At 41.9% G+C, this 139,335-nt stretch overlaps 13 protein-coding genes across 19 annotated transcripts; 12 read left to right on the top strand and 1 right to left on the bottom strand.

Moving 5' to 3' along the window:
- The first annotated feature begins 1,211 nt into the window (after positions 1–1,211).
- LOC142954611 (blue-sensitive opsin-like) lies at positions 1,212–3,888 on the top strand. Its single transcript, XM_076095724.1, has 5 exons — positions 1,212–1,590; positions 1,700–1,868; positions 1,947–2,112; positions 2,498–2,737; positions 3,784–3,888. The coding sequence occupies exons 1-5, from the start codon at positions 1,212–1,214 to the stop codon at positions 3,886–3,888; spliced, it is 1,059 nt and encodes a 352-aa protein (XP_075951839.1).
- A 5,853-nt stretch (positions 3,889–9,741) lies between these two features.
- Positions 9,742–12,576, top strand: LOC142954617 (red-sensitive opsin). 2 transcript variants are annotated; one of them, XM_076095734.1, is made up of 6 exons: positions 9,742–9,886; positions 10,597–10,893; positions 11,006–11,174; positions 11,261–11,426; positions 11,516–11,755; positions 11,847–12,576. In XM_076095734.1, the coding sequence occupies exons 1-6, from the start codon at positions 9,784–9,786 to the stop codon at positions 11,943–11,945; spliced, it is 1,074 nt and encodes a 357-aa protein (XP_075951849.1). In that variant the 5' UTR covers positions 9,742–9,783; the 3' UTR covers positions 11,946–12,576. The 2 variants fall into 2 exon arrangements, with proteins under 2 accessions (XP_075951849.1, XP_075951848.1); XM_076095733.1 differs by having other exon boundaries at positions 11,516–12,576.
- A 7,638-nt stretch (positions 12,577–20,214) lies between these two features.
- On the top strand, positions 20,215–24,899 carry gnl3l (G protein nucleolar 3 like). Of its 2 annotated transcripts, XM_076095605.1 has the most exons (16): positions 20,234–20,317; positions 20,408–20,451; positions 21,264–21,374; positions 21,476–21,592; positions 21,696–21,779; positions 22,115–22,250; positions 22,361–22,464; positions 22,594–22,738; positions 22,845–22,932; positions 23,013–23,190; positions 23,280–23,422; positions 23,515–23,651; positions 23,904–24,070; positions 24,184–24,358; positions 24,646–24,712; positions 24,803–24,899. In XM_076095605.1, the coding sequence occupies exons 1-15, from the start codon at positions 20,305–20,307 to the stop codon at positions 24,684–24,686; spliced, it is 1,683 nt and encodes a 560-aa protein (XP_075951720.1). In that variant the 5' UTR covers positions 20,234–20,304; the 3' UTR covers positions 24,687–24,712; positions 24,803–24,899. The 2 variants fall into 2 exon arrangements, with proteins under 2 accessions (XP_075951719.1, XP_075951720.1); XM_076095604.1 differs by lacking the exon at positions 24,646–24,712 and having other exon boundaries at positions 20,215–20,317.
- Positions 24,900–25,357: 458 nt separating this feature from the next.
- Positions 25,358–32,763, top strand: tfe3b (transcription factor binding to IGHM enhancer 3b). Its single transcript, XM_076095606.1, has 9 exons — positions 25,358–25,521; positions 26,707–26,932; positions 27,032–27,256; positions 27,759–27,854; positions 28,616–28,727; positions 28,839–28,895; positions 29,310–29,385; positions 29,524–29,689; positions 30,524–32,763. Exons 2-9 carry the CDS (start codon positions 26,741–26,743, stop codon positions 30,956–30,958), a joined length of 1,359 nt encoding a protein of 452 aa, XP_075951721.1. The 5' UTR covers positions 25,358–25,521; positions 26,707–26,740; the 3' UTR covers positions 30,959–32,763.
- Positions 32,764–35,119: 2,356 nt separating this feature from the next.
- On the top strand, positions 35,120–40,255 carry cxxc1b (CXXC finger protein 1b). The gene is made up of 14 exons (XM_076096062.1): positions 35,120–35,279; positions 35,974–36,089; positions 36,190–36,290; positions 36,411–36,550; positions 37,143–37,298; positions 37,600–37,743; positions 37,873–37,980; positions 38,104–38,282; positions 38,763–38,970; positions 39,070–39,180; positions 39,293–39,342; positions 39,428–39,524; positions 39,617–39,769; positions 39,869–40,255. The coding sequence occupies exons 1-14, from the start codon at positions 35,277–35,279 to the stop codon at positions 40,013–40,015; spliced, it is 1,713 nt and encodes a 570-aa protein (XP_075952177.1). The 5' UTR covers positions 35,120–35,276; the 3' UTR covers positions 40,016–40,255.
- Positions 40,256–41,463: 1,208 nt separating this feature from the next.
- On the top strand, positions 41,464–49,311 carry mbd1b (methyl-CpG binding domain protein 1b). Of its 2 annotated transcripts, XM_076095829.1 has the most exons (18): positions 41,464–41,601; positions 42,280–42,383; positions 42,453–42,854; positions 43,270–43,410; positions 43,786–43,927; positions 44,036–44,322; positions 44,454–44,536; positions 44,646–44,689; positions 44,903–45,043; positions 45,134–45,214; positions 45,344–45,364; positions 45,473–45,580; positions 46,253–46,414; positions 46,508–46,687; positions 46,815–46,895; positions 46,982–47,068; positions 47,992–48,180; positions 48,273–49,311. In XM_076095829.1, the coding sequence occupies exons 3-18, from the start codon at positions 42,502–42,504 to the stop codon at positions 48,747–48,749; spliced, it is 2,577 nt and encodes an 858-aa protein (XP_075951944.1). In that variant the 5' UTR covers positions 41,464–41,601; positions 42,280–42,383; positions 42,453–42,501; the 3' UTR covers positions 48,750–49,311. The 2 variants fall into 2 exon arrangements, with proteins under 2 accessions (XP_075951944.1, XP_075951946.1); XM_076095831.1 differs by lacking the exon at positions 46,253–46,414 and having other exon boundaries at positions 42,280–42,854.
- An 8,346-nt stretch (positions 49,312–57,657) lies between these two features.
- ccdc120b (coiled-coil domain containing 120b) lies at positions 57,658–62,779 on the top strand. Its single transcript, XM_076096252.1, has 9 exons — positions 57,658–57,706; positions 58,555–58,685; positions 59,304–59,405; positions 59,503–59,623; positions 59,801–59,860; positions 60,183–60,336; positions 60,454–60,555; positions 60,874–61,911; positions 62,683–62,779. Exons 1-9 carry the CDS (start codon positions 57,658–57,660, stop codon positions 62,777–62,779), a joined length of 1,854 nt encoding a protein of 617 aa, XP_075952367.1.
- A 3,912-nt stretch (positions 62,780–66,691) lies between these two features.
- Positions 66,692–72,120, top strand: LOC142954904 (SRSF protein kinase 3-like). Its single transcript, XM_076096253.1, has 14 exons — positions 66,692–66,911; positions 66,993–67,101; positions 67,198–67,285; positions 67,518–67,605; positions 67,867–67,973; positions 68,127–68,292; positions 68,479–68,504; positions 68,619–68,675; positions 69,707–70,061; positions 70,176–70,273; positions 71,315–71,422; positions 71,569–71,638; positions 71,718–71,810; positions 71,936–72,120. The coding sequence occupies exons 1-14, from the start codon at positions 66,692–66,694 to the stop codon at positions 72,118–72,120; spliced, it is 1,770 nt and encodes a 589-aa protein (XP_075952368.1).
- An 876-nt stretch (positions 72,121–72,996) lies between these two features.
- Positions 72,997–78,236, top strand: comtb (catechol-O-methyltransferase b). The gene is made up of 6 exons (XM_076096254.1): positions 72,997–73,065; positions 74,237–74,408; positions 77,105–77,222; positions 77,323–77,516; positions 77,604–77,735; positions 77,822–78,236. Coding segments are annotated over exons 1-6 (798 nt in total). The 5' UTR covers positions 72,997–73,063; the 3' UTR covers positions 78,002–78,236.
- A 1,994-nt stretch (positions 78,237–80,230) lies between these two features.
- Positions 80,231–92,051, top strand: grm6b (glutamate receptor, metabotropic 6b). Of its 2 annotated transcripts, none has more exons than XM_076095732.1 (10): positions 80,231–80,767; positions 84,052–84,268; positions 85,593–85,728; positions 85,891–86,045; positions 86,384–86,524; positions 86,655–86,855; positions 87,615–87,754; positions 88,311–88,934; positions 89,044–89,355; positions 91,812–92,051. In XM_076095732.1, the coding sequence occupies exons 1-10, from the start codon at positions 80,231–80,233 to the stop codon at positions 92,049–92,051; spliced, it is 2,703 nt and encodes a 900-aa protein (XP_075951847.1). The 2 variants fall into 2 exon arrangements, with proteins under 2 accessions (XP_075951847.1, XP_075951846.1); XM_076095731.1 differs by having other exon boundaries at positions 84,052–84,271.
- A 1,790-nt stretch (positions 92,052–93,841) lies between these two features.
- Positions 93,842–97,971, bottom strand: traip (TRAF-interacting protein). 3 transcript variants are annotated; one of them, XM_076095780.1, is made up of 16 exons: positions 97,783–97,965; positions 97,481–97,599; positions 97,342–97,399; positions 97,174–97,257; positions 96,998–97,037; positions 96,782–96,909; positions 96,582–96,676; positions 96,115–96,228; positions 95,897–95,984; positions 95,712–95,801; positions 95,536–95,624; positions 95,284–95,439; positions 95,080–95,125; positions 94,896–95,000; positions 94,745–94,795; positions 93,842–94,475 (listed from the first exon to the last, which is right to left on the bottom strand). In XM_076095780.1, the coding sequence occupies exons 2-16, from the start codon at positions 97,576–97,578 to the stop codon at positions 94,368–94,370; spliced, it is 1,350 nt and encodes a 449-aa protein (XP_075951895.1). In that variant the 5' UTR covers positions 97,579–97,599; positions 97,783–97,965; the 3' UTR covers positions 93,842–94,367. The 3 variants fall into 3 exon arrangements, with proteins under 3 accessions (XP_075951895.1, XP_075951896.1, XP_075951897.1); XM_076095781.1 differs by having other exon boundaries at positions 97,892–97,923; XM_076095782.1 differs by having other exon boundaries at positions 95,089–95,125; positions 97,481–97,971.
- A 478-nt stretch (positions 97,972–98,449) lies between these two features.
- Positions 98,450–103,688, top strand: mon1a (MON1 secretory trafficking family member A). The gene is made up of 6 exons (XM_076095983.1): positions 98,450–98,604; positions 98,970–99,122; positions 100,832–101,209; positions 101,295–102,060; positions 102,173–102,320; positions 102,567–103,688. The coding sequence occupies exons 2-6, from the start codon at positions 98,999–99,001 to the stop codon at positions 102,705–102,707; spliced, it is 1,557 nt and encodes a 518-aa protein (XP_075952098.1). The 5' UTR covers positions 98,450–98,604; positions 98,970–98,998; the 3' UTR covers positions 102,708–103,688.
- A 4,324-nt stretch (positions 103,689–108,012) lies between these two features.
- mst1rb (macrophage stimulating 1 receptor b) lies at positions 108,013–121,365 on the top strand. The gene is made up of 20 exons (XM_076096103.1): positions 108,013–109,218; positions 112,743–112,919; positions 113,008–113,130; positions 113,663–113,833; positions 113,936–114,096; positions 114,808–114,943; positions 115,047–115,183; positions 115,395–115,574; positions 115,718–115,817; positions 115,979–116,197; positions 116,305–116,451; positions 116,756–116,909; positions 117,087–117,176; positions 117,304–117,516; positions 117,639–117,719; positions 117,922–118,103; positions 118,232–118,341; positions 118,505–118,670; positions 119,095–119,231; positions 121,134–121,365. The coding sequence occupies exons 1-20, from the start codon at positions 108,013–108,015 to the stop codon at positions 121,363–121,365; spliced, it is 4,122 nt and encodes a 1,373-aa protein (XP_075952218.1).
- The last annotated feature ends 17,970 nt before the right edge of the window (positions 121,366–139,335 follow it).

The raw sequence follows: 139,335 nt of genomic DNA, 5'->3' as shown, positions 1-139,335 counted from the left end.
GTTTTTTCTAAAGCTACTGCTGCAGAGGTGACTGATCATTTGTGTTAATATCACTGTTTGATTGTGTTGCTTTGAATGTCCCTATGCAGTTCAACGAAAGCTTTTCCATTTGTTCATTTCTAAGTCATCCTCCCGTCTCTGTAATATCACAGGGGAGGCCCCTGATACAATGATGTAAACCTCTCCTTGTTTGCTTTGGGTTGTTGGATTAACAGAGCTACCGGACGGTAAGCATCTTCTGCAATTACACCGTGTTCAAAACATCTTATGCACTCTTTAAGATCGAGAAAGGAGGCAAAAGGCCAGAAAGGTAACACAAAGCAGCTTGAGTTAAAACCAATAGAGTGGATTACAAAGGGCTACAGTGCATGAGATTAGAATTAATGTAATTGGAAACCAGATTATCAAGCAAAGACCTGCTGCAATCTTCCCTAAAAAAGTGGGATTAACCTGCTTGGATCAGTTTTGATGTTAAGAGCAAGTGTGCTTGTGTACATACACAAGTGCACCGTGTACACATTTATATGCTTGTGTGTTCCTAGATTCAGATATTTGTAGATAATGTTGACATGATCGACCAAATCTTGAAATTCTTGTTCACTGACCAATACGGTGATGTTCTTAACAGCCGGATGTGTGTAACTTTCAGCATTCACATTCATAATTTAGACCATTCTCTTGCTTACCATGAACAACAACCTCTTACAAAGATCTACTGTATCTCTTAAACTGCTGTTAGATAAGCACCAACGCAGGCTTTCCAACCATTAGCTTGTGCACGTGTGTTTCGTGTATTTTCCAATGACACTAACACTAAATACAAAATTTGTAGCATGTGCTGTTGTCTTTAAATGCGTGGCAGACGTTGTCCTCAACCCTCGATGCCAGCTGTAATGAAAGAGTCGTCTGCCGCACTTTTTTCAAACATGCGGGTTGTAAACTACTTGGCAGCGCTGCCAGAACTGTCAACCGCTAAATGACTTAAACCAATCAATGCAAACCCGAATGAATCAGTCAATTATAGTAATTTAATCTTTTGATGTGCACAAGGGACATCCTGGGAACCTTTATAAAAGCCAGTCCTCCACAAAAGTTTAACAAGACGTTAGGGACACAGACTTCCCAGTATTGAGATCTGTCTCTTAAATAGTTTATTCTTTTTTCTTATTTTATCATATATGTGACATTGACGAAGCGACAACACCGTCTAAATGAAAGCAAATCGTGGCATGGAGCTGCCAGAGGACTTCTGGATACCCGTCCCCCTGGACACCAACAACATCACGTCACTGAGTCCTTTCCTGGTCCCCCAGGACCACTTGGGAAACTCGGCCACCTTCTACTCCATGGCAGGATTCATGTTCTTCACATTCGTGTGTGGCACTAGCATTAACGTCCTCACCATTGCATGCACCATCCAATACAAGAAGCTCCGGTCCCACCTCAACTACATCCTGGTGAACTTGGCCATGGCAAACCTTCTTGTGTCCGGTGTGGGCTCCTTCACCGCCTTCTGCTCATTTGCATCCAGATATTTCATCTTTGGACCACTAGCATGCAAAATTGAAGGCTTTTTGGCAACGCTTGGCGGTAAGATTTGTACTGTAGTTTCAAAATAATAAACTAATTCCATTTGATCATGCCTTTCCATTACTGGATTTTGTATTACTTGTATAATTGTATGTCCATCTCATTTCAGGTATGGTAAGCCTGTGGTCTCTTGCTGTGATAGCTTTTGAAAGATGGCTGGTCATCTGCAAGCCACTTGGTAACTTTATTTTCAAGCCCGACCATGCTTTAGCCTGCTGTGCATTCACCTGGGTGTTTGCACTGATTGCCTCAGTTCCTCCACTGGTCGGATGGAGCAGGTCAGTATTACATCTGCACTGATAACAGGGATGCAAAGCTGGTGTGCTCACTCATTGCTCTTGTGTTTATCTCTCCAGGTACATCCCAGAAGGCCTGCAGTGCTCCTGTGGTCCAGACTGGTACACCACCAACAACAAATACAACAATGAATCCTACGTGATATTTCTCTTCTGCTTCTGCTTTGCCGTTCCCTTTACCACCATTGTCTTTTGCTACAGCCAGCTCCTTTTTACACTCAAAATGGTGAGACAAATCACAAAAAACATCTTCAATTTGATAACATAAAACTTAAATGTAGTTACTTTGGTTCACCAAAATGTTTTTGTTTTGAAAAGATGTAATTTTATCACTAAAAAAGTCTTCTTAGAATTGAACAGCATTTATATTTAAAGGCACATCATCTTATGTCTCAAGGCCAAAGTATCATTTGACTGACTTATCTCAAGACTGTGCAAATTTGAGTCGATACATGTCGATGTGCAGTCCTTGTGAAGCAGTCCCATCAACAACGTGGTTCTGACAGGCATGGTTCGGAAAATACTTAACACATGCAGTCATTGAAATTGCCGGTGATACTACTGGCTTTGTAAAAAAATCTTTGACCCAACTCACCTTTCTCCCTCAACAGGCAGCGAAGGCCCAAGCAGAGTCTGCTTCCACCCAGAAGGCAGAGCGGGAGGTGACCAGGATGGTGGTTCTCATGGTGATGGGCTTCCTGGTGTGCTGGTTGCCTTACGCCTCTTTCGCTCTTTGGGTCGTGAATAATCGAGGACAAACATTCGACCTGAGACTGGCGACCATACCCTCCTGCCTCTCGAAGGGCTCTGCGGTCTACAACCCTATCATCTATGTTGTCTTCAATAAACAGGTTGGTTAAATATTGTGATGAAGAACAATTTTAACGATGCTCTTTTTGCTTCATGCAAAGAAGCATGCGGGAAAACTGTTGGACTGCTGAAAATGTGCAAAAATAGTCTCTATGTTTCATGTGTGTACAATCTTATAATCTTACTTCAGTCTGAGTGCAACATTTTGTAATATGAGCATACCGTTTCCTCCTCTTAGCTTTTAAAGAGAAAATCCGTCACCTTTTATGTGGATGTCCAGTTAGTGCTAATGGTAAATGTAGTCCACTGGAGAAATGAACTCCCCGGTGCGTACTATCTGCTTTCCGAGTGAATATCTGAGTCAGTCAAAGCACTGTCACATGTACACTGTCAAAGATCCTTGCCGTCTTTTACATCCTCTGCACTTATATTTTTGGCTGCCATTTTTGCTGTTGGATGTGTAACACAGGCAAAGAGAACAAGGTTTAAAGAGGTATTGCCCCCCAAAGTTACCAAAGCTGAAATAGCACTCTGTAGTTTTTCCGTATACTAAGTACGTTACTGTCCCGTCACTGGTATAAGTAACAACAAGAGGTTTAGCAGCTGCGCCCCAGAGACACAGAGAACATCACTAACAACTGCAGGCCTTTTTGACACTATCTACTTTGATAGCTAGAAATAAGGTTGAAAATCTGCAAATATTAACGTTGACAGACCATCCAGTAACTTTCAGGCTTTGAGTCAATGCTGTATTGTATTGATCCGAGTATACTCTACTGCTGCAATATTTTTTTATCAATTAAAAAAAATAATTGATTTATTCACTTTGCTATGTCATGTGTAGACGAATAAATATAATATGTTTAAGTTTTTGAAAATTGAAACAATCCCACTGAAAACTGCTGCAGTTTGCAGTATCTTCCGCAGTGCCTGTTTTGATAAAACCACTGGTGGGTGCCAAAGTAAATTTTTATATTTTATACATAATGCCTTTAATGGTATATCAGTTATCTTTATACATGATGATAAAAAAAGATACCATATGTACATGTTAACTACTTTGATGATCTGTTTTTTTCCTTTTCAGTTCCGCTCATCCATGATGAAGATGCTGGGGATGAGTGGAGGTGACGATGAAGAGTCGTCAACGTCAGCGTCAGTGACCGAAGTCTCAAAAGTTGGGCCTGCTTAGACTGAACATCAAGACTTGACACTAATGATTGTGAATTGTATATAACAGTATATGTATTTTGTCATATGAAAAAATATGACTGCAATGTTGCTGATCATAAATCATAAAGAAATCATAAATAATCTGCAAAATTAAAAATTAAAAAAACAACAGTTGGTAGTAGTGGTTTGTGTATTTATGTTGATGACATTCACTGGTTTGGAATGTTTTCCTTATATGGGTGTTGTGTTGTAAAGCACATATTCACTGCAAAATGCAAGAAGAAAAGTTAAGTGGTGACATTGAAGTTATTTTTTATCTCTGCCAGGAGATTATGACATCAGTCGTGAGTGTGCATCTCTGTGTTTGTCCACGGCTAATCTCGCATACTGCTTCACCGAAACTGAATAATAATTTGGGTGCTCATTTATGGCTGCGTGCTCAAGGACTTCTCGTGGTTGCAGTGACTCACACTTTCTCAAAACACCTTTTGTTGCCTGTTTGATACTGCCATTGACTGCCTGCTGACTACTGATTCCCCACTCTCTACTCTTAAACTCTTAACCGACACCCTGTCGATAGGGGCCGCAAATGGTCACACAGCTGAGTGCATCGCCACCGCCTTTGCCGCTGCTCTGCAGCCAGACACACAGTCATTCCGTGCCGTTTTATTAGACATCAACCTTACGTTTACAAGTGTATTGTCAAAAATATTTTGCTAAGCATAAATTAAGTCAAGTTGCGGTTACGCTCGTGAGACGGGGCTGAGATGTGTGCCGGCACAAAGACAGGGCAGACATCTGCATGAATTCAAATGAGAGCATATGTCTTTTGTGTGAGACGTGCAAGTGAAAAACACGTCTGATACACTTGCAGAGACAATTGTGGGTTGTAGTCATTCAATCAAACATTACAGCAGTGGTCGTTGCAGACACACCTGGCAGAGAAGTTGTTACTGTTAAGGATTTCAAACTCTCACGAACAGATGATTCTAACCAAAATATTACAAAATCTAGTTTGCAAACTCATTTTTGATATTTGACTAAATCAACAGCTGTTTCTTTGAAAACATTGGTAACATAAAGCCTTAGGTACATCCTGGATAACTGAGGGCCGAATGCATCCAACTGACTCTGACTCTGACCATCAAAGGTGATGCATGTTATTTTGGGAGTGCGTCATGTGTGTGCACTTCCCCAACAGAAGTAGCATATGTGAGGTCTGTGCGTATTGGCTGTGAACCAAAGCTTTAAAGCCCCTCCTTAAAGCAAATTAAGTCAAACCTGAGTAATAGTCAAAAGCCCTATAAAAGTGCCTTTGACACCCCATCAGCAAGAGACAAGCCTCTTTTAGAAGACGTAAGACATCAAGTGTGTCAGTATTATTTCATTTTTTTATTTTAATTTATTTGACACACAACTAGAGAAAAATGAGGGGAATTCGCCCAACGGAGTTCCCAGAAGACTTCTGGATTCCCATCAAACTGGACACCAACAAAATCACATCCCTCAGCCCGTTCCTGGTTCCCCAAGATCACTTAGGGAGCACGGCGATCTTTTATTCCATGTCAGCACTTATGTTCTTCCTGTTTGTGGCCAGCACAGCCATTAATATCCTCACTATTGCATGCACTGTTCAATATAAGAAGCTCCGGTCTCATCTGAACTACATCCTGGTAAACTTGGCTGTGGCAAACCTCCTCGTTGCCGCTGTGGGCTCCTTCACCTGCTTCGTCTGCTTTGAGATTCATTAACCTGTAGTTAAACCTTGAGTTAGTAAACAGCAGACGCTTGAGAGGCAATTACTGACAATGTTGGGCAAACACTACATGGGATCACCTCTTCAGATAGTTTCTGAGATTAGGGGGATGTTCTTGGGTCCATATGTAATGCTTGTCCCAGTAAAGAAAAGGTACATGTTCCCGCAGTGCCCCCCCCCCCCCCCCCCCCCCCCCCCACCACACCCACACACACACACACGCACATTTCTGAACGCCCAAACATGTCCCTCCAACTCACTGTGGATATTTTGAAACTAAAATGTGTTGCAAAACATCATCAGTGAGCTGGAGGGAGAATTTGCGGTAACATTTATTTTGACATTCAAGCACATGAGGAAAACATTTATATATGTTTGTTGGTTGTGTCAACTTGCACCAGGAATTAAATTAGGAGAGTCTTCAAATGGGAGAGTGGAAGCCCAGTCTAGCATTTGAAGCCCATCTGTCTATCTGCAGATCTTTCACATGCAATATCAACCAGTTCATTCATATGTATTCAAAATAGAATGTATCGGACACTACTGTGGTGTAAAAGACTGAGACAAGGCAACGTTCAGCCTACAGATGGCGCCAAACTGCCTCGTTCACACAGCAAGTACCGCGTGAACTGTTTACTGTAACCTTACAACTGTGAGTAAATCAGTACTGAAAAGACTGTCAAGGGGAGTAGGTCTTTTTATTTTGATAGTACATCGACTAATAAATATATAATAGTATTATAAGACAATGTTCGATAACATATTAGACTATTATATTATTTATTATATTATAATTATATTTTGAGTCAAGGTCTTCCTTCTACTGAAAACACTGCCAGACTCATATTAAATCCAGTCTGTCAGTCATTCTTACCTCTTGCCCACAATGTTGCAGGTACGCGGTTCACAAGTTCACTCACCAAGCCGAGACTTTACCGTACAGAGTTCAGAGGATAACTTGGCAGACGAACACACACACACATATTTGCGAGCAGGAATGATTTTCTACATATTATACATAATAAAAGTGCAACAGAAACAAGATATATCATTGTGCTTTAAGCCAATAAGCCAAAGAGGGTTAACTTAATAGGATTACCCATTAATCTCTTTAGTCACACAAGTCATACTATTTACACTTCACAACGTATGTGCCCGAGTATTGTAACCAACTCTTGCGTTCATCAATATACAATATATATCAAACACAATACATCTAAACATATCAAGCTATGTTGAAAAGAAAATGCTGTGGAAGATTTTGTGCTCTTATTTTTAGTTTTACATCTGAAAATGATGAATATTACAAGCAAACACACGTGGTTACATGTTGCCTGCCTGTCATGCTGCTGAGAACAGATGAAAATCAGTCAGTCGAATCAATACGTTGACACCGTTGCCTCTGGGTCGTAGGCCACCACGGGTCAGCTGTGCTGCAGGGAAAAGCAAAGGGGGAAACAAGACCACTCTTTTCATCACATCGTCCCTCAACAACATCTATGCACAAATCTGAGAACACGGATCATTACCTGATGTGAAGTGAACGCGATGGGGAGCAAAGGTGGACTTTTACCAATCACGAATAGTCCAGAACTAGCGGAATTCCAGACCTACCCTCGAAACATCACAGCATCACATGGAAAATAGGGATCAAAAAACATTAATATCAACCCCACCTCTTGGATGATATCAAGATACTGAAAGCAAAATACTCCCCCCTAAGACAATGCAGCAGTACTTCATAAACAATATTGAAAATACAAAGTCAAACATGAATAGACACATATTATTTAAATGAAGGAAAATAGTAGAAACGTTTACAGATTTCTTTAGTTTCAGGATCCATCTTCTCCTTGATCTGCAGTCCTTGTCCCACATGGAGGTCTTAACAAATCTGCGAGCCAGCCACTTGAGCAACAAGTGGACTCGAGAGAAACAACAGATTAACATAAACTAGCAGCTTTTGTTGACCTGTGAGCCAAGCTGAACTGTTGCTCCGGAAAGATTATTGCGTTACGGAGTGAGCACGCCAGAAGTAATTACTCTGTGTTAATCTGTTTTACGGAAGAACCTGAACTGTCCGTATAATCTGCTTTGGTCTGCTGGATGAGAACTCTTCACCTGCGTCAACCCACTGCTGATTAGCGGTTCAACACTAAGAGGGGAGAACTTACTGTACAACATCATGGTCTCATGCTGAGCGGACTTTGTAATTGTGCCTTAAAAGTTCAGGACAGAAGGAAGGACAGTGATCATCACAGTCAAGCTCTCTAGAGAAAAACAATGTACTGACAAATTCAGATTGTTGACACTGGTTTTTAATGCCTGAACGTTTGTTGCTCCTACATCTCTTTTGCACATTTGCAAACAGGATGAAGCCACTTTTTGGAGAAAAATGTTTCCGTTAATGGTCTGGATTTGCAGGCTGTTCATTTGTTTGTGTAGGTAGTTTGTCTCTCCTGTTTTTTGTGTATTCATTGGATTTGTAATGTTCTGAGGGGCAAAGAGCTTGCCATCACGGCCTCCTCCTGGCTGCATCCCACTGCCTCCCGGATCTGATCTCTCTCCAAAACTTTTGTATCTTTTGTACATCTCCGTTGTCTCTGCGTGATGAATTGCACAAATAAGGACAGCGACACACACCATCTCTCTCCTCAAAAGCCTTCACGTCGTTGCCCTCGGTTGTACACGTTACAAAGTGACAGAAATTGTTTGTGTGAAGAATTAGACAGTTTAAGAGACAAGAGAAACCTAATTTGATGCACTGTCAACTAAAATAAATGGAAATTTTGAAAAATCCAACCATCAATGCATCATTTAAATCCCATTTTCAACTATGTTAGAAAGCAACATAAGCTTGCGGTAATAGACAATAATTAAGAATGCAAGAGGATGCCAAATTCCTTAATCACTAGCTGCTCTGATCCGCTAAATGCACACTATCCTGTTGGGAATACCCCGAACTGGAGAGCTTTGGACTGACACAGCTGTCACCCAGCGTCATTTTGCCAAAAATATCTCAAATTCACAACTAATTACAAGTATCCTGAAGACCAGTATGTAGTGATCAAATATCCACAATGAAATATCACAGTATTTCTTTTAATGATATCAGCACCACGCTGCCTTGATTTCTCATTATTTCAGTATTTATTTTGTTCATTGTTATTCAAGCCAATAATCCTGCCCCTCTGCTCACTGACTCAAGACAAAGAATGTGCATGCATATCACTCCATCCTTTCAAAAGTGTTTTTTTTCGACAGCCGTCCCTCAGAAATCGTGATGAGATACCCTCGCCCCTTTGCCTTTGACACATGGATTATGACGTGACTTATGGGCTCAAAGCAGAGTCTAAAAACCCAACGTGCTGATGTGAACTCTCAAATCTGCCCGGCTTAAAGCTGTCTTACTTCCCTCACGTAAACCTCAATGGTGACTGACTATTATAGTTCGGCTACTTTTCGAATTAAGCTGCTTTAAGACTTGGCTGTCCTCTCATGCCCACCAGGGTCCGCATCTACAGAATGTACTTACCTGGACCACAACATCACACACAATATCAAATCAAGTTAACATGCACAGTTCTCCTGTGTTTGTCTTAGCTTCACAACGGATGCAATTCAAGATATTAGGTTTCCCAATGTGGAATTATTCCTCTTCATTTAAAAGTAAAAGAAAATAATTGTTTGCTTTGAAGCTTAATTTACCATTTGATACACATACTCAGTGCTGCTTTACTTATTATTTCTAAATTGTTGTAGTTGTATAGAAAAAGACAATATTGGCTACAGCAGGTCTCAATGAAATCGAACGATGGCTGAACATTGACTTTTGTGTGTTAGTTAAAGGTCTGGCAACTAATTCCCATTTGAACGGCATGGAAGGCAATCCACTTTCAAGATTATTTGGGCATTTTGTGTCTTAAGGTCATAAGCTAATAGTTTTAATTACAGTTCAAATAAGTTTGCCGGTGGTGGCTTTGACGCAGTATCACTGCCAAGCAGGACACCACAGATAACCTAACATCCTTATCCAATCAGAGGTCTACGTCTGCTTCAGAGTATAAAAGCTAAAGTCAGATGTGTTGCACCAGGCACCCAAGGAGGTTGCAAGTGACAAGAAAGGTCGACTGCTGAGGTCCTCCCTTTACGATCAGAATGACAGAAGAGTGGGGAAAACAGGCATTTGCTGCCAGGCGGTACAATGAAGACACAACAAGAGGATCTGTCTTCACCTACACAAACAGCAATCATACCAAAGGTACAGTATCATCATTCATCATCAGTTTTGTTATAATTCATTGGGCATGTTAACCAGAGCGAAATCTACACAATGTTTGCCAATAGAACCTAATTTACATGTAATGATTCACTACCTTATTTTGTTGACTTTAAAGGTAAATTCACTCACTTGAGTAATCTTCAAAGTCAGTATGGTTGAATTTTATAGACTTAAAATAATTACACTTGGTAATTATTTTACATACACACACACTTATGCAGGCATTTTATGTTTGGAGTTACAAAGATCATTTTAATTCATTAAATTCGTTATTTTTAATTGATTATTTTATACCAGCAAGAACTAATTTGATAATGTTGCATGACATATGACAGATCTACATAATTACATACTTTAAAGATTTGTTCTGTCTCTTCACCAGAGATTGAGCTCTATCTCACATACACATTTTGCTTCCAAGCCGCTACGCAAGACTGTGAACTTGCCTAATGTGAACGTTTGTGGTTAGAGGTTGTATCGTTGTAAATTCACATTGACAAAAGCTTTAGAGTTAAAACTACAAAAAAAGAAAAACTTTCTTTTCATTCTTATTATCATTTAATACATAAATAAGGGCTGTCTCAGTCTTTCTAAGTCCTTACAAAAGAAGATTTAAAAAGAAGAAGATGTGGACTACATGACATTCTATACTGTGAAGCTAAATATGTGATTGCTTTTTGTTCTTTCAGATCCCTTTGAGGGTCCTAACTACCACATTGCTCCTCGATGGGTTTACAACCTTTCAACATGCTGGATGTTTGTCGTGGTCTTCCTATCAGTCTTCACCAACGGTCTCGTCTTGGTGGCCACAGCAAAGTTCAAGAAACTCCGTCACCCTCTGAACTGGATCTTGGTCAATCTTGCAATTGCTGATCTTGGAGAGACAGTTTTTGCCAGCACCATCAGTGTGTGCAACCAGTTTTTTGGTTACTTCATCCTGGGACACCCAATGTGCGTCTTTGAGGGCTACATTGTCTCAGTCTGTGGTAAGTGGTCACTGTGTTTTTCTCTTCTTTGATTGGAAGGAGTTTTCTCCGTGTAGCATATGTTATCAGGCTGAGAATGAACCTTTATTGAGTATCCTTATTCTTTACACAGGTATTACCGCTCTCTGGTCCCTGACTATCATCTCCTGGGAGAGATGGATAGTTGTGTGCAAACCTTTTGGAAACGTCAAGTTTGATGCAAAATGGGCCACAGGTGGAATAGTGTTCTCCTGGATCTGGGCTGCCGTGTGGTGTGCTCCCCCGATGTTCGGATGGAGCAGGTAGCCTATTATTTTTTAATCTTGAAAAAAACCTCACTGAGTTTTAAATGAATCAGAACAGTAAACTAAACATTTCCTTGCATCAGGTACTGGCCTCATGGACTAAAGACTTCCTGTGGACCAGATGTATTCAGCGGAAGTGAAGACCCTGGAGTCCAGTCCTACATGATTGTCCTTATGATTACATGTTGTTTAATTCCTTTGGGCATCATCATCTTGTGCTACCTTGCAGTCTGGCTAGCTATCCGTGCTGTAAGTGATCTTACCAACAGCATTATACTCTATATAAAGTCAAACACCGCCTGGCTGAATCTCACACTATGTTGATTTGTGGATCACAGGTTGCCATGCAGCAGAAGGAATCAGAGTCAACCCAAAAAGCTGAGAGAGATGTATCCAGAATGGTTGTTGTCATGATTGTGGCATATATTGTCTGCTGGGGACCTTACACAACTTTTGCCTGCTTTGCCGCGGCTAACCCTGGATATGCCTTCCATCCTCTGGCTGCTGCCTTGCCTGCATACTTTGCCAAGAGCGCCACCATCTACAACCCAGTTATCTATGTCTTTATGAACCGACAGGTGGGCACAACAGTGACATTGACACATATATCAGCTTCTCTATGTCCAAATCAGACATTTTTAACAAGGTTTTTCTCTCTCTCCCTAACAGTTCCGTTCATGTATCATGCAGCTCTTTGGCAAAGAAGCGGATGATGGCTCTGAAGTATCCACATCAAAGACAGAGGTCTCCTCCGTGGCTCCTGCATAAAGTTGTTGATATTCTCCTTTTTGGGAAAAAAAAATGAGAACCATTGTAATTTGTACAGTATATATGTATTGTTTCATTTATCTTTTTTTTTTTTTTTTAGTAAATATAGCTTTCTGGCAAAAGACAAAAACAACATCAAAAAATACACAAAGCAAATGAATCATTATATGACTGGTCTTTTTTCAGATGAACATAAATATGAAGCATACTGAAAGTTTTCCTTTTGGTGACTTTTAAAAACTACCGGTGCAGACATCATCAGATACCGTTAGAACTGGTGTTAATGTTACTGTTTAGTGCGAGGCCGTACAAACATTTTATGGTCTCAAAAAACTTTTAAAAATAAGGGTGTGGAGCAGCTCCAGATTGTATATCTTGGTGGATGTTTTGTAGTAGAACAGGTTAAAAAAACATGAGGGTTGACATAGTGTCAATCTTACAATGGCAGAAGTACTTGATTAAAGAAGTCAGAAGTCCAAGATCACCCGTCCAGATTCTCTTCATCCTCCCTCTGGGATTAAGTTGGCTGAGAAAGACTGCATAATTTTCACAACTGAAAACGAAATTGTTTTCTTAAAATATAATCCAAGCTTGGTAAATTGTTAACGTGGAAGAGCAGTGTATTGGCTGGAGACAAACACAGCAATTCCACCCTCTAACCAATTTAGTGTTGAGGTTGCAGATTGCAACCAACTGAATACTCCTGCTTACCCCTTCTTTCCAAGCATGTCGGAGAACTAGCGTCTCCTTCAGGTAACATTAAAACAATAGTCAGTGTTTGGTTTGTCCATTCTAGGCTACTTAGAAACATAGCAGTGCAACATGGCAAACTCTGTGAAGAGGATCCGCTCCATATGATATGATGGGCTCATTCTAAATGAACAAAAACACAAGGATACTGAGATTCAGGTGATTATACACTAATGAAAACATAGATATGAAAATGGTGCTATTAGATCCCCCATTATTGTTGGAATGCTGTTAAGCATTCCAACTATTGTTATCCTGTTTCTCTTTATTGTTGGAATGCTGTTAAGCATTCCAACTATTGTTATCCTATTTCTTTATTCTTCTTTATTTTATTTTTATTTTTTTTATAATTATATTTCTTCCGTACGCTTTTTGAAACTCTTCTGCTCCTTCATATTTTAAGCTACAGAAACCGTTCAACTATCAAAATGTTCAGCTCTTTCAGCAGAGGGGTGCTATGACTTTTCATATTTCTAACCTTTAAACTTTATGAATTATTAAGCTTTTTGCAATTTTGTTTTTGAATGGGTTTCTATGGAGAAAATGTTCAAATCCTCTTCAACTTTCAAATCCTTCTACTTCCTCATACTTTCAGCTACAGACACCATTTTAACTTTAAAATGTTGAGAAAACCCTGATCTATTGCCGCATTATTCAGCTTTTTGATATCTTTTATACTTTTTGAACTGCAGCAGTTTAACTTTTATGATTTTTTCAGCCCTTTTCTGCTTTTATAATGGGTGTGTATTGCGCAGCTTAGAGTGCGTGATGTCACCGCTAGAGTGAAGAGCAGCTTGAGATTCTTGTGAAAAAAACATTTGTCTTTTGCCACTGTGTCCACAATCTTCACTCTTCATGCATAATTTCTGGATGTAGAAGTAGCTAATCTTGTCCTTGTCGTAGACAAATGACTGTGGAATCCCACAGATTTACACATTTGGCACAGAAGCCTGTAATTGAGAGGAAAACCAACTTTCTGCTCCATAGAGACCAATGTTAAATTTTGCTTCAAACACATCTTCCACAGAACACGGTACCCCCATTTCTAAATCGCCAGTTCAGCCACATTTTTTACACTACAGACACAATTTTTACAGGATCTGTTCTTCAACTCATCCTTCCTCTCATTTATTAATATCGGAGCAATAGGAGCTACGGTTATGGGAGTTTTGAGGATTTGTTTGAGAGGTGTTTCCCTGTTTAATCTCCATGAAAAGGCTGCAAGGACACAGGTGTTCATGATTAAGCTCATTAGTGATGTTGATAAACACACAGACTCACAGACACACACACACTCCTCTCTATCTCTCTGTGTGTCTCTCTCTCTCTCTGTGTCTCTCTCTCTCTCCCTCTCTCTCTGTGTCTCTCTCTCATACGTCATTCAGGTTCTTAGAGATCTTTAGAGGATCCCCCCCCACACACACACCCCATTTTAAAATAAAAGCCCCACAGAATGATTTCTAACTGAAATGCTTATGATGAAGCCTGACATTTAATAACCTGCTTGTGTTTATCTAACATTATAAGTCCACCCCTCCCCCACACCCCATTTCAAAATAAAAGCCCCACAGAGTGAAATATAACTGAAATGCTTGTGATGAAGCCTGACATTTAATAACCTCTGTTTATGTGTCAAACATTATGATTATGTCTCCTCTCCCCCCCACCCAGCCCCACCCTTTCAAAATAAAAGCCCCATGGATTAACTGTATGTAAACATTAAGCTCAAAATTAGACTTTTTCAAATACTATTATTACTACTACTACTACTACTACTGTTATATTATATACTACGACCACTACTACAGCTATTACTACTACTACTTCTTCTAAATACTAATACTTCTACTACTAATGATACTTCTACTACAACTACAACTTCTACTACTACTATTACAAATATCACTACTGCTACTACTTATTATAATGCTACTAATACTTCTACTACTAATAATACTTCTACTACAACTACAACTTCTAGTACTACTACTACAAATATCACTACTGCTGACATTTTTTAAGCCACAGAAACCATTCGAATATCAAAATATTCAGCTCTTTCAGGAGAGGGGTGCTTTGACTTTTCATATTTGTAATCTTTAAATTCTTTGAATTATTAAGCTATTTGCAATTTTCTTTTGAATGGGATCTCTATGGAGAAAATCTTCAAATCCTGTTAAACTTCTTCAACTTTCAAAGCCTTCTTCTTCATACTTTCAGCTACATATGACTTCATATTTTTAATCTTTCAACTTTTTGAATTATTAAGCTTTTTGCAATTTTTTTTAAATTGGATATCTATTTTCAGCAATGTTTTTGAGATTCATTTCAGCTTTCAGCATTCCAACGCATTTTCAGCAGGAAATGCATTTTCTAGTTCAACTATTTCTTCCGTACGTATTTTGCTATCTATCTCCTTCCACATTTTTTAAGCTACAGAAACCGTTCAAATATCAAAATGTTCAGCTCTTTCAGCTCATGTGTGCTATGACTTTTCATATTCATAACCTTTAAACTTTATGAATTATTAAGCTTTTTGCAATTTTTTTTTTGAATGGGTTTCTATGGAGAAAATGTTCAAATCCTCTTCAACTTTCAAATCCTTCTACTTCCTCATACTTTCAGCTACAGACACCATTTCAACTTTAAAATGTTGAGAAAACCCTGATCTATTGCTGCATTATTCAGCTTTTTGATATCTTTTATACTTTTTGAACTGCAGCAGTTTAACTTTTATGATTTTTTCAGCCCTTTTCTGCTTTTATAATGGGTGTGTATTGCGCAGTTTAGAGTGCGTGATGTCACCGCTAGAGTGAAGAGCAGCTTGAGATTCTTGTGAAAAAAACATTTGTCTTTTGCCACTGTGTCCACAATCTTCACTCTTCATGCATAATTTCTGGATGTAGAAGTAGCTAATCTTGTCCTTGTCGTAGACAAATGACTGTGGAATCCCACAGATTTACACATTTGACACAGAAGCCTGTAATTGAGAGGAAAACCAACTTTCTGCTCCATAGAGACCAATGTTAAATTTTGCTTCAAAAACATCTTCCACAGAACACGGTACCCCATTTCTAAATCGCCAGTTCAGCCACATTGTTTAGACTACAGACACAATTTTTACAGGATCTGTTCTTCAACTCATCCTTCCTCTCATTTATTAATATCGGAGCAATAGGAGCTACGGTTATGGGAGTTTTGAGGATTTGTTTGAGAGGCGATTCCCTGTTTAATCTCCATGAAAAGGCTGCAAGGACACAGGTGTTTCTGATTAAGCTCATTAGTGATGTTGATAAACACACAGACACACACACGCACTCCTCTATCTCTCTCTCTCTCTCTCTCTCTCTCTCTCTCTCTCTCTCTGTGTGTCTCTCTCATACAGTCATTCAGGTTCTTAGAGATCTTTAGAGGATTCCCCCCCCCCCCCCCACACACACCCCATTTCAAAATAAAAGCCCCACAGAGTGAATTCTAACTGAAATGCTTGTGATGAAGCCTGTCATTTAATAACCTCTGTTTATGTGTCAAACATTATGATTATGTCTCCTCTCACCCCCACCCAGCCCCACCCTTTCAAAATAAAAGCCCCATGGATTAACTGTATGTAAACATTAAGCTCAAAATTAGACTTTTTCAAATACTGCCATTACTATTACTACTACTACTACTGTTATATTATATACTACGACCACTACACCAGCTATTACTACTACTACTTCTACTACTTCTTCTAAATACTAATACTTCTACTACTAATGATACTTCTACTACAACTACAACTTCTACTACTACTATTACAAATATCACTACTGCTACTACTTATTATAATGCTACTAATACTTCTACTACTAATAATACTTCTACTACAACTACAACTTCTAGTACTACTAATACTACAAATATCACTACTGCTGACATTTTTTAAGCCACAGAAACCATTCGAATATCAAAATGTTCAGCTCTTTCAGGAGAGGGGTGCTTTGACTTTTCATATTTGTAATCTTTTAACTTTTTGAAATATTAAGCTATTTGCAATTTTCTTTTGAATGGGATCTCTATGGAGAAAATCTTCAAATCCTGTTAAACTTCTTCAACTTTCAAAGCCTTCTTCTCATACTTTCAGCTACATATGACTTCATATTTGTAATCTTTCAACTTTTTGAATTATTAAGCTTTTTGCAATTTTTTTTAAATTGTTCAAATCCTCTTCAACTTTCAAATCCTTCTACTTCCTCATACTTTCAGCTACAGACACCATTTAAACTTTAAAATGTTGAGAAAACCCTGATCTATTGCCGCATTATTCATCTTTTTGATATCTTTTATACTTTTTGAACTGTCCCATTTTAACTTTTATGATTTTTTCACTCCTTTTCTGACTTTATAATGGGTGTGTATTGCGCAGCTTAGAGTGCGTGATGTCACCGCTAGAGTGAAGAGCAGCTTGAGATTCTTGTGAAAAAAACATTTGTCTTTTGCCACTACGTCCACAATCTTCACTCTTCATGCATAATTTCTGGATGGAGTAGCTAATCTTGTCCTTGTCGTAGACAAATGACTGTGGAATCCCACAGATTTACACATTTGACACAGAAGCCTGTAATTGAGAGGAAAACCAACTTTCTGCTCCATAGAGACCAATGTTAAATTTTGCTTCAAAAACATCTTCCACAGAACACGGTACCCCATTTCTAAATCGCCAGTTCAGCCACATTCTTTACACTACAGACACAATTTTCACAGGATCTGTTCTTCAACTCATCCTTCCTCTCATTTATTAATATCGGAGCAATAGGAGCTACGGTTATGGGAGTTTTGAGGATTTGTTTGAGAGGTGTTTCCCTGTTTAATCTCCATGAAAAGGCTGCAAGGACACAGGTGTTTCTGATTAAACTCATTAGTGATGTTGATAAACACACAGACTCACAGACACACATGCACTCCTCTCTCTCTCTCTCTCTCTCTCTGTGTATCTCTCATACAGTCATTCAGGTCTTACAGCTTTTTACAGGACTCCCCTCCCCCCACTCCATTTTAAAATAAAAGCCCCACAGAATGAATTCTAACTGAAATGCTTATGATGAAGCCTGACATTTAATAACCTGCTTGTGTTTATCTAACATTATAAGTCCATCCCCCCCCCCCACACCCCATTTCAAAATAAAAGCCCCACAGAGTGAATTCTAACTGGAATGCTTGTGATGAAGCCTGTCATTTAATAACCTCTGTATGTGTGTTCCATACTTTCTGATTCTGTCTCCTCCTCCTCTCTCCCCCACCCAGCCCCACCCTTTCAAAATAAAAGCCCTATGGATTAACTGTATTTAAACGTTACGAAACCGTTCGAATATCAAAATATTCAGCTCTTTCAGGAGAGGGGTGATATGAATTTTCATATTTGTAATCTTTAAATTCTTTGAAATATTAAGCTATTTGCAATTTTCTTTTGAATGGGATCTCTATGGAGAAAATCTTCAAATCCTGTTAAACTTCTTCAACTTTCAAAGCCTTCTTCTCATACTTTCAGCTACATATGACTTCATATTTGTAATCTTTCAACTTTTTGAATTATTAAGCTTTTTGAAATTTTTTTTAAATTGGATATCTATTTTCAGCAATGCTTTTGAGATTCATTTCAGCTTTCAGCATTCCAACGCATTTTCAGCAGGAAATGCATTTTCTAGTTCCTACATGCTGGTCCTTTAATGTAGCTTTTTAGCCTCTTTCTACCTTTTTCTGGTTCTAGAAAACAAGCTCTAATGCTCATGCTAACTGCCCCGCACTTAACAACAGAGAGAAAAGTTAGTGGCTAGCTGGTCAAAAAGGCACACTTGTAGGGGCTAAAGACTTATATAGATTCCTTAAAAGTTGGTGGCGACCAGACCGGAGCTAACAGGGGAGTGCATAGGCTAGTTTTGTTCGTCAGATGACATAAATCTCCACTTCAGTGCTAATGTTGCTGTGTGACTATAATGTTTACGAATTTTATACTAACGCGTTAGCGGACAACGTGTCAGGGCTGTGTTGGAGTTTATCTGCCCCCTGGTGGCCAAAAGGTATAGATGCTACTCCGCATCATTTAAACTCAACCGGGAACCATGGGAATCTGAGCGCACTATAAATCAACATCTTGAGGGCAATTAAGAGAGGTCAGTATTCAAACAAATCCTAAGACGTGATGTACACTCCGGAAGCAAATCAGTGAAATAAAATCAATTTCAGAATTTAAAGGCGCAAGATCCGAGATTGTTGACAAAAGCAGCCCAAATTTTGACTGCCAGCCCAATGTTATTTCTCCCAGCCCAACTTAATTAAAAGTAGCCCAAATATACAAAAACCAGCCCAATCTGGCAACACTGAGAGGAGGAAGGAGAAGCTTGGACGACACACACTGAGGAAGAGCGACTTTATTCTATGCTCAGGTAGACATTACTTCTTTATATCTTTACATAGCAAATACTGCTATATTTATGTTCAGAATGTTAAATACAGCTCCTTTAAGAATTATTGCACAGCATATTTACACAAATATTTCTCCACTTGTTCTTTGCTACGAAATATAAAAAAGTTGCTTGCTAGGTTAGGCAGGGAACATAAACGCTAATATTCAAACAAGCAACATCAACTGTAAAGTTGTGGCAGATCCACAGCTAAATATTGTGGTTAAATGTATTATTCACCTTGAAATGTGCTTTATATACATCAGTCTTTCATGTTTAATGCATGCTAACATTGAAATAACTGAAAACAACTGAAATGTAGTGGCCCTTAAGTATAAAGTAAGAGAAAACTAACATATACTTACAACATCTATTTTCTTACTTTACACCACTACTTAAAATATTACACAACTCCTTTTTTTCACTTGCTCTCTTCCACAGGCAGTTCAAAGGTCAGTCTAAGCTACCCAGCAGGCTCCTCACAGGCTTCTGTCAGTATTCTCCTTCTGTATGCTCTGTTTTTTTTTAATTATTTGCTGCATTTTTCCCCCTAAATGCTCCACATGTGCAGTCAAATTGGTGAAGATTTTTTAAATAATTTGCTCGCGTTTTGATGATTTGCATGTGATTTCTTAAGTTGTTGCAGTGCATTGCTCTTAGGGCCACTGTAGATTAATTCATTAGGAGGTTGACATATTTTGTTCGTAGTGAAAATTCTTTACATATAATACAATGGATTGCCATGAAATTCAAAGATATTCAAGGTCCCAAAAGGACAAATCCATTGGCTTTGGTGATCCACTGACTTTTCCTCCAGAGCCACTGGCAGGTCAAATTTATTAACTTAAATGTGGTACATTCATGGTCCCCAAAGTATTTCGATGCTTTCAAGATGAATACTGCAGTGCCAGTGTATATAAAATGTTTTTTTGTGCTGAAGTGAATTAAATAAAAACGACAACAATGAAATTCCTCGATCAGATGTTCTTTCTTGGTTTGGGATCCCAAAACAAAATGCAGATGGTGTTTCCTGCGACTCCTGCCCAGGTCGCTCTTTTATTTTGACGATTAGCCGGATGTTGTGGGTGACGTCACTCTGTGCGACTGTTCACCCTCTTGCCACACACGTGAACTCAGAGAAGAAGAAGAAGACTGTCGGCAAAGCCATGTCCAAAGCTAGTACGTATTTCTTTTTACATGTTTGACTAAATGTATTGACTCGCTAAATAACTTTGGATGGTTTTGAATGAACTCTGTCGTTTCTTGCAGAACAAAAACGAGCCAAACGTCTCGGCTTCCTCGGAAAAATTAAGGTAAGTGCGACTCCGGCTAATGTTGTCTGTGGCTAACCTTTAGTGCTGGAGCTGACGACACGAGTCCAAACCTGCTGAACTTAAGTATAAATGTAGCATTCAGACGCCTCAGTGTCACTGTGCATGTCTCCATAAACAAACCACACTGTGCAGTGTTTGTAGATGATACTCAAACGTTCAAAGGTTTACCTGACACAAAAGCTTGATTTGGTACAGTCAGATGGCTGAGAGGACTACTGTATGTGTGTGTGTGTTTATATATATTTTATTTTTTATTTTAATGGTATTTCATGCGTTTAGGTTTTAGAAAGTCCTCTTTGCGATTAGTTGCTATTTAGTTTGAACGGTTGGCCAAAATAAGAATAGAAGAAAATCACTGGTAAAGACATTGGTAAAAAATAAATTGGGAGTTTAGCATCACAATCTGTGAAGATTAAAATAGGAACAGGTTCCAGTGTCAAGTGCACAACAGTATTCACCCCTGACAAACTAAATTAAAGTTTGATTAATTGAATTCTTCTTCTTTTGGGTCCAAAACTATTTCAAATGTAAATAATACATTTGGTGTCTGAATACAGTTTTTATCTCTGTTAAAATAGACTATATAACAGGTGATTCCTGACTTTTGGATGGTTGTGTATAGCATGCTAAAACACACACACACACACACACACACACACACTAATAGACGAACAGAGAAACTATAGAGTTTCTCTGCTCGTCACACTCATGTGTGGTGGTACTGGTCTGTTGCAAAAAGAATATGAATTACTTTACAATATAGGCTATTTTGTATGTTTTTCTGCCTGCAGACCAAAGATGGAGGAAAGGATGATGATTCAGGGCAGACAAAGAGTTCAGAGCAGTCATCTGTGCAGCATGTCAGAGGACACAGAAAACCAGAAGACATCCGGAAGCAAAGGGTGAACATTTGAAAGTCTTGCCAGTGCCCCTATTTGAGGTTACACTGCTGGTTATTATCTTGAGGTAAACCAATCTCTCGATTTATATATTTCCTAATTAGCTTCAGGACTTCCAGGACAGGCAGAAAATCTCTCGGGAACGAGATCTGATGAAGAGGAGGAATTTGCAAAGCTTCCAGAATGACATCCTACAGCGACAGAGACAGTTCGATCAGAAGGTAAATGTCCGTCTTTTCAGCAGAACTAGACTGCAGTTAAAATAACTGCACACTGTGCAGAATCCCACTGTCGTGATTTGTGTTTTCTTCTTTGTGTTCACAGGAGATTGAGATGCAGAGTTTGGAGAAGAATGTTAATTTTGAAAATGAGAATTCAAGAAAGGCGTATTACAGAGAATTTAAAAAGGTACGTAGTCGCTCCATACATGCCACATGCTCGTATACATACAAATAGCACTCAGCACTTTTCTCTTAACCTTTTTTAAAGAAGTCAATGAATGTTGGAAAACACCTTAAACTACACACTACCACAAATCAGGCAATCGTCTTTCAATAAATGCATCTTTCTCTCACGTGGTGATTCAAAAATCTCCAGTCAAAGACATCCTGCCCGTATACATACACACATGTAGGCTGGTATATATGTCCTGCCTTCTAAATCACGCTGGTCCTTCAGCTGTGATAGAAGCATAATAGAGCAGGGCGAAATGGATTTTGAACACAAACATTCTTTTTTTAAAGGTAGTGGATGCCTCGGATGTGATTTTGGAGGTTTTGGATGCACGTGACCCTCTGGGCTGCAGATGTCCTCAGGTGGAGCAGGCGGTCATTCAAAGTGGAACGAACAAGAAGATCGTTTTGGTGCTCAATAAAATTGGTAAATTAATTTAGAAAGTATATCTTTTAGGGGTTGTCTGTATTTCCATAATTTGATGACACGGTAGTTTTATTTATTCTTTGAATTTATTTGAATACTTTTGATTATAGATTTGGTGTCGAAGGAAATCGTGGAAAAGTGGATTAAATATCTCCGTAATGAGTTTCCCACAGTAGCTTTCAAAGCATCTACTCAGCAACAGAACAAGAACTTGGTATGCAGTTAAAAATTATACTTTGATCATCTAATAATGCAAATTGAGATAAAAAAAAGAAAAAAAAGAAAGTAAAACTACAGAATAACATCATTTTGCGTTCTTTCCTATGTCTCGTGCCGCGGACAGAAACGCAGTAACGTACCAGTGACACAAGCCACCACGGAGCTGCTCAGTACCAGCGCTTGTCTTGGTGCAGATTGCTTGATGAAGCTACTCGGCAACTACTGCCGCAACCTAGACATAAAGACGGCCATCACTGTCGGTGTTGTAGGTAAGCCTCCACGTCCAGCAATGCACCGGGTCCTTTCTTTGTATATGTCGAAGGTTGTCCACAGTGAAATCATTTGCCCCCCCTCCCCCCTCCTCTTGTTTTGTAGGATTTCCTAATGTGGGAAAGAGCAGTTTGATCAACAGTTTGAAACGGGCGCGAGCGTGTAGCGTCGGAGCCACTCCTGGTGTCACCAAGTAAGTACAAGTAAGCTGATGATCCTGAAATCCTGCTCGTCCACTTCTAGTCTTGCTCATGGGGTTTTGGTGAATTTCAGGTGCCTTCAAGAGGTGCACTTGGACAAACACATCAAGCTTCTGGATTGCCCCGGCATTGTCATGGCGACTTCCACGACTGATGCGGCAATGATTCTTCGCAACTGTGTGAAAATCGAACAGCTTGTAGATCCTCTTCCACCCGTCGAAGCCATCCTTCGTCGCTGCAACAAGGCGCAGGTCTGTCGTGTCGTCACAACCTTTTTGTCTGTGTGGCCTGATTGTGTCTTTCGCACACTGCCGTGACAGTACTTTTGCTGAATGTTCAGATCATGGAGCACTACGGGGTTTCAGACTTTCACACACCTCTGGAGTTCTTGGCAATGCTTGCTCGACGTCAAGGCAAACTGAAAAAGGGAGGACTGCCTGACGCCGACAAAGCAGCAAAGAGTGTGCTAATGGACTGGACAGGGTGAGTTTAAAATTTAGATTTAGGTTGTTTTGATAAATGACAATCAAGCAGGTCATTGCACTGAGCTAATTTCAGAATGTTGTGTTATTTAGGGGAAGGATCAGCTACTTCACACACCCTCCAGAGACACACACCCTTCCCACACACGTCAGCGCTGAGATCGTCACCGAGATGGGCAAAGCTTTTGACTGGGATGAGCTGGAAAAGGGAAATCAGGAGGTTCTTGCAGGTAAAAGTTACTTCTAGTGGAATCCAGAAATGTCGACCAAGTTTTTTCAGGATACACCACAGACCTCACTGTCAACAGTTTTCATTGGACTACTTTGTAAGGGAAAGTAGTTCCAAGGGCAGGTATCTCAAAACCAGAAGTCTACACACCACTAAGTTTAAGTGACAACATTACGTTATGTCTTCCGTTGTATCACACCGCAAAGAAGCAGTAGTTGCTCCAAAGTTAGATATGCTTTTCGCTGTCTTTCAGTGTCATCTTGTCCTGATGTCCAAATGGGATTTTGCATGGAAACCACTGGAATGACACAAGGTGGTCAAGGTGAACCACCGTCTGACCTGGAAATGGTGGGGGGGTCCTTAGAAGAGCCAGAAGTTCAAGACGAAACTCAATCTATGGAGGATGGCCAGGACCCAGAGGTGTGGAACAGCGCAGTCCTTTCAGCTTAAGTGTTTAACAGTATGTTTTATCCAATTAGCAAATTTGTAAAATGCGTCTTCTTTAACTTAACTTTCCTTCCTGCTCAAAATAGTTTGGACCAATGACGGTGGAGATAAAAGCTCAGAGGTCAAAAACCAACCTGCCTGCAAATGATGCTGCACCCAGAGCTCCAGATTTGAAGGATATCTTTGATGTAGAACCTCTACAGCAGGGTCAAGCACTCCTGGCTGCCAGCAAGAAGAGGAAAAAGCAGCAGAAAAGAGCTGGTTTGTATACATATTGGTCTCAGTCTAATACTATATATGATTTTGTCTGAAAACACTTTTTAAAGTGTGAAGAAGTAAACAAACAAAATTACTCTACAACCTCATGTTAGTTTTGTTGTAAACAAGCAATTGAAAAAAAAAACGACATTCAAGACCACCCAAGATTTAAGCTTCATCAGTTGATGGTGGGAATATTATACCTCAGCATTGATGTGGTTCAGCGGGCCTTAGATGTGCCCTGTGAAAGAGACCTCTATTCCTGTGTAAAAGGTTCTATTGGTCTGCAGTGTTTGTTTTCCACCTCATGAAGCAGATGGTGAGCATGTAATCCTGCTCACATACAGGCAAGCTTCTGTAAGGAGTGATGTGTTTTCTCAACACCTTTTACGCTGATGTTTAATCATGCAAAATTAAACTTATAGTTTTCTCTTTTTTTCTCTGCAGACAAAATTGCCACCAAACTCTCAGACACCCTGACGGCTGCAATGGACTTCTCATTTTCAGATGGCTGATTCAAAAAAAGAATAAATTAATACATATATTTGTGTCTTGTTTTATTTTTTTTATTTAAGTAGCAGTATTCTGATTTATGTAGATAAGGTGATAAAATCCACGTGCAAAACTTTTGCTTCTGGGAACCTTGATTCATCATTTCATGATAAAAAAAATATGCTTTCATGGTTGTTTTTCACAAGGTAAATTATATCCCTGTTCAGCCACTGTTCCTTAAAATCACTTGAAAATGTGATCAAATTGTTTGCTCCTGCATGGCATGATACTTGCATCATAATTTGCATAATTTGATAACTTCAAATACAGATTGAAATTACTTCTCTTTTTTTTTTGCCATCCCAGACTACACTGGTTTGCATCCAAACACTACAGTTGTATCTTATTTAAACTATGAACCTACCTTCAGATATATACTGTATGTACCTGCACTAACTAGGCCGTTTTGAAAATGTGCAACCTCACAGCAGTCAACAACTTCCGGGTAACCCGCGACGGATGACGTCATCCCGAGATAAACAACACTGTCAGAGCCGCGGCTAACTTCTGTTGAAGAGCTTGTAACAAAAATGACTTTTAACTATGGCAAAGAAACCGGATGACCTCGGAGATTTATGGCTGTGATTACCTAAAAGAAAAAATCTATTGCCACAGTACGTTCTTTATATTTACCTCTAAAATGCTAGCTAGCATTAGGTTAGCTTTTGGGGGGCAACTAACGGGTGCAAGGTAACGTTAGCTAGCTTAGCTATAAACTGCAACTTCTTATGTTTACTTTGCTTTGACTTGTGTCTCAAGTTGCTACTGATACACAGCTGCTGTCAACAAACAAGCTGCCGTTAACCTCCTTCCAGTTGGCGGCTGGCAACATTGAGTAACTGAAGCCAATGTAAAGCTTCGGTGATGTAAATACGAGCTAACGTTAGCTTTAGCTTTCGTTTGTGTGGGCCCCTGAGCGACACTGAGCTGTCAAAGTGAACTCTGCTGTCATGACGCGAGATTAGAGCTCACCGAAAACAAGAGATTACGAAAACTATTTTCACATAACTAACCTTAACTGACCCACAGGAGAAAACGACACTGACGGCTAACTTAGTTCCCGCTATGCACTCTGCAGTTGTGCAACGTTAGCTTTACACAACTTGTTACGACGTGTTTTGAATTAAGTGCCTGGATTTTGGGTTTGGAAACGTAGTGAAGTGAACCTAATGCTTTTTTACTCTGAGGGGGGTTTACAACGTAAAGTCACCGTTTGCAAATCCGTGAGGTGTAAAGGCTGGTTTGCGTGTAAAGAAAGTTAACCTATCCAGCTTTTTGGTTAGAGCCCGAAGAGGTCTTCATGAGCCCACACCATCTCAGATGAAGGTAAAGAAAGAGGTTGACCTTATGTGCAGCACAGTGTACATTAGATCATGTAGTGGTACTAGCTGAGGGCAATTCAATTAATACATAGAAGGCTGATGTTGGCCCAGATGTGATACATTTTATTGACAAAGACACTAGGGTTCTTTCACAATCGACTCCTGGTGAGGCATCAGCGGTGGGTGGAGAGTGTTATGTCAGATTCCTAGATTGCGCAGGTTGCCAAAGAATAGGTTACTAACGGTCTGGTTAAATATTGCCCACATTATAGCCTCTAACTGCTACTGTACAACTTATAACAATATTTCCATTGGTAATTATGTTGTAGGTCCCAATGATGGAAGTAACATCTGCATAGCCAAAGCATCATCACCAGAGTACTATAGTGCTGTTTAATAACACAATACCGTTACATACTTTGAAATACTACTGGCATTACCGATGGATAACGCTCATTTGTTCTGTTTGTTATCCAGCTCCATCCCTAGATCTTGATCGCTCTCTTCAGCCATGTCGTCACGCGTGTTGCAGCGGCAGCAGCTGATGCGAGAACAAGCCCAGGAGCAGGAGCGACGTGAGGCCCAGCAGCAGGCCTCCGCCTCTCTGCTCCGGGCCTCTGACTCCACTCCAGCCATCTCCGTCACGCTACCCCCGAATGCTGCCCGCCCCCCTCCGGCACAGGTGCCTGTGGAGGTGCTGAAAGTAAGAGCGTCCTGTTTTTATTCGCCCGTCACTCGTTTGTTCTTGATTTAGTGCAGTTCGGGATTATCTCAGAACATTAACACCTCTTTAAATGATCAGGTGCAGACCCACTTGGAGAACCCCACCAAGTACCACATCCAGCAGGCACAGAGGCAGCAGGTGAAGCAGTACCTCTCCACCACTCTGGGCAACAACGCGGTTACTCAGACCATCGGTCTGTCGCCCGTGCCGCAGTCCAGTTCCGCCCCCGAAGTTGCTCCCACTGCCAGCAGTGCCCCTAACAGTCCTATGGCTCTGCTCAACATCGGATCCAACAAGGAGGAAGTATGGGAAATTCCCGCTTTTCATACCAGTGGTGTAACTTCTTGTGTGTGGTTTCGGTTTGCTGGTTCAGCAGATTGCAAAACCTTGTCAACCGTTGTCTTTCTGCAAACTTGCAGTGCAATTTTGGAGAAGTTAAATGTCTAACCTTTTGCTCACTTCTAGCTTAATTACTTTTTGTTTGCTCTGGAATGATGTGTCCAAAGGTCCCACTGCGCTGATGCACGCCTTTTGTCGTCGTACCCGTGTTGGCCTGTTGTCACAATAACATGTGAAATACTGCACCTACAGTGTAACCATGCCAGCACACACCCGTCTCTGACAAATCAGGCCTCTTTAGTTGCTTTTAAATGTTTAGTGTCAGCCTTTACCGAGTATACTTATACGAGACTGTTTTAGATTTACAAAGCACACTATGTATGTACATGTTTACTCCGACACATTTAACCCGAAGGACTTTACTGATTAAGTAACAATGGTGTTTTCTCTCATCTGCTTTATCTAGATTGACGATGTGATAGACGACATCATTAGTCTTGAATCCAGTTTCAATGACGACATCATTACGTTGATTGACTCAGGGCTTCAGTTGCCTTGCACGGTATGTAGAACAATCTATTTATTTTACTGTAAATACTTCCTTTTTAAAGTTTCCTCTAGAGTTTACAGGCTCTTCATTTGATGCACACTCAGGATAACACTGGGTTTCAGGTCAAACCAATTAGCTTTTGATACCAAAAGTGTTTTTTTTCTTTGAATGGACGGCCTCTTTTATGTGTGGAATTCTGAAGTCGTAGGAGTAAATATATACTTTTGGCACTCAGTTACTATTCGTCACGAACGTGCTGCCTGGGCGGGGTGAAGGTATCGGAGGATACAAGACCGGGAGAAGCGAGTGGATTGTACCCATACCAAAGTACATTGTAGTTGCCAGGTTAACCGATCATTTGTCAGGATAGGAAGAGCTTTTACCAAAATTCTGCCGCAAAAGAAAAAAAATGAGGATTATGGTTATGCTTTTGGAAGACAAGAAAAAGAAGCACTGTAAGGTAAATGCTTTATGTTATTTTTGAAATAGCACCTGGTATTGTTGTCCAGCTTTAATATGTAATATTAAATGGTTTTATTCTGTAAAGTTTAGTTTTAAAAGGGAATTGTAATACCTGCCTCTTTTTTTGTGGCACGGTTGCTCTGTGCAGGATTTAGTAGCGTTCATCTGACGGAAACCAGCTTTGATTCTATTTTGAATTATGTCTTTGAAAACGTTTAAGCAGGGAGGGGGAAGACTTCTTACAAATTTGCTTCTAGGTATGGTAATCAGTGATTGTCTATATGTATTTTAACGTGCTCTATTTCCTGTAGCTCCCAGGAAATCTGTTGGATGTATACCATAGCCCTGGAATGGCAGCACCTACTTTCGCTGTCAGCAACTCCTGCCCTGCTGATCTTCCAAAAATTAAAAGGGAAATTAACGGTACGGTATCGTAACTTTTACCAACAAGCGTCTTTGACTGCTCTTTAGCGTTAGGAGAACATTTTGTTTGTAATATTGAATTGTATGGAACACTATGTATTTGTCTTCCAGATGTAGACAACAAAGCAATAATGAAAGAAAGGCAGAAGAAAGACAACCATAACCTCAGTGAGTCAAGCTTTATTTCAGCCGTTTTGAGCAATTCGTTGAATGTGAATGCAGTTCACATCAGAAAGACAGTTGGAGGAAATGTGCCGTGTAGATTCAAAATCACAGTATCCCACTGTGATTTGATCTTTTGCCTGTTTCAACTCTAGGAAAACCCATTTGATCTTTATTGTCTGCTCATTTCCATGTATTTCTAACAAAGCTTGCTTAGTTATTTTTTGTTTCTTACTGTTATGTCATCTCTTTTGTTTGCATTGTAATTGCTTTTATTGTTTCTGTTTTAACAATGTAAAGAGCCTTTGAATAACTTTTTTTTTTAAAGCGCTATATAAATAAAATGTATTATTATTATTAGTGATAACTGATTGTTGAAGGTAAACTAACGTGTTGCTTTGTCGTTGTTGCTCTTTGCAGTTGAGAGGAGGCGGAGATTCAACATCAACGACCGTATAAAGGAGCTTGGTACTCTGATACCCAAGACGAATGACCCGTAAGCGCATGCAGTCACATTTTTCAGGATATTCATTTTCCTTTCCTACGAAAATGATCAATCCCTGCAACTGTTGTGTATTAAAAATCTTTCTATTGTGTTTCCTTTCTTCGCTGTCTGTAAAATACACGTTTACTGATATCACAATGATGTCAGCGAGATGCGCTGGAATAAAGGCACCATCCTGAAAGCCTCGGTCGACTACATCAGGAAGTTGCAGAAGGAGCAGCAGAGATCCAAGGATATCGATATGCGTCAGAAAAAGCTGGAGCTTGCAAACCACGGTCTAATGTTACGCATCCAGGTCAGTGTTCGTTGGTCCGGTTGGCAGATCCAAGACAGGAAACAGCTACGTATCGCTCGACTAGTTCTGGAAGTTAAAGGCAGAATGGGTAGGATTGGTCGGCCATGGTTTGTAAACACAATATTTAAAGTTTGGCCCCTCCTCCTGGCTCAACGACACCAGAGGTTAGAGTAAGGGTGCTTGCTATATTTGCATTTTTGTTTTTCCGATGCGTGCTTACGATCTGGCACCTGGTCGCTACGTTTTCATAGAAGTTGACGCCCAGAAACGAACGCAACAAAATAAGAAAATACAGGTAGAGGGCTGGCTTCTGTAGGTACAGACACACATTTTTTAGTGATTGAGAAGGATTATTTTTGTATCAGTTGATACATAGTTTTTGGGAATATTCTACTCATTCTGCCTTTAAATTCGTCTACATACCTTGAAGGCACGTTGTGGGGTTTTGGACCAATAGAGGCCCTGCACAGTGATGAGCGAGTCCCCAAATGTCTTGTGTCTCGGGCCACACACACACACACCACGGGCCTGGGTGAAACAAGTTTCTTCAGACTATAGAGATGATAAAGCAACTATGTGTTGTGGGAATCTGTGCTCTGTTTTAATGATTGTTTTTATTATAGCTTAAATTCGCATGCAACTAAGTCTGCCTCCATACTAATAAGTAAAAGCAAACAACTTGTCTATTGCCACTTTAAGGTGTTGTTTATTGTAGGGAAATTACTTTTCACATGCTAAACGCATAAAGAGCTCCGAGGTGTTGTAACAAAACAACCTTTGCAATCATTCCAGAACATGGCATCTGAATGTCTGTCTGTCTGCTGCTGTTTTCAGGAACTGGAAATACAGGCACAGCTCCACGGCCTGAGTCCTGATCTATCTCAGCTCCAACAGCAGCAGCTCCCACATAGCGGTCTGTCTCTGCCTCCCGGTGCAGAAGGCGTCTCCTCCCAAAACCTCCTCGGTATGGGCGGGGCGGGCATCGGGCAGCCCCTGCCGACCTCCTTCCTGTCCCCGCCCTCCTCGGACTCTCCCGCAGAAGTCACCATCAGCAGCCCCCTGGACCTGGGCAGCCTGAGCTTCGCCGAGCTAGACGACAGCTCGGCCTCGGCACTTTACCCCGACGTGGGCTTGGCAGACTTTCTCATGGACGAGGGGTGCACTCTGTCTCCGGACAGGATGGCCGAGCCGCTCTTTTCCCCCTTGTCACCAGGTGCCTCTAAATCCAGCAGTCGCAGGAGCAGCCTTGAAATGGACGAGGACTTGTGATGAGCCCTGAGTGGCTGTCAGAGACTGTCTGTAGGGACAAGAATGGCGGAAAGTGCAGTCTGTCCTTAAATAACGCCAGTCTATTTATAGGACTGTGAATTTGAACTTAGAAAAGCAAAAACAGCTAACGTTAAGATCAAAACTAACATGTTCTTCTTGATTTGTTTCTTTCTTCTTTTGCCATACAGGCCTAAATATTATTGTTCCTGTTTGGAGCTGGTCAGATGATTATGTCTGGGTTTATAAATGCAATCTTGTTAAAATGAAATATTATACGATAGGGGCATGGACTTAGCATAAAGATATATTTCCATTCTTATATAGTTTTAAAGATTTTTTTCTTCAGAGATTTAAGAGGGATATAAAGTTTGCTTGAATTTATTATGTGCTCATTTATAGGGAAGAAAGCTGTGAGGTTTCTTTTTTTCACAACAACACTGATGAACAGATGCCAACATACAGTGTGTTTTATTTTTTTCGACTGACTGGAATCAGGGTTTGTTAATAGCGGTCACATCCACGTTGGGTTGTCTCACCAGCAGCTGCAGAAGGGATCTTTTTAAGGTGAATTGGCACATTGTGAGATATTTACTGCATATTGTATATAAGAATATTTTATTTTGAGCAATTTAATTGCACCTTATTTTTTGGCAGTCTATGCATTTTATGAGAGCTTTTGTCTGTTTTTATTACTATCGCACACGGTGGACAGCTGATGCCCAGGTTGCATGTGTTTGTAATACATTTTAAAAAGCAATGGAACATTCACTTGCTGCTGCAGCTAGTCGGCCAAAGCAGGACTTCTTCCAGAGTAGCTACAAAATTGCAAAATCAGCGTTTTTATTTTTGAATATGTTCACTAGAGTCAATGGAAATGCAAGACAGTATGAGAGATGCAGAACAATTTTACAGTAGCACTGTAGTTCATTACAGTAGTCCTTTTGATACCTGAATAATAGTTTACTCGGTAGTTTCTCCTGGCTAATATCTGTGTCGTCAGTGATTGTCTGTTATTCTTGGCGGCCGGTCACTGAGTGATTAGCATGTTCTACCAAGACTGTGGCTTCTTTTTGGGGGGGTTTTTGACGATCAAAGCTGATATATCTAATAATGCGTTAATGCTCATTGTAGTATGAATTCAGAGTGCTTTGACCTTCTTTCAAACCAACCACTAGCCTCACATCTGTAATAAGGTATAACTGTTTGTTGTGCGAAACCTGCAATGCAACCATTATTCAATAAAATAGCCACAAAGTTTTAGAAAGGCATTTTTATTATTTGTCAGATGCGTAACGTGACCTTATGTACAGTAAATTAATGAGTGTTTGAGAAAGTTCCTGCATAAGTGTAGTTGTTTTTCTTTTCTTTTGTTAACACTGACGCACTGATTTTTTTTTTTTTTCCTTCAACACAACCTCCAAGTTATTGATATGCATACTTTTTTAAAAACTATTCAGCAGCCAAAAAACATCTTTGCTTTTTGGCGGTGACAGTGATTTTTAAGTGTCCTCTCCTGTTCATTCAGAACTTATGTAGACTACTTTGTTTTGTAGCTAAAAGCAGCTCTACTCCGTAGCTCAGTGCTACTAATTGCGTTGTTCGTAGTCCCATCAGATTAAGTACATACATGACCGGCCTTTTTTTCCACTCATAGTTAATCGCTCTCCACGATATTAACCGTGTCTTACCCTGACATATATCTGAGTGCTAACATTGACTGTTAACCATAAACAGGTAGCATTTGTGTCTTGTCCTATTACAAGTTGGCTTTTCGGGAGATTTTAACAAATAAATGATTCCCATTGCTTCGACGTCTGGGTGTGGTTATTCGCTGGCAGCCAGCATTAGTGGTAAAGCATTTGGGAGATCTCCATGCAGAGGTCCAGGCACTCGGAGGCCTGAAGGCAGATGTCACAGGAGGAACAGTCGCACAGGAGGCGGCGGACGCCCAGACAGACGCAGAGGTCACAGTGGTGGGTGACGTCCAAGAGAGGCCGCAGGGTGCTGGGCTCGCAGCCGCACAGGAACGAGCACAGAGACCACACGCACTCGTTGCAGCCTCTCATCATGGCCAGTAAACAGTCCAGCGGGTGACAGAAGAGGCAGGCCATAAGGATTGCAGCACAAAGGTCTAGGGGGGGGGGGAATTTGAGGGGAAAAAAGGACGTAAGAAAGAGGAGATCAAGAAGGGATACACAACAGTTTTGTGTCCTTACCGTCACCATCTGGCTCGGTGTGGACGGTGGTGACTTTGAGGCTTTCTTGACTCCTTATTGATGCGAATGACTGACTCAGACCATAGACCGTGCAGGCCTCCATAGAGGACGGCAGCAGGGCACATAGAGGCCTCGGCTGGTCTTGTGCCACAGAGCTTGGGCTACAGATGGAAGCTCTGGTCACTCCACCTTTTGGGTTTTTATGCACGCTGGTTTCTGCACCAGACATCAAAATGAACAATAAATCCTCACGCAAAGTGCTTTTAGAGAAACATATAGCTGTTAGAGTTGACAGATTAAAGTACCTATTACTTTTGGGAATACATTCACAGAGGTGTCAGTTCGAGATAATTCAGTGTCCTCAGTGGAGATCTGCTCTGAAAACATAGTGACTTCAGTCAAAGATCCTGTAAGAAAAGGAAGTTCAGCTGTTGTAAGAAACTGCAGTTCAATACTTAGTTCATGACAATGAAACCGGTTCTCTGTAAACCTACCTGTGGGATCTGCGCTGGAGTTTTCAGGTATAACGGGCAACTTTGAAGCAGTCATTGAGTCATTGAACTTTGGTTTGCCATCACTTCCATCACCCATCTTTTCATTCATACCTGCAGAATCCCGTTTGGTATCCATTGGGGCATTTAATACACCTACACCTGTTAATCTGAAAGAAAGATTACAAAAATGACTTCATTTTGAATCCAAACACTATCATAAAAACTCACTAGTCCACTTACTTACGTTATTATTTACTTAATTTAACCTCATCATTCTCTGTAGATACAAGGGTCTGTAGCTGCAAGTTTTGCAGCCGTTAGTGATGAGTGGACATCTTGGAAATGGCAGAGAAGTTAATCTATTATTCATCACCATTTAGGAAACATTTATATTTTAGATGAAAGGCAGCGCGGGGATATCCTGACAGCTATATGAGACTGTGAGATCTTGATTTTGCTATTCATTAATAATTAATGTCTTCAAGTAAGACTATACGTTAAGTGGCATTTTGAGGTTTTTCTTTTTATCTGCAGATATTCCAGAATAAAACACCTTAAGTTTGTCTATCTGAAGTATTTTATCCAAATTTCAAGCTATTTGTTATATTTCAACAAATTAATTTTAGGTTTTTTAGTAATCAGGGGATACAAAGGATGTAAATAAGGTATATAAAGTCATATAAAGTAAAAAATAATGAACATTTAATATACTCGAATTCATCGGATGCATGGAATCAATAGCCACAGCAATACAATCTTTAACTCTGTGCCTCTAAATACATGTTATGTTCATCATTATTGTCAATTACAGGAATCCATAAAAGCCCACATTGTTTATTTCTCTCTATATGATACGAATGTTGTAATAAACAAGTTATACTCACTTTTCATGGCATATTTTAGAAGCAGGCGATCCAACATATAGCGTTAGTCACAGATGCATCCTTCAGTGACCTGTCAGCTGTGGAGGTTTAACCGCATCACTCTCAGGCTCTTCCTTAGTCTCTCCCTCTCTCCCTCTCTCTCTGTCTGTCTGTCTGTCTGTCTGTCTCTCTTTCTCTCTCTCTCTCTCTCTCTCTCTCTCTCTCTCTCTCTCTCTCTCTGTTTGTGTGTATAGGAACAAGAACAATATATACAATAATTGTATATATCAAGATGTGAAAATATAATATATAAAAATGCACAATATATACAATGAAATATAAATAGATATTATATTAATATAATTAATACAATTAATATTAATATAATTTATTAATATAATTAATATTTCAAATGTATCCTACATATTTATCTTCTGGAGATAATATGACAATAATGGTAACACTGATTTGAATGGTGTGTGTTTGTAACATATCCAACAGGTGGCAGTAGTGTGTCATTGGATGTTAATTTGCCACCAGAGAAGAAGAACTCTTCATCAACGACCAGCGATATTTTTACGAGTAGTACCGAAGTCAGCCGATCGTGAGCGATGTTATATCCGTGTCAACCTTAAACGAACGCTAGCTATCGAGCTAAGCTAATAGGTTTACTGTTGTATTCGTTGCCCTACCATTATATATATTTGCAGAACGACCAACGAGTTAACGTTACGGATCCCTCACGATGGTACGTATGAGATTAAAAGACGGATTTGGCAAAGTTAGCTAACGTTAAACTAACTCAATAGGTTACACGGCCGTAAGTTTAACTACGTCCGACAAGAGCATGTTGTGATCCAAACGTCGGTTATATCGTTTAAATATACTTCCTGTTAATGTCGAATAATAACATTACGGTGTTAGATAAATTAAAAGTTGTGTTGATATGATACAGTAAAGGTAACGTTAGCTGGAAAAGCATTAGCTCCATCTTTAACTGACAAGTTAGCTAGCTAGCTGATGCTAACTGACTAGCTTACTGTGCACGGCATACAGTAATGTAAATGTAAAAAGAATATGTATTGATATTACTCGGAGTTTGCCTTTTTGCTATGGTTCCTGGTTAGCTGACCAGCTCCTTGTATTTTGAACTGTACACGCATTTCAACGCATCAAATTCTCTTTATAGACATTACAATGTAATGATGATAGAGTTCGCTAGCTAATGTTAAATATAGTTCTGTAACGACTTCATGAAATACATTGGTGTTAGTTAGCTAGGTTAACAACGTTAGCTATATAAAAAAAAGCTACTTTAAAATGGTAGACATCATGCCTTGGTCCTCACTGTGTATTATTATTATTATTATTATTATTATTATACATGGCAAAGCTATATTTTCCATCAGTTGTGATGTGCTTGTGTTTATTTATTGTTTCAGGACAGCGAGTTGTCTGACTTTGACCATGTACCAGGGCCTGAGACCAGCAGCATGGACGGGGAGAACGCCCCCCTGTACTGCATCTGCCGGAAACCAGACATCAACTGTTTCATGATGTAAGTCCATGACACCAATCCTGTTGTTTCAATCATCGCTGCGTGTGGATGTGACAATGATCAACATTGTGTTTTCTTCGTTTGCTTCTCTCACTGACAGTGGCTGTGATAACTGCAATGAGTGGTTCCATGGCCACTGCATTAACATCACGGAAAAGATGGCGAAGGCAATCCGCGAATGGTATTGCATGAGATGCAAAGGTGATTAAAAAAACCACATTATTTATCACAGCATTTAAGAGGGCCGAGCTTAACGTTGAATACATCACAAATAATCAAAATAATCAAGACTTTGCTTTTTTTTTCTCTCCCTGTCACCAGATAAAAACTCCTCACTGGAAATAAAGTATAGAACAAAGAAAAACCGAGAGAAGGAGGCTGAGTATGACCGAGGCTCTGATAGACAGTACAGCACCCCGAGTACCCCTGACTATAAGAGTGAAAGGCGGCGTGGATCTAAGGTAAGTTGACCTAAATATTTAGGTTTGACTGCAATGTCTGAAGAGCATCGACAAATTACAAAAATTTGATAATTGGATCTTCTAAATTAAAAGGAGCCGTTCCTTACTGACATGAGGAAAAACAACATGCATTACTCTCTGCATTCATTCATCATTCAAGTTGGTTTGACTTTGGAAACAACTATGTTTCACTGATGCAAAAGAGGGAAACAAGTATTACATAAATAAAAGGTTATCGAGGTTACTTCAAATGCACCTGATTTAGTCATTTTAAAGCACAAGCCTTGTACTGTATGCAGTAGTGATGCAGTAGCTACTTGCAGTGAGTCACATAAAGGGGACCAGTTACATGGCAGCCTTGGTTTTCATTGAGTAATGTTATGATGTCCCCTTTATTTCCATATTGCCTAGCCCAGCAATCTTTCATCCTCCTCAATTTTATATTTTTGCAGATTAGTTATAAAAACATTGCTTTGTGTCACAGCGATGCATAGCCATGTTCAAGTGTCAGGTATATAATGTAGGATGTAAAACTAATGCACATTTCTTAGGATGCAATGGCTCTTATTGTGTATTGTTTGATTTTCCTCAGGTGAAGCGTTCGGTCCGAATGTGTGGGGAATGTGAGCCCTGCAAAAGGACTGAGGACTGTGCCCTGTGTGACTTCTGCAAGGACATGAAGAAGTTTGGAGGCCCCAACAAAATCAGACAGAAGTGCAGGTTTAGGCAATGTGAGGTTCGAGCCAGGGTATGTCACTTCATCTCTCTGTTGTTTTTAAATAAGATTATGCCACCGAAGTGTCGGAGTATATTTAACATTTCTGCCCTGTTAAGTTTTTACATTTTCGTCTTCTTTTTGTTATTGATGGATCTTGAAAGTACCTTTACTCGAATAACAATGTATCATTCATATATTGTATTGTAAGTCATCAAAAGATCCTTGTTTCAGTCCTTGAAGTGATTAGCAGTCCCTGATCTCTGATGTATTCGTGCACTCCCTTGTGGCTGCTTTGGAAATGTGCAACCTGTTGCTTGTTGTTTTTGTATAGAAAATGCTGCGTGTGAAGGACGAGGAATCTTTGCGTGAAAGGAGGGACAATTCCTACCACAGACGGAGACGATACTCGGATGACTACGACAGTGAGGCGGATCTCTACCAGCAGTACAAGGCAGCCGGGCTGAACAACGACATGGTAGCACAACATTTGACACCATCTTGATTCATATAAACACGCTCGTCTCAGATGCACTCAATCGGCAGCTAAAACATTTGATCATGAACTGTATGTTTAGTCCTTTTTTTGTTTGCGCTCCTCACTCAGGCATGGAATAGTGATGAAGATGACGAGCAGCCCTTCAGTCCCGTTGTGCGTAAAAAAGCGGTGAAGGTGAAGCACGTCAAGAGAAGAGAAAAGAAGTTTGACAAAAAAGTATGTTTCCTCATATGAATTATCTTTATTATTTCAAATGCTGCCAGGTGTCAACATGGCAGATGGTAACATCTCATATCTATAACTTCCTGTCCACTACCCCTTCTTTTTTAAACCACCCAGAAGGAATCACGACGCCACAAACAAAAGCAGAAGCACAAAGACAGAACCAGATACAGCGAGAAAGGCGACCTCCGGGATAACACCGGACAGCGTCAGTGTCTGGGACCGAACTGTGTGGAGGTAGCAAGACCCAGCTCCAAATACTGCTCCGAGGACTGTGGCATGAAGTTAGCTGCCAAGTAAGAACTCCTACCTTCACCTTTCAGACATGAGTGTATAAGGCTAGATACCGTAATCCGAATACCTGCTGTGAAGAAACAAAGCCAACATCTCAAGTGAATTTATTTGCTGCTTATTGGAGATTTCCCCCCCCCAAAAAAAAAAAATTGGAACGATTCTAGTACTATTGCTCCACCTAGTGTTGGAAGCGTGAAATGCTGGTAAAATGATCTGTTTATTACATTAGTTTTTGTTGGGAACCTGAACCCAATTTTAAACTTGCAATTTGAGTTGATTTGTCACCAAGTATTACTATGTATTCTTCTGCTTCTTTATCTTTCTTATCATTCTCCTTGCTGTAGTGTTCCATGGAAAGTGTTTCTGAGGCTTTTCATCTCGGCTAACTAAATCACAACCCGGGGAAACTCCTCATCATGTTGACTTGTTTATTTTTCTTTCAGCATTTAAACGCATTGATCAGTGTGCATTTCGTCCCACAGTCGGATCTACGAGATCCTCCCTCAGCGTATCCAGCAGTGGCAGCAGAGTCCCTGCATCGCCGAGGAGCACGGCAAGAAGCAGCTGGAGCGCATCCGCCGGGAGCAGCACAACGCCCGGATGCGCCTCACAGAGATGGAGCGACACTTCCACGAACTGGAGGGCATCATAGCCAAGGCCAAGCAGCAGGCGGTTCTGCAGGACGAGGAGGTGAGCTGACGGCAGCCTGCGCACTTGTTCCTGCAGCTACACGGCTCGTTCTGTTGTAACTGCTTTGTCGTGATATTTCTTTTTGGTTTCTATTTGCAGGCGAATGATGGTGACAGCGAGGACACAGACCTGCAGATCTTCTGTGTGTCTTGTAGTCATCCCATCAATCCAAAAGTGGCGCTGAGACATATGGAGAGATGTTACGCAAAGGTGACTATATTCTATATTATATTCCTGTCGCTGCATCAAATATATAAATGCAAACAACAGCATATGGGCTACTTGTAACATTTTATTTTCCCCTTAATGATTTTCTTGACAGTATGAGAGTCAGACCTCCTTTGGTTCCATGTACCCGACAAGGATAGAAGGGTAAGAAGAAGAAATCCTCTCAAAGTATAAAACAACTTTCCTGAATTCAGTTCCTTTTCTAGCATGTATATTTTTCTTTCCGCAGCGCGACCAGACTCTTCTGTGATGTATACAATCCTCAAAGCAAAACCTATTGTAAGAGGCTGCAGGTTTTGTGTCCAGAACATTCCAGAGATCCTAAGGTCAGTGGAAACCTCTCAGCCACTTGTATGATTTACACGACTCAATAAAAACATTTTTATATTAGTTTTTTTTCTGTTATTTTGGTCACTAGATCCCAACGGAGGAGGTGTGTGGATGTCCTCTGGTGAAGAATGTGTTTGAGCTGACTGGAGACTACTGCAGGATCTCCAAAAGGAAGTGCAACAAGCATTACAACTGGGAGAAGCTGAGGAGAGCAGAGGTGGACTTGGAGCGAGTCAGGGTGGTAAGTCAAACACCAGCAGCACGTTTTCAATTGATTCAGATATAAGAAGCCTTTCTGGTGATGTCTCCAACTTGAAAGTCCCCCTTTTCTCCCCCACAGTGGTACAAGTTGGACGAGCTCTTCGAACAGGAGCGTAACGTCAGGACCGCTATGACCAACAGAGCTGGTCTGCTCGCACTGATGTTGCACCAAACTATTCAGCACGACCCCGTGACGACAGATCTCCGGGGCAACAAGGATCGGTAGTCGACCTCGTCTGCACCGGTTCTCTGATCTGTGGATATTTGAGTGTGAAGGATTGAAACTATTACTACCATTTGGATGAAATCAGATTTTTTAACTCTAATATTTTAAAATCTTTGTATGATAATGAACTGTAAGATGTAAATGGTTATATATTTTTTCCTGACTGTGGTAGATAAGCTACTGCTCATTGAAAACAGCTGTTTTAGGTATGCTTTCCATGAATAAACACCTTAAACTTCATTTGTTGTTCCATCTTTTCTATTAGCCTTTGTACACACAATGTACATAGGGTGCTGTCATTATTATGACTATTACAACATGGCTCTTTCTATAACTAGAAACCACTTGAGGATCTGAACATTGAGATACAGAAGAACAAAACTTTGCATATAGAACTTATAGTATAAGTCATAATGGACTGCAGACAGTACAACAGATCTGGATTCATAATGTAGAACATTTCTCCAGCCATATTTCAAACCTCTCATTACTCTGCTCCTCCTAATTAGATGGGATGTCCCTTGTTGGTCAATAATCAGACACAGCTTTATGATTGGTTTGATTTAGAGACAGGATTGTGTGACTGTTTCCATCTTTTATGTTCCTGTGCATGAGTATACTTAATTTCTGATCATAATTAATGTTTTCTTTGATTAAAATGAATATACATATTGATTAAGTAAATTGTTATAAAAACTACTGACTTGTTCATTACACTTGATTCTATCTTTACTCCTCCCACCTCTGTTTACATTGTACGAAAAAGCAACCAAAGATCCCTCCTCCATGTTCTGTTTATTGCCTGAATAGCAGGGAATGAGTTGATTTACACTATCTTATGCAAAGAGTAGTTTGTGGCACTGCACAGCAAGCTATTATTATGAGACGATCTAATTTTGGTATAGAATAACGTTAAGTTTATTTTAAAAAGCACTGTTGCCTTCAAGTGCCGCTCTAGAGCGCGCACATCTCTTTCTAATGACCCGTGAAGGCAGCACACTATAACGACAAATGAAGCGTGCTGTCAAAGAGGATAAAAACGGGATGAGATAAGTCCCTCCCATTAGCCTGTTGATTGGGCAGGTCTTTATTTAATGGCAACACTAGCCAATGTTGCTAGCTGATGTAGCTAAAACATACCTTAAAAGGGCCTGCCTGCAGTTGTTAATGATGTATGGTAATTTCTTTAAATGTGAAGAAATACGTTAAAATGAGAGTGATTAACGTTACTCATATATCATTCCCACCTGCGTGTCACAGAGACGTAATGGTGGATAATTTAGCTTTTTATCGCTTTATGCCTTTCATTCAACTAGCGTTAAATTGAAAAAAATAGTAATTGTACTTGTTCATGTAAAATATAGTTGTTTTATGTAAACAGTGCTGTGCGGTGTTGATAGTCCTCTCCGTAGGCGGGGTCAGAGCGGATTTGCATCTTGTTTTGCGTCTACCTTCTTTGATCCAACAACCGTTTCCGCTAGTGTCAGTTGCATGAAAGACCAGCTAGCTACGTTAGCTCTACCTCGTAAAGTAGTGCCTGTGGTGACCGGTGTGCCAATACATCTGGGTGATATATAACCCTAAAGGTGTGTGTGATTTGTTGGCCTTCATAACCGCAAACGTTTCTAAAATGGTAGCGATATACGGCTCTCTAGTCAGAGGAACAATTTCAGCATATTGACGTTAGTAGCTAACGTTAACTCGAGCGTTACTCCTGTGCGCTAACGTTACTCCCGCTTTCGGTTTCATTGTTTCTGCTCAATCTGCCGTTATTATGTGGTATGTACGCTAAACTACCCGTTAAGAAATACTCCCCAAATATCAGAGAACCACTGTCGGCAGTAACCGCACTGTTGGCATTTGAGGTTAGCCTGTGTCGCTGACGTTGTGTTTGCTGTGTGGCGTTTGCTTTTACGTTACAACCCAGTGCTAGCGTTAGCTCACGTTGGAAGCAGTATTTCGTTAACTAAATATAAGCGCTAGCGTGTAACTAAATTGGGGCATAACTGCCAGTCCGTTCCTTTAGTTATGTCACCTTGTATGTACGTTGACATGTTGTGCTATAACCATACGTGAATGTCTGCACGTCAAGTTGTTGTCGTCGGGTACAAAACAATGTCTAAGTAGCCCGTTGTATTAAGCTAACGTTACCTGACAGTAACATACCCATCGAGCTATGCTGGGGTTACAAACTGTCCAGCACACAGCATGCTTAAACCTTCTTCTTCTTTTTTCTTTTTTTTTCTTTTTTATTTTTTATACAGGTTCTGTAATGACTCACTGAACAGCTGTCAACCATCCTGACGGCTCATCTGCATGAACCAAACCTTAGTGGCCCAAGGGTCAGGGGGGCTGCATCCACGGACAGGTGTGACAACACACACACACACAGCTTTAAATGGGATGCGACTGCAGAGGGTATCTTAATTGTCATCAGGAAAACAATCGGAACCTTTGGATCCTGAGCGGGTGCAGCAGCAGCAGCAATGAACGAAGAACCACTGGAGACCCCGGTCCCTGTCAGAGCGCCTGTGATAAAAGATGTGGAGGGACAAAGCACAGGGAAGAAAAGCAGCGACACCTCAGAGGCAGCACCAACACCAGCACTGGAGCCTTTGGCACCCTTAGACAGGGTCGAAACACAGGAAACCCACAGCTCAGATCCTGTGAAGAAACCTCCAGACGAAGCAGACGAGGCGGCTAAGGCCGCTGGTGTTGAGCCTCCTGTTGACTGGTTTGAGCCGCTTGAGGAGGATGACTATGAGGAGGAGAGCCTGGCAGGAGAAAGTGAAAGGAGTGAGAGCGTGGCGGGCGAGACGGTCTTCAAAAAAGTTTATCAGTAGGTTGCCCTTATATCTTGTCCCGTAGTCTGATAATCAACAGCGTTATCTTGATTTTATGTCCAAGTGCAAGCATCCTTTCCTCTCTCACTATAGAGCTGGCGGTGGTGATGCACATGTGCTAAGATGCTGTAATAATTTTCTGACTGAATTCAATATTTTTTGATTAAATGGAATGACAACAAAACGATGTTACACTAGCATGGAGGTTAAAGTTCTTAGCTGCTTGGTAGGAAATAGAGTATAATCATATGTACGGTTTTATATGGTTAAATAGTTGTGTTCAGAGGAACATCAGCTCAACTTTGCCTCAGTCTATTGAAACTATATCTCACACAACATATTTTCCTGTTTTCCCATGCGGTATAAAGATACCTAACATGTATAATTCCCATCTTCTCTTTTAATATTCAGGTTTCAAATGCCCCGCCGTAAGCGATCCCATCCTGATGAAGGATGGGATGAATGGTCAATACTTGGAGAAGGTTGGAAACGCAAAGAAGTTGTCCGGCGCTCAGGTTCCAGCATTGGACAGAAGGATGTGTATTACCTGAGGTAAATGCTGCCGAGTAGAAATGTCGACAATCTCAATGTACAGTTGTTTAAAATTCATGAGGCAGAACAATCTTATGATGTATTTACTTTGTGAACTGGTTGGAATTATCAATTTCACGGTGTCACCTTTGGCTCTGGGACCCTTTGATTGGTGTTTTAAATTTCGTAGAATAAACCATTGTTGAATCAAAAGAATAATCTGTAGATAAATCAATAATTACATTAATTGTTCGTTGCAGCAGTAATACATTTTTTTAAAAGGGTTGTTTTCTCATTATCGAAGCAGAAGCATGTGACTGAATGACAAAAGGATGTTGTTGTTTTTAGTGGTTGTCCTCCAGCTCTTTGAAGTTTAATTCATTTTTTTCTTAACAGTCCGCAGGGCGATCGAGTGAGAAGCCGAGTGGAGCTGATTTCATTGATGGAGGGACAGCTTGACTTGTCAACCTTTGAATACAAGTCAGGAAAGTTTCACGATGGCGAAGCACCACCCATAAGAATACGACACAGAGCAAAGGTAAAGGCCTTTATTATCACTTAAAACATTTAAGGCGTGTGTGTGTGTGTGTGTGTGTGTGTGTTTGTTTGTTTTACAGTTAGTCTCCCCCTCTGTCTTATCCGTCAGAGAAAAGTCCGTGAGCGTTCATCCTCAGAGTCCAGCTGGATGGAGAGAGGAGAGGGCACCGACACTCCAGACTCGCACCACACGCCCACCCCCAGTCCGGGGCGTAAAAGCCTCCAGTCCAACCAGACAAGTCTCTCCTTGCACAGTACAATAGGAACTCCTAACAAAGGCTCTCGCAGTGAGGATCCACCCGCTGAAGATAGAATTAAACTTCCCCTCCCCTCATCGTCCAGAGCGCTCCTGCTCCCCTCCATAAACGGAGAGGTTGGGTCAGAGGACAGCACGCTGTTAGTCCATTATTACTTAAGTTCACATATTCATCATTTAACTGCTGATGTAATTATCAATGCACTTAAAATCTAAATGGTTTGTTTGTGTTGAGTTACATTACAAATAACAGTATTATGCTTCCCTGCAGGGTCTGTGCCAGATGTGGAATTTCCTTCACAGGCACATGGTATGACAAACAAAGGAAGAGGCCCTGCTGTCCCAACTGTTGGGGTAAGTCGGTTTATTTGTGTGCGATGTCATGATTCTGAGGGAAAGTCAGAGTTCGAAATAGGAAGGAGGTGGGGCACTCATCTAATTTCTTTATTTCTGTTTATTCCAGCGGCCTCAAAGTCAAAAGAGCATCCGATGATTCGTTTCAGAAAGGTAAAGCATTGAACAGCTGCATTTTACCCCCTTTAACGAGCCAAAACCTAAGCATATGCTCCATTGGGAACGTAAAATACACATTATTTAAACCATATATTCTTAATTCTACAACACTCTGTTGTTTCCAGAATTAGAATACTGATGAAAATACAAATGAGACATGGGTATTATTGAATAAACAAATCTTTTTCTCCTTCATGTCATCTGAAGTGGATTCCTTGTGGACAGTGCGTGGGATGCCACAACACAACGAACTGTGGGCAGTGTGCCAACTGCAAGCATGGACTGCAGAGCCCAGATTCCAGGAAACGCTTATGTCGGAAACGCAAATGTATATGTCCCATTCGCAAGGTGAGCTGCCGGGTACACAACAGGTTTTTTTTGTTTATTTGGATGCTTATTGTTCGTTATGTAACTTTTTTCCCCTGTATGTTCCACCAGGGCCCTGGAAGTGGAGGCTTCCTGCCGCAGAAGCCTTATAATGACATTCCTGACATGTATGATGACAGCATGAGTTTCCAGGTAATAATCCACTAATATGTACGCATTTAAAAAGAGATCAGATCTACGTTTACAGTCAGACTTTGTTCGGTTATTCCACAATCTAGGTTGTAATGTAAGTTCTAACAACTCCTATTTTAATTTTTACAGAGTGAATTTGCAGACTCGCAGGTACGTTTTTTTTTTTTTTGTAATACAAGACCAAATCTCTATTTATAATACTTAATATCATTGCGACATATTTCCCCCACTCTGACTGATGATGTTTGATTCACACAGCACCCACAGACACAGAGTCTCAAAAGCAGCGACACGGAGAACTTCTCAGTCAACGTGGACGTGGACATCGATGATGACGATGACATGTCAACTGACGATGATGATGATGTGAGTGTTTTTTTTTTGTTTTTTAAAAACCCACTGTCCCAAAAACACAAAGATGTGATTGCCTAAAAAAAAAATCTATTTTGTGATAGAAACTTCTCAAACCACATCTGCAGTATGTTTTGCTCTCCGTTTGTATTCTCGGGATGGTCATAGGTGTTAAAGATGAATGATATGTGTTCATATTATTTCCAGAAAACCGACAAAACTGAACACAAATGAATGCATGTTTCCATCCACTGCTGTGATTAAAAGAGCGCCCGTCAAACTTAAAATGATGAAGAACCATGTGATGAAAGTTTAGCATTATTATGTTTCTTTTTTTTATTTGAGGAAGGTTACAGCCTCCTCATCGCTCCTCACAGACCTGACGTTCAGTGGAGCGGACCCATGAGGCTGTTTACAGTGCACTTATATTGACATTTTTATTCTCCGAATTTCTGGTGTTTATTTTTAATATGCAAATTTAAAAAAATGGGCATAAAACAAGGTGCATGGAAACACATTGCCTGTCTCATTAGAAAACAGTATGTTGCGATTTGATCATTTGGGTTCACCAGGGTTGTGTGTGTTAATATCTTCTGTTATCAACATCATTTTGCTACCGGCAGTGTTGGAAGTAATTGCATTAAAAACAATGTCTCTTGTTCTTTAATAATGTTCTTTATTATTAAGTGGCATAAGAAGCGGAAGCGACGGTCCTGTGGAGAATGTAAAGCCTGTCTCTGCAGGAAAGACTGCGGCACTTGTGATTTCTGTGTAGACAAACCCAAGTTTGGAGGCAGCAACAAGAAGAGGCAGAAGTGTCGACTACGCCAGTGTCAGAGACAGGCAATGGTGGGGCTTTATTTTGTCTTCGCGAATGTGTTGTTCCTTGCGGCAAGGATGTAACTGTGTTGGTTTTTAAATATCTCCTGCAACGTTTGGCAGAGACACTTGCTGCCTTACCAAATGGGACAAGCAGACCACGGGCCAGATGCCCAATTGCTGCCGGGCCGGCCGAGACCTCACTACACATACAGCCGGAAGTCATGTTTTAAGAAGAGTAGAGGATCACAGTATGGCCTGGACTTCACCGACAATGAAGACGATGACTGTAACTTAAAAGCAGTGAGTTCTCAATGCCTTCGGGTTTTTTTTTTTAACATAGTTGCATTCTCCTGCAGCTAAAACCTCAACGTTAAATTATCATTTCTTTAGTTCTTCGTCTTACTTTGCTTCTTTTTCTCTGCTGTAGATTAACTGGAGCACTGCGCCAGCCAGTGGTAGCAAATATTTCTATGAACTGGATATAAAGAACCACCCATCATCTTCGCAGGTTTGATAATGGATTACTATTATCTACGTGTTCTTGTTATGTCACGCCGATCTCACCAAACACAATGTCAACTTCTCTTCTTTCAGCAATTGAGTCCAATAGATTTCAGACTGCATAATGGGCTTCCTGACCGAGTTCCTCACATCAGCGGCAACCACAACAACTCTCAACTAGTAGGTTTACATTCTTCCTTCTTTTTTGTTCTCGTAATAATCTACATATTTTCCTCCATCAGGCCGAATTATTGTGTCTGTCGTGTGAGTCACCGTGGCTTCCTGTTTACACTTTCCTTCACCAATGCTTTTGGCACCTTGTCCACTTCCTTATGTTGTCTGTTGTCATGCTGTTCTCTGTCCTGTGGCTCAGTGGGATGAATCCAGGCCCGCTTCCAACTCTGTTTGACCAGGTTTTTTTATTTTATTTTATTTTTTCATCAACATTCATCAACCTTGAAAGGAACACGGTGTGCTTGTGTGGATGGATATCTGTTGTCTTTTAATGTTCAGTTTTTTTTAGTTTTTTTTTTAGAAGATTTGATCCAACTTTATGACTGTAGTTGCTGATGCTGTTGCATTGTGCTTTGTCACCCTAAGAGGTGTCTCCAATATTTAGTGCATCCCATTATAAATGATAAAGATAGACGGATGATTAAAAATACACGTCTGTATAATGCAGTACAATTTATAAAATAAAAAAAGCACCCCACTACAGCCTCCTAAATGATCATACAGTTGAATCAACACCTCTTACGCAACATTTGAACCTTCATATATGTGGGATTTATCGCAGGACTGTTGAATAAACAGCTGAGTGTAAGCTTCTACCGCTGGCTCAAAGCCAGTTTACACTCAGTGGAGGTGAGAATACTTCCGCTGTAAAAGGTAGTACCATTGGCTTTTTATTAGAGGTGTAGAACTGTCCCATGATCTATAACAAAATAATACTAATAGTTACTTTTGTAATCAATACAAGGCTTTGCAGTTTGAAGCTGATTTGATGCGGCTGAAATTCACCTTTATTTGATTTTTTTTAATTGCACACGAATTACCGAGTTTTCACTCTCTGCAGCGGTAGTAAATACTCTTTATCAATTCAGGACCAGCAAAGCAGATGGGATGCAGTGAAATCACATGCAGCCAGAGACAGTCGAAAGCATGTTGAAGAAATGGAGGATGATGCTGACGATGACGATGATGATGAAGAAGAGGAGGAAGAGGAGGAAGAGGAAGAAGAGGAGGAGGAGGAGGAGGAGGAGGAAGAAGAAGACGAGGAGGAGTTGCCCATGGTAATTGTCCTGCTTAGATTTTTCACATTAGTTGTCGGAATATATTTATATATATATCTCCCCGTAATAATGCCCTCTGTTGCTCTCTGCAGATCACACAGATCTTCAGCTTGACTGCTGACACCCCGTCTGGGAGTGGTGCAGACATAGAAAACCAGCTGATGAAACTGCTCCAGTCTTTGCGCTCCTCTGCAATGCCGATGCTCTGGTACGCCATCATGGTGGACGGCCCGCAGCTGCAGCTCATCCAGTGCTCTAAACAGTCCAGCCTGAGCGACACCATAGTGCTGATCGACCCGGGCTTCTGCTACCAGGTCACCGTCCAAAAGCAGCCGCTGCTCCCCACCCACTCGCTGTACGACCAGTACCCGGCACGCCTCACCTCTGTGACTGAAGTGGTCGGTCTGCTTTTGGGCCTGGAGGAGTACGCCGTGTGCCAGGGACTGCCCCCCAAAGAGCCCTTATCTAACGCAGACCCGATCATACTAGAGCGGGCGTCGACGTGTGATTTCTTGGTCAAGAGGAAGGTGAGCGTCTGTACTAACTGCCGAGCGCTGCAGGGACTTTAACTTCAGCAAGAAGATCTGTAACCACAGTGGAGACCACCGATTCTCTGGTGCAACTTATATATATATATATATATATATATATATATAGATGACATTTTACAGAATTACCTCCGGACTGTAATAGTATGATTTGATTATTTGAAGAATCACCAAATGCATTCCAGGAGCTGTGGCGTTATATTCCAGCTGTGTTTCTTCTCGGACATCTGTTCTGTTGTTGTCGGGCTTTTTCTTCACGACTGTTATGTCAGATCTGGGGTCAGTGTGACGGATAGAGCTGAAATCCTTTAGCTCTCCGCGTGGTAAGTGTGCCGTCGGTTAATTCGCACTCTTACTTGAGGAATCGATGGCCCTCACCGTTATTACACGTTTGGCTAGTCGTTTAACCCCAACATTTTGTCTCTTCGCCCAAAGATGAAGCTGACATTCCTTACAGTGAACCCTCTCATTTCTTCACCAGCAACATGTGTACCATACGTCTTTTGGACAAAATAAGTTATGTGTGCATCTTGTACTCCTTTTTCTTTTCTTTTTTAAATAATAAATTATATTGTGATCGCTACATCAGTTGCAGTTGCTTTCTTAATGTTTCCTTCATGTTTGTGTAGAATGTGTAGAATATAAATAGTCTACAACAAAATCACTGAAAAGCACTAATGGAGAAGAGTACTAGAATATCCTCTACTCTGTCTTGACGGGAGTCAATACTTTAGCAATTGTTTTATTTTTTTGATATATTTATAATTATTGAGATCAGTTTGATATCATAGATTTTGTTTATATTGATTTTTCAGATTTACCACCATCGTGTGCAGTAAAGCTATTCTATTTTGTTGTCACATTGAAAAACAAATGAATATTTTACAACCAGCAATCATGTAAAATAATTCATATAATAAAAATAAAATAATAATACTGCTCAGTAAAATAAGTAACAAATATCCAAATGAAAGAAAATACTCCTCAGAATCTTTTTCACATTCATCATTTTTGTGCTGCGGCAGATGCTTTTGCGCTCAATAAGACATCGGATGGTTTTGATTGACAGATTCAACATCTGGAATATGGTGAAATGTAACAATGATAGAATGATGATAGCATTGTCTTAATCCTCTTTAAAACACGCCCCTCCATCTCTGTTCTTGACTACGATGATTAGTATTTAATAATGTATTCTAAACCTTTATTTATTCATGTGAAAGTTTATGCACTCTTCACATATATCAGATTTATTTTTGTCATCTTGGTTTACTCAAGTAATGGTGCAGCTTTTCAAATGTTTGGGATGAGGTAATATTTCCTTAAAAAGCTATTGCTACTTGGACCTTGAATTAAAACCTATTTAGAGAATTTAAACAAACGTTTCCTGTCTTTAGCTCTCTGAAGGTAACGCCATTTTCTTGCTGCTTTGCTTTTAGACAGAGTGGTTAGCTTGTTAGTTGGGTTATTGGGTTTTATTATTAGGCATTGTTTCAGTAGGAACCACAGCTAATGCCTGGCCAATCATTTTATATTGCTTAAGAGACTTCGATCTGTGGTCCATCAATGTCTGTGTGTTTGGAGTAAAAGCATCTCTAATGCCCTCAGAAACTAGTTTAGCTGATTTACAGCAGCTTGTTATGAAGCTTTGACATTTGCAATGCCTCAGTGTTCTTTTAAACAAAAGCAAAAGGCTTCAGGCTTTCGACCTGAAAATGATTCTAATTCTGTCATAGAATTAAGCACTAAACGTCTTATACTACTACTTATAATGTCAGCACATTAATACTTTTAATTTAATATATATATTATATATTATTTAGACGTATACATAGTATAAATAATGTTATATATATATATATATATTAGAATAAATAATATGTAATATATAGTCTTAATGTGCGCTGACATACATATCGAAATTTAAATTAATATATACTACTCTTAGGGAGAAGGACCGCTCAAGCACCACACACACACACACACACACACACACACACACACCATTTCAACGTTATTTCCCCCCCTTTTTTCATTCGACTATTCATCGTTATTGAGCGCGTGCCTATGGATAACAACTGGATAACAACATTTGTATGACAGGATTAAGGGGCGCACGCACTGGAGGCAAGTTACATCTGGGAGGGGCGTCGTTGCTGTGACAGTGTTGAGTCTGCTGGCTGTGTAAAATAGGAGGGTTTGTCATCCGGTGCAGAAGGGAAACCTTTCTTCTCTTCTCAAAAGCAGGTCTGCTGAGATGCGCAGGGCTCCGACGCCGCGGAGGTCGCGAGGCTGCTGGTGAATTACAATTGGGATACGAAGCCACCATGAACGACGGGCTGTCCCCCCCCCTCGTATATTACAAAGTAGCGCACGTTTAATTAATTGAAGTCTCTTCTGGGAGGGGGGGGGGGGGGGGGGATTTTGTCCCGTGGTCACATGCAGGAATGATTTTTCTCGGCTTGGTTTTGCTCCAGAGGACCATGGAGACCTCCGAAGGCATCGGTCATGCTCTCTGGTAAGAGGGGGGTTCAGCTCCAAGATGTCCTTCTAATCCGGTTTGGGCGTATTTATGAATAGCCGTCAACACAGCCTATATTCTATGTAAAAAAAAAGAAGCTTGGCCTATATAGGAGATTACAAGACGTTATTTTATATGATATTGTTATTACAATTTGGACGCGCATGTATCGTAAGGTAAAAAAAAACCGTGTTTTGGCATCCTGTCAATCAGTGACACACCTGCGATATGTTATTGCTGCCATTAATTAGCCCGGTGTGTTTCATTATCAGCCGGCGCTGCCGTCTGCAGCGACTATGCAGACGCAGGATGGCTGCAGCCCCAGACGCCGGGCTCTGAATGTGGGAACACGCATGCTGTACATGCGTTCCACGCTGCGCTTACTAACACGCCCGTAAATTGAATGCGAGGACTGTATGAAATAAGAATCCAACGTGTGTCTTTTCGTTTTGCGCTCGCGCTCTGTTCCAGCGCCTGGAAACGGAAAGAACACATTGTTTTGTCGGGCACCGTGGATTGAAAAGGCAGGAAATGCCGGGATTGCAGCAGCAGAATCTGCGTGAATTCAAATGGGGAGCTTGAAAAGACAAAAGCAATCTGTGTCATGCTTATTTTGGGGGTGGGGTGGGTTGGTGGGTGGGGGACACAACTTCTCCCTGTTACTGCATTGTTGTGGTGCCAAATAGGCAGAAGCAGCCACTGCTGTCTGCTGGGCCTTATTGATTTCATTTATGAATACTGCTCGTTCTCGTGCAGCAGTCGTAAACCTTATTATTAACAGATTCCTGAACAAGGATGTCTGTCTGGATCTAAAAAAACTCAAATGTGTTGTGTGTGTGTCTGTGTGTTGTATGTGTATGTGTGTGTTTGGGGGGGGTCAGTTGGTGCCTTCAGGGTGATTCACAGCTAGCCCGCCCCTTGGTGTACCTGGGGAAACACCTCTCTGTTTTCAGAAGATGTTTTTCCACTTTGCTGCCAAGTATTTTCGAGGCCGCTGATCGTTCCTATTTTTGGGGTTCTTGTGTAGTTTGCAATTGCCGACCATTAAAGGCGATGTGCAAAAGGAGGATCTGTTTAATCGTATAGGTGTCTTGTTCAGGGGGATTTCAACACATGTGGGTGTGTTTGTTTTCTCCCCTCTCTGTTTGCTGTTACGTTCAAATTGGTGGCACTCTACTTTATTTTAAACTTTACTACAGGCCCATACAGGTACATGCGTGAAATGTCACCACTGCATTGATTCTAGGAACAGTGTAAAGCAGCTGGTGAGGGTCTCGCTCAAGGTAAACAAACTACCGACCCTGGGGTTTAGGGACAACCAGCTCTCCCCGCTGAGCCACAGCCGCCCCACTATTTAACTATGCACTCCCTGTGGTTTTCAAGCTACTATTGATTGTTACCATTCAGTCAAACACCACAGACTTTGCCCCAGTTTGGTGCAAACACAATTATTTTGCCATGTTTGTTACACCAAGGTGACACTGCTCCTTTTATGGTGCCCTTAAGACACGGACTGACACGGTTTGAGCATCTGGTTCAGTAGTAGTTGACTGGCAAGCATGCAGATTTAGTGGGGTGTGTGAAAAGTGTCGCACTCACACCCTGATCTGGATCCAGATCATTTCAGCAAACCCTTTTGCTTTTACATTTGCATGCGTTTAAAATGAAAATATGCTTTTGGCCTCGTCCAAAGCGCCTTTGGTGCTTAGTGTGTGAGCTCAGGGAATCAAACCCCAGACCTTATCTAATGTTGGAAAACACCAGAGCAGCAGTGCTCTCATTTAGTGGATAAGAGAGAGAACTCAGCCACATTTCTTCTGTCACAAAGCACACAAAAGAATCAGAGCAGGCGGTTATAGTAATGGATGTAAGTGTAAGGCTGTGGCTGCACATCATAAGCAGCCTTGAACTCCCTCCTAAACCAAACAAGGCGGATTACAGCCACAGTGAGACATAAAAACAACAACATTGGAATACGTACAGAAATCCCCTCCAGGTGTTGCAGCGCAAAGGGAAAATGCGTAGGAATAATCCCCTCGGACGTTAGCTCCGCATTCCTTTCTTTATTACCACCCCCAACCCCCCCACCTCAGTTTAGCAGAATCCAGGTGGATAGCAATCACCAGGATTGCTTTGTTTCGACCGCAGCAGCTGTGTCAAACGTGCAAAGGTGAGCGCCAAGGCCATGGAGGAGAAGCGGTGAGCCCCGGGATTGGTCTGTCGGAGCTAAGCTGCCCTGCTGCGTGCCGATAAGCGTGTTATAAATCAGTATTTCATGGATACAGAGAGCACAAGAAGAGATCATAACAGTGTGGGGGGTAGGGGATGGGGTCACCTGACCTCCCATAAGCCCTCCCCAGTCCTTTGGTCGGGGTTGGTCAGGTGGAGGTACTTCAGTAAATCCTCCGCACGGAATCAGCTGCATGTCTGACCGTCACCGATGTCTTTATCACGCAGAAACCCGTATCCTATACCTTTCTTTTTTCTTAAGGTTAAAACCATTTGGATGTTGACATTTCCATTCCTCTTTCTCATCATTACAAATCATGTCCCGCTGTACTGTTCTCTCAGAGCGAGGTTCAGAAGCGCCGTCCCGGCTCGCCATCGGAGTGCATTGCGAGAGCCGACTGTTTGACGCGGACGTTTCAAAGCTACGCAGTCTGCGACGCTACTGGCCCCGGTGTGACTCCCCCGGCCACATAGTTGTAACCCTGATCTGGTTACCATGTGTAAGTTCACAACAGCAGCAGCTGTGTCAATACCAACAGGGAACATGAGGGCTGCCAGCCTCACCTGTCCGCAGAGGGCCGGCGGCGGCATTGTTTCAGCTGCTCTTTCACATCTCGGCTGCTCCTTTTATTGCCCGTCGAACGAGACCAACAAAACCACATTGCGCCTCCCTTGCCGCTTGCAACAGATATGAGGCTGTTGCAGGAGCATCTACTGTTTAAGACGTGCTTTACTGTAAGTCATGAATATATCTGTTATGTAAATGCTGTTGACAACAGCAGCCGGTTCCTGGCACTCTTGGGCCAGATAAAAGCTGACTGCAGAGAGCGAGAGAGTGAATCTCTTTAAGAGCTGGGAGGCATCGTGTTTGTCAAGGGATGAGAAAACTGGTTATAAAACTGTTGCCTGTAGGAATTTAGCTCAGCTATGTTGTGATCCAATATGTATGACTTCTAAGCCGAAGAAGGAGAGCGGTGCAGTTCACGGTAGGATTGGACCTACCTTGCAGGCCTCAGTGTTTAAGCCCCGTCGGACTTGAATATTAAACTCCTCGCTGATTTGCATTCGTGTGATGCGCGCTGCACAGGGGCGCCTTGCTCTCATCGCACGGCTCATGTTTTAATCAACATGGCTCCCACAGTGCTATCTACACCGCCGTCCCTGAGCCCGTCCCTCACCCCGCACACAGACGAGCTCAGGCAACACGTGTTCGACGATCGCCTTGCGTTCATATCTCTCGTACTCGCATCTCCTCTGATCCCTCCTTTGATGCCGCTCCCTGGGACTCCCCGTTTATCTGATTCCTCACTGTCCCGCCACATCTCCCTGGAATGTGATGCCGTCTCGTGTTGTTTTTGTAGGCCTGTACCTGACTGTACCTCCGCACACATCTGTACACCAGATGTTCGCGCAGTAAGCGCTTGACTTCAACCGGTAGGACCGCTGATCCTCTCCGGTGTGTTGTTGGTTAGACTCAGTAGCGGTTAGAGTGCGACTTGTTGCAGTTGATTGATTGGTCCTTGTCTCAAAAGCGATACTTGAAACTGTGGTAACCCTGGAGTGCTGTGATGTTTGTTTGGTGCTAAGCACTCACTACTTAAGTTTCTGTTTGCTCTTTGCAGAGACCTCATCTGAAATGTGTGGCTCATATTGTGATGCCATTCTGTCTTTTCTCTCTATATAGTTGGCACCTTTTCTGTTTCAGTGTAGCTTTTATAACTATTGCTGCTGGCTTGCTACTAAATTAATTTCCTGTTTCGGCCAAACAATTAGCAACAGCTGCTGTCGGATCTTTTTCACAGAAAGACCTAAAAGCTTTTTCACGAACTGGATACATTGTCGGTTCAGACCGAGGCGTCACAGGATGTGTAACCTTTGCTGAACAACAGACAATAACGGGACGATGGAAAACGCTTAAAGTGTCACATTATTTCACGCACACACCAGACCCACACAGGCCGAAGACGTTGTGAAGGTGCAGTAGTCAGGATGTGTTGAATGGGATACATTGCTGCTTTTGCAGAGAGTCGATGTGCGTTGTCCTATAGAGAAGTACAAAGAGTCATTAAGTCAACAAACTGACTTAGTTACTTGCTAACGTTTGCCAACATTAGCTGCTGGTCATACCAGACCAAGTAACGCTGTGTGTGTTGAAGTGTTCTTTAAAAGTTACATTGTAGCGCTTTAAATGACTGTATTATACCAGTTGTAGTAGCACAAATGAAACACTACTTAACCCAGAGCACTGAAGTCATTGTTTTTTCTAAAGAGACACATTTTAGTGAGTGAGAAGGATAGCACCGAGCTTCCAAGCAACTGTTTTTGCTCGCTGGACAAAGCCATTCTTCAGAGGCACGGCAGCCTTTTGGCTCCAGCTGCCCGGCGACCACGCAAATGAATACCAAATGTCTCCGTCTGTCTCCTCTTGACGGCTTCCCTCGGCGGGTTTACTGCTCGGCCTCGCTTGTTCCAGACATGACGCTGCCGTGTGCATTCCCAGGTGAAGGTCCTTCTCGAGTATATTAGATTGACTTCAAATCTGATTATCTCGGGCTTCGGTTTTGTGTAACAGGATTCATGTGATGAGCTTCTTTGTGTGCGCGGCGGTCGTAACTCTGCCATTTGTTTGTGTGAAAGGCCCCTTACTTGTCTGTCAGAGGGAGGTCAAGCATGCTGAGGGTTTTCACACGTACAGGAGCAAACAGCGGTCGCTGGTTCAGTTCCAGGACGGGGGAGCCAACGCAAACAAGTGGTTCAAGTATGTCTTCAAAACAAAAGCAGAGCCTCATTCTTAATGTTGTTTGAGTGAGGAAAACAAAACACTATCTCCTACTGACCCCCCCCCCCCCCCCCAATAAGCAAAAAGCTGGTCCCTTGTGAGCAGAGCTTTGAGACAGCCGCTCAGACTAACTGATGGATGAATGTTTCCTTTGGAAAGATGTGACGCTGGCAGAAGCAGCCTTCGGACGGATCATTTTGCTTCAGCCCTCGAGGCCTTCCACCTAGATTTGAGGGTTGAATGGAGTCGTTTTATGATTTACTCGACTGGCAAGGCGCTTGTTTACGGCAGCGATTTGTGAGCAGCGTTGAGTGAGAGGCTTTTGGCAGAAAACGCGATCGCTATTTTTGGATGTCAAGTCTCTATTGGGCATTAGGGAAGAGGCTTTGTCCGTAATGGACCTCCATTATGTGGAGGAAAAGCACACGTGAAACATTGCTCACTTACAGTCGAGTGAAGGCAGCATTTCTCTTTACGGGGCCTTATTCGATGTTAGGCAACAGTTTCCTTCTCAGGAGAACTATCATATCTGCTCTGATATGTAAGAGCTATAAGATATAAACACAGTTACATACAAAGTGAGTTTCATGTAAACCTTGATATTTATGACAGCAGGACAAAAGAAACTCTGCTGAACGTTGCATTTTACTTCCTCACTTTGCTTCTGGCTCCATTCCTCTCTTTTGTAGCAGCAGTAGCTGTTGAGCTATTGAGACATAAAACACTGAGGGTTTTAGGTTTCTCCCCCTCTGTTTCTGACCATGCATTATTAATGTTACTTGTCCTGTCTCATTTCCTTCTCTTTGCAAATTAATTGGTTGCTAATTGAATCTGAGAGCTAATGTTAGAGTATTACTCACTCACTTTCAGATTGCCTTAAGGTGCAAGTTAAGTTATCGTCGGACTTTTATTGATCTCTTGATATTCTATAAATGTTCTATAAAACCGGCTAAATGCGTTTTTATTAATATGGCTTCATACAGTGTCAAACATGGGATCAATAGTGCTTTTAGTGAAGCTGTTGCTATGCTGATAAAAACTTATTTTTATCAGAAAAATCTAAATATTGTTCCTCTATTCTTTTCATTTTAAATTGTATAATGAATTATTTTTTTTTTTAACGTTTTCAAGGATTGGGTTTTAGACACCTGAACAGAGGTGCAGTAGCTCCCCCTCATGGTACCTGGTGTAACCTGCTCTAGCAGACACCGGTGCTTATCTTACTGCTGACTCGCTAGAAATGCAACCATTGACTGTAGACCTCAAGAAAACACACGATACTGCAAGAGTCAAAAGAAGAAACCCTCTAAGCCTGAACACATTTTGAGTCTCTGTTGCTCTTCCAACAGGTGAGGGCGTGGCTGGGAGCGAGAGTTGTAAAGTCCCCAGAATTACACCACATGGAGGTCAAAGGACATCTGATCACATCCATGGGTTTGGGGGCTCCTGGTGAGTACTAATGAGTTCTCACACTGCAAAGACGGACACGTTCGTGTCTGGACAAGCCTGGAATGGCTCTGTGTTGTTTTTTTTCCCTTTCTCACAGAGAAGGAAAAACAAAAGTGTTTTCCTCAAGGTAAAAGCCAGCTGAAAAAACAGCTGCATGTGTGTGAAGGCCTTTTGTTCACGTGCTGCTGCCGCAGCTGTCAAATAATCTTATCAGAGCACTGAGGGACGGTGAGAAACTAGACCCTTAAAAAAGCAATTTTTGTGAAACCGTAGAAACCAAAACACTGCATTTCTAACTATAATGAACATTTGAAATAGTGAAATGTTTTAGTTTGAATCATCTGCATTTGGAGGATTTGGCCCAAAATGTCCAGCCTCCTGTTGTTAAAAGAAAAGTCTGTAATTTTTGTATATTATTAATAATATTGTCAGCAAATCCCATGAAAAGACAATGTGTTAGTCCGTCTCTAAACTTTCTGACCCCCCTCGTCTGTGGCTCCCATCCACGAGCCATCTGGTTCCTACTGAAGAGAACCGAGCATGTACAGCAGGACTGACTCAAAATAAACCACACTTTGCTTGTACAAGGCAACAAGGAACAGAACATGTGACCCAGTGCAACGGCGAGGCTCATTGTTGAGTTTTTAATAGTTTTGGGACAACAATGGAGCTCCATGACAAAGAGGAAAGAGGTCTATCAGGCTTTGGATACACTGACAATACTGTATTCATCGTTGGTTCGGGTCTTTTTGTGGGAATTGTTAACCATAATAATATAGAGTATTGCCGGCCTTAAACTTCAATTCATTCCTCCTAAAAATGCGTTGCATGTGTGCTGTGCTGTGTAGATGTTCAAGGCTGCCAGGACAGCAAGCTGCAGGCTGAGAGGGTTGCAGCTCTGCAAGAGAGGAAGCAGGCCCTGGAGGCTCTCCTCAACTCCAGAGTGGGAGAGCTCAAACAAGTCTGTTTGCAGGAAGCAGTGAGTAGCTCTATCTTCACTTTTGAAACATACGTGCATGCCATCCACAAGTCTTCAGATGACTGCAGTTTGTTACTGTGTTTAATTAGTTTTACTAAAGAGACTGCAGCACATTACAGATTATATCATATGTTCTGAAAATTGAACCTATCGATTTAGATGCAAATGGAAACCAGTGATTCTTTTCTTTCTCCTATAAAAATGGGTTGTATATTAATATTTGAACTTGTCAGCACGTCTTAATGTAGCAACAGCTGCCTCCGCTTTTCATTAACAGCTGTTTAAAACATCCCTAGGTGTTCACAGCTGGATGTATAGCGGCTCACTCTGTCTCTGTGTGCTCCGTTCTTGGATTCACAAGTTGTCTACTCTGTTTTCAGTGTTGCTAATTTAAACGTCTAAAGCACGACTCATCTGCAGGGTTATTCCGTTTCGTAAATTATGATAGAAACATTATTTCTGGCTTCTATTTCAGTGCAGTCAACTGTTTAAGGGGTGGGTTTTATTGAGACTTAAAGTAATCTGTTAAGTGGTGTCATTTTATGGAACACTTTAAGCCTCACAGGCCCGTGAGAAGATGGATTTTAGTTACTGGCCGCTAATGAATGTCCTCTGCAGGAGCTGACTGGGAAGTTGCCACATGCCTTCCCCCTGGAGACGGGAGAGAAACCCCCACCGGTGCAGCGCAGAGCTGGCCTGCTGCCCAACGCCAAGGCAGAGGTAAGTCAACACCTTGAATATCAATTATGTTTACGCAGCAGCTGCACCGCTGTGTGTACTTGTGGTCTAACACGGCTGTCTGTTCCCCCGGCTGAAGGATGAGGCGGCCCAAAGAAAGCAGATGAAAGCCATCTTCACTGGTGCTCTGTACCGACACTCGGAATCAGACCGAAATATCCCAAATAGCAAGAGGACAGTTCACCGGGGGTGTCACACAGGTACAATCTCAAACCATACACCCACTTTAAATACATATTACATATCGGGTATAAGTGAATTAAAACATTGTCATTCACATTTTACGCTCTGAAAGACAAATATAGCTTTGCATTTATGTTAAGCAAACGGATTTCATTCTGCATCATCTGTGACCTGAATGGTTTGTTGTCTTCCAGAGGACACTGTCGTGTCAGAGAGTACAAGCTCCATGTCAGATTCAACATCCCATGACAACGGTGAGTCAACTGAATACAGACTGTCTGTCAACAACTCTCTCTGTCGGATACTGTATATCCTTCTATTCATAATGAGCTTAACAGAATTTGCAGCCCTTTTCCCATTCAAAACACATCACTCACGCTTAGTGGGTGGGAGACTCATTTGCACTTCTGGTGTAAAGACACCAAATATGAATACGCTGTCACATTTCAGTTGTTAAAACCCGAAATAGCACACTTGTTGTGCTTGTAATGATAGTGGATCATTTCTTTGTCGTCAGTGAGTCGGCGTCATTAAAAGATAATTTCTTTGTTTTGTTTCTTTTTCTCCTCCCAAAAGAGTCGTCTCCCAGTGTGGCGGCTGACCAGCGCTCTCTGTCTCAGCCCCGGCTCACAGTGGGCAGCCCCGACCACAGGATCAGCAGGAAGCTGTCGCCAGTCGAGATCTACTACGAGATGAGGACACGCCGCAACTCCGTCACCAGCTCTGTCAGGTACTGGAAGTGGGCCCCACACTGCAAGCTGTGCGTTCTGCTCGATGTGTCTTGAGAGCGTTCATATAATCACGATTGTTTTCATTCATCCACGTCCTCTTGTGTTGCTGCTCACAGCCCGGCTCACTCTTTACCGAGAAGTGCATCCAACATCGAAGGCAGAAGTGTTCCAGCTACTCCTCTGTTGGCCCGAACCGCGCCAATCAGCGTTCACGTCAGGTAATCTGCGATGTGGTGCCGCTTCTGTCTGATGCAGCGCAGCTTCAGCTGCCTCCTGCTGGGATAACTGTACGGTTGGAGATGGCTTAATGACTTAGTTAAATGCAGACACAGAGTCAGGGTTGTAACAACGATTAGTGTCATATTCAGCTACCAGCAAGGGGCTTGAGCGGACAAATTGTGTCCCCTGTTAAGTGATTTTCTATAAAATGTGGTTACGTGGTTTTGACAAAAAATGCTTTCATTCACTTTTCTTTATCCATAGTTGCTCCAAAGTCCTGTCCTAACGTAAGCTGTTGTTGTGTTTATATGTTTTAGGTCGGATGCCTCGGGTGGTAATGGGTTGAAGCAGTGGTCTGGCAGCCTGGATGTGCCCTATATGATTCCACTGGCCCAGGAGGGCTCTTCCTCTGACCGCCGAGGCTGCCCTTACAGCTCCCGGGCCAGGCGCAGTAACAGCTCCGAGGCCCTGCTGGATAGATCCAGCCTCCCTGACGATCCTGCTCCCAGAAACGGGATGCCCCCCAGAGGAGGGCCCTACAAGAGCTCAGAGACACTGACTGATGGCAAGCTGCGCCACATTCACCTGGGCAGCCCCGAGAGACATGCCGACGGCTCTGTGGACCAGGCCAAAATGCGTCTGTCCATGGGCGACAGAGCGGCCGGCGGAGGCTACAATGAGCTGTTGATGGACTATATCTGGGGCAAACAGCAGAGGGTGCAAGTGCAGCAGCCCCTGTACCAGTCCACAGGCAGGATCTGGCAGGACATGTCCTCTCCTCGCTCCTCCACCGCGGCGGTGCCTCCTCATGCCAACGGCTTCTCCCATTCCCAGGTGAACCTCCCCAGCGCCGCGCCTCCTTACAGCCCCATGGTCCTCCGAGGGTCCCAAGCTGAGCTGCGCAGGGTCAAAGTCACCAGAACCAAATCTTGTGGACCCTTTATTCCTTTGCAGCAACATCCCCAGGATGCCATCCTGCTCTCAGCGTACGAGTCTCCCCTTCCTGCCTCTGGCACCACCACATCCTCCATCCCCAACTTGCACCCCTACCAGACCGAGCTGTCTGGCCCCTCCTTCAGCCGCAGACCCCCGCAGTACTCTCTCCCGACCCCAGAAGACTCGACGCGAAGCTTGCATAAAGCCCTGGCTCTGGAGGGACTGAGGGACTGGTACCTGAGGAACGCCCTTGGCTACCCTCCCGCTGCCTCGAAGGGCCACGAGGCGGGGATCTCGCGCCTCTCGCACCCCCACCCGCTGGTGCACCAGGCCCAGTCTGTTCAAGGGGAACCAGCCAACCTCCAAAGGTCTCAGATACCCCAGTCAGCCAGCTTCCACGGTCACCCGCTGCATGGAAGGTCAGTATTTATTTTTCTCTTATTGCTCTGTCTCTTTTACAGCTGTATGTCTATTGGTGGGATTCAGAATCAGTGTTGTGAGCTCAAACTTATACAAGCCGTAACAAATGTATTGTAACTTGTTTTGTGTTTGACAATCCCATTGCACCCACAGCAGAAGAACGTTGTACTATCACTTTAAGAAATTGTATTTTCTATGTTTTGTGAGAATACATTTAATTAGACTACAAATACCAACATGCTTGTCTGCAAATACAGTCACTCACTATTTATTCGCTGAAACATCTTTCTCAGTGGCAGCAATTCTCTCAGCAGAGGATGGTGCTATTATTCTCACTCTACTCCCAGCCAATCCATCTATCATCCCCCGACCTTTACAACCGGGCTGGTTTTATTTTTGTGTTTGTGTTTGTATTTTTGCACGGTCAGCATTATGTGCTGCTGTCTGCCTCATGCCAACGTCCGGGCACTCGGATGTCTCCTCATCACTCAAAGGCGTCCTTGAAGTGCCTTAAGTGGCCCATGAGACACAGCAGACTCATATACACATGAAACGTTGATGACTCAACAGATGGAATGTGAACTTGCATTAATGGAAATCTTTAATTATGACAAGGACCACCCCCCCCTTCCTTAATTTCACTCTCCAAGCTTCTGACGGTGATTCATAGCTTTCATATCATGTAAATGTATTCTCACTGTGGTTTTACCCTCCTCTTCCTGCTTCTTGTTTATGGAGCGCTGTATTGATTTGTCCTGCCTCCCCAACAGGTCGATGGAGTTCTCTCTCTATCAGGAGACTCCTCATTCACAGATGCAAGAGGTGACCCCAAAGGAACCCAGTGCAGACCCAGGCACCCTAGTCTGAAGCAGCAGAACATACACACACACACACACACACACACACACACACACTACATGATCTGAGCAGAAACACTGTAGCCTCACACACACACACGCACACACACACACACACACACACACACACACTACATGATCTGAGCAGAAACACTGTAGCCTCACACACACACACACACACACTACATGATCTGAGCAGAAACACTGTAGCCTCACAGACACCCACATTCACTCAGACTCGCATTGTCACACACGCACACACAGACGAGTTGATACAATGTGACCTCAACAGCAAAGCAAAACACGGCAACCTCAGCAGAAAGAGACTGGAATATACGACAAACTGTAGCTGTACAGTGTGAAAAAGCCTTGGCAAGTTCCCCGTGTTCTAACAGATCCCACCAGTATATGGACTTCAAACCCAGTATTCCCACGTGGATGCGCACTGGAGTTGACTCATCTGATAACACTATGGTCATGCTGTACTTAATATATCAATATTTCTGGTCCAACACGAGCAGTAAATTGCTTCCTGATAACCCTGAAAAGTCTCCCCAAGATATACTTTTTTACAGAATATATACAACTCTAAATTACTATTTTGTATCTTCTGAGATATAAAGAACAACTATATGAAAGAGGTAATTTATTGCTCATTGATCTTGTGATACACAAAGATGTGAGCTCACATAATTTGAAAAGCATTAATACATGCCAGTGAATGTGTGTTTGTAAACTATAGCAAAAGTCAGTCTTCATCTGCCGTTAATTTCACAGCCATTTGTATTTTTTCATGTTTGATAAATGAGAGGGGCCATGAACTGTAGTGTACCGGTGTAGCAGACGGGAGTGCCTACGTGTTTTATTATCCAAACTAAACCGTGGTTAGAAACCTTCAAAGTGCTTTCTAATAATCTGAAATGCTAGCATTAAGCCTTTGTGAGTAAAGTCGTAAAGTCTAATCAAAAACTGAAAGCGGTTCAAGATGTCACGAAATTAGGGTGTTTGGAATGATGTCATATATATTGTGATTTTTCAGTATGTTTTCTAGATTCAGCTTAGTGCTGGCCAGTAAAGCTTTCTCTGTGCTGACCTTGAAAGAACAATTAGACCAAACCCGAGGGCTGTTGTGAGACCTACTGTATGGCAGTAGCACATGACTGTATGACAACAATTTACTCACATCAAATCCGTCTTTTCCTGCATTTAGTTGTGGAGGATTTGAGCGTCGTATGGAGCACTTTATGAACATCTTAAGCCTTAATTCCCTTTGAAATTGTCACCAAGAGAGATGCCAGGCAGTAGACAGGGTTTATAATTGGGGGAAGAAAATAAGGAAATTAAGTTTTTGTCAACATCTACTGAAGGTCTATCTGAGAGTGAGTCTGTATATAGTGGGTGGGGGTGTACTGATGAGTTTCAACTTTTATTCCTGTACTAACAATGTAATTTTTAAACTAACCACATGATAAGTATTTAATCAAAATACCCTGCCCCCCCCCCCTACTTCCGCGACCCAAGTGAGCACTATTTAATTGGTTGTAAAAAGTGAGGTTGGCGGTGTGAACAGAATAGGGCTGCTGCAGTTTTGAATGACGGTGTGAGCGGGTCTCATACCAGTACATTTGTTAATGAGAATTCATGCTGGCTGATTTTTTTGTGTTTGTAATGATTTCAATGCATTTCATGTGCTTGGTTTTGTGTTGTTTCAAAAAAGAAAAAAAACGTTAAGTTTTTTTTTCAGAGTAGTTATGTGTCATAATATATTTCTAGGTAATCAGTCTTAATAGTATCGTAAACATCCGAAAGATCAGAATAATTCATGAAATCCTCAAGGGAACTGAGAGTAAATGTCTTAGTGTCGACAGAACATTTTGAAGCCCCCCCCCCAACCCCCCCCCCCCCCCCCCCCGTTTATTGTAGTTGATCTTTGGCCATTTTAGAACTCATTTGAATGTAATTCTTTACGTTTGTCATAAGTGATGTTGTTTTCTACTCTGTTGCAAAGTGTAGCACACAGTGGAATGTTACCTGGTTCCTCCTGCTGTCTGATGTGTTCACGTCCAGCTTCATAGAGCTTCTTCCTGCTGGTTAAAACCTGAAATCAAAGACCAAACTGCTGTGCACTGGGGGTCGTAAATGTATTTTTCATATAATGTACTCAGTAAGTTGAAAATGAATGGTATAAATTTAACTCTAAAGCTAATTTATTCCAACTATATTATATTTATGAACCTATAACATTTTGTAGCTATCTACTGTAGCTCTTTCTCATCAGTGCGGGAATTGGTAATGTGTGTTAAAACAAGTTCATTCAGCAGCGTGACGTGTTAATATTTGATTATTCTTTTTTTTATATTTAAATGCAGCTGTTTTCCCTTTCCCTCCTCTCTTCATACCCAGGCCTGTGAAATAAGACTAAATAGGCCCGCCCTATACTGTATGTATGAGACTGTGCATTCACTCTCAATAAAGTGTCATGTTGAAATGAATGCAGACTGTGTCATGTTTACTTATTGTTAAAAAACAGTGCAGATTAAACCACTCTGGAGATGGTGTTGAAATTATATATATATATAAATATATATTCTGATATGAATATCGGAATATGTATTTATTATAAAACTACAGCCTAGAGGCTTTTCAATACAAAGTTGTCATAGGCAGAAATTTCACACACAGGGCTTTTTTATTTTAAATAAAATGCCTTTTACCTCAGGTAATATATGATGGTATGTTGGCACGGTTCAGGCAATGACATTGATTAAGAGACTTTCGAAATAATAAAATAAGAGAATGACCCCCCGCCCCCAGGTCTGGAAATAGAACTGGTAGCTGCATCGTGTTGAGTGTTGTCAGAAACACCAGCAGCAGAGGCAGTCTGCTATTCCTGGACCCGAGTCACGCAGGACAGAGCGAGGAGCAGAGTCCTCGTGCCACGCTCGTGTCTCTTCCCACGTTACAGATATTACATCTGGATATATATCACACACACAGGGGGGTAAGTAGGCTCCTCCTCTAATATTGTTGAGTATTTATTGTGTTGTATGTTCGAGTCTCATCGTTAAGACCAACAGCATGTCCTGAACATATTTAGTCCAGCACTAGAGTCCACTGGATTTAAACCTTCACAATAAAACTATATTCGCTGAGGGAGCAAAAAAGCAACAGAAGTGAATTCATAAATAACAGGTTGCATCTTATCACACAAGACATGTGAATGTTAATGGGCTTTGCTTTATAACTATCAAACAGCACAGAATAATGTAAAACGTTTAGCTCGCCGTAGGCCTACATCTGTTTTGAATTGTAGACAAACGCACTATAACAACTGGAAAAGTAAAAACAAAGCAATCTTCCATTATTATTCATTAGGTTCAATTGCACTTCCTGCCCTCAGGCCCAACAGCACTTCACCCAGCCATGTTGTCCCAGTACAAGCCAATACTTTTGTTTCCTAATTATAAGCTCGATATACTTCATTAACCTCAACAAAAGTAATTGCTAGAACCAGATGTCCCTTGAAAGAGCATGTTTTAATATGGATTTCCAGCCGTTCATGTTTACAACTGTGGTGGCTAGTCCATGCAATATCAGGAAGAGTTCAGTTGCAGCTGGACCAGTGCAGGAGCTATTTACGTTGACATGCCACTCATCCAGCTAAAAATAAACGCACATGTACACTGCCTCTTTAAAATGTCCTAGAAAACAACCTCCCCGCAATCAGTGACTTAAAGCACAAACTAGCTGCTGGAGCCGAACAGCTGGTGGACTCTTGTTTCAAATATGTAAGCACGACTGGAGAACTCTGTCCATTTTTGAAAGTATGCTTCTTTTGTTGTTCTTGCAGCTTTCATCTTGAGCGCTGCTGTCATCCGGGCCCATCTTCCGCTGTGCTCGGACTCTTCTTGCCCCATTAAACATGTCATCTTCATATGCCGCCGCTATTACGGCCCTTCATTCTGCCAGCTCTTCCAATCCACCCGACAAACCGAGGCCTCACCCCTCCACAGACACGGGAGGGAGACCTAAACCTTCCCCCACGTCCCACTGCCCTCCAGCCGTACAGACACGTCCTCGTTCACCGGAGCCTCTGGGATCTTATGAGGAGCAACAGGAGAACCCTGCAGACTATGGCATTGGTAGGCGGCACCCCAACACCAAACTCAAACACACTGGTAGAGATCTTTTTGTCTGATCCAGGGCGGTACATTGTGTTGCAGGTGGATACTACCCTGTAGAGATCGGAGAGATATTCGTTGACCGTTACCAAGTGGTTAAAAAGTTGGGATGGGGTCACTTCTCTACTGTATGGCTCTGCTGGGATATGGTGTGAGTACATGTTTGACCTTTTGACTTTTCATATATAACATAATAATGTAGAGATAACCGTAATAGTAGCTAACTGCCATAATTGTTTGCATGCAGGAAGGGGCGTTTTGTGGCTCTGAAGGTGGTGAAGAGCGCTGAAACGTTCACAGAGACGGCACTGGACGAGATCAAACTTCTGAAATGTGTCAGTGTTACCGCATTGCTTTTGTTTCAAATGCGTTTGTGAGTGTCTGATCAACACAAAGAAAATACTGATTATATTAGAGATGAGGGGAGAAATAATGCACTGTATAGTTCTCAGTCTTGGTAAAATGAACAGTGGTAGCTCAGCCTATCTGCAAATATCTTTTTTATACACACCAGCACAATTGTCTTTATACATTTTTGGGGATATTGTAACATGTTCTGAAAATCAGGTAAGGGACAGTGACCCCAGAGATCCAAAACGTGAGTCAATCGTGCACCTTATTGAAGACTTCAGGATCACTGGAGCGAATGGAGAGCGTATCCTTTTCAGAAACATCTGTAGTCGCCAACTCGTTGTGCAGTTGTGTCTTTTCTCGCAGGTGTTGTTAAATTCCGTTGTTTACAAGTGTTACTTACACACAGTCAGACTGATGCCACCATGACAACATCCTTGTATCAAGCTGGACTTTGAGACGTAAAGATTGTGTCAATGTGTTTTTGCCTCCTCCAAATACCCCCAAAAAACCTCTACCTTCCCAAGCTGTACAGCATGAGACAAGGTCCTTAATTGCTCGCCAGATGTGTGCATGGTTCTGGAGGTGCTGGGCCACCATTTGCTCCGGTGGATCATCAAATCCAACTACTCTGGCCTCCCCCTGCCCTGTGTCAAGAGCATCCTCAGACAGGTGCCGTGCAACCCTTCATTCCATCTTAAATCATCTTCCCTCTCTTTCACCACTGACTGAGCTCTGTTTTTTCCGACCGACCACCTTCTATTTTTGCTCCTTCGCTGACACGGACTGCCTTGACAGTGACTGTATTTTCATTCCTTATCACAGGTTCTGCAGGGTTTAGATTACTTGCACACCAAATGCAAGATTATCCACACCGACATCAAGCCGGAAAACATCCTCCTGAGAGTGGACGAGGTTTACATTCAGAACCTGGCGGCCGACACCAAGCTGTGGCAGCTGCCCGTGTCCTCTGCTTTCACCAGCTCCACAGGTTAGCAACGCTGCATAAACAGCAGTATGCCGAGCTTAGATTATAAAGGAGTATGTGTCACAAGCAATCTGCGGGTACTGAGGCTGATGTTCTTGCAAGAAAAAAACATTCAGCGCTGTTGCCTTTTATCACTTATTTTCACAATGTGTGCCTCTTCTCCCCGCTGATGTTTTTGCTTCCTGCCAGTGAACAGAAGCTCCAGAGAAAAACAGGTGTGCAACCTGAAATGTATTCTTCTGTTCAATATATTGTCATTCATTTTTATTAGGATAGTTGTGTGTTGTGTTATAATTATGGCGTCTGTATTTCTGCTATGACTTCCTTAGAGTTTGTCCAACTTGTTGGGGAAGCTGACTGGGGTTTTCCACACTCTTGGGGAGTGGGTAAGAAGCATGTGTTGTGTTTTGCTTTTGCACTTGAGCCTCTTAACTGCATCTTGACAACATCTACAGCCTGAAACTCTCCATAGGACGATGTCATAGACGAGCACAGTGCATTGAGATTTCGGTTGATTCGGATTGAAATAATATTACAGCTATTCCCCCCCTATTTCCTACAGTTATATGAGCAACACGACTAATTATGACAAATCATTTTGTTGTCTAATCAGAAAAGGGATCCGTAAGTACAGGGAACTCCTGGATGTGCACTATAGGAGTTTGGGTGACATAGTAGGTGTCCACCATTCTCATTCTGCTGTACTTTGACCCTAAAGAGACATTGGAAATCCCTCAACAATATTGTACAGTTTGCAACTCAACTTAAAACATATCTTTACAAGCACTTTCTGCATTGTGGTCAAGACAAGTGAAGACATTTCCAGGGTAGAGAACATCAAATACTTTGTTAATTGTACTGGATAGCTCTTACTGTATATCTCAGGATAAGCAAGTATCTATAACTATCACTATTTTGAGTTGTCACTACCAGGCTCCTGTAGCTCAAAGGGAATGGACAAAGTAAGGTGTTGGTCGTTCTTCTGTAAGAGGATATAACTGCAGATTTTGATGTCCTTCCAACAACCGCTGTTGTGGTTTCAAAATAGCTTGTTGTTGGCAACTTACTGTTTGCTATATGCTACATGCTGTAACAGCTTCACAATTTATTCTTAAGATATTTATACATGGATTTCACGTGAAACTCTATAGACTAGCTACAGACGATATGCATAGATATGTTGGTAACAGCAGTTGATAAATGTCACAGAATACGTAATGTTCCTTTATATGAACTGTTATGTTGAGTGTTTTTGATGCTACAGTTAGGGGGCATCAAAGTCAGACATTTTAAAATCCTACACATAGTGGCTTTAATTCCCAAAACAGGCATGAAGTTGTGACTCAATAATTCGTTCATTGTTTAACTCGGTGCTCCCCTCTGATTGTTTCCCACAACGGTTTGCATCCCCCTGCAGTCCAGCAAGGTCTCCAAGAGCCCCATTAAGCGACTCACAAGAAAAGATAGGGGTCGACGAGGACAGGACCACAATCAGAAAGACAAACTTCACGTGTCCTTCTCTGATGTCGCTGCTCCCTCTAGCACCCGTAGCTCCACCTGTCACTCTAAGCTCACAGGTCCTAACCTCAGGTTGAGGAGGCAGACGCTGCTGTTGGAAGACGGGCTGGACTGGACTCCACACAGCCCCAGAGAGTCCATCTGCTCGTGGCCAGACCTCAACACAGATGCTCCCGTCTCTGGCTCTAGATCGGTGTTATTACATCAGACTGCAGACAAAGAGCTGCCTCCTCCTTCACCATCCTCTCCCCTTGGTCAGTTAATGTTTACAGTTTGGCACGAATCTGTACTGTCGTTAGTATCATCAGTACACTCAGTATATCACGGTCTGATCTACTTAGCGATCACATTATTTTATGTTATTTTAGGCATCAGTGACTCGGATGTACTTCTGGACCTACTAAAACCCCAGAATGCTGATAAAATCCTCATCAAGATTGCTGACCTGGGCAATGCCTGCTGGGTGGTGAGTGATTATTGCAGGCAAACTAAACCTGAAAACCTACAAAATACCAACTAAATAGTTTCATCTTCTAACTAGAAAGCTGTCAGTAAGTGCGTACCTCCCATCATTTATTTGGGTAATAGAGCTTTTTAGCCTATCTTCATTTGGATCTTGATTTATGCATCAAAATACACATAGTGAGAATCATGCTGATTGGCCAAGATTTTGGGGAATACCTGGATGAATTTGTTTATATTTATCATAAAAAAAAAAGCTTTGAAAGAAAACCGCAACATGTTCATAAAAAAAAAAAAAAGTGATGGGGAGCAAGTCCGAACTGGAGTTACTGAGGTTCAAGGTTCACGTACAGATAACGGGTACAAATGGCTGGAAAGGCAAGGCACGAAGCAACATTCACGACCTAGCTGGGATTGGGTGGAATTGGGCCGGTAAATATACTGCAGGGCTGATGGGGGGGAAGTGGAAACAAGTGAGCAGGTGGTAGCGAGAGTCAGGTGACTAGGTCAGGTGGGAGAGGGCATCTGGTGGATGGTTGGGGATTATGCAGGGGGGGCTGGAGGAGTCTCCAACAGGAGGGACTGAGAGGCAGAGTAGGCAAAACTGGACTGAGGCAGTCGTCGACAGCAACATGTTTGAAAAACACTTCCAACCCATCGTTCTTACTAAACCAAAGGAGACGGTTGCTTTCTGCAGAGCACAGTAGCCATGTGTACCGTGCACTCCAGTGGAAAACACATCTGCCATGTGTTTCCAGCGTGGGCTGATTTTAAACATAGCTTGGCGGAGTCAGAGAAAGAGACAATGATGTTATATCCTCTGACGCCATTTCCCTTTAAAAATGTTTTTAACGCAATCTTGCAGCTTTGTTCTATGTTTGGCAATGTCCATCACTTTTGGATGGATTGCCATGGATTTGTGTGCAACATTCATGGTCCCCAGAGGATGGATCCTAGAAGAATACAGAGACTGTTTTTGTGGAGCTTTGTTAATAATCATAGATTGTAGGTAATTTACATAAAATCCCGTCCCTCTTGTCGTCAGCACAAACACTTCACTGAAGACATTCAGACGTGTCAGTACCGCTCTGTGGAGGTTCTGATCGGTGCTGACTACGACACACCGGCTGACATCTGGAGCATCGCCTGCATGGTGAGAGGAGCACCAAGATGTGTATTTTAATAAAAATTAAATAAAAAAAGTTCTTCATCTCTCCTCTTTCAATATGTTTGATTCCAGCGTTGCCATTTGTAGATGTGTCAGAGCCATTATTCTTTATTTCTTCATGTGTACTGCAGGCTTTTGAGCTGGCCACAGGGGACTATCTGTTCGACCCCCAATCAGGAGCCTCATTCACCCGCGAGGAAGGTGAGTGTTGTTCACAGCATCCCTTTTGTCCTTCATTAAACGACATGCTTGATATGCAGTGTGCTTCGTGTTCTCTCAGATCACATTGCCCACATCATTGAGCTGCTGGGATCCCTTCCATCCCAGTTCGTCTTGTCAGGGAGAAACTCTAAACAATACTTCAACCATAAAGGTATAGCAGTATACTAAATGAATAACAAATACAGTAATATTTTAGAAATGCTTTACATTAGTTCAGTGTACATTAACTGGAAGTAGACAAAAGCATTGCATCAGTCCACTTCTTACCCCGTGCAGGACAACTGCGACACATCTCAAAGCTGAAGCCGTGGACCTTGTTTGAGATCCTGCTGGAGAAGTACGAGTGGCCGCGTGAGGAAGCCGCCAAGTTCAGCTCGTTCCTCCTGACCATGTTGGAACTGCTGCCGGAGGAAAGAGCCACGGCTGCCCGGTGTCTGAAACACACCTGGATCAACTCCTAGTCGCACCAGTTCTGTCTTGTTCAGAGCCCAGTGGACTATAGCTCTCTGTTCAGGTGCAGGCTGGCACACATTGCACCCGACACGGGACATCGGGCAGCTGTGTGATATACAGCAGGAGTCTAGTGCTGGCATCATGACCTCATAGATATGTATTAGCCTGAAGAAAAGCCTTTTCCCAGTGGAGTTGCTTGGGCTTTTAGTATTTTAATGGCAGTTACATCCAATTCAGGCATTGCAATGACCAAAGAGAAGTTTTGTCTTACTGGAAAAAGTTCTTGAATTTCAATAAAATGACAAAAGATTGCTCTTGTTGTCCATTAGTTATTTGCAAGACAGCTGAATTAAGACCTGACCTTAAAGAATTGCCTGTTTAAGTACTGAAGAGTTAGTGGAATACCAGTCTGAGGTATGAGATGGATTTACTCAGACAGCACTCGGTCTCAGAAATGTCAATTTGAAGGAGTACCGTGACTCACCACAAGAAAAAGCTGTACAGATGGTAATATTATAAGCAAAAAACTGCAGGATGTGATAGTACCCTCATTTCAGGTTATCAAAATATAAATGAGATACATCGAGTTTGGAGGTATTCATTGAAAACAAACATCTACACCTAACGGATAGTAGTGGACGCAACGGCACCCAAAGTGAACCAGAGGAAACCATTAAATGCCAAGCAGGAATAACCCCCTTTCTTCTTGCATATCCCCGAGCGTGTGTATGTGAGCATGTGAGCATGTGTGTGTGTGCATGTGAGCGTAGAGGATTTAGTGTGATGTGCATTCCTCCCATCGGCAGGGGATTTAGGGGTGGGGGTGGGGGTGGAAGGAAGAGACGGAGGGAGGAGTCAGTATAAACAGGCGCCTGCTAGAAAACTCCCAGATCTTCCTCGAGCAGCAGCGAGAGGAGGTGCGAAGAGGACAGGAGCGCCGCCTGCCCGCACATGTAAGTCTCCTTTTTCCCGTTAGATTTTAATGAGAGACCCTTTAAAGAATGCATGAGGTGTTATTTCAGTGCCTAGCAAGTGTTTGTTCCTGTGTTGCCCAAGAGAGACCATGGCTCAGTCTGCTTTTAATTCCTGTTTTGGATTGAAGAGTGTGTGAGCAGGTGGTTTAGCAAAATAGGGGAGATTAGATTGTGTCAATCTGACAATGATGCTCCTCAGTTATGCCGTTTTCACAACAAATAATGTGCTATGTCTCCAGTAATGAACATTCATCTTCCAGCTGTCCTTTCTGTTCTTGCATTTGAAAACTTTGCACGATGTGATTTGCATAATGACTGAGTTTGTTGGATCGGATGCACAGCGTGCACCTCGGTATTGTGCAAGTGAGTGACTCGCAGCACAATGATAAGAGTGATAAAGAGGCAGTGTGTTTATCTCGGCCGTGCCAGAACTATTCAGCTTTTCTCTTGATTGTGTGTATGTTAGGAGGAAGACAAAGTAAAGGGTAAAGTCCCGGTGCTCTGCCTTTTGCGACACAGCTCTTGACCCCCAGCCAGTTGCCATGCAACTCAAACTCCGAATCAAAAGGAATTACCTCAACCACCACTGGTCTCTTTCACAGTCGCATTATTAGAGCAAGGTGAGGCTGTTTCCAGCCACGGTCTTCACTGCTTTCCCACAGAAGGAGCCCTTGTTTGCGATTTTGTCTTTTCTTCTCTCCTTTTTTTTAATTGCTTTGTTCTTCCCAATTCATCTGTGCTCCAGATATCTGAACACATCACTAATTGGTTCTGTGAGTGGGAAAAGCTGATCACACAAAAGGACTGTGTTGTGCATTCACCAAGTGTGTATTGCGGTTGATATTAAACGATATCCTCCAGTGATATCGGCACATTGAGATGCCAGTGGGTGTGCAGCTTGGACCTGGCAGCAGCAGCAGCTGATAATGAAAACAGGAGCAGGAACAGTATTGTACCCTGCATAGTAAACACCCATCTCATTATTCCTGCACAAAGCGGAGAGGTAGAGTGAGGGGGAGATTTGAGAGCTCTCATTTATCTCATGCAGACGTATTGCTATTGCGCAGAGTGTGTCTGGTTCCTTTCTATCTCCCTCTTATATATAACCATGCTGCACTGATTGACTCTGCGCTCCCTGTCTTGGCTGCAGGATGTGGCTGACTCTTCTTTACAGCTGCAGCGGTGGAGCAGCTCTTCTGTATGCTCTGTACAGATGGGTGATCCCCGCCGTTGTGCAGTATCATGGAGGACTGGCGCTGATGTGGCATGATGTCATCGTGGAGAGGATGCTGGACACCGTGACCCAGTCCACACGTCCTCAGGTGTGCCTCCCCATACGCAGTATTCACCTCTTAGAGCAGCCGTAACACATTAATGACCATGATGAGTGTGACGCAGTCCTGCAAGTGTGGTAGACTGAGAGACTGAGAAAATAATAAAAAAATACATGCACATTGGTATAATCATAAACTTAGCATGTTCATACATGCTCTAACACAGATTCAATTTAACTTTAATTATGTATGCAATACAGACTTCAGCTCTGTGAGCCTTTATTAAGGCACAGCAGTGCTTTAGCGCTAAATGCTATAACTCAAAGTGACAATGTTAACATGCTGATGTTCAGCAGGTGTATTGCTTACCATGTTCACCATCTTAATTTAGGGTGGTAGCATGCTAACATTGGTTAATTAGCACAAAACACAAAGCACATCTGAGGCAATATCTTTTTTTTCATTCTCAATACATAAATAAACTGGAAAAACTAAATAAATGTTTTTTTTTTTTTTCTTTTTAAATCATGACCTCATGATGCACATTGAAAACACTGTTGAACAAGTCAGGTGCAGGTCAGGAGGAGATTGACCTGACGTGAAACAATAGAAGTGGTGCTAATACCATTCATAAGAGCTGCATTCTATCGGGTGTCCCACTGCTGGTTAGCATGCACAATAGCAGCATCGTTAATGATATTAGTGACACCTGTGCGTCTAATACACTGATGGGCACAAAAAAATATCCTCTTTTCTCATTAACACTGGCTGCTAAAGTAGATGGTCAAAACATGCAGTTAAATTTAGCCTTTTATATCTATCTGTTAACATTTTGCCAAAGTGGTGAAGAAAAAAAGACAATGCAAGTGCAAAGTTTCCTGGATGTACTTTGCCTTATACAGTACAACATAAATACTGACAATATTCGTATACATCCATCTATTATCTTTGTACATTGCACATTTTCTATCTATACTTTCATACTGTAAACTTTTGTAATTTTTTTCTATTCTATATTAATATTTCTTGACTTATGGAGCACTTAAGCGCTTTTATTCTTATGTTCTCTTACTCTGCTTATTGTGCACACCAAACGACAAAGCAAATTCCTTGTATGTGAAAATCTACTTGGCAACAAACCGGATTCTGATACATTTTATAAAAGGGAGCCAGATAACACATTTTTTTTTATTAAGTACATGATTATAAAGCTTTTTAGTTACATCAGACACATTCATGCAATAGGCGTGCATGCGTGTGTACAAATGTGTGAATCCACACTTGTTTATTGTTTCCTGAGAAGAGCTCCTGTGTGCTAATTAACGAGAGCTGATGCTTCTTCATCTGTCCCTAATGAAAGCAACCCCACACACACGCACGCACACGCGCGCACACACACACACGCACACACACACACGCACACAAAAGTGCTTTAGGTCTTGTTATCTTTGGAGCACAATGTGTTCACAAGGCCTCTTAGTAAATGAACAGGAGATAACAGCAGAAAATGTACAAACATGAACTTTACATATTGTAGCCTGCTCACATTTTCTACCCACACTCTCTCGCGAGTGTTCATCTCGTGCCAAAACGAAAAATGTTTTTATTTGTTTACACATTTTCTAGGGTTGCTTACACAGCCAAGAAGCAAACAATTTACAGCATTTCCCATAACATAGTTTTCTGTTTTATTAGGGATTCCTAAGGTAGGATGTAGCTCACACGTTGCTGGTTGGAATCCCTGGAATAATGGGCAAGACTTTTAATTATTGGGCATATTGTTAAAGGCACTGTACACCTGTTCTCATTCTGGTGGATTAGACCTCTGCTCAGGTGGGAAGTTGACCGTATACGCTGTGTTTCCTGAGGTGAAACTCCGTGTACACAGAAAGATGAGGTTTGCCCACGAGTTCTGCAGGGTTAGGTGTGTGATGGGTGTGGATGACATGTAGACTTTGAGAGGGTTGCAGGTTCAGCCAAGAAAATCCTTTAGGCAAACAGTGAATCAGCAACAGGCAGTCTGACATCTACTATAGAAGGGCTTGAACTATAAAACAACTTTGAGAAGGTGCTGCTTATGACGTACAGATTATTGAGGTAACAAGAGACAGCTGTACAGGCGGGCGGGCAGCAGGCCTTTTGAAATCTTGATCATCACTACAGATCACTTTAAATCAACTGAACTGACTTGCAGCAGCCTTTTTCTATCAAAAACATTTTCTAATTCGGCTTCCTGTATTTTGTTTATGCTTGCTATTTAAGTTAAATCCCCCCAAAATACACATTCTTTACTTCATTCCATATTGAAACAAACAGGGACACAGATTCATTCAATGATGCCTCTTTTATTACAAATAATGATCTATGAAACTTGCTTGCATGCTTTTCAACACAATTATTTCAATTAAATACAAAATATAATGGGATGGAGCATCGGGCAGAGATGCAAAGGGTAAAAGTGTATGCTTTACAAACAGTATTATGGCTCCTTAATTTCTATTTTATTTGAATCTTCTCAAGAAAATCCCAATTAAAAGAATTTGAAGTCAATAGGAAGGACACCAACAAATGGGGACTGTCGCTTAAATGTGTGGTCACAACCTGGCAACCCAGTTCTATGTATGCTATTGATCATTTAAAAGCTATAATGGGTAAATAATGAATGACGGGTTGTTAATGACACCTAAAAGACAGTGAACATAAAAAAAAAGCCCAACTGTAAAACATTTTTGTTATCCCTTCAGCGGCTCCTGGGTGCAGTACAGAAGAACGCCACTAGAGGGGACCCTTGCAGCGTGATCCAGGCCATAGATCACTTCTGCAGAAACAAGGAGTGGGCCATGAATGTGGGGGATGAGAAAGGTACTGACTTCTCTTTATATGATGTGTGTTTTATGTAGAATCTCTACCTTATGTGACTCAGCTGTGTGTGTTTGTGTCTTCTTTCTTTTTATTTCCACAGGCTGCATTCTCGACTCAGTGGTGTCTGAGGTAAACCCAGCCACGGTGCTGGAGTTGGGAACCTACTGTGGCTACTCCACGGTGCGGATCGCCAGGCTGCTTCCACCTAACGCCAAGCTCATCACTCTTGAATTCAACCCAGACTTCGCCGCAATTGCTCGCCAAGTCATTGCTTGGGCAGGATTGGAGGAGAAGGTAAAGCCAGGTGTCTCCACGCAAACTGAAAAACAATCCTTTGCTCAGTGTGTACAGGTCAGAAGACAATATGTTTCTTCTCTCCAGGTCCAGTTAGTTGAAGGTGCATCTGGTGACTGGATCCCCAGAATGAAGGAGCAGTTCGGGGTGAAAACATTTGATTTGGTTTTCCTGGATCACTGGAAGGACCTTTACCTTCCCGACACAAAACTGATGGAGGCAAGTGTGTTCCGCTTGTTTTATATCGACCAAACTCTTTTCTTTTTCTGCCATGATGCATGATGCTCTTTGCTTATTTTCACCAGGAGTGTGGCCTCCTCAGGAAAGGCAGCGTCCTGCTGGCAGACAACGTCGTCTGCCCCGGTACTCCCGACTACCTGGAATTTGTCCGGAGCAGCCCGCGATACGAGAGCCAGTACTTCAAATCTCACCTGGAGTACACCAAAGTGGAGGACGGCTTGGAGAAATCTGTCTTCTTAGGGTAGTTTTTCACAAAAAATGTAATGTTTTACACAGGTACTAGCAGACCTCTGACCTCTGTTGTCTTGGGTTCACTGAGCAGACTTAAAATCAGGAGTTAAATCAGTTTTTCTAATAGGTCACAGAGTCTACAAACTTGAAATTAAAAGTATGTTGAAGGATTTTATGTTGTGTGCTGTATTTTTTTTATAACGCTACATGATTTAAGTCTCAATACTTGATGCGTTGTTGGTACAGCAGGAGGCAGTAGTGCTACTATGTTCAAGCATCTAATTGACAGAAGATGAGCTTCAACTCAAATCAATAATAAATCTAATCCAGCTGCATTCTGTGGTGACGAAACCTATTTTCTGCTCTGATATTCTTCACCGTTGTGCCAGCGTTGACAGGTGTGTGAGGAGAGAGAGAGCGTGTGAGACATGTTAGTGTGTGTGTGTGTTTGCGTGTGTGTGTGTATGAATCAAATCGCTGCTCATCTAATCTCTCAAAGTGAGTTCCATCATACTGGGGGGTGGGGGTTCTGCATTTGGTTCAGCTGTATAAAAAAAAAAGTGGGCTAGTCCACCTAGTGCTTTCTTCACAGACTGCTGCATGATAATCCCAATCTGTAGCCATTAGTGCACTGAGAGAACGAGCAAAGATAGAGAGAGAGAGAGAGAGAGAGAGAGAGAGAGGGTGTGGGGGAGTTCCTGGACAGAGATGCACACAGAGGGAAAATAACGAGAGAGAGAGAGAGAGCTTTTAAGGGATTTGGCAGTGATTTGTAGAATCTCACTGCTGTAATGTTGCTCTTTTCCTCCACTTTTCTCTGATTCTGCCATGATACTGCACCCTGAAGCCTCAGAAGTCAGTGTTTTCATTTAGTCCTTTATGAACCACAACTACTTCTCTTTTCGACCATCGTTTTTTAGTGTGTTCTGCTTATTTTTGAGAGTGCACTGCGGCCGTCTGAGATGATAGAGGATTTACCTTTGGTGAGGAGAGGAGAGCCTTGCCTCTAGAAATTTAATCCCATTTCGGACCGTGGATGGAGGGCTGTTTGGAAGAGCTCATGTGATGGATAAAATCCAGACTGGTCAATGAAGAATGGGCAGGTAAGAAGTGACTTTACAGGAAGAAATGTCTCTACTTGCAGGTTGCCTGTAGTGGTATATAAAAGGGAAAAATTGTCTGCAGCCATTGCGTGATTCATACAGATTTACATTATGCTCTTATTTTGAGAATCTTCTCATTTCCATCCATCCAACTTCAAATTGCAGGACAGAAAAATAGAAAGATTCAGCATCATAAATATGAGTTTAATTATGTATGTATATGTATTGTGTATATATATATATATATGTATTGCAATTTGAAATAGCATGCAAACTGATATATCTCAGGTTGTATTTGTATTAGACACTAAATTTAAGTTATCCCATAATAAATATTTTCTATTGTTCAAATTCTGCCTTGCAAAGTTAAATATATTTACACTTTTAACCCAGATGTGTACTGTGGGTTGTGTCAATGAGCGTCATGCAGATAAAATGAACCTGCTCCAACTTTTGGAGCATGAAATCCTGCGACGGTCCAGTGGATGTTTTCTGTTTTGCAAAATTTATAGTGTTTTCCATCATCGGCTCTCAGCTCTCTGTGATAAAAGCTATTCACTCTGTGTCATCCTGCATAAATGTCCTCAGCTACAGCTCTCGTTTAATGGTGAATACATGTAAAGCTTGTAGTTTGTACTTTTTCTCAGCTTGGATTGAATACACCAAAACAGATTGTAACAAATAAATGTCAGAATTTATGTATTTTACAAATCTTCTAGAGGGCCCTCTGCATTTAAACTTTTTTATTTTTTTTACCTGATACGGATCCTTTAAGCGTTTAAATGCAATGTAAAAACAAAAAAACTGAAACATTTTGACAATTTGTTCAAGATCTCGAGTCAAGTCTCCAAGAACATGACATGCAAAATGACGTATTAAAAAATCTATATATAAAAAATTGTATTTAAATACATACAGTAGCTTCACTGATGTGAAAGACCAAACATATGTTGGAGACTGATTGAAGAAGGTAAATGACAATAGTATTTGACAGTTTGCAGCCTTCTTCTTCTCTGAAAGGAGACTGAGACCACATAGTGTCATCACGAGGAGATGATAATCGGACCTCTCTGACTGCCCTCAGGTGTCAAAGGTAGAGGGAGTGGCCTGGTGTTGTCAGTACCTCTGCTGGTCCTCATCATGACATCAGAGGCCCGCTCATCACATCCGTGCTGCTGGCTCACTTCGCCTTTCAGATACCAAACATGGCTTCGGCTGACGTTGGCACTGCTGGTGGGTACTGGCCCGGGCTCCTGGGCCCAGCAGGGCACCCTGCCTCAGTCCATCAAAATCGAGGGGGACATCACCTTGGGCGGGCTGTTCCCCATGCACTCTCGGGGCGCTGCTGGCGTGCCCTGCGGGGAGATCAAGAGAGAAAAGGGGATCCATCGATTGGAGGCCATGCTGTACGCCATGGACCAGATCAACAGTGACCCGGATCTGCTGCCTAACATCACTCTGGGGGCCCGGATCCTGGACACCTGCTCCAGAGACACCTACGCCCTGGAGCAGTCGCTCCTCTTTGTCCAGGCCCTCATCCAGAAGGACACCTCAGATGTGCGCTGCTCAAACGGAGAGCCTCCCATCATCCCCAAACCAGAGAGGGTGGTCGGCGTGATTGGAGCGTCTGGCAGCTCGGTGTCCATCATGGTGGCCAATGTGCTCCGATTGTTTTCGGTAAGTTTTTATGTCTCTTTAGAGAATTCTTTTTTTCAGTAAGTAAGCAGATGGGATCAATCCAGATGAAAGCCATGTAGGAGAAAATACTTGCATATGAGCTAAAGCACCGGTTCCCAACCTGGGGGTTGGATCTCCCAGTCGAGCCCCATGTATCTAAGGGGTCTTCATTGTTTTTTGTTGTTGTTAAATTGCTGTTGGTTGAGTATAGTTAAGACATAATTCCCATGACCGCAACTTTACCAGTTTGATTACGGCCAGGAGCTTCCTCTCCTCCCTCTGTGTTTCCTGTCTCTTTGTTCAGAAATGCCATAAATCTTAAAAAATATATATTTTCTGGATAATTTCACGTCTTTGTGTCTCAAAAAACCTTTAACCGAAATAAGTGATTAGGGGTCACAAGTAGCATTGCATCATTTTAAGGGGCCACAAACCAAAAATGTTAGTCGATGACTTTCAAACTAAGAGGGACTGTGCCAAAAAGTGTGCAACTATCAGCAATATATACCCTTAATTTTTTGTGCTTTTAGTTTTGAAAACCTTTTCGTGACTCAGAAAGCAAACTTCCCATGTGTCCGCTATTCATGTAGAATTATGGCTCAAACGAGCTGATTACTCTGATTTAATGAACGTATACGTATCCATGCTTGTACTGTTAAATTAGCTCCCGGCTGATCTAGTTAAGATGTACAGAAGCACACAACGGTCCCACTCATTTAGTCATTTTATGCACTCCTAGATGATGAATGGGTCCTTCATCACATTTGGATTTCATTCTGCAGCATGAACACGGTGACTTTTAATTACAGTTGACTTGCGAATTTCACAAACCTAATTAAGAGTACTCCTCATGTTTACTAGCATCTTCTCATTGGATATTTTGATTGATTTTATTGCACATATCCCCGTATTGTTACTCTATAGACAAATATTCAGCACATGTATCACCCAATATGATTTTGAAACAAGTCATTTAAAAGGATGAATATTTTGAATGAGCCTCTGTACACGTCACAGGATTTTGAATCCATTGTCATGCGTTGCCTCCGCAGGCTAATCCCTGTTATGTGTTCATTGTTGTTTTTTATTTTATTATTTTACAGATGATTGACCTTTGATGATTGATTACACTGCTCATAGCGATGATGGGACATTGAGGCTGTGTAAATCCCACATTATGTCGTGTTCTCTTCGACTTAGCGATATGGTCTGCCAGAAATCTATGAATGTCTAAAAATAGGCACTAGTCTGGGTTTAAATTGGCCAGAAATTGCCCCCCCCCCCAAAAAAAGAAGAAGTTTCTACTTGTTGCTGTATTATTTATAGAGAGGATGTTTATTTGAGAGCCAAGGAGGGGCAGCTTTCATAAAGGGCAGATGTTAACTACAGATTTATAGATCCCACCCTCCACTAAGCCCCTCTCAGCAGCTCAGGACCCTGCGCTGAAAATAGAGCATCAGGGCAGCAGGATGACAGCAACGCCTAGACGGCATGGAGTAGATTTAGTTAAATGGTATGTGTTTCCTCCCGCTGTCCATTTGTGCTGCTCTCCAGGCCGTGGATACTTCTGTATATTGAACATCTGCTCTTAGCCAGAGCAGGAGATGTTTCAGCATCTACCACACGTGCTGTTTTAACTGATTTTCTTTCAGGGCTGAGATGTTCAATCGATCAACAGATTATTAACTGACAAGTACTCCAGCATTTTAAAATTTGAGGGTTTATTGCTTTTCTCCCCTTCTACATTATGTAAATGTAATATCTTTGGGTTTTGAACCATAGGTCACCTAAAATGAGCAATTTAAAAACTTTGGTGTTAGCAGTGGAAAAAGGAGCTATATATTAATATATTAATATTGTTTTTAGTTTTACCTCTATTTATAATGATGCAATTTATCTAGTATCATTTAATATTTCAACCCACTGTCATAACCTTAAATCATTAGTCCGCAGCTAAAGACTGAAACCTCAATTAATCTGTTTCAAAGCGATAATAATTTTAATTGTTACAAAAGGAAAATTCAATCCATCTATTCAATTTCCCTGCACCTTTAAGTGCACATTTTAGAATTTGAATAAAACTTTGATCATTCTCTAACTCATATAACAAAACAAAAAACCTGCATATCATATTAGTCTTGTACCTGTGCACACTTCTGTTTAGCATTTAGTAAAGTCTATTTGCTTGGATCCTGGAACATCTTGGACCGTTTCAAGCCTTTACTGATAGGGAGAAGATTTCAGCGGTACGGGATTGTAAGTGGATACTGACAGGGCTCATTGATTTTAAAAAGAGAATTGGTGCAGATGCTTCTATGGGACTAATTGGAGAGGATTACGTCTTGTTCACTCCGAATTTCTATGCAAACAATTGAATCACATGTCATGCTGACACTTGCTCCTCTGGAAACTTGTGTCAAACAGCAATTTTTTGGGGAGAGAAAGTTCACATCTGGTTGAGGATGTGGTCTGTAGAAAGAAGGTTGACAAGTAAATTTGAGTTGGACAGGGTTAACGCACAGCACCAAACTGAAGCTACATGTGGCCATCAGAATTAAATATATTGTATGGCTTACAGCTGAGAAATGCTAACCTTTTCCTAGTCTCTTGATCTCTGTCTCTCCCTCTGTGCTTAACATAATTTGGTTAAAACCCCTATAATCCTTCCAGATAATCTGTGAAATGGTTCTCTCGGTCCGCTCTCCTTCACTACCCCTTGTGTCCACCTTTCGCTACTCGTCCCCTCCAGAGGGCCCTACGTTAAGCCACGCTGGGGGACCGGCATTAGCAGGGTCGGGGTTGAGATAAACTGTCGACATCAACTATGTCATTAAAGAAGTAGCACACCAGTAAATTAATCTTCTCATCCTTTTTTCTTTTTCTTTTTTCCAAACAAATGCTTTTTACAGATGTGGTTTTTACCATCTGTATTTCTCTGTGACGTCCATATCCTCAGCACAGACCAGCTCTGGACAGATCGCACCGTAAAGTTGCGTCAGTTCTCAGAATTACTGAGGACACGGGCTGTTCAAGGGATGATCGCTCTCTGTGATAGTCCAATTTTGGGATTTTAATGCACTACAACGTGTTTAGTATCAATGTGGAAGGCCTCCTTTTCAACACCGTTAAGGTTCTGTCTGTGAGTAAGTGGTGCATCATCCTCTGATATGGTTCACTGCTTCTTCTAGTCATTCTTTTCTATCACATATTGGCCTAATTGTGCTGCTCATGTTTTCCCCTTGACCCGGCCCTTTCGTCATCGCTGACCCATCCCTGTGTCTCAGATCCCCCAGATCAGCTATGCCTCCACTGCCCCGGAGCTGAGCGACAAGAGCCGCTACGAGTTCTTCTCCCGTGTGGTGCCTCCTGACTCCTACCAGGCCCAGGCAATGGTGGACATAGTCAAAGCCATGGGCTGGAACTACGTCTCCACGCTGGCCTCCGAGGGCAACTATGGAGAGAGCGGCGTCGACGCCTTCCTCCAGATATCCAGAGAAGCAGGTTGCGTTTCTGGCTGTGTGGTTGTGAATTCACCGCTGGGACAATAAGGGATTACTCATGTATCAAGCCGTGTTGTTCTCACTCATTAAAAGACTAAAATAGGAAAAATAAATCCTTTAAAACACATGAACTAACAGGGCAAACAGAAGTCACCGCCTCATATGGGTTTAAAAGCTCAAATGATGTTACTCGGGTTCAGATTTCATATCATTATGGTTTCACATAATACACATCAACAATTGATAATGCTGGACCTGCTTTAGCAGCATGCTGACCGTGGACGATCCACCATTTCGGTCCACACTTAAATATCTTAACAGCTACTTAATGGATTGCCATTCAAATTTGTACAGACATTCGTGGTCCCCAGAGGATGAAACCTAATGAATTTGGTGATCCCCTGACCTTTCCCCTAGTGCCATCATGAGGTTGACATTTGTGGTTTTGAGTAATATGCCTCTATTATAATTATTGTTATTATCTAGTATTTGATGAATTGCCATGCCTTTGGCACAGACATTCATGTTCCCCTCAGACAGACATGTAACTCCTGACTTTTCATCTGACACAATCATTAGTTTAAAATTTTCATTTTCCATTTGGTTTAGACCAAATTTCTGCAAAACTGACATTCCCATCAGCTCCATCTTTACGTTCTGTTTAGTGCTAATTAGGACAAAATGACAGCATGTTGACACACTAAACTAAGATGTTGAACGTGGTCAGCATTTGACCTGCTAAACATCAGCATGTTAGCAATGCCATAGTTAGCATAGCATGCTGACATTTGCAAGTCTCAAAGCTGCTTGACTCTTAGTCTTGTTTTATTTTTTATTATTAATCAATTTTATTAATGTTCCACACAGTTATTTAGACATGTTTCCTACTTTAAATATCAGCTTAGGTCTGATGCTTTTCATCCAGAAACTAACAAGACTGAGTCCTCAGCCATGCTAGCAGCTCTGGGCTGTAGGCCTACTTATGCACAGCGGTGCTTTGAGCTAAATGCGAACATCAGCAGGACAACATGCTCACATTGACAATGCTGATGTCCAGCAGGTATAATGTCTATTATGTTAACCATCTTAGTTTAGTGTTAGCATGATGCTAACATCTGATAACTAGGCAGATAGGAAGGGAAATGTGAAGTTTTTGTATTATAAATGCTTTATTACAATTTTCCCAATCTAAAATTACATTTCTAAGTTTCAGTTGCGATAGGAATTATTAGTATTGTATACATAACTAATTAACTGGGCAGTGAGGGGAGAAAACAGCAATGTACAGCGATGCCAACGCATTTCAAATATGATCTCTGACACAGGTGGGCTGTGTATTGGCCAATCCATAAAGATTCCCAGAGAGCCCAGACCGGGCGAGTTTGAGAAGATCATCAAGAGACTGATGGAGACCTCCAATGCTCGGGGCGTCATCATCTTTGCCAACGAGGACGACATCAAGTGAGTCAAGTTTTGCTGCACGTTATATTAGAGAAAGGAAATCAGTCAGATGATACTGTTTTATATTAAGTTTGATGATAACAAACTTAATATAAAACAGTATCTTCTTCACAGAGGAGTGAAGTGGAAAGTGTGTGATGCCGATAATCTGTTCTCTTTCAGACGGGTGTTGCAGTCTGCCAAAAAGGCCAACCTCACCGGCCACTTCCTGTTCGTTGGCTCCGACAGTTGGGGGGCCAAAAGCTCCCCCATTCAAGACCAGGAGGATGTGGCTGAGGGCGCTGTCACCATCCTGCCCAAAAGAGCCTCTATTGATGGTTGGGCAAATTCATTAAATCAAAATATTAAATCTTACTCTAACCAACTGGATGCAATATGAATTGCGACATTTGACATTGATAGATGAGTCTTAATACCAACGCAACAAATAAAGGAAATTAATGATGTTTGATAAGTCTGCTCCTGATATTTCCACCCTGTCACAAAAAATTGTAAATTGAGTCAAAGTCATATTTCATTGTGCAATAAATTTGATTTTATGCTGATTTCAGCACCGTTATTATTGGAACACTGATATCAATCACTGTGGTTTCAAAGCATGCATGACATTTTGTAATGAAACATTAAACAAAGTCTGGTTTGCAAAATGATTCAGGGTTCGACCAGTACTTCACTTCGAGATCTCTAGAAAACAACAGAAGAAACATCTGGTTTGCAGAATTCTGGGAGGACGACTTCAAGTGCAAACTGACCCGCCCGGGCATAAAGTATGAACTTGGTAGAAGAAAATGTACAGGTAAGCAAGTCCTTGATAACGAAATGTTAGATATGTATCTTAGTTCGGTGCTTGTGAGCCGTTTTGTCTTTTCATTATTTTGTGAGTTATGTTGTATTCATCACTTTTTGACACTTCTGTCATCTGTCAGGCGAGGAAAGAATCAGTCACCACTCTCAGTACGAACAAGAGGGCAAGGTGCAGTTTGTGATTGATGCCGTGTACGCCATGGCCCACGCATTACACAGCATGCACGTGGACCTGTGCCCTGGCTACATGGGTGTCTGCGAGAAGATGGACCCTGTGGAAGGACAGATGCTGCTCCAATACATTCGGGCAGTCAGCTTCAATGGTGAGCTTTTGACCGTCAATCTCTGTTTTTGCCTCCCGTCTCATGCAATGTGTTATGATTTAGATATAAAAAAACAAAAACGTTTCACTTCTTTCATCAAACCGGACGAGAAACCTTATTTAAGTGAGATCTGAGATTTTCGCTGGCAAAAACATTGCGTTTGAACTGCTGCTCCCCGTCACTGCAGGTTTGAAAAGAAACACATTTTGAAAAGAAAACAGTAGAATGGAGGTCAGCCCTAAGTCAGAAGCCGTGAGATGTTTCTGCTATACAGTACACAGCACATTTCTTTAGAGCACGTCCCCCCCCTCCCTAGGGCTGCCTCCTCGCTCTTTCCTTTACACAGCGCTCCCTCTTTTCATCCTGGTCTTTCATAAAAAAAGAAGTCACAGTCTGGATAAAGAAAAGAAAAATGTTCTATGAGAGCATCCTATTTACTGCTCTCCTCTTGCTGGATGACCTTGGCTTGTGTGGAAGACTTTCTGATTGAGCGCCTACAGGGACCTGAGAGGAACATTCAATCACGTTAGGCCAACAGAGCAGAGTGCACTGAAAGACTGAACTCGTGGAGGAGAGCCTTCACTAAAGAGCATTCAGCTTCCACATGATTGCACAAGACTGAAGAAACAGAGTGTGAGTGTTTTCTCGGCCACTAAAGATGGGGGTGATGTCTCCAGCTTTAGAAAGCTGGAAGTCCTCTTTGTCTTTGACTCGCTAATATACCTTTTAGATCATTAAAAGTCTGTCTCCATCTAACAGGCAGCGCAGGAACTGGAGTGATGTTCAATGAGAATGGAGACGCTCCTGGTCGTTACGACATCTTCCAGTACCAACTGTCTAATGTCAGCAACCCCGGTTACAAGGTCATCGGCCAGTGGACAAACCACCTTCGCCTCAATGTAAACATTTGTCCTGTTACTTTTGAGGAAGAACTTGAACATGTTATATCTTAAGACCCTGTATTGATCAATTGATCAATTGACGTGGAACCCCTGCTTGGCTTTATCCACTGAGAACTGTAATAAAGTTGATTAAAACAGGACTATTGCGTCTTTAACAATGTTAAATTAACATTGAAAAAAAGAAAAAAGTAACGAAATTAGAAAATAGAGCTGTTCGGTTTTATATCATGTCAGCCTTAAGACCACCGTTTCAGCCAGAACGTGTAAAATATCACTCCAGGAATAATAAAACAAGCTCACTATAGTTTACAACAAATCTTGCAGCCATTTGGGAATATGGACCGTTGATGGAATGATAACCAATTTGCAAAAATTGGGCCCATTTTTAAAATGAGTCGTGGGCGACCAATGAGTGGCCAAATCTATCAGAGCAGTGTCTGTCCGGCTTAATGGCAGCAGTTTTTTTTGTTAGCATTTTACAAAGTCTTAGCGAGTTCTTACTATACGTCAGACATAGTCAGACAATGTTTTTGTGTTTGTACATCCACCCTAGGCGGAGGAGATGCAGTGGTCAGGTGGTGACCGTAAGATCCCAGAGTCGGTGTGCAGTTTCCCTTGCGAGTCCGGAGAGAGGAAAAAGATGGTGAAGGGTGTTCCCTGCTGCTGGCACTGCGAGCTCTGCGATGGCTACCAGTACATGCTGGATGAGTTCACCTGCGACATGTGCCCCTTCGACATGAGGCCCTTCAAGAACCGCACGGGCTGCCGGTCGACGCCCATCATCAAGCTGGAGTGGAGCTCTCCCTGGGCCATCATCCCCGTCTTCCTGGCAATCCTGGGCATCCTGGCCACCACCGGATGCATCGCCACCTTCATCCGCTTCAACGACACGCCCATCGTTCGGGCCTCCGGCAGAGAGCTCAGCTACGTGTTGCTGACGGGCATCTTCCTCATCTACCTCATCACCTTCCTCATGATAGCCGAGCCCAGCACGGCCGTGTGCGCCTTCCGTAGGCTGCTGCTGGGCCTCGGCATGTGCATCAGCTACTCTGCCATGCTCACCAAGACCAACCGGATCTACCGCATCTTCGAACAGGGCAAGAAGTCGGTCTCGCCCCCGAAATTCATCAGTCCCGGCTCTCAGCTGATCATCACCTTTATACTCATCGGGGTGCAGGTATGCATGGGGATGCTTCTTTCACACACACACACACACACACACACACACACACACACACCACCTATGATTCTTTGCAGCACTCTGACTCGCGCTCCTTTCCTTGCAGTTACTCGGGGTGTTCATCTGGTTTGGTGTGATGCCCCCCCACACCATCATCGACTACGAGGAGCAGAAGCCCCCAAACCCAGAGTTGGCCCGCGGAGTCCTCAAGTGCGACATGTCCGACCTGTCCCTCATCTCGTGTCTGAGCTACAGTATCCTACTGATGATCACCTGCACCGTGTACGCCATCAAGAGCAGAGGAGTTCCCGAGACCTTCAACGAGGCCAAACCCATCGGCTTCACCATGTACACGACCTGCATCGTCTGGCTGGCCTTTGTGCCAATCTTTTTTGGCACAGCGCAGTCTACGGAGAAGGTGGGCAATTTAACATGTTTTTAGTTCACTTCTCCTGGGATTGGAGGTACTTGTACTTTACTTTAATACTTTTATCCCCCTTTATGCTTCTACTCGACTACATTTTAGAGGGAAATTACCAGTTATCTTAAAGATCCATATTTTGCATACAAAAAATGGTCAACTTCTAGATGTATTTACAGACTGAACTACCAACAGCATACTAAGTAGTTAAAATTGGCTCCACCTCAACCAGCTAAACTGTCAAACGTTGCTTCCACATGACTGTATCAGTCATAAATATTCCATAATAATAACATTTAATGTTGGCCTATCTATGATCATTTAAATGTTACATACTTCAAGTATTTTTCGCTAACATTAGCATCTATACTTGCGGCACATTTACTTGTAGTGGAGTATTTTTACTGTGTGATATTATTGCTTTTACTTATTAATACACTGCTACCCAAACTAGAAACGTGGACTCAGTAGAGTGCAGATCTCCGCCAAGTGTGTCTGCAGCAACCACTGCTATTATGTCTGATTGAATGAATACAAACAGCAATTGTCTAACCTTCTCCGTCTAGACCGCAAGCATTATGTATAAATCAAGAGAGGAACAATTCGTAATCTGTGACTTCATTTGCTGCTCAGGTAGACAATGCTTCACGAAGTCTTTACACAGTTAATCGTTGTTTGCTGCTCTATTATTGCTCTGAACGTTGTATATTGCTGCTTTGAATATAAAATGGCAGAAAAGTTGTAAGAAAAAACGATTCCCAAAGCTTAAGGTGTTTTAAAAGACTCATTTCCTTGAATGACTCGCAAACAGGAAATGTTTTGCCGGACTGTTTTGAGAAAGTTCTCATTTTTCATTCATCACCTCAATGTTTTGGTAATGTTACCTCATGCGTCTGCCTAAACAACTTTAAAGAAGGTAGAAATTAATTATTATTCATTCTGCCTAATGTGCAATTACTAATGACATAACTATTAGCTTTATGGTATAATCTATTAATTAATCGGTTAATAGATTATTTTGTCAAGTTTAGTCCCTCATTTTGTTATACAACTCGTTATCAAATTAACATCAGTACAATCATTTTATTAGTCATATTCAAGAAGAAGCACTTTATTAATCCCTCGTGAGGAAATTCACTTTTCCCTGAAGGCTCTTCACTGTGGAGCCTTCATATTATTGTCAGTAATTTAAATCAAACTTTGAATCAAAATTATGCAATACACTGTAACACGCACTAATAGTTAAGAGAATAAATGAATCCCTCGGATGTTTAAAGTGAAATCTGAGTTTGTTGCCTGTCACGTTACGTTTGCTTCCTGCGGAGAGTTTAATTTAGCTTGTGGGCTACTTCTGTCGCCACAAAGTACGAGGCTGTTGGGGGGGAATATTTGAAAAACAGAGATAGGCTTTGACTAATAGAGAGCAGTATTATGAATCAGTCAGGCTGAAACAATTAAAGCCCGAGGTGCTTTCAGTCTTTTCACCTCCTACCGAATGGAAATGAAGTGAATTAAGAAAAGGCAGCGAGGGAAGGAAAGGAGGTCAGATGAGCTGAGGGATGGTAGGGACCCCTCGTAGACCAATTCAACCATCCGGCTCAATTAATCATCACTTAGAAAAAAAGAGCTAAATATAGACACTATACTTTTGTATGGCTGGTGAAAATGGTGGCTGTTATTCTCCCGTCATGTGTACGACCTCGTATAAGAGGAGAGGATTTACCTGCTTGATGTCTGTATTTACATACGGAACAACCATTCACTGTCACCCGGGCCGGTCTCGCCTCGGGCCGAGCACATGAGCACAGTCACAACAGCTCCTTGCACAAATGGAGAGAGGTCACCGTGAGAAAGCGACGAAAAGCACGACAGAGATGATAAAAGAAGCCATACTGTTCGAGCATCCGCCTGCGAGAAAGCAGGATGTTCTGCTGCTGCAGGAGGATAGTGTACAATTTCTGACTTATTTATGGCACACATATATCTTATTTATGGCACATGTGTCTTTATTTATTTACGACTTATACAGTTTGCTTGAATAATGAGTTCATAATTTATTGGAGTACGACCCGAGGAGAAGTTACTTCTCATTATTACTGTTGGATTTGAAATAAGAGGAAGAGCAGTGAGGAGAAGACATGGTCAAAGAAAGCCCGTAAATAGAGCCTCCTTTCCTGACTACATATCCCATAAATCATTCATCAGGGAAAAGACACTGCCTGCTGTGCTTTGACAAGAACATTACAAAGACTGCACCCTATGAGATGACAGAGTGCATTTTCTTGAACTTGTGCAAGATGATATAATCAAGTATTAACAGGCGGATACTGAATCATTCCTAAGAAATTAGACAAAATGAATTGATTTTGTGAACACAGGTGTGTGTGTGTGTGTGTGTGTGTGTGTGTGTGTGTGTGTGTAGATCTTTCTGACCTGCCGTGTCTCTGTTGCAGATGTTCATCCAGACCACCACCCTGACAGTGTCCATGAGCCTGAGCGCCACCGTGTCCCTGGGCATGCTCTACATCCCCAAGGTCTACGTCATCATCTGCCACCCGGAGCAGAACGTCCAGAAGAGGAAGCGCAGCTTCAAAGCCGTGGTGCAGGCGGCCACCGTGTCCACGCACCTGTCCCAGAAGTCCAACGACAAGCATAACGGGGAGTCCAAGATCGTGCCGGACAGATCACAGTGAAAAAAAACGTAGCTGAATCCGTGTTTTCTTCCCCTAATGTCACAAGCCCACACTGAGACGGCTGATGGGAAAATATCAGCATTTACGTTAGTTTTGGCTGGATTGCCCCCCCACCACCACCCCTCCCACACTTTAACTGTGGATTGAAAGACTAGCAAAGATGTTCCTGGATGTTTTTTCTTCTCACACTTATTTAGAAAACTCAGATACACTAAACCTGGAATGGGGCACAAAAGGAAAACAGAAATGCTCACCCTTAAAATGGACAGCTTAGCTCACTTAACCTTATCTGTGAACCACTGTTGTGTAATAATAAAGATTGTTTTTGTATTGGAACCACGTCTCATGCTAATCTGTATAATGAACCTGAGTGTCCTATGAATCCTTGATACTGTGTGGGCAAAACTTAATCTTTAGGTGAAATTCCTAAGGTGGCGTTGTTGTGCTCTGACTATTGGTTAATGTCCACGTAAACTTTAAACCACATCCCACCTTCGTCTCGCCACATTAACATAATGTTTGCTGAGGTCTGCAGCAGTCTTGCTGCTACACATAGATAGTTCACATAACTGTAGGATGGCCTCGTTTAGGATGCATGCTTGCGCCCTTAATCTTAAAATAACGTCTACTGAGGTCTGCAGCATGCTCACTGTTACACATAGCTTTTTCACAGTCCAGCTGATGCTTAGCATGTGCGTTATACCAGACTTGGCGTTGGGTTCCGTTGTTTTGGGGGTTGATGCTCGGTGCTCCCCGTTTTGGCTCGGTAGCTGCTGGCTAATCCGGGGAGCATTCAAAGAGCGGAGCCATCAGCGCCAAGTTTAACTGTATTTCCATTCGTTGCAATAAATGGTTAAACAATCTATGACGAGCGTTCCTGAATGAAGGAGCTTTATCCAAAAGACCTTTTATTTTTTCAATTAACTGGGACAGAATTTTCACCCGAAATGTGTTTAAGAATATAAAAATACATTAACTGTAGAATTAAGATATTTCTATCCTTGAGGAAAACTGATTATAAAATATAAATATATATAAACTGATGAAACTGTTTCTGCAGAATGCCTGAGCCGACTAGTTACTGTAGTACTTGTACATGTATCTTTGTTAGGTGTGTGTGATGGGGCAACTATAAATACAGAAACATATTCAAATGATTATTTTGATTTCTATATTTTCTAGTTTCACTCCTGTATCTTTGAATTTTCCTCTGACCAATTTACATGAAGTCAACCGAGTTACTGTACGTGTTGAATGTTTAATGAGCCATTTCAACAGCACACATTCAAATAAACAGAGCAAACAAAGACGAACACTCTTCTGCTGCACACGGCAAGTGTTTTTTTTAGTACTTTGATATCACGATGAAGATGCACTTCAGTTATGTTATAACTAATGCAAACTGAATACAAGTTAGACTTTATGTTCATAACATCCAGACATGTCTGGGTACAGAGCTAAAGCACCCTTTCTATTTTTACCAGTGCAGCTGGTTCTGTTAATAAACTGGATGAACTCAAGAAGAAGATGACTTCTCAATGTGACACTAAGAACTACAACGTTATGGTTTTCACAGAGATTTAGTTTGACCCCCCCAATCCCGGTCTTACAAAAAAGTTACTCATTTTTCGTGTGTTGTCATATGAAAGTCAAACAACACGTGTCAATTTCTGCTTGTTAAAAGAATAGTCTTTTCAAAATAAATTTCTGTCTTTATACAAAACATTATAGTTAGGTTGAGGCAACAAAACGACAGTCAAGAGGGAATTGTTTGTAGACCCCACACAATCCTTAATAAAAAAAATATTGTTTATTATTTCAGTTGGTTTACATCTGGCAGGACCAGTAAAACTAAAAAATACCTCAGGTATATCCACATGTTGGATGGATTTTAAATAAGTGCAAGTATAGAGAACAGATGATATTAGTGACTATCAATGACATAATACAGAGCGTGACATTAGAATGCTCCCTAAAGAAGTCGGTTTGTCTCACACACATACAGACACCAACATAACAAGAAGAAAAGGCTCCGACGCAAAGCTGGTCGAGACACAGTCTCCACATTCAAGTCAACAAAAAAAATGTACAGCAGGTTTGCTGATGTCCTCGAAAGCTCAGCATCTGTTGTCATGCGGGAGGTCAGTTACTGCTTTTAAATTAAGCTTCGATCAGAGAGTCCCGTTTGGTGCCAAGTGGCAGAACCGCTGCCAGGCTGGTTCTGTGTGCCAGAGCGGCACCAACATGGTCCATCCCACAGCAGCTGCAGCATCCTGACCGTAGACTCCACATCCGGGGGGGAGGAGAGGTCATCCGTTACTCGAGGAAGCCGTCCAGAGTCAGGCAAGTTGCAATCTTGGGCTGAGGCCTGGTTACCTTTTTCCTCTTAGCTTTCATCAGCGGGCGAATCTCTGATAACGGAGACTGGAGCGCTTAGTTAAGGAATGATGCAACATTAGCATTAGTCATGTTTATGGCCATCTGACGAATATTTTAATATCTGGCTATGTTCACTAGCGAGACACTTATTGTGTCTGTCGGCTGTCTGGTGCTGGGCAGGTTGCGTGCAGTAGGTTTATTTAGTTTAGTAGTTTGCTTCAGCTAGTCCAAACACAATCAAATGAATGATTAAGTTAAAATGAATAAACACTTGATTGACACATATATTCCCCATGACAGAAATAAAAGGATACAGGTTGGATGAATTTAGTACGTCCTCCTAAACCATCATAACCAGTTCTCACCTGAAACGAGAAACACTTTCTTTCATTAAACCATTAAAAGGACAAAGGACACATAAAAACATTGGATCCGAAGTGCAGGAGATAGTTCTGTTGTACGTACAGCTCCAAGCTTCCTCTGAGGGTCCAACATGCTACCGAAAGCCTTCTTTCTGAAGAGGAGGGAGTTCCTCAAAAAAGGATCCAGGGGTCCATCCTCGTCTCGAGCCTGAGGCAAGAAAAACTAATGTCAGACATGTGCAACACATTTAAAAATGAACCTTGTTGAGTGACATTAACAAAGCTACCTTGCTTACAGATGAACTTTTCTCGTATTGTTTGGACTCAGACGACCTGAAAAATAAAGCATTTTACTTAAAACATTTGAAATCATTACTACTTAATTCTCTAGTATACAAGAACACAGATTAAACTGTATTATGAACACACGGCAGCAGCTTCCACAATCGAAACAGAACACACATTCCCACAATGAGCTACATTAAACTTACGCCTGAGGATCAAGCCGCATCTTCTTGGATTGGAACTGCGTCCGTCTCTTGGCCAGATCATCTGGCGTAGTCACGTCGTACGTCATGTTGAGGTCAATGTCCTGGCTGTCTGCAGGATGGTGGAGGCGAGGCTGCTTCAGCTCCACTGGGGCCGGGCTGAGAATATGGATTCAGAACCCTCATCGGTAAATCACAGATAGTTTATGTCGCAGCGCGTGGAGACGTCAGTCCAGTGGGCTGAGTGTTACTCACCTTTCAAAGACGAGCCGACTGAGTGCTTCATTTGTCCGCGTCGGGGTGCTCAGAGTCGTCTGAAGGAACTCCACTTTCTTCTTAAGACTCTGTGGACAGACATGCATGAAGGAATCACAACCACGGCTTTCTCCGATACTGAAAATAAAAAGGCATATTTGGCGGATTTGCCTTACAGAGATCTCCTTGTCAGCATTGGCCAAATCTTTCTGCAGAGATTTCATATCCTCTTTGGTCTGATTCACCTCCACTGTGGCTTTGTGTAACTAAAACAATAAAAAACAAAAAACACTTTGATTTAGAGAGATTCCGCATTCAAGAATGGCTTCCTCCAGGTGTGTTGACTTACTAACAGCGTTACCTTGTTGTTTGACGTGAGCACTTCTCTCTTCAGCTTCTCACACATGTCATGTGTAGACTTCAGGCTTCCTTTGAGATTATCGTACTCTCTTTAAAAAAAAGGAAAGGGGGGGAGATGAATGCTTAGTGAGTGAACACCGGCAAGTTGTGTTCATTCGGACTGAACCTCTAAACGGTGTGGTGTTCGTCACACTGATCTGCTGCTCTTGGGCTCCTTACTTTTTGAGCGAGATGCAGTAGATGGAGAGCTGCTCCACTGCCGCCTGGCTGACCCCCATATCTGTGATCATGGACTCCACCTCTGCTCTCTGGCCCTGCAGCAACACGTCCAGGCTGGGACAAACCACCAGTATTAGTGCACAGGGTGAGTATGACTTTATTTTACAAAGAAACAAGACAGTTTACTACACAGAGAGTTTGATAAATCATGAATATTGTCATAATAGAAAACATATTAAGAACTCTGATACCCGACTGTCCTGAGGGAAATAAGCAATGAATTATTTCTTGCTTGTATATCCAAACTACTAATAATGATGATTTAATCACATATTTATAATTTATAGTATGTGATATTGAAATATTTAAGAGCATCGACATTTTGTCCACACATGCAGAACAGCTAATCTTGTGGTTAATATAGTGTGAGCCAACTTTACAGCCAGTATTTGTATGAATGCAGATACCTCTCAAAGGTTTTCACTCTGGTCCTGAGTCTCCGGGCTTCGTCCTTGGCGGCCTGCATTTCATTCTGTTGCTTCTCAAGGTACGTCATCTGTTTCTGTCAAAAAACAATTAAACAGATAAACAAAAACAATCTGCAGAGACAATATAAGTCAGTATAAGAAAATAAATGGGTTGAAACAATAGAGAACAGACAGCTTACTCTGAGGGTGGAACAGAGCATCTCCTTCTCCATAATCTCTTTCCGCACACTGTCCAGGTCTGTCCTCTGCTTGTCCACAGTGACTTTCAAATTGTCCACCGTCTTCTGCTTGTCCCGCCAGTCTCGCTCTGCAAATCGATCAAATAGGACGATGAATCACTGCCGTCTGCTGCTTTCAACAATCAAATCGGATCACAACATAGTGAGGTTTCTCACCTTTGGTGTTTAAAAGCGCCTTCATTCGATCAAGCTCATTCTAAGTTAGGGGGGAAAAACACAATCACAAAAGAATACGAGACATTAAATCAAATCTTGATGACAAGAAGGACCATCAAGTACAAGATTCTCTGTAAAGAACCTCACTCAAACAATAGATGCTCCAAGTGTGGTACCTGCAAGATTTCGGGGTCCTTTGTGCCCTCCTGCTCTTCACCAATGTCGAAGTACAGCTTGTTGATAATGTGTCTGGTGCTGACCTGCACATACATGGAGGCACAAAAGTATTTAAGTTGACGTCTTTCTTCAGTTTGGCAAGTTTAGTCTTCAGTAACGTACTGTACCTGCTTTCTACACTGTGGACAGGTTTTCGTGGGGGCTGTCTGAAACCACTGGAGAAGACTGAGAAAAGGAAACAATTAGACATTTATAACGTGTCAGAAATGTGAGTGCTGAAGGTTTTGACACTCTGTATCAGATTACCATTCATAGTGGAACGTGTGTCCGCAGTGGATGGCAGCAACATCTTTGGAGTGATCGAAGAAATCGGAGCAAATCGTGCAATATGCTCGGATAGGCATCTTGCTGTCACAGGGATCACCCTGTTATGATGAACAGTGTGCAAAAACCGTATTACTTGACGTGCAAACAGTATTCTGCCTTGCTAAAGCTGTGCTGTGAATGCTAACGTTAGCTGTTGTCAGCTAACATTGACGCGTTACTGGCCCTGCTAACGTTAGCTAGCTTTGGTAAACGTTGGCTGCCTTATCAGTCGCCATACTTACAACAAAACAAAAAGGAAGACGTTAAGTTACTGCGTAGTCTTTTGTAATGGATTCACGCATCCCTAATGTGTGGGAAACGACATTTTAGTCGAGCTGAACTTAACTTTACCAGGCTTATTCAACACAAACACAATGACGACTGGCCCATTTCCGCGCTGTACGTTCGAACGTAAGCCCCGCCCCTTTACGCTGCATTCAGGTGTTACTCGTATTCTTTGGGTGTATTCAATTTAATAATTGTTAATAATTTAATAAGACAGGAGAAGCTAAAATCTATCAGGCTCCAACAAATAAACTAATCACCTCCCACTTTTTTCCTATAAATTATTTTTTTATGAAAAATATCACTTTTACTGATGTTTTGTTACTTTCTTTTTACACCAAGGGTCTATTTTCCTACTTCGAGTATCTTAAAAAGTAGCAAACATGGTTGTCTGATATCCTACGTGCTATAAATGCACCATCGAGATCAAATAACAAACTCTGCTAACGTTACAATATAATATGCAACATTAAGCAACCAGACTAATCTACAAATATTTCAAAATTAACTTGTGTGTTATTTTACTTAAATATGTCTGTTTACTGCTCCCACAGACTGTATGACTGCTCCGTAGCATTTCTCTGGACTTCATATCCCAGAATTCCTACTTCCGGTAACCTAACGTCAACTGTTAGCGGGGCTTGATGACTAGCAAGAAGAAGTAACTTTACTTCTCTCTGGTCTTGTCCCTGCTTGTTAGCTGGCGTATAAGTTGCAGTGTGGCAAGCGAATTGTGTTGGAGCACAACGATCAAATGCAGACAGCTCCGGAAATGAAAGGTAATAATTTGGAAGTAACTAAAAAACAGTCACGAGAGCACTTTGAAACCAGAGCCAGCTAGCTGCAGATACTGTGGACTATCTGCTAAAGTTAGCCACCAAAGTAGCCTTTAGAAGTTCTCCATCAGCATACCATCTCTCTGAAACTAAAGGGCGTGAACAACAACAGAATAAGTTATTGTAAACACGAAGGAGAAATGTCAAAAGTCTTTTATTGTGAGAAAATAACATTTTAATGACTCGCGCACTGTCACGTCATAACAGTAGTACATCGAAACCAGCTCGATCTTCAATCAATAATCTCAGTCTCACAAAGCTGCTGTTGACATCTGATCCCACAGCTGTCTCTCTGTCTGTCCTACCAGGTGTGTGTCCACTGCCATAAGTAGCAGTGATGGATGGAGAAGCCCAAAGGTCCACTGCGTCGTGGGAGAATGCTACTCTGGCTCCCGTGGACAACCTTCGCTCCGAGAGGGCGGAGAGCCCCATGCCAGGTCTGGTGGAGGGTACGGAACCAGGTGAGGCTGAGTAATTAGCCACTATCAGTGGTATTTTTTGGATAAGTGGGTGAATGAATTGTATTTCTCCATCTCCTGGCACATCCCCCATGGGTTTACATTACAAAACATTCAAAAAAAATGTTTACAGTACACGAGTACAACGTTTACAGTACACCAGTGTACGCTGTACAAGGCAACGGCTTCAAGTTGGGCCGATCATGCATCAGGCCATAAATAAGTCGAGATCCGCTCTCTTGAATTCAAATTAATAACTCTTATGCAAAGTGTCATTCATAATTATTTCCTCGTTGGCATCCGGCCAGAATTTAGGTTCTATGATTGCTGCTTCAAAATAGAAACAGATAGTCTTTGCAGCAGACTATGCCTGTGATAATATTGATTTTAAATGGCAAATACATAATCGTACCGTGACATACATGCATAAAACACGACAGTAATTCTTATGTTAAACAGCACACACACACACACACACACACACACACACACACACGAAGAATGAGAATGCACATCCTGTTTTTCTAACATGTGATCACAATGATCTGTCTTTTGCAATCTGCCCGCTTGTTTGCTGGGAACACTCTTGTGATAAACATCACAAGTCATGAATTGAATTGGAGCTCCTGAATGCATCGTTAGTTTTTTGGGCTCTGTGAGACTAGAAGTTATTAATAGTAATACTCTCTATAAGATTATGTGTCAAAAAACTCCAACACTTTAGGAATACCTTGCCATAACAACAGTGTAAGAACTGACATATCCTCTCATAAGAGCTATAATAATACAGTCGTCTCCAGCAGCACGGATGTGTCACATCCAGCTTGAACACATCCAAATCTGATTTGCTCTTCTGGTCTAGTCTTGAGATAAACATGACATTTTTGTAGTGTTATCTAGCTGACTCATTATCAGACTTGTCGTATTCTCTATTCCCTATTCTTCTATTTTTTTTCTTCTCTGACTTAGATTGCTGGGACCAGAGCTTATTCATTTCTCTTAGCGTGGATGCTCTGTAACAGCCCAAATAAAACATCTGTTATTGAGGCTTTTGCTGGATTCTGGCTAATGTCAGTCAGTGTTAAAAAAAAAAGATACATTTTCTTGTGGGTAGTTTTTTCAGTTTTTGTTTCAGCAAAAGGATACACTCCTACCTTGTGAACTGACATGTCATAATATAGAATCTTCCGACATTTTTTTTTGACCAACATTACCCCTCGTTTGGGACCGTCTCAGCCGCTGCGTGGGAGACGGTCCTGGATGGTTCCCATAAAAAAGCTTGGGAAAGCAGCTGTGACCTGCTGTGCCGAGGTGGGAGAGTTAAACCTGACACCGAAAAACTGTTGTTTGAAAACACACTCGTATAAATCTCCCCTTTTGTGAGATGACGCCACACTCTGACGTCAAAGGGGAGATGTATTTGTGGTTGGAAGTGTTCTCAAACAATATTTTCTACTTTCACAAGAGACAGACTCTAAGGATGAGGATTAAGGAGTTGGTTTTGCAAATGTATGTCTGGTTAACCTCTGCACCTCCATCTATAGGAACCAGTCTATAGGAACCAGTCTCATCACCAACAGATGCAAAACAACAACAAAAGCAGCCTCCAAAAAGGCTTTATTGTTCTATAGGTGCTCGCTTATATATTCCTTACACATCCATACAACATACTGACAAACATTTGACAATCATTTATCCCTACATTAACACAGGTGCCGGTCAGAAGAGTACCATGTTCGTCCATGCGCAGTCTTTCGAGGATCTGACCGCTGAGGGAGAGGATCAGAGGGAGGCCGAACTGGACAAGTCGGGAGAGTGTGCAGACGAGCTCAAGGTGCTGGTGGGAGAGAAAAGCGTAGAGGAGCAGCACAACATCGACGTCACATCGGAGAGTAGGACTAAGGAGGAGGACGTGTGCAGCGAGGCGTGGAGGAGCCACAGAAAACACGTGTTTGTGCTGAGCGAGGCCGGCAAGCCGATCTACAGCCGCTACGGCACGGAGGAGGCTCTGTCCAGCACCATGGGGGTGATGATGGCCCTTGTGTCCGTCGTCGAGGCCGAGAAGAACGTCATTCGTTCCATCCATGCAGGTCAGGATGTACTTTTGGTTCGTAAGTCAGAAATAAATGTGTCAAAAGTGCATGTTTTTAATCTGTGTCAAACATTTTGTGTCAGATGGCTGTAAAGTGATTTTCCTCACCAAGAGCCCTCTGGTCCTGGTGGGCGTGTCTCGGACCTCTCAGACCGACAAGGAGCTGCTGCGGGAGCTGCTGTACATCTACTACCAGATCGTCAGCCTGCTGACCCTCACCCAGCTCAACCACATCTTCCAGCACAAGCAGAACTTCGACCTGCGCCGCCTGCTCGCCGGCTCCGAGTACCTCACCGACAACCTGCTGCATCGGCTGGACCGCGACCCCGGGCTGCTGCTCAGCGCCGTCACCTGCCTGCCTCTGGCCAGCTCCGCCAGGGACGTGGTGTCGTCGGGCCTGCAGGCCGCCAAATCCGAGAGCCTGGTGTTCTCCATCCTGCTGGCGGGCGACCGCCTGGTCACTCTGGTGAGGAAAAAGGACCAGTTCCTGCACCACATAGACTTGCACCTGGTCTTCAACCTCGTCGGCTCCTCCTCGTCCTTCCGAGAGGGCGAAGGCTGGACGCCGATCTGTCTGCCAAAGTTCAACACCGCCGGGTTTTTCCACGCTCACATCTCCTACCTGGAGCCTGCGTCCCAGCTCTGCCTCATCCTGGTCTCGACCGACCGAGAGGACTTTTTTAACATGTCCGACTGCAAGCAGCGGTTCCTGGAGAGGCTGAGCAAGCGCAGTGCCTACCAGGCCCTGAAAGAAGCCCTTAAATGTCCCAGCTATTCTGTGGAGCAGGTCGCCATCCCGGAGCTCAGGCACTTCCTGTACAAATCAAAGAGCTCAGGGCTGTACACCAGGTGGGCAGACCTAAGCAGTTTCAGAATATATGTCTCAAGCTCGCTTCACAAATCATGTGACGGTTTTCTTGGTGTTGCACTTGACAAGATGCTCTTATTCCTTTTCCTCCAGTCCAGAGTTCCCTGAGGTGTACCAGTCTGATGGAGAGCAGGAAAGGCTGATGGGACTGTACCAGGACCTCCACAGCAGCTTGCATCATCCATCCAGACCCCTCCGCTCCTTCTACCGCTGTGGGGAATCTGAAAACCTGCTGGCATGGGTAAGCCTGGCGTTGTGAGATGAGATGCTTGTACTGTCTTCTACAGTATTTTCCTGTATGGCTCTATTCTGAGGACTGAGCATGAGGTTTTGCACTTTGCATGTAAGGAGAGCATTCTGTGTTTAAAAGGTGAGCGTTCATAAGTTTGTCTCTTTGCGTTAAAAGATTTACTTTTCAAAAATCGTAAAAAATACTGCAGTACTCATTGAGACGGCCTCGTGCTGCTCTGCCTCCTCTCTCCTGCAGGTGACGAGTGGCTTCGAGCTCTACCTCTGCTTCAGTCCGCTGGGGACCAAGGCCTTGGCCGTCTCTGCTGTCAACAAACTGCTGAAGTGGATCAGGAAGGAGGAGGATCGCCTCTTCATCCTGAGTCCTCTCACATACTGAGCCCCTTGCTGCCGGCCGACCTGCTGAAACAAAATTCATCACGCTGAATGCTGACGGGGGGGGGGGGGGGCGGGGAGGGCTTGTGCCGGGGACCGTCGCGGATGATGCAGTAGTTCAGTATTCGCTTCATGATTGTAGAGCTTTCTTTTCTTGCTTCGGATTCCTCTGATCGAATTCACAGATTTGTGATTAAGTAGACTGAGTAATGACGGTGATTTAATGCTGTATTTTATCTGGCTCGCTTTTTATACCTTAACATTTGAATAACAACAGATGAAGCAGCATCATCGATGATGACGCAACAACAACGTGAACGGTGGCGTTTATATGCTCTCGACGTTGTTTCGTAAATGTCTGTTAACAGACCTATTACGCCTCTAAGACTATGAAAGATGCTGTCGTTTTAGAAATGCTTAGTTATTAAAATCTTGAATTCAAAAACTGGAATTTTTCTGAGAACCTGCGGTAGAATGTATTCCCTTGTTATAACACAGCTGTTAAAATATGAGTTCAGCACATTCCGGTTGTGTTTTATCTTTACATGACGACCAATAACTAATTGTAATTTTACCTCTATGCACTTTCTTTATGCAAAAGGCACTCCTGAGACAAATGTGTTGATGAGTCTGTAACCCGATTACTGCTCTCATTTGTTTGTGTTAATGTTAAGGAATCTTAATTTCATTCACTTGATCTTCCAGTGGCAATTGGAATTTTCCTTAACTTATCATAAAATGTGTGTTAGTTAAGAGAAGTATTGTATGAAATTGTACCTGCTTGTGTCTTATCACAGATGTTCACTGTATTTCAAGGGGTCCTGCTTTGCTTCAGGGAAACATCCCCACATCTGCCTCCACTAATCAGGTCTTAACTAATTGTTCATTGTTCAAAGCCAAAACAAGGTTGTGGCAGTGCAGATTTATGGCTGCATTACAACTCTAGAATCATCAGATATAAATAAATCGCTGGTAATGAAACTGATCATGTGTCTTGTGTGACTTTTGTGTTTTTCTTTCTTTTAATATTAGGCATATTAGTTAGTGATGGAAGAAGTATTTATATCTGTAAAGTAGGTAAACATAATATCGCTCTGCAAAAATACAAGTCGTTCATGCAAGACTTCACTGAAGTAAAAGTACAAAAGTATTAGCAGCAAAGTAATAGTAGCTACTTATGGTCCCTTTCAGAGTTCTATTATATTATTGGAATATTATTCCTGATGCTTTAGCACATGAGTAGCATGTCAATGTTACAGCTGGCAGAGGTGGAGCACATTTAGTAGAAGTATAAAGAAGAATACAATTCAAATACTCAAAGTCAAAGCTACTTTGGTAGTACTTGAGTAAATTAACTTAGTTTAACCACTGACAATATTAGTATCAGTATTACCTTGTTTTAAAAACCCTACTTTATGCTCTCTCATATACTCATATATAACGACTGTAAAGAAATGTAAAAAGCGCTGATTAGAAGAGAAACAGTCTGACTCAGACTGCTTTTATTTGAAGCCATTTTTGAAGCCATTTTTCTTTCTTTATATATATATATATATATATATATAAAGAAAATAAGAATATGCTCTTATATATAAATTTCTATATGATGGTACCATCCTACCATCATATTTCAGGAGACCAACATAATACATGCTGGTCTGTTGCCTAAACACCAAAGGAACATACACTTGGAGCATAATAAAACCACTACATGTCGCTCTGATGTCTCGTGCTGTGAATCAGGGGTTACATCTACAGTAGGTAATCCTTAATTAGTTGCAAGTTACAAAACAACAACATTGAAAAGGCAAATTAGTTGTAAACAATGCATTAATTGACGGCACATGTACGTCACTGTTCAATGAGGGTTAATTGGGTTTGCTGCTGCTGACTGTCAGAGGAGGGGAGGAGCGAGCTGAAGCCCCGTCTGAGGCAAAGAGGACCGACTCAAGCTCCGTGTTGAAGATAAATCCGAAACCGACGCAGTTGACGTGTTCCAGCGCTTCGCGAGGACGGACAGCCATTCGAATCTAAAGGTGGGATCTTGAATCTACCTCAGCGACAAAAAAGAAGAAGAAGTCATCCCTGCGCTGCTTCTTAGAGTAAGACAAGGAGCAAAGCTGGCAGTAAGAGGACAGTAACTTACCTGCACAGGTGAGCTTTTCTTTTATAACATTCACATGTACCAGAGACATTTTTTTCAAACTAGTCACCTGACACTGCTAAATATTCCAGTAGGCGCTTGTTCAGATATCATAGCACACCAACAATGATATTATAACATGTCATACAGCGTGTTAAAGTCTTTTTAAAGGTGTAACTGTACGCCGCTTACATTTAAACCAATCTTAGTGTTTAGAAATACGAGTTTTAACTGTAATATAGGCTTAGGGGCTGAAACTGTGGCATGTTGTGCTTGTGTGATGGTGAGTGAAGGAGGTGTACTGAGCTGAGCACGGATAATAGAAGGCTTTCATTTGCTATTCCATGTCTAATTTTAGAGTGACATCATGAAATATTACAATGTTACCCTTGTAATTGGATTTATTCTCAGTACAGTTTGTGTAAAAGACCACAGTGCCCGACTATAACCATTCATAAAGATCACAGAGCAAGGTGTTTCCTTGTTTAGTGCAGCAGTTGTAGTCAAATACATGTGGAATGGAGCCAGAATGCACTGGCACGATTTCACTGAATTTAAGATAGACAGGTAGGATAAGAAACAGCAGCATCGACATGGAGATAAGTCAATAAAAAGGACAAAAGCAGGCTACAAATGGTGCAGCTTCTGTGAAATTTTCCGAATTGATTTGATGTCGACTTGACCACTTGGATGAATCATTTTTGAAGAATAAAGTTATAGAAATCATCCTTATATGTTTTAAAATAAAGTAAATACAGGGCTGTGTGTCGCTCCACGCGGCATTTTCTACCGCTGAATCAATACACGTGTCCCTGGGCTACCATGGGTTTTTCCCCATTGATTGTTTGCACAGCAGATTGCCTCCTCAACTCCCCATGGATGTCTGTGCAGTTATCAATCACAGAGATATGCTCTCATTAACTGCCGCCAAAGTCCCCGTGAGCAAGGCACTGATCCGATAAAGCTGGCTGCGTACTGCAGCCAACGCCAATGTCTGCCACCCCTCTCACTGTAGCCTCACAGGCCATAAGTAAGTGACGGTAAAAGGACAACTTGTATATTTGGAAAATTTATATTTATATATTCATTTTGACGCTAAGATAAAAAGACAGAAAATTGAAGATAGAGTTAATTTAACACACAAACATTATAAATCAGAATTCTGCATCTTTTAATTCACCTGTAAGGGAATACACTGACGCAGCCTTCAGCAAAAACCGGCCTGTAAATAGCACAACAGTACAATGAATGGAAACTCAATTTCAACCATTTGCTTTATTAACCATGAACATGAAGAAAGTCAATCAGTGCCATTACTATGTGTGCCCATGTCCTCTCACCTTAACCTCAGTTTCACATGGAGCTGCCAATGTTAAAGTGTAACACCACTTTAGTGGGATTCCATGAATTATTGATGCGAAGACAACGCACTTTACTTGGAACTTTTCCGTACGACTCCTTATAGCAACAATAAGTGACGTTTTTCTTGATAGAGTTTTGGTGAAAATGGAGTTTTCTGTGCCGCTAAATAAAATAATCAGAGTTCATTCACATTCTCTGGCACGAGCAGATGAGCCGTTTCTTCTTCACCTGGGGCTTAAAAAGGCGCATGTCGTCCTTATGACCATCAGACCGTGCACATCTTTCCCCCTGAAAGGCACGTAGCGGTTGTGACAGGAATGCAAAGTGGAGGCCGGGGTTCTTCGACACAGCCTTAGCCCAATGTGTCGAGTTAATGATCCACCCAGCAACGTCTGTCCAGAATGAAGACAAAGCTCACAGTTTGAAACGCGGTTCCACTCGGTTGCTTGTTGTTTGGAGACTGATGAAGATGCTCAAGTTTTGTTGTTGATAGATTTAGTGATTTGTTTACTTGGTGTACCAGTTCTCCTAAATATAAGACCATGACTCATAATGGGGGGGAGAAACAGATGGGATGTTGGATTAACCACAATAAACATGTCCAGACAGATGTGAATGACTTGTGCAGGAAGTCACAGTTCTATCCACTGTCTACTATGCTGAGGACCAACAACACAGCTCTCTGTTTCATTATGTAAACAGTGAGTCAGAGGAAGCTTTTATCTTTATGACCACATGCACTTTTATCATCATCTGGCTCAACCAAGATGAGGATATTTATCACCTCGGATCTGTCCAGGTTCAGTGCAGAACATAATTAGGCAGAGTGATTTTTATTTCAGACTAGTGGAAATTAATCATTCAAAATACACATTACGTTCTTTATTTGACTACACTTTGTAAACATCATTACACATGCACATTATTAAACACCATTCACCTGTCTGTGTTTTGTCTGTGCAAAACGTATATCATTTTACAATACATATCTTTAAAGGCCTGTTGAGTTTTTGTCATTTGCTGAGCCAGAAATCTTTACCTAAGTAGCAGATATATACACCAAACTTTCCAATTTCATTCCTATCTATATTCTGAAGTTTTTTTTTGAAGAGTTTTGTTCCGATATCATTTATAGAACATTCTATCCGTAAAAACATGGCAATTTTTTTTTATGGCTTTTGACCGTATTTTCTGATTTATGGAGTGATACAAAATCACTGGGGGGGTAGCCGTGGCTCAATGGGTAAAGAGGGTTGTCCGGCAACCGCAAGGTCGGCGGTTCGATCCTTGGCTGCTGTCCTGTGCCGAAGTGTCTCTGAGCAAGACACTGAACCCCGGGCGCTTCTCAGCCGCCCACTGCTCCCAATAAGCTAGGGATGAGTTAAATTTCATGTATGTGTATATGTATATGACAACTCTAATAAAAGATCTTGTTAAAATGACATCCCAAATTCCCTCTGTAAAAACCTTGAATGAAACAAGAATTTTGAACCTTGCTTCATCCAAAATTTAGATTTCTGTTCTGGAAATGCAAACTAGCACAATAAGATAAAGCCAATTAGCATATTTAAACATAAAATTAGAAAGCTGTGACAGAGAAATTGATTCCCTTAATTGAATTAACTGTGGAAGCTTCATGGTGATATCAATTAGTTCAATAGTTTACCCTATTTAACTGTACTGTCTCCCCTTAATGATTTATTGACCCATTCTACTTTCTTCCTTCAGATATCAGCGGCTGGTGTTCAGGATGCTTTTGTCCCGACATCTGACCTGGAGGTAACCCCACGTTGTCTGTGCTGAGATGGTCCACTGGACCACACAGTGGGGGACATGTGTCTGTGTCCAGACTCTGCTGGCCTTTGCCCTGGCCAACTGTCCCTCGCTTGCCCCCAGCCCTGTCAACTTCTCTGTGGTTTACACCATGCCCTTCTTCCAGGCCCGGGGCGCCATCCAGAACATAGTCAACAACTCGCTCTACCAGGAGGTGTATGTTGCCTCTCAGAATGTGATCGAAGCTGTCAACAGAAGCTTGGAGAAGGCGTGGGAGCTCCGCACTGGGCCGGTGGGAAGCCCCGAGTGTCACTTGTGCGATCTGTGCGACATTGACAAGGATCCCAACTTCCCGGAGGACACGAACAATCAGGTCTTGCTGTTGGATACTCTCTTCATGTCTTTATACTCTTGTGGAAGTTCTCAGTATGGTGTATGCTATTTCCACCAACTAAAGTCAAATGGACAGTTGCCTTCCCTTTCTAAGTGTTTGTTCAAAAAGGATTCGAACTCCGCTGCCTACTGTCCCGACTGTTTGGCTAGCCCTCTTGGTACCAAAGTCACAATGGTCGAAGAGGGACAGACCGTCTACTTCTTTGTTGCCACCACTGTCAACGACAGCGTGACCCAGCGTTACGCAAGGAAGTCTATATCAGTGCGTCGACCACTGGCCACAGAAGACGGTTTCTACAGCGACGTGCGTGGCCTGACTGTCCTTCCGGGCTTGCGGCGGAAATACCATATTGAATATGTCTACAGCTTTTTCACTCAGGAGTTTGTTTACTTCCTCTCAGTTCAGAGAGAGAGCCCCGATCAGGACTCCTCTTCGTTTCAGACTCGCTTGGGCCGTCTCCCACGGAATGAATGGGAGATGAAGAGGTACCGCGAAGTGATCCTGGAGTGTCGGTTTGAACCGAAGCGCCGGAGGAGGAACGTAGCCAGCGAGCCCTACAAGGACGTGGTGTACAACGTGGTCCAGGCGGCCCACTTTGGCAAGGCGGGCAGGGAGCTGGCAGAGGAGTTGGGGGCCGAGGAGGAGGATGACATCCTCTACGGGGTTTTTGCCGTCACTGATGACAACGGGGTGACGGAGCACGACTCGGCCCTGTGCGCCTTCCCGATTGACAACGTGAACAAAGCCATCGTGGATGGGGTGGATGACTGCTGCGAGTCTGGACCAGAGCAGCTCTCCAGAGGGCTCTGCCACTTCCAGCCCTGTGAGAGCTGTCCACATGAGGTGAGGCCGTCAGTCCACTAACACACTGCATTATTCCATAACATGGATGAGATGATCCATGGGTTTCCAGAAACTCTTTTTTTTTTATAGAATTCCCAGAAAACAGTTAAGGTATCTTCCCGAATGCACCCATTCATATGGATAACTATTTATCCATATTTATCTGACTCAGGGTGCAGGTTTCTTGACAGGGCCTGTTAGAAAATCTCACCACGTGGGTGTAGAGCTACAAATTATGTCTTCTCTCTTAACACACCTCCTGTTCAACACTCAAACCTGCACAGTCAGTACAGCACCAGGCTGTCAAGGTACTTGACAGGTAGCCAAACAGCCATCACCATTGTTACTGCCTCACGATTGACCGAGCTGGGACATTCTTATCAAATTTAAAGACGCTTGTCTTGTCTGTGTAATTCTGTGGGGCTTGTCTCCTCCCCTCTCAGTCTGCCAACACCTATTTAAAATCACGGTTAAAAGACAATCAAGTGTTTGACGTGTGTATTTAATGTGTCTTTTGTTGCTGTCATTACACCTGCGCAGAAACTGCAGTTACAAAATTAAAAGAACTCTCTATTGATAATATGTTCTGTCCCTCTAACATTTAACTGTATAAATAAATAATAATAGGGGAAGTGCACTCCTCCTTCTTAAAGGTTCAGGCAAGTCTGGGAATTAAAGTCCATCTACAGAAAACCTGTGTGAGCAGAAAGATTAAACACAACTGAGGTAGTTCACGGCTCATATAAATGTCAATCAAATGAACCTGAGGAATGTGCAGGTTCCTCTCGGCATACATTCCAACACTGACTCAGGGAAATGACGCATTGAGAGTGGAGAAAAGCCTCTATGGCAGCTTGTTTGCACATGAACAAGAACAGATGATATGCAAATAGTAATATCAAATCAGTAGTGTACTTATAAGTTCCTCAGATAAAATGGTTTTGGGTAAAAAATGATGACGACAAGAACTCAACCTTCATCATGTGTTTTTTCTTCTGATTATTATCTAAAAATATGATGAAATTATGTAAACCCCAAACCAAAGCAATACTTTAGTCACATTACTGGCAGACACAATGACTAACAAACATGACTAAAGAAAACTTTCATTTTCATCGTAGCACAGAGCTCACCCCAGCTGCATGTGGTCATCGTGTGACTCACTGTTTCAATTCAAGTTAAATATATCTGCAGATTATTGTGCAAGCTTAAAGTGAAACCATTGTCATCAGAAACGGGAATTAAATGTGCATTTAAGAGATTATTCATACTTTACAACAAATGCAAACATCATTTAACTTTTCCTCTTCAAGAAATAATTCGACATTCTGGGAAAAACATTTACTGCTTCATCACCGAGAGGTAAATGAGAAGATTGATCCCACTCTCTGGCTGTGAGAGTGGGATCAATCTTCTCATTTGACTCTCAGCAAGAAAGAAAGAAAGCCAAAAGCGTATTTCCCCAAAAGTGGAATTGTCACTTCATTGACACAGTGTCATGGTGGGGAGGTTTTGAAAGTGATGACAATAGCTAATAGCTGACACATGGCAATATAACTGAATCTCTGTGGTCTTATGGCCTTTTTGATTTCCTTTTTGATTGGACTAATCCTCTTCATCATCTGTCAGATCTACTAGATTACATGCCCATGAAAAGAAAACTTTTTGGGATTCCTATTAGGTACCATTAAGGTCATTTGCATCCCAGCCGACAGAGGAATGCAACCAGAACCAATCGCATCATCATTCAGGGAGCACTCACTGTTAAATCCAAGAAATCAGGGAAACAAATTGCTTTTTGGATGGAAGAAGTCTGTTGGAATGAAAATTGGAGAGAGGCCAGATGGGAGTGAGGTTTGAGGGCTGCGTTAGTTGAGTGAATTTATCAGGCCAGACAGGAAGAGGGTATTAAAAAACCCTATTTAAATAAGATTTGATCTCATGTCAGTGTGTATTCAGTAGCCTGTTAAGGTCATCGTGAACATTTGGATGTATATTTTTAAACGTGTTAGATTAGGACTGCAGTGGTTTCTTGTGTTAATACTGTTGGGAAAACTTGCATATTTCCCATAATGTTATTTTTTGTAATGTTAAGTTATTTTTTATTGGCGGATGGGGAAGAACTTCCTATTCCCAATGTAACAGCCAGTTTGAGAATTAAGTTGAAATTCCCAGAACTGAGTTGTTGTTATTGCAGCAGTGATTTCATAGTTTGGATGTGGAATCGTAGAACTTGTGGTAAGAAAACCACGGAGTTGTGACTCAGAAGCAATACTGTTCGGTGACGTCAGTTGTTGAAAATCTGAAAAATTAACTTTGGATTGGATTCAAAGGAACTAGTGAACTTTTCTCCTGAGCCCTCTTCTGTTTTGCTGTTTTTGTGAGTGACATGCCAGGGGGATTGTCGAACATTCTGAAATCCTGGTTCTTCCATTTCTCTGCAGATCAAAACACATTTTGTGTCAACGACATCATCTGTGACTCACAAATACCATGCTTCTCTGCTTTTCAGTGTGCCATCGAAACATTTAGACTTTGGAGGATGATTACATTTAATAATCTAGAATAATACATTATTCAGTATGAGCATGTGATTCTGTTGATCAAACGCCACTTTCAGCTTCTGGGCTCTCCCTGAAATATGAAAATGTGTTTTAGTTTGGTTATAACATATGTATAACATATCACACTTTTTCCTCTATGTCATTGTCATGGGATGTGTGGTTTAGGGTTCAGAAAACCGAATTGTAATCAAGGTTTTATGCTCCTCTGGGCTTCGTAGGTCAATGCTTTCAGCCAATACCATTGCTGTTTGTGTTTTTTCCAAGACCCACATCATCAGACAAGAGCATGGAGGATGCATGTCTCCTAATATTTTTTCGCATCCACTTAATTTGAAATATGATTATTTCCCAATTACCTCTTTCCCCTTTTATATGACAAGAACACAATTAGAAAGTGTAATTTCTTTGTTGTTATATCATGCCCCGATGATATTAACCAGTGTTTACCCGACGACTCCCTCTAATCAAACAGTGCCTGCTGCCTGTCTGTAGCTACAAGGCAATCCTGCTGTCAGTAGCGCAGCACATAATCACTTATCATGGCCTCTTAAATTACAAAATGATGATATTATAACGACAGATTCACCTTGTGCTTCTGGTGTGCTGGGGACTGGTGATTTCCCTGGTGACCAGTGCAGCTCGTAGCTCGTCCTCCTTGCAAGCAAACAGCTGGGCCTGTCTCACTACATCTGCACGCTTTTAAAAGAAGAAACATTATCGTCTGAGAATGTGGAACTCTTCGAAGCGCACAAATGTATACACACTCTAAGCTGTCAAGCTAATTTGGAGGAAAAATAAAAAATCCAACTCAAGGTCCAGTCCATCTCCATGACATCTGAGCATGCAGCTGACATCAGGTAGACCCTGATGTCAGCCTAGTTCAAACATGTCTGATAATGCTCACTTTCTTCCCCATTGGCTCATTTTCATCTCCTCTGCTGCCTGTTTCCTTGGTACTAGAGCATGGAGAACAATGCCACATGCAGAGACCATCCTACCATGATGTCGAAGCCCTACTACAGAGTGGACCTCTTCAACAGGCAGATGACAGACGTCCTGCTCACATCTTTGCTGGTCACAATCATAGAGAACAAGACCGTAGCCCATATTGGCACCTCGACTGGACGCCTGCTGCAGGTACACAACCATTTGGGGTATTTGTCCTCATTTTGACTATTGTATACGGTCCATTACTAATGATCATACGTTGTGTCTGTGTTGACAGCTTGTATTAACAAGATCCAGCCCTATTATCTTTGCCAATTACTCTTTGGTAGAGAACCAGAGGGTCTCGTCCATCGCCGCTGTTTACTCAACAGAGTATCTTCTCTTTGTGGTTGGAGACAAGGTACAAGAGCACTCCCATGAAATGAGAGCGAAACACTTTCATTTATATCAATGTAAATGTGTACAATGGCTCTGTGGATATTACTGTCATCTGATCAGCAGGCTCTCAGGGTCAAATTTACTCCCACAGACCAAACACGCAGCTCAGGTTACATTACAATACCAAATGAGTTGGGACTGTCATTGGCCCTATGTTGTTTTACTGCCCTCTGCCCAGTGCATGCTGGGATACGTTGCAGCCACTATAACCCTGAGAATGAACAACGGGCTAAAGCCTAAAGCAAATCGATAAACTTGATGTGACTTTACAGTTTGCAGTAATATTAGAAGCTGGTGCTGGATCAGTAATCACATGGGTCTTAGGACTACCTTGTGTTATTTGGATTAGAGTAGTCTGTTGGACTTAGCACCAAGAGCTGTCTGCTGAACGAGGCCCAGTATCAGTTTACATGTTATAGTAATAGCCACATTAATAATAAAGGAGTACAAGGCCATGAGATTGAATATGTGACCTTTAAATCTCTCTGTTTCAGATGATCCAGGTGCCCCAGAGAGGGCCGGGCTGTCAACACTTCCTGACTTGTGCCACGTGCCTGACAGCTCCGAAGTTCATGGCCTGTGGCTGGTGCTCCGGAGTGTGCTCCTGGGAGAGCGAGTGTCACAGTCGCTGGAGGAACGAGTCCTGCCCGCCGGGGATCACTGGGGTGAGGTTTGTTCTGTAATCCAGGATACACACGTCTCTTCGTGCAACTAATGTAAACATTTAATATCAAGGTGACACTGTGTATTCTGCTTTATTGACGCAGTTCTTTCCACGAACTGCTCCTCCTGATGGTCAAACAGAGCTAACGGTGTGCGGATGGGAGTTCCAGTCTCCCATAAAACCCGCCATCACCTCCAGAACCCACCAGATCCGACTGGGACAGACTGCGTGCACTGTGCTTCCGGTCAAAAGCAATAACACACAGTGAGTATCCGTGCAGGCCCTCTTCTGGTTCAAAGTCCAATCCGTTATAGAGATGTTGTGGAAAGTGTACCCTTAAGATTTTGTAAAAATTAAAGGCTAGTATTTTTTTTTCCAGACGCCTTCTGAGAAATTGAGAAAGCACTAACAAACCTTTCTGCACTGGGATCTGGTCTATTGAGGCTACTGTTTGTGACGAAAGATTAGTCTAGACTTTGAGGGACTGACAAAACTTGATATGTGCCCTATGATGCTTACTGATGTTACTGATGTGTTGAAATATCTGTGCGTGACACAAGGCTGCACAACCAATAGGTGTAGTTAACCACTACGAGTCTACAGCCACGCTAGCGGCTCTGTCAGGCTGCACTAAGACGCTTAAGTCAGCATGCTAACCTTTTCACAGTAATAATGTTAACATGCTGATGCTAACATTGGTTAATTAGCACAAAACACAAAGCACAGCTGAGGCTGATGGCAATATTGTGAGCTTTGTTGAAATTTTTTAAATAACAAATGTATTCTATAAAGTAAGTAGGAGTGGATTGCTTTAACTTGAACGCTGTATTTTAGCAGGAAAACTAACACATTTAACAACTTTAGTGTCCTGACAGAGTTTAAAGTCCAACAATTTGAATTTACCCTGAAATTAATTTGTCACTGGTGCTGAAGTTACTGTCACTCACGCACGTGTTTTGTGGTGCTGCTCTTCAGCTTGGTGTGTAAGATTCGCTCTGGGTCCACTGAGCTGTCCAAACCAGTTAACGTTACAGTGGAGGTGCATGAGGGCAAGGTGGAGGGACGCTACTCTATTGACGGGAAGGCAGAAATGCCAGGATTCACATTTGTGGTAATCTTTGCTGCTATCATCTACTGAAATCCTCATTACAACATACAAGCTGTAAATGATTTGAAATGCTATTTAATCTAGGGAACCGCTTATGTCCCTCCAGATTCCCAACATCTCAGAAATCCAGCCCAACTATGGGCCTCGTGTTGGGGGCACACTCATCACAGTGACTGGGCCGCACTTGGATGCTGGGAGGACCAGGAAAGTCACTCTCAACGACATGCCCTGTCCTATAAAGAGGTCTGGAAACACATCTCTCCCGATCTGTTTTCATCACACTACCCTCAAATTGTGTGTAGAATAATTATGGGTTGGGAAACCACAGGCTATGGCATCCAAAGACTATGTTATCGTATTGAACATGCAACATGGAAAAAGCTTTGAAAACTTTTTGATCCTCTACAGTTTAGCTGTTATGGCATGTAATTCTCATACCTCTGCCTCCCTACAGAGTCACAGAGCCCAACGGCAATGTGTCCTCCATCATCTGTCTGTCCCAGCCCATCTCAGAGGTGAGGGACGTCCCCCTGAGTGTTTTCATCGACAAGTCTCCCGTCCTCACCACAAAGGTGTTTTACTACAAGGAAAACCCGACGATTACAAACGTCCTGCCTGACTGTAGCTTTGACAGGTCAGCCAGTGAGACCTCCACCTTTTCTCATCTTTCTTTCTTTATCTTTATCGTATCGCAAATTCAAGCTGCAACCGGAATCAATCTTATCTCCCCTGATATGATGAAAATGTAAACATATCTCATGTTTGTCTGAATCGCAGGGGGTCGAAGATTGTCATCACGGGGGAGAACCTGGATTCTGTTTACCGCACCATCATCCGCTTTAAACCCAATGAGAGTCACTTGAAACCTGTGACAAGGGTACGGTGTTCATCGTAATGTACAGTAGATTCATTCAAAAGCATAATTCTGTTAAGTCAGTCTCCAGTTTTTAGAATTTCTTGATTCCCCTCCAAGGTCATTTTCATGATATTTTACTGTGCGGGCCTTCCAGTAACGTGTGATCACACGTCTTGTTTCAGGAGTGCATAGGTAAGTCCTTTCCCACGAGGATGGAGTGTATCTCTCCTGCGTTCCCCAGGGATGAGACCGAGGAAGGAGAGCTTTCTTTTGACATGGACGGAGCGTTGGGACTTTGGAATAAAGAGTTCTCCTACCACCCCTATGGAGAGCCCATTCCTTTTGAAACAGAGGGACACGTGCTGAATTTGTACCCCGGGTTTGACGAAGTGTCACTACATGTAAGAGATTGCTCTGAGGGTATTCGCCTTTGATTTAATGACAAAATATATGTGGATTTGTCATATTCATTTGTCTCATGTCTTGATGTGACCCCCCCTGTACACAGCATCAAAAGCTGAATCTGGTGAGCTCCTGTATGACTATCATTATGACGGTGGCAGGAGTTGATTGTGATGCTAAAGTCCTGGATAATGAGATCACCTGCAGGATCCCCAAGAACATGACCATCCCCGGCAAGGGCCTGCCGGTAAAGGTAAATCAGGCCGGAGGTTTAGATCATGATTTACTGACTGGCTTATACAAGCAGCCATCAGATGGGATCGGCAAATAATGTAAAAAATAAATACTCCACATGTTTGTAGTAAAGATAATTAGGACATTTTGCAAAATAAATTGCACATTGTATTATTTTCAATGCATAAACCTAGGAAATTCTGACACTTTGGCATGTCTACATGCAAACTGTTTATGTTACTGTAGCGCTCAATGTCAGTAGAACTCTTAAACCATGCTTTGTAGAATAGTAATCACTGTGTATGATGAACTCTGTTCTTTAGATCTCCATCAACGGGCAGGTCCACAACGTCGGTACGGTGGTGAAGGTCAGCAACCACTACATGGTGGGCATTGTCCTGGGGATCCTGGCGGCTCTGGTGGCCGGGGCGGTGCTGGCCTTCGTTGTTATGAAACACTTGAGGAAGAAAAAGAAAGGTGGGCTCCTCTCTGTAAGGTGGACCTTGGTCAGACCTGTTTGTGCAAGTGGAACCAGCTGTGGGCGGGAATTTGGGATGAATTACATAAGTCTTTCAACCAGAACATCCCTGGTGTTGCATGGGATGTACATGTCCTTGGGTTGATGATTAAAAGGTCTTGTGAAATGTTTTTCAGCCTCCATGGTGGAGAGCCGTTTGGCCCACAGTGTTAGCTACTCCGGTACAAATAACGTGGAGCTGTCGTCCGTTGGGGACTACAGGAGAGGTGACAGTCTAGCTGAGTACTTGTATCATACTGCGCTGTAATATTGGAAAGCTAGTTTGCTTCTGACACACATGCCTTCATAACTCTCAATAATAATAAACCCCTCTCTCTGGACTTTTACACGTAGCAACCCTGAGTACTCCCACCCCGCTGGGGGGGCCGGTGGTGTTCTCCTACCGGAGCTACGCTGCTGGCAGCATAGATTCTACCCTGACTCCCCTCATGCCTACAGAGAAGATATCCATCTCCAGTTTCAGGCCAGAGCTGCTAGAGGAGGTGAAGGATGTTCTCATTCCCGCTGAGATGCTCATTGTGCAGCACCACCGGATCATAGGGAAGGGTGAGGAGCCCCACTGCCTCTATCTGAAACAAAAATACTTGTTATGGAGCCTTTTATGAGCTTTGTCCTACTTGGAAATATAATTCCTGTGTCACTCTGTATCCCCCCCCCCCCCCCCGTAGGTCATTTTGGCACTGTCTATCATGGCTACTTCAAAGATCACAACAACAGAGAAATCCACTGTGCTGTCAAGTCTTTGAACAGTGAGTAACATCTATATATTTGCTTTAGGGAAGCACTAGAAAGTCTACCTTTAAAAGCAGCTTCTCATAATTGTGATTCCAGTGGCTTTCGTCCTTTAGATCTGAGTCCATAATATGTGTGTGTGTGTGTGTGTGTGTGTGTGTGTGTGTGTGTGTGTGTGTGTGTGTGTGTGTGTGTGTGTGTGTGTGTGTGTATCATCAGGAATAACAGATGTCGAGGAGGTGGAGCAGTTTCTGAAGGAAGGTATCATAATGAAGGGTTTCCACCACATTAATGTGCTTTCTCTGCTGGGCATCCTCCTGCCACAGGAGGGGCTCCCTCTAGTGGTGCTACCGTACATGAAACATGGTGACCTGCGCCACTTCATACGCTGCGAGAAGAGGGTGTGACACCGACATTAAAACAGTCCAAATGAATCATCTGATTTATGTACAGTCATCTGTTTTCAAACGATGTTTCTCCAACTGTTTAAAATCTGTGTTTTCGTCATGTGTTTGTGGGATTTGTTCAGAACCCCACCGTCAAGGATCTGATTGGCTTCGGGCTGCAGGTTACCAAGGGGATGGAGTATTTGGCTCAGAAGAAGTTTGTGCACCGAGATCTCGCGGCACGCAATTGCATGTGAGTCACCGAGATGTGCAGAGAAATCAGCAGTTTATTCACCGCCGTAAGGCCGGAATTTCTCTTGGATTTCGTGTAGTACTGTGTACAAGTAGTGTACAAGCTTGTTTCATTGTTACATCGCAATTCAACAAAACTGTAATGTTGCCTTTTCTGTCTTTAGGCTGGACGAGTCGTATACAGTCAAGGTGGCAGACTTTGGCATGGCCAGAGATGTGTTTGATAAGGAGTACTATAGTGTTCAGGACCACAGGAAGGCTAAGCTGCCCGTCAAGTGGATGGCCATCGAGAGTCTGCAGACACAGAAATTCACCTCCAAGTCCGATGTGGTGAGCAAATTAAGATCTACCTTATAATAATCAATGGTCACAAACAGTAGATATCTGTAATGATGTAGAGTCACGTGTAGACATGACGGCTCCAGCATTTTTATTGATTGCCTTTTGGTTGTGTTATGCACTAATTATTCTGTATTGCTTTACAGGACAACACTGTACAATTGCATACACTACAATAATAGGAAACATTAGTGTTTCACAAATTTATTCCACTTCCACCGTCGTAGTTTCGACTCAACATTGGCCAACCTCCTTGTCTGTGTTTAAGGCTGTACTGTTGTTCTTGCTCATCTCACAGAGTGAGACACAAATCGCTCCAATTAGCATCTTTAAAGTTGTTGTGCTTTTATGCTTTTCTCAACACGTGTGCAAGTGTACTGGTACTCGTGTGTAACCTTTGCCTCTCCTGATGCAGTGGTCCTTTGGCGTGCTGATGTGGGAGATGCTGACCAGAGGAGCGAGCCCCTACCCAGAGGTGGACCCTTATGACATAACACATTACTTACTGAAGGGCAGGAGGCTTCCCCAGCCTCAGTACTGCTCTGCCCCTTTGTAAGTAGTGGGAGTAATAGCATTATGTTGCACACTTTGTTTAAATAGTCTAAGTAATTCTTTTGCACAAGTCCATTGTAAAACTTCACATAATTGAGGACTGCATTGGTACGAATACTGCAATAAAACTAACACAGATTTACAACTACAAGACGGAAGAACAAAGTCCAAGTAGTAATAACAAGATGTTCGTATGGTCACTCAGTAGTGTGAATCCCGTAAATTGTCCACTACTTGGTATTCCAACACAGTTAAACAATGCAGTTTGGAAGTTAATGTGTATGTCTACCAAACACCTCTTCTTCCTTCACAAAACCACATAAACACACACACACACACACATGCACACTCACACACTCACACACACACACACACACACACACACACACACACACACACACACACACACACACACACACAAAGTGGTCTGATTTTACAGCGAAAAGCCAAAGTGTTTTTGCTGTTTTGTTTTTTTTGAACTCACTTTTTATTTAGTTTTCAACAACATAACAACATGCATTTTCAGACAGTTACTTTCTTAGTCCATTTTTCAGCTGTATGTAGTCTTGGTGCACATGGTATTCAGGTACAGTGTACATCGCACAGAAGGAACAACAAACATCAGATGGTGCTCACTCCAAGAGAAAAAGAGGGGGAAAATAATAATTGATTACATGCATCCATGAAAAAATAAAAATAAGGGATGAAGAAATAACAATTGTCCACTCCTGAATGTAGTATTGTAGGTGCTATATATGCTTGTCAGAGAGGATGGTGTATAATGTGTGTGTGTGTAGAGAGAGTTAACAGGTATCAGTTCAACCAGATCGAGCAACATATAGTAATAACCCTCATTGTATTAATAACGCTATGACAGGACCCCATCGTTTAGTAAAGATATGCTTTTGGAGCCTTAATGAATATGTGATTCGCTCCATTTGATAGATGTCCCATACTTTTTGAATCCATATATCGTATGTAGGGGGATCCGGTTTTGTTTTTGCTGTTTTAATGATACATCCCTTGGACTGTAGGCTTTTGCACAACGACTTAAAGATTGATGGAGAATAAATCAACTATTCTGTCCTCATGGAACAAAGCGCTCGTGGAAAAGTCTTTCCAAGGAACACATGTAGAGGACCATTATAGGATATTAAAGGGATAGTTAGAAAGTTTGGGAAATGTGTTTTTTGCTTTCTTGACGAAAGTTAGATGAGAAGATTGATACCACTTTCATGACTGTACACTAAATATGAAGCTACAGCTAACAGCTTAGCTTAGCACAAAGACTGTAAACGGGGGGAGCTAACGTGGCTCTGCACAAAGTTAACAAAATACACCTTCCAGATCCTCTACAGCTCACTAGTTAACACGTTATACATTATTTGTTTAATCCGTACAAATCAAGTGTAAAAACATCAATTTGATATTTTACGGGGAGTTGTCAGTGCCAGACAACTTTTTTGGCCGGGACCAACTTCCTACTTCTGTAATTTGTAGATATCCCACTAAATTAATTTGCATATAATCCACGTAAGCATGAACCAGGAAGTATAAAGACCACACTTCCGTAGTTATTTAAATCCAAAAGCCAAACCACAATCTTTTCCCTAAACCATACCAAGTACTTTTGTTGCCTAAACCTAAGTAAGTTGTTTCCTGTTAAGATGGAAGTTTATTTATGAAAGACTGTATGCATGTAACGAGTGTTGCTGGACCTTTGTAGGAAAACGCACGAAAAATGAGGAGTAACTTTTTCTTAAGATGAGCCTAACGTATGACGATACGTTAGGCTGCTGGAAGGACACAAAAAATTATTTTAATGCTAACTGATAATAAAGTGGACTGAGTCAGCTATTCCCCCCTTGCTTTGGACTCAAACTCTGTCCGTGTTTTTTCCAGGTATAGCATTATCCTCCAGTGCTGGGACCCTGATCCAGAGTTGAGGCCCAGCTTTGCTACGTTGGTGTTGGCTGTCTCCACCATCCTGTCCGGCCTGGAGGGAGAGCACTACATCAGTCTGAATGTCACCTACGTCAACCTGGACCAGCCACGGCCCTACCCTGCCCTCACAGAGTCTGCTGACGAAAACGACTCCACAGATGTTGAAGACTCAGGCTCAATCTCTTCCTGATCCACTCCTCTCTCGACTTTTAAATGGTATTGGTGCTAACGGCAAGAGCACAAAAAACCTCGGCCAGGTCGCGACCGTGTTTCTTACCGCCAAGCATCTGAAACAGAGGTGCTGGTTCATTACTGGGCATTTAAAGGGGCAGTAAGATGCTTTTAGCTGGCATATAGCACACCCTCGGGCAGTCATATTGGAGGCCTGTCACTTTTGCAACAATAGCTGCAAAAGTTTGAGCTTCCAGTCTTAAAAGTATTTCATAGACATTTAACTATGTTATTTTTCACTGCTAACAGATGTCACTGATGGTACAACTAATCAGTTTTGTAGCACTAGAGTGTTAGCTAGAACAACTTGTTTCATGTCCATTAGAAGCTGAAATGCATTACGCTGGATTGTTAAATCTGCTTTAAGAGTTTGTTCACATTAACTGAAGTTAAGGTTTTCAAACAGCAAAGTATTGTGCAACTAAAGGCACAGGCTAGGGCTGAATAGATAACCAAATCTTAGTCGTGCTGAACCGAACTGTTCACACACAACAGGAGTTTGTTTTTGTTTGCTTAGCTGGTATTTATGTAGACCATATACATTAATTTCTTCCATGCTCAAGTCTTACAGTGTTGGCTACGGGTGCTGAGGAAAGGTGTCACATTCATGTAATTCATTGGCACATTAGCTTTCTTTTACTACCTACAACATAGTGTACTGTTACAGCAGCAGAGCCCATGTGTTTATACGTTTAGGTATGACAAGCCCACATTTGCTTTTAATCTTTTTGCAATGCAGTGATTGTTCTGTATATTTTGGATCACACTTCTGTCTGGCACAATGACGACCGCGATGTCCTGAAGGCAATCTGACTGTTCCTTGCATTTCTGACACAATGTCTTTGAGATAGTGTTATAAATTAAAATATTTATTTGTTTATAGATTTGTTCTCATGCTGTGGACTTCAAGTAAATATGAGAATTCATGCAAACCCTGCCATTTGCGGTTGATTTTTACACATGAATATTTTGCCTCAGAGCTGCTACGTCTTTTGTTGCATTCTCCACTAGAGGTCAGCATTCTGTTAGAAGTCCTCTGCGTTGCCTCTGATCAGCTCCTGAAGATGGTCCCAGCAACATGGATGCAGCATTCTTTATGTGTGCATCATTTTTGCCGTAGCATAGCAACATGAATGACCCAGGTCTCCTCCCCCCATCTCTGAGAACCCAACCAATAAGCCCTCTGGATGCCACATAAGATATTAAAAGCAGGCAAGAACAGCACAACAGACAAAGCAGGCGTGTTTTCCTCTTTTATTGCCCTCTTTCATATATTCTGACTTCAGCCGTTTGGCAAAGGAGCAAATGACTGCATTTTCAGTGAAATAAGTTGAAGAAACAGACAGTGTAGACAAACAAACAGTATGTCAGTCAAACAAATAAACCAAACAAACGTCTCACCAACATACAGAAGCAACTCCCGGTGCTCTAAACAGACGTCACACACAGCGAGCACACTTCCCTCACAACAAAACCGGAGTCAAATAAAACCAGAGGGAAATAAACATCATAAAGTTTTCTCTTTTTTCATGCAGCCAAAAACAAAAGTTAATCCTCGCATGGTGGGGCCTTTGATACAGAGAGAGTGAGCCCAGCTTACGTTGTCAAAATGTGTGTGTGAGTGTGTTTGTGTGTGAGGCCACATTTTGCAGAGCTGAGCCCACAGGATCCACAGAATCAAGGCAGCCATGATCCCCCCCCCCCCCCCTTCTCTCTCTCTCTCCCCCTTTCTCTTGTTCCCTGTTGTATTATCCGGGCTATAAAAAGTGCTGAACCTGTGAAGAGTGCTGCTGTCAGCTGTGTGACCACCTCAAGCTTTACAGCTTTTCTCCTGTGCTGGGTTCACCGTCTGGTCCCACACCATAGGACTTTTGTAATGTGTCTCATACACGTTAACATTCTTTTTCCCCTTCCCATCTTCCATTGTGGTTATTTGTGTGGACTTCAAACCAATACAGGGATGAGACAGTTGATGCTGGTTCATCTTGGTGCGGGGAGCGTGCACGGTTTATGTCTGTATACTGCACGTTTTATATGGCAGCCTCATTAGAGGGAACATGAATAACCAGTGCTCGAGTGTTGTGTCAAGTTTGGAAAGAGGGAAAGCAATCTGTGAGATTGGCCATCTGAACAAGTCTTTTTTTGAAAGCGATAGGCTAATTATTTCCATTCCTAAGTGATGATGACAGACCCTCACAAATAAGTACTGGGGCCAAACTAGGAGCTCTTGGATTCTGTTCCAGTATAGGATCTGGCATAAAAGAAGTCCTGTGAAAAACCCTATGTGGAACCAGTGAAGCAAGACATCATATTTATTTTTTACACATTCAGCTTATTTTGCCCTTGTGGTATTAACCTCATGTAGAAACCCAGCCTGAATACTGTCAGAGTCTCTTTTCTTTTACAATCCATACTGAATCCATACAGCATCCTGTGCAGCAAAGTGCCATGGTGACATTACTGTTAAATTTTGCAACGTTGCACTTTCGGCCTCAAACAACTGACCGAATATACGAGAGAGTCACAGAAATCATTCAAAATAATTAGACTGCACAGCCTTTGGGCCTTCATTTTTTTTGTAGTGGCTGTTCGAGGTAGAAATGAAGAGGGAAATAGTTTTTGTTCAATGTTCAACCATAATTGGTTGCATTCAGCTCTCCCTGCTCTCAGCATGTCCTGCTATATTTCAATGCATTACTTCCTGTGTGCTGAGAGGTTTTCCTGAGACCATGACTACACACCATAAATTACACTTAACAAGGTTAATGTATGTCTAAGTATGTGGTCATGGCTGTTCCTTTCAGTAGCATCATATTTACAGTTTCGAGCACTATTTTCACATTTAATTGTTGCACTTTGCATAGATTTTAATTTCGAAGCCCCTCTCATAATGCGTCTAAAAGTGCTTCACATCAAATTATATAAAGATGTAATAAACAAACAGGCAGTGGCTTTGAGTATAAAGGGAGAGACAGTTGGCTTGGCTCCGTCAGAGTTTTAAGACTTCTTCGAATTTTGTCTCATTCAGCAGCAACGACTAGAGTTGTTCCAATACCAGTACCAGAAATGCCTAAAATGCTGGATCAGGCGAGTCTATGCACCAATCCGATATCACGTTATCATATAATCTATCAGCTCATATACGCTACACAGGAACACAACACATTTTCACTTGATACCCTATCCATACTGTGGATGTATAAAGAGAACTGGATACAACGTTGGATGTGGGGCCTCGTTCATTCCTTTGAAAGTTGCTCAGTGGCACATGAAGATAAAAGTTTGACTTACGAGTATAAAATTCATATGAAATCGCTCGGGTCTTTCGTCAATCTTCCACATCCAGGGGCCCGTATAGGGCAAAGGGCCCTCACATTTCCTCCGCCTCCCAGCCATTGGTCAAGCCCATCCAAATGATGGAAGTAGCTAAGGACTGAGCCATAGCTCGTCTTTCTCATCCCTGTTGAGAGTTACACATGCAAAGTACTGATCGGGCAGGTGCTAGCGGAGTGTAACGCTGTCAGCCATTTGGCAATATTCTACATTCTACAATTTAAACAATTTAAACTGTTGGGCTCATCAGGCACTAGCAATATGTACAGTTGAGTGTCGTCTGCATAGCTGGGAAAATATACATGGCATTGTCAAGCGGAAGCATTTAATTAATAAAAAGCAGTGGACCAAGTAAGTAACCCTGTGGAACACCCTATGAAATGGGTATTTGAAACACGCTCACCAATATTTGCAAAGAACTGTTGCCCTGTTAAATAGCTTTTCATTAACATAACACATGGTTTGAAAGAACAGAAGTTGTTTCAGAAAAGTCAGGATTTGCATGTAAGTGTTGACCTGATTGGAATCGGTAAGTACAACATTATACTCTTTTGACTGTTCCTAAAACACCCCTTGACATTTAGTGTTGACCCGTTTGTTATGAATCTGTGCAACAACAGCACTATGCAAGTGAGTTGCAGTTATGCTGCCTATAACCTGCCAGTGTAGATTTGAGCCGTCCATCAGCAGCCTTGGCCTCTGAGCAGTCATGTCTAACTCTGCTGAATGGAGCCCCGCAAGCTGCAGCAGATGAGAAGAATGCAAACTGTTGTAAGGCCGATGTCAGTTCTGTATCGGGAAGAAAAACTTCACTCCCTTGAGAGTTCTGGCCTGTATCTGTAATACAAGCCATTAATAATTTACACATCTTCTTTTCTCTCTTTTTTACAGGGAGTAGAAAAATCTAACTTTTTTCTCCCCAGCCTATGTTGTCAGCAAAAAGGACGCTCCGTCAAGCTGATATTGGTCCAGTACCTGAGCTTGAAATATAGTGATGTTAAAAGCTATTGATTTCACAGCATCATGCCAGACTTATTTTGCCCAGGAGGTAGAGTGTGAGGTGAAGACATACTACTGATGGTTTTTATCTGGGGGGACTTTGCATAGATTTGAAGAATGTGAAGGGAAAAACTAGTGTGAAAGGTGTTTCTATCTCAAAAAATTCCAAACAAACTTTTTCCACCTCTGGAAAAAAAGGGAGGAAATGTAAACTCAAGCAAATTCAGTCTGTTCCAAAGTTCGAGTAAATTATATCTTCCTTGTGGTCATTAATTTATTTTACAAGCGCCTGTGAGTATACATCATACTTTGGGAAAAATGTGCCGGGCTCCTTCAGCAGTTTTCAACTCATCTATTCTTTTTCATTGCAAATCAAAATAATTGAAAATAAGATTGGATTGCCCCCTATACTTCTTAACACTTGGTGTGGGACTTTCAGCTGTGTACTGATCGAAAATGGAAGGAGGGGATTAATGATTTCCTGCCTCCATTAATCTCTATCAAGCTGTGGCAGGCTTCTCAGTTGTCCCTCGGTAGTAGTAAATTGTCAACAGGACAGCAGAGAAGAGAGTCCTTCAGGTCCATTCACACCTCTATGCTGGGGTGCAGAGTGTATTAAATCACTGAAGTGGGAACTGTTCATTAAAGTGGTCTTGGGGTTCCTGGAAAACAGAAATGACTGATAAATGCATACTGGCTAGGATTAATCTGAACGTTTTGGTTGCACTAACAATAGAAAAGTATTCCTATAGAGTCTCATAGTGTATTATATAAAGCATTCGGACAACATGACAGCACACTAAGCTAGAGAAAGATGAGTTGAAATAAAATAATGACTGTGAGGTTGAAGCGCTGACCTTTAATTTTTCTTTAGTTTGACGACTACCACTGAATGGATCACTATGATATTTGGTAGAGATATCCACTGTCCCCAGAGGATGAGGCATAATGACTGTGATGATCCCCTGACCTTTCCTCTAGCTCCATCAGTAGAGTTTTTATTTATCCTGTGAAATAACTCAACATCTTCTGGATGTATTGGCACAAATTTCGGTATTCATAGTTTCCACAAAATATACTCTAATGACTTTGGTCATGTTACCTTCAAGATCATAGACTGTATAAATAGGAAGTGGACATAGTCCCTGTGACATCACCAATTAGTTTGTGAACTGCCGTTTTGAAGCCTTCAGTTCATTTTTTTGCCGTCGGCACTTGGCTTTTCGCAACCAGACGTGACACGACAGAGTGGAGCTAATATCAACCGAACGACAATTAACTTTCATGAGCTGAAAACACGATGTGAAAGGGTTCAAGATATAAGGCAAAAACACTGATGACACCCAGAGTGTACAACCCAGTGGTAGCGACCTGTCAATCCCAAGGTAGCCGCTCCCTAAACCGAAACCTGCTTTATTGTCTATTTTACTCTAAATGGGAGCATCATTTTAGAAATGAACATCATGCTGTATTGAGGAAGACTGTAAACTAGCAACGGAGACCATAAAAACATGTTTGCAATGTCATGTCAATAAAGCAAATGAGAAGTAGGATCATTTTTTCATACAACCAGACATATTTTCACAGCTAGAGGAGTCGCCCCCTACTCGCTATCAGTAAAAATGCAATTTAAAGCCTTACCACATCGGCGTCTCTTTTCAGACCAGAAGATTGCCTTCCCGCAGAATGGAAAATACTTCACCGATAGGAGGATGGGCGGCGGCTCCGGAAGATAGACCTGCAGTTAGCGGTTGTAGTAACTCACTATCAGCCAGCACAAACCCCAGCGCCGGGGGTTTGTTGACTGTAATAGATTGTATGGACCCAGTAGTAGAGATGAATTGCAGACCCCAATTTCTTTGGATCATGTGGCTACATGCTTTACAATGCACCTTTGAACTACAATTTGAAATGATGGAATTCAAGTAATTGAAGATTTTCATCACCTTCACCTGCATGACATCAGCAACAGATGTTGTAATAACTTACTTTATTAAAAACTGCATAAGAAGATGATCTAACAATATGGAGAAAACTGATAGTGCTGACAGAGATTTACCTTCTATTCAGCTAGTTTGTTATTTATGAATCATATTTCAAATAGAGGGCTGCTCTGTGCTAACATGAGGATGCCATACTTCAGTAAAGACACTGCTAGTGACCCTAGGATTTACAAGAGCAAGAGAATATAAGAAGATAAGATCAATACACGATTGTGAGTATTACCATCGATATTTACTGACATGTGCTTCGACTTGAAGTTGGTGACCTGACATGCTTTCTATGCAGAGCCTCTCGTGTCTTGGGTGGAAATGGTTTTAAGGTTATTTTTCTGAGCCAGTCTGATCATCATGTTCTCAAAAATGTCATGATGGGGTTGGCACACTGACTCACACAACCTGCAGATCTTGTATTTTAGTTGTATGGACTAGAGTTCCAAACCAAGCTGTGATAATGTATCTAAAAATGGTTTCTAGTACAAGAAGGCGAAAAAGCTGTGTCTGCTCACTGCCCAAAACTCCATGTCTATTAAGATGTACTGCAAGCAATATGCAAGACAAAGTCCACATGAGGTTTTCGTAAAATTGCGTATTATTTGAAGAATTCACTGACCCAAGCAAAACATTTATTGAATCTGATCTCGATTAGAGTCTTCTCCTCTCCATTAGGGTCTTCATATAATATTCAAAGAGGCATCACAGCTGTCCTTCAAAGAAGAAATCACTTTGAGGAAAGTCTTTCGACTTACTACGATCAAGATGAACCTAATGATGTGGAGTTCACTGCAGTGTTTACAACCCTGAGCTACTGTCAAAGTATAAATATAAGCACATGTCCTCGTCAAAGGTTGGAATAAGTATGCTTGGAAGGTTAATCAGTCGTTGTAGTGCAGGCGTTCAGTGGGTAATGCTACCAGACCAAGGCTGACCTGAGCAGTGCCGGCCTGTGTATATGTGGAGGCTGAAGGAGTGGAACGTAAGGGGATGCAGAATAAAAACAACATCTACGGTAAATCTTTCCTAAGCAAATAAATATTGAGAAAAGTGCTCGCATAATACATCACAGCGTTCGCAACATATTGAATTAATGATACCTCGCTTAAAGCAGAGGCTGTTTACAGAGTTCTGTTCTTGGACCACCTCGACTTCGGCTGATGTCACGCTCATCTTTTCATCTCATTTGGTTGTCTTATCCTGGAGGCAGAAAAAAAAGAAGATCCTGCTTATTATCATTATTATGAAACAGAATGTCAGATGAAGTTCTAGTTATCAATGGAGAGCGCAGTAAAAACAAGGCCACAGGATAATGAATAGGTCAACTTAAAGAAAATGTAGATTCTCCTCAGACTCGGCCTGCCAGTGTTTAACTCATTACATCCATCTTCGGGGTAAAGGAAATTTCAACCTTTCCCCTAATGCTAACGCTAATTATTTTCATTAGTAGTAATGCAGTGAAATCGTTGGCTCTAACAGCACATATTCTTCAAAATAAACTGCCATCAATATTCCTCTCAATATTCCTCCTCCTAACAAACACAGCTGGTAGCAGCTACAGTATGTATGAGAGTTGAGTATCAAGCCAAACAGCATCCAGAAATATCCACTGCGTTAAACATTTAGCCATTCCCTGTCCCACCAGTTATTTTTGCTAACCTAAACGTCTACGATGTGCTTTGTTTGACCATCAATATAGGAGTGAGTCACAGAGAATAGCATCCAGTGGGACAATAGTCTGGTCCCAGCAGCCCAAGGCAGAGCTCAATTATGGCGGTCTTTGTGTGAGTCCTCTTCCTTGAGTCTTGTATTGTATTTCTTCTCCGTACATAGCAAAATGAAGATGATAAATCCATCTTTTTGGACACCCGTGTCACTAATTTGTGCCTAGGGGTGCACAGGGTGATAACACTGGAACACAATGGGAGGCGAGAGAGCACATATTTGGCCCATCCTTATAATTGTCACACTTGGTAATGGTAGTTCTCAGCTATTGTGCCTCTTTGCTTACTTTGATGGAATTTTCTTTTCACTCTACGCCCTTTATCTTACAGGGAACTGATGGTGTGATAGAGAGCCCAATTTCTCCCACTAATCACATTATCATAGCACATTAATCAGTGGCAGCAGGGTGCATGTGTGAAGCTATTAGGCTGGTTTGGGTTGATTGGATGGGATTTTAGCCTCTTGGAAAGGGCTTGGTGTAAACTGGGGTGATGGGGCTCAGAAATCTGGATATGGTTATATGCTGATCAAATATGCACATCGACATACACTGAATAAAATTGTCCGGCACAGTAAATCAAAGTGTTGCCAGTGGAATGGATTGCATGGATTTTGGTGGATTTCTTTGGCAGTGAAAAGTAACTCAGAATATTAATTTAAATACTCTAATTAAAGTGGCTATAATAATGAATGATTATATTTTTTATAATAACACTGTAAATTACAATGTGAAAACAATGGTATGATGCAAAAGTTACTCGTAGTGATGAACCTACAGACAACTAACTTAGGTTTAAGTACAACGTTTAGAGTATTTTCCTATCATACAAGATATGAAAATACTCTAAACTTTCTTAGTTGCATAGGCCTATTCGTCAACTCTCTCCAGTACATTCATTTGCTTGCCATACTAGTTACTTTAGTCATGTGATGATTTGGGTGTTTATTCATTCTGTCTTGTCATTTGTTTATCATTGTTCTAACTCTGCTGCCGTTTCAGACCCAGCCACTCCCTCCAGCCAGCCTTCTGCCAATATCATCACCTCACCTGCTCTGCTCCACTCACCTGGTTGTCGTTCCCTCATCAGCTCCCTTGTGCATATATACCGGTTCACTTCCTTTGTTCTCTGCCAGATTGTCTTTGAGCTGGGTGCCATAGCTCTCCAGTGTTCTGAGAGACTGTTAGTTTATTTTATCCTGATCCTGTAGTGGGACCAAGCCTGGTTATTTAGATTCAGCCTCTGTTCGGCCCATTTTAGTCACTTTGTTGCCTGTCTGGATTTTGTATCCTTGTTATTTTTGTCAGTAAACACTCTTGCACTTCTACTTTTGCCTGCTGAGTCATGCATTTGGGTTCTATTCTGCCTTTTGTGAGCTTTGAAAAGTACAATGTCAAACATGTAGTGCGATAACAGAAATATATTATGACAAGTTTGAATGAGTGCAATAAACAACAGTAAAAGCTGATAAATGTTCCCACGGGCCTTAAAACCAAAACAAGTTAAACAATTGTACGAATCTCCTTACAGCTGCAGGGAGACGCTTTAAGTTCTGACAATATTTGTATTCAATTTTAGCATTGCTTAATGACAAACTTGAACGTATTTTGTATTCTATACCCTCCGATTACCATTTAATTCCTCACCACTGGATGTGTGCATGTTTTTCTTTGTGCCACAGTCTTGTCCTTTTTGTGTGTTTGAGGCCAGTACTGCAAATATGAAATATCTCTAGAAATGCGTATTATGTCTGTCTGAGTCAGCATTGCACCACATTTTGTGATGATCCCCCTCTAATCAGAAAGAGTTTGCGTGAGAGTGTGAGATCTGCATAAACAAACTGCCAGCGCCAGCTGTATTTCTCATGCATGGAAGCTGTCCTCTCCTCAAATCTCACACATGGAAAAATTTGATAATGAGGCACTATTTTCTATTCATGCTGTCATATACTTTATGTAAGTCCACCAGTATTCAATATTTTAGAGATCACATCTGAACAAGTTCCCATTTATCATCAGGTACACTGTGTTTGTTTTTTCCGCTGAGCAGACAAGCACAGGATACGAACCTCGTAAAGAAAGCATCAATCATGCAAATCCTCTCTGGGGACCAGCCTGTCTTTTAGCACACTCTGCTCACTCATAATCAATAACCCACCAATGAGTGCCACATCCTGTGACAGAAATCTCTTTTTTATATGAGTGTTGTATGGTAGCATCATGCTGACATTCTCTCTCGCATCAGCATCCATTTTTAATCATGGTATCTGGCCTCTCTGCTGCTCGTCAAGTGCATCAGCCTCCTGTCAGAGTTTGGGCTTGCAGAGAGGGTTGAGAGCTCTTACTGGCTGCTCTGTGGAAATAGATGTGCTGGAACAACTGCCTACCTCTCCTGGACCATCTGTGGAGTGGCAGTGCTAGGTGACTATTACATAAGGCATTCACAACAGGCCCTTTCTTTCCCACGTTATCTCGAAATGACTGTAAATGTGTTTTGTTATTCAGCGTCTAGCTCAAACTGTTCTCCTTTTTGGTTGATGTCTTGACTGTGGCAGACTTTGCATATTTACGGTTCAAGTTTTTACTTTATATAATATAGGTACGTTTACATTATTGTTGCAGTGTGGGGAATGACATCAGCTGACAGGAAGTAAACATGGACCCAAGCCAATGCAATTCTGTCTGTTAAGCTCATTTGAGCTGAGGGGAGCTACAGAGTTGTGTTGGAATTATCTTTAATTATCTGCTTTTAAGTATTTACTGTCATATTTCGTCTTCACTTTTGATAGAGGAAGCTGTTTCCCTCTGTCGGCTAAGCTAGCGGCTAAACACATGAAACTGATGTTGGTATTGTCATGTAACTCTCAGTAAGACAGCAAACAAGCAGATTTCCCAAATCACAAGAGTCATTTTTTGGATGTGATACACTTTAAAGCAAATTCTGTGAAGAAATTCAGTACAAGTCGTAACACGAGTCCCATATGTTCGTCATCAGCTATCACTGAGGCGATCCCAAATTATTTTGGTACTAAGTAGAATGAAGTGAGTCATTGCAGGGCGGTCATTAAGTTGAGAGTCAATTACTTATGTTTGTTTGTGAGTGGTCCCACAACCATAAAGGTTTACAGTTGGAGTGATCTCTCCAACTGACAATGTCTGTTGCCAACTGTTAAACATGGCGGTGGATCTGTAATGATACGGGGAGCCATCTAGTGAGTCATTTTTATATCATAATTACACTGCTTAGTTGTATATCAGCCGAGGAATATGAGGCCATTTTACACATACCAGTAGCACCCTAGGGTGCAAACACTTCCCTCGTGATGGTCCCATCTTTCAGAGGATAATGCTCCCATACAAACGGCAAAAGTGGTTTCCGGGAACGCCACAGTAATGGCTCTGGAGGGTTTTCTTCTTGATGAAAAGGTTCGGTATTCACTACACACAGTGCAGGATGTTGTGTGACAGCTGCACAAGGCAGACTAAAGCATTTCTGAAGGAAAATTGTATCCAATTCCCAACTGCTAATTTCTTATTTCATCAAGGCCAAATGTAAAATCACAAATTAAAGTAATCTAGTAACAAAAAAATTGTTAATACTAAATCCATACAAATTGTATCTACTTTAAGCCTATCTCAATTTACCGTCCTCTACTGCATTTTAACAGTATATTAACGTCTAGGTGGACCACCACAGTGTTTATTGATTCACTTTTTAAACTTATTACTCATTCAAACATTATTAAGGACATGGCTATAGGGAGCTAAAAACAAAGCTAAGGAAGTTAAAAAGTGCTCGCATCCCTGCTTGTTATGAATTATTTTGCCCGGAGCTGTTTCAGACTGACAGTTTACCAAGGAGTCGACTGGGAGAGAAGATTGTCACAAAACGGAGAGTGTAATTAAAAGAATGTCTGTCAAGCATTATAGGTGCCATCAGCTGAAGCAAGAGACAGCAGCGGGAGTCATGGAAACAGCTGATAGATGGAGACAGGCAGCATGAACGGGAAGATTAAGACAATGACCTGTCAAAGGGCTCTGGGGTGTTTGTGTTTCCTCTCTGGCTACATAGTGATGTCAACCTAGACAACCGCAGCAATTATGTGCAACCAACGGCCAAAAATCATCTTTTTTCTTTTACAAATTCCTTATGTTCTTTTACATTGAAGCTGCTTTGACATTTGACCTCACAACAACAGCCAGCTGCATCATCACAGCTTCGACAAAGGACCACGTACATATTGTAGATGCTCTTTCTGCTCCTTGGAAGCAACAGTGCTTGCCCACGTCTGTGTCAAAAAAACAAAAAAACATTTGTGATTCATCGATACATGAGATTAGACATACGAGGCTTCCACCCCTTAAAAATTAGCACTCATCTCCAAAACTAATGAAAACCTGAAGCTTCTCAATCCCTGCAATGGCAATTTGCATAATAATTACAACATGGCAAAGACAGTGGGGGAGGACAGCACAACAAACCCCTGCCGTCTAAATAAGTATAATTCAGCGTACAGTAAAAATAGCTGTGTCTTCTTCCTAATAGAGTCAGGCCTCCGTATTTTATCTCATTATTACACACACTGCAGCCATCCACGAGTGAATGAAGGGATGTTCATGTCACTATAGAGTTTACTTCAGAGATTTAGTGTTGCACTTACAGGTGCAAGGACAGATTTAAAAGGATCGTCAAAATCAAGCCAGAAACATCCTGACTTTTAATACAATGTTGCTCCAAAAATGCTGAATCCTACACTTCCCACATGCAAATGAATCATTATAAGACCATCGATGTATGGTCAAAAAAAAGCAACACGTATTCAAAACTGCTTCCAGTTGGTACTGCATGCTTGCTGCTAGCATCCAAGTCCAAGCTGAGATGACCTTGCTAAGAAACCCCCTGATGACGTTCAGTGTGTCCATTAAAGGCTGTTTCCAGCTGTTAAAGAATGGATTAAGGATGGGGACGTCATTTTCCTCCATAGTTTGCTACTGAGCTAAATTCATGGATTCTTGCTCAACAAGCTAATCTTCACAACAGACTTTTCACTTTTATGATTTTTTAAGCTAATGTTAGCTAAGGCTATAAAAGAACGTGAGTTTACAGAGCGAGGCTGTGAAGCCAAGCCAGTCACCATTATGACGTTTTCCTCATTTTGCCACTTGTTAGCAACCTCCTTTCTACGACACATAAAAAGCTTCAAAATTCACAAGAGTGGTATTTACTGACGTACTTTATGTCACAGAACAAAACGTTACAATCTCTTAAGCTTGGGTTAACCACAGACCTTATTTCAGGCATCTATACAAAAACCCAATCAAAAAATCCTTCTAAACGAGGTAACAGGAAGTAAAAAAATGCTAACTCATTTCGGTGTTGTAGGACTCATTCCTGTACTACTGCATACTGAATGTATACACACGGTGCTTTTGCTTTTTAATAATTGTAACAGTGAATACTGTACACTGTATGTATGTTTCCAAGACAAATTTTCTTCGGGACAATAAAGTCTATCTTATCTTAATAAAGACCGACTCTCCTCTAAAGGAACAGTGTTGTTCCTTAATTTCATTGTCTTCTGTCTCAGTCACCAGGAGATGCGGTGGTTAAACTGTGATCTGTAGGCTGTAGCTTCTATCTGAATTAGTTTGACATCCCAGATATAGCCTTCAAAAGATATTGTAGACCCTTCTCTCTGAAATCGCATTTTTGTTTTTCCAAAAATTTGATAACATTTCTCCAGGGAGTGCAGTTAGTGACAGTGTGGGCTCCATGGTCGTAGCTCGGTAACCAGCTTGGTGGTGACTTTTTTTACCGTGCTAAATGTAGATGACATGTTGTCAGGTCCACGTATTCTATAGCTGAGGTACAATAGAATCTGACAACAGAAAAATAAGATAGATAAAACATCAGCAGTAAATGTCAAATGTTGTCAGACTTAGCGAATCACAGAGAGTGATGGCTTCTTTCCAAGCTCACCATTGCCAGTACGGAAAATGTATTGTTTTAGAGACAGATGGAACAATTCACCCATCAGAGACTCAGAGGACCAGAAGTTTATCTGTAACAACCAGAGAAGCTCAATTCACTGTCACCATACAGTCTTTCTACCTTCCAATATAATCGAACAAATACAATACAACAAGCTCATATCTGTTTTCTGGTGGTTGCTAAAAGGCATTCTGGGTAAAAAAAAATCATGAACAGAAGCCAAACTAGAGGAGGCAGGTTGAGGGAAAGTGTATTGTCATAAACATAAATCACAACAGTATCAAAAGAAGGGTCAGCATACGAATATGAAACATGTCTTGTGTCATATATAGATCTACAAACAAAATGAAGTTAAAATCTTTCACTGACCACATGAAACAAACAACAAACCTTTCTTACAGTCAACTGGCATTAACTTAGATGACACCAGATGGGTTTTACATTAATTCGTGATGATCACCACCTATTTAACTGCACAGCAGGACAGAGCGACAGTCCAGCTGCATTTTCCTGTGGGTGCTGCGTTGGCAGTTAGACTTAATGTTCCAGCTCCACTGACACCTTGCTTCACACAGTCTCACCTCTTATCTCCCACTGAAAACCCTCCCGTCAATCATCACAAAAGGATGAGTAGCTGGGCGCTCAGCAGCCGCAGCCGATATAAACCCCCCCCCGTCATGCCTCCTGATCTAGGTTTCAGACGCTGTCTCTGTTGTACCAGATTTAAGCAAAGAAAACAACAGTTGTTAGTTATTCAGTGGGATTTGTCTAAATGCTTGTGTTTGATCCATGACTCAGCCGGTGTTATTGAGAGGAACGTGTATACATAGATCTGGCTTTAAAAAAAGTCCCAATTCCTAACATTTTTACAGAACGTATTTGAGGATCTGAAGATTTAATCTTGTGGTGAATGGACGAGCAAATTTCCTTCCTGGCATCAGTTTTTATTTTACTGCAATAAGCAGTGCATTTAAAAGTGACAGGGGAGTCACAGTTAGTCTGCAGCGCTATAGGATTTAGCAACCTTAATAAATGTATACTGTAAACATGATTTAAAGCTGCACTAATCATTTTTATTTTCTATTATTATTAATAACAATAGAGCAATGAATCCTTGAATGTGAAAGGTTGTTGCTCATAGTGACGAATCCAAAGAGAGTCACTATGAGCTTACTTACTGAGCTCTAAGGAGCGTTTTAGCCTTTTTTAGCTCGTCATTTTGGTTTTGGTGCACACAACTTTAATGTTTGGGTTCAGTCTCGCCGCTCTCGTCAACCTCATTTCCAGCAGCAATCAGCTGTTACAGCAATTTTTAGCATACATGGATGCTAATGCTAATGCTTGTCCCCATGCCCCCAAGTACCAATCAATGAATAAACAAATACAACACTAAAAAGTTGTAACGCTGCTTTAAACAACGATTATGTGTGTCTATTTGCATTTACAATGCATGTTGGCTGCACCGCTGGCCTAGACTCTTTACAGATTAGCTTTAGTTTCACAAAAGAATTCTTCGAGCCTCAAGTTGAAAACACTACAGTTTGAACTATAAAATGAGACTCAGACACAAGGGCTTTAACAATATCAACAGAGAGTTCAGCGCAGGTCTTGCTTTTCTGAATAGCTACAGTATGTAAAAATGATGAAATAGCCCGGTAATACTCCCAGCTGCAGCAGCTACTTTTTCATTAACTACACATTACTGTTTCCTACTCACCAACCAGCGCAGATATCACCAAGAAACGAATAATGGAGAGATGAACATTCAGTTGCTAGTTTATTAGGCACACCTTGCTAAAAACAAAAAGTCTCATTGTCTTACACACAATGACAGCCCTGCAATAAATCCTGGAGGTTATAATGTTGAGTCTACCTTGTCAGTCCTCATTTGGGTTTCCAACTGTGCACTTGCCGACTTTACTCAACTGTTTGAAAGCTGTCCTGCCACTTCCACCACTGATGCTCACAACTCTGTCTTAAACTGAGGTATGAGACAGTAAAGAATGATTTTACTGAGTCTAGACAAAGCAACAGGCATCCACACTTGGCAGTCCAGCCAGTTCCTCTTGTTAATTCAAAGATGCCTCGAGCGATTTGTGAATCTGGCTGCTTAGAGAGCACAGGGAGTTTGTGTTCATCTGCCTGCCTGCTTCTCTCTTACATAAGCCAACAAAAAAGAAAAAATCATTTCGAGAAGGAAAACAAAAAGTGTAACAATAATGCAATACCGTTCTCTACCTCCAGCTTGTTACAGCCTAGCAGAAGTGTCTCAGTCTCACTACACTTCAAATTGCTTGGTGAGAAGGAGAGCAATGTAATAGAGCTTTTTTTTTTGGTGCGCTGCTGATTGGAGTCCTAAGTTTGGCATTGTCCTTGTCTCAGAATATGAGGTCTGCTAGACGCAAGTTAATCTGACCATTTCAAAGGATACGGGTTTGCCATTGTGCTGCAGAAGTCCACGGCTGGTTCTTCTTTCCGAGAGGACAAATTCAGTTTCACCGGGGTCTCTGGATTCAAGCTCCCACGAGCTGGAAATCAAAGAGCTGGGAAACATACACTTTTCAGGGGAGGAAAATCTGTTCTGAGAGGGTTTGCTTTCAAAAGGTATCACACTGTAGATGTTGAATATGAGCAGCGGCTCGTTATTCACTGTATTTCTCTCTGCATCTTTCCAACAATGGGCTTTCTTTATTGATGATTTGGTGGGTGTTGAAATTGCGGCGGTCAAAATTTTTACTGTCACAATGAGTCACCTGTCCTTGCAGTTCCTGTCAGCCCTGCTAAGCATTTTAGCGCCTCTCAACAGGTTCTTTAGTTTTTTACGGCCCACAACTGTTTTTCATCAGTCTCATCTCCGTCATTCAACGGAAGCAGGGACCAGTTTGATCAACAGAGCCCCGAATAACTGACAGAGTTAGCAACTAGCTAGTAAACACAGTGGCGCATTTAGCAGCTAAAGAGCCTGTCGAGTTCCTCAACCAAAAGCCAATATTAAGTGCAAAACACTGAAACAGTTATGACGGACGGAGAGAAAGCAATCTCTCAGTTGTTATTATAACTCATGCCATGCATGTTTAATTTTGAAGATAGACTACTTAACTCTAAAATATTCTAACTGAAAAAATGAGTCTTATTAGCATAATGAGTCTTTCAGTAATAATTCAAGCGCTAAACTGGAGAAAGCTGAACTTCATTATTTGCAGACAGTATTATTGTAAATTATCCCAAAAAGGTTTTTATGTTTGGAAACTATGAGTGGTGCTTTATGCACGTTAAAATATTTCATATAATGAGGCGTGGAAACATAAAGGACTTTCTATCGGAATTAACTAAAACCTTAATATATTCAGTGCCAATCTGGCGCTGATGTGTCAGTCTGAAAAAACTTTTTTGCTCAGTATAACAGCATGTGGTTACAGCTCATCTAGCATGCCATTGCACAACACTGAAGCGTGTGCCCTATATTCAGTAATGATTACTGTAAATGTGGATGCTTAGTGCAGACTAATGTAAGACAATCTGGTTCATTAACCACAAGTGAAAATGAGACTTTATTTCGTGACGCTGCTAGACAGACAAAAAGCTAATCGGTTGCACCGTGAAATGACATTTCTATGAGAAGCTGATAAATCCAATCAGAAGGTTCCGTGCAGAAAACCCATGAGAATCAGTCCCTGGCTTCGTCGTTGCAATACTGCAGGACGGACTGGCAGATGAGATCCTGGGAGGCGATGTGCCGCTTGTCCCCTGTCGCCACAGGACGGATTCGTGGAAGACATCTCCCGAATAGCTTTGGACATTTGGGTGTCTCAGTTCCCAGAGGGCTTTGCTTCCTGGAAACTGTCTGCAAATGTGAAATGTCTTCTCAACATATTCTTTATAACCTGT

Source organism: Anarhichas minor, unplaced genomic scaffold (genome assembly GCF_050575085.1).
Source record: "Anarhichas minor isolate MPS153535 unplaced genomic scaffold, ASM5057508v1 ptg000021l, whole genome shotgun sequence".
In the NCBI taxonomy this organism is placed as follows: domain Eukaryota; kingdom Metazoa; phylum Chordata; class Actinopteri; order Perciformes; family Anarhichadidae; genus Anarhichas; species Anarhichas minor.
This window is presented reverse-complemented; position numbering and strand designations above follow the sequence as displayed.

Coding starts and splice junctions, on each gene's coding strand:
- LOC142954904 (XM_076096253.1), top strand. CDS start 66,692: ATGTCATCTTCATATGCCGCCGCTATTACGGCCCTTCATTCTGCCAGC. Junction 68,505..68,618: donor GAAGCTCCAGAGAAAAACAG/GTGTGCAACCTG, acceptor TGACTTCCTTAG/AGTTTGTCCAACTTGTTGGG. Junction 68,676..69,706: donor TCCACACTCTTGGGGAGTGG/GTAAGAAGCATG, acceptor ATCCCCCTGCAG/TCCAGCAAGGTCTCCAAGAG.
- cxxc1b (XM_076096062.1), top strand. Junction 38,283..38,762: donor GGCATGAAGTTAGCTGCCAA/GTAAGAACTCCT, acceptor TTCGTCCCACAG/TCGGATCTACGAGATCCTCC. Junction 38,971..39,069: donor CGGTTCTGCAGGACGAGGAG/GTGAGCTGACGG, acceptor TTCTATTTGCAG/GCGAATGATGGTGACAGCGA.
- gnl3l (XM_076095604.1), top strand. CDS start 20,215: ATGTTGTGGGTGACGTCACTCTGTGCGACTGTTCACCCTCTTGCCACA. Junction 21,375..21,475: donor AAGACATCCGGAAGCAAAGG/GTGAACATTTGA, acceptor TTTCCTAATTAG/CTTCAGGACTTCCAGGACAG. Junction 21,593..21,695: donor AGAGACAGTTCGATCAGAAG/GTAAATGTCCGT, acceptor TTGTGTTCACAG/GAGATTGAGATGCAGAGTTT.
- mst1rb (XM_076096103.1), top strand. CDS start 108,013: ATGGTCCACTGGACCACACAGTGGGGGACATGTGTCTGTGTCCAGACT. Junction 109,219..112,742: donor GTGAGAGCTGTCCACATGAG/GTGAGGCCGTCA, acceptor CCTTGGTACTAG/AGCATGGAGAACAATGCCAC. Junction 117,177..117,303: donor CGTTGGGGACTACAGGAGAG/GTGACAGTCTAG, acceptor TTTTACACGTAG/CAACCCTGAGTACTCCCACC.
- mon1a (XM_076095983.1), top strand. CDS start 98,999: ATGGATGGAGAAGCCCAAAGGTCCACTGCGTCGTGGGAGAATGCTACT. Junction 101,210..101,294: donor CATTCGTTCCATCCATGCAG/GTCAGGATGTAC, acceptor ATTTTGTGTCAG/ATGGCTGTAAAGTGATTTTC. Junction 102,061..102,172: donor AGCTCAGGGCTGTACACCAG/GTGGGCAGACCT, acceptor CTTTTCCTCCAG/TCCAGAGTTCCCTGAGGTGT.
- ccdc120b (XM_076096252.1), top strand. CDS start 57,658: ATGGAGGTCAAAGGACATCTGATCACATCCATGGGTTTGGGGGCTCCT. Junction 59,624..59,800: donor TCACCGGGGGTGTCACACAG/GTACAATCTCAA, acceptor GTTGTCTTCCAG/AGGACACTGTCGTGTCAGAG. Junction 61,912..62,682: donor GGTCACCCGCTGCATGGAAG/GTCAGTATTTAT, acceptor CCTCCCCAACAG/GTCGATGGAGTTCTCTCTCT.
- mbd1b (XM_076095829.1), top strand. CDS start 42,502: ATGAACGAAGAACCACTGGAGACCCCGGTCCCTGTCAGAGCGCCTGTG. Junction 45,215..45,343: donor ATGACAGCATGAGTTTCCAG/GTAATAATCCAC, acceptor TAATTTTTACAG/AGTGAATTTGCAGACTCGCA. Junction 46,415..46,507: donor AGTGTCAGAGACAGGCAATG/GTGGGGCTTTAT, acceptor AACGTTTGGCAG/AGACACTTGCTGCCTTACCA.
- tfe3b (XM_076095606.1), top strand. CDS start 26,741: ATGTCGTCACGCGTGTTGCAGCGGCAGCAGCTGATGCGAGAACAAGCC. Junction 27,257..27,758: donor TCGGATCCAACAAGGAGGAA/GTATGGGAAATT, acceptor TGCTTTATCTAG/ATTGACGATGTGATAGACGA. Junction 28,896..29,309: donor GAAAGACAACCATAACCTCA/GTGAGTCAAGCT, acceptor TGCTCTTTGCAG/TTGAGAGGAGGCGGAGATTC.
- LOC142954611 (XM_076095724.1), top strand. CDS start 1,212: ATGAAAGCAAATCGTGGCATGGAGCTGCCAGAGGACTTCTGGATACCC. Junction 1,869..1,946: donor CCACTGGTCGGATGGAGCAG/GTCAGTATTACA, acceptor TTATCTCTCCAG/GTACATCCCAGAAGGCCTGC. Junction 2,113..2,497: donor TCCTTTTTACACTCAAAATG/GTGAGACAAATC, acceptor CTCCCTCAACAG/GCAGCGAAGGCCCAAGCAGA.
- LOC142954617 (XM_076095733.1), top strand. CDS start 9,784: ATGACAGAAGAGTGGGGAAAACAGGCATTTGCTGCCAGGCGGTACAAT. Junction 11,175..11,260: donor CCGATGTTCGGATGGAGCAG/GTAGCCTATTAT, acceptor TCCTTGCATCAG/GTACTGGCCTCATGGACTAA. Junction 11,427..11,515: donor TCTGGCTAGCTATCCGTGCT/GTAAGTGATCTT, acceptor TGTGGATCACAG/GTTGCCATGCAGCAGAAGGA.
- traip (XM_076095780.1), bottom strand. CDS start 97,578: ATGCCTATCCGAGCATATTGCACGATTTGCTCCGATTTCTTCGATCAC. Junction 97,258..97,341: donor GTCCACAGTGTAGAAAGCAG/GTACAGTACGTT, acceptor ATGTATGTGCAG/GTCAGCACCAGACACATTAT. Junction 96,677..96,781: donor TGCTCTGTTCCACCCTCAGA/GTAAGCTGTCTG, acceptor GTTTTTTGACAG/AAACAGATGACGTACCTTGA.
- grm6b (XM_076095731.1), top strand. CDS start 80,231: ATGACATCAGAGGCCCGCTCATCACATCCGTGCTGCTGGCTCACTTCG. Junction 85,729..85,890: donor GCCAACGAGGACGACATCAA/GTGAGTCAAGTT, acceptor GTTCTCTTTCAG/ACGGGTGTTGCAGTCTGCCA. Junction 86,046..86,383: donor CAAAAGAGCCTCTATTGATG/GTTGGGCAAATT, acceptor AAAATGATTCAG/GGTTCGACCAGTACTTCACT.
- comtb (XM_076096254.1), top strand. Junction 77,223..77,322: donor GAATGTGGGGGATGAGAAAG/GTACTGACTTCT, acceptor TTATTTCCACAG/GCTGCATTCTCGACTCAGTG. Junction 77,736..77,821: donor CCGACACAAAACTGATGGAG/GCAAGTGTGTTC, acceptor TATTTTCACCAG/GAGTGTGGCCTCCTCAGGAA.